This window comes from Myripristis murdjan, chromosome 12 (genome assembly GCF_902150065.1).
Source record: "Myripristis murdjan chromosome 12, fMyrMur1.1, whole genome shotgun sequence".
NCBI lineage: Eukaryota > Metazoa > Chordata > Actinopteri > Holocentriformes > Holocentridae > Myripristis > Myripristis murdjan.
The window spans coordinates 19,520,605-19,633,308 of NC_043991.1; the positions used below are offsets into that span (position 1 = coordinate 19,520,605).

At 39.7% G+C, this 112,704-nt stretch overlaps 6 protein-coding genes across 10 annotated transcripts; 3 read left to right on the plus strand and 3 right to left on the minus strand.

The window, feature by feature from the left end:
• The first annotated feature begins 2,242 nt into the window (after positions 1-2,242).
• ier5l (immediate early response 5-like) lies at positions 2,243-4,619 on the plus strand. Its single transcript, XM_030065862.1, has one exon. It carries the CDS (start codon positions 2,455-2,457, stop codon positions 3,304-3,306), a length of 852 nt encoding a protein of 283 aa, XP_029921722.1. The 5' UTR covers positions 2,243-2,454; the 3' UTR covers positions 3,307-4,619.
• A 2,489-nt stretch (positions 4,620-7,108) lies between these two features.
• Positions 7,109-25,493, minus strand: ptpa (protein phosphatase 2 phosphatase activator). Its single transcript, XM_030065162.1, has 10 exons — positions 25,401-25,493; positions 22,272-22,381; positions 21,646-21,732; positions 21,104-21,229; positions 20,718-20,835; positions 19,179-19,278; positions 18,618-18,742; positions 17,566-17,666; positions 14,997-15,104; positions 7,109-10,166 (listed from the first exon to the last, which is right to left on the minus strand). Exons 1-10 carry the CDS (start codon positions 25,423-25,425, stop codon positions 10,092-10,094), a joined length of 975 nt encoding a protein of 324 aa, XP_029921022.1. The 5' UTR covers positions 25,426-25,493; the 3' UTR covers positions 7,109-10,091.
• A 2,112-nt stretch (positions 25,494-27,605) lies between these two features.
• crata (carnitine O-acetyltransferase a) lies at positions 27,606-45,554 on the minus strand. 2 transcript variants are annotated; one of them, XM_030065873.1, is made up of 14 exons: positions 45,393-45,554; positions 42,301-42,576; positions 41,074-41,192; positions 40,339-40,392; positions 38,416-38,581; positions 37,961-38,135; positions 36,552-36,730; positions 35,921-36,021; positions 35,016-35,135; positions 33,038-33,160; positions 32,445-32,580; positions 31,317-31,379; positions 29,765-29,902; positions 27,606-28,985 (listed from the first exon to the last, which is right to left on the minus strand). In XM_030065873.1, exons 1-14 carry the CDS (start codon positions 45,417-45,419, stop codon positions 28,770-28,772), a joined length of 1,893 nt encoding a protein of 630 aa, XP_029921733.1. In that variant the 5' UTR covers positions 45,420-45,554; the 3' UTR covers positions 27,606-28,769. The 2 variants fall into 2 exon arrangements, with proteins under 2 accessions (XP_029921733.1, XP_029921734.1); XM_030065874.1 differs by lacking the exon at positions 45,393-45,554 and adding an exon at positions 45,142-45,384.
• Positions 45,555-54,929: 9,375 nt separating this feature from the next.
• Positions 54,930-71,664, plus strand: ajm1 (apical junction component 1 homolog). Its single transcript, XM_030066176.1, has 2 exons — positions 54,930-55,103; positions 67,190-71,664. The coding sequence occupies exon 2, from the start codon at positions 67,244-67,246 to the stop codon at positions 70,535-70,537; it is 3,294 nt and encodes a 1,097-aa protein (XP_029922036.1). The 5' UTR covers positions 54,930-55,103; positions 67,190-67,243; the 3' UTR covers positions 70,538-71,664.
• Positions 71,665-73,647: 1,983 nt separating this feature from the next.
• Positions 73,648-86,359, plus strand: LOC115369285 (dual specificity tyrosine-phosphorylation-regulated kinase 4-like). The gene is made up of 13 exons (XM_030065856.1): positions 73,648-73,671; positions 74,117-74,139; positions 82,015-82,180; positions 83,462-83,598; positions 83,735-83,875; positions 84,082-84,220; positions 84,401-84,482; positions 84,615-84,787; positions 84,900-84,960; positions 85,078-85,207; positions 85,348-85,466; positions 85,726-85,874; positions 86,168-86,359. The coding sequence occupies exons 1-13, from the start codon at positions 73,648-73,650 to the stop codon at positions 86,357-86,359; spliced, it is 1,536 nt and encodes a 511-aa protein (XP_029921716.1).
• Positions 86,360-89,522: 3,163 nt separating this feature from the next.
• Positions 89,523-111,945, minus strand: mapkap1 (MAPK associated protein 1). Of its 4 annotated transcripts, XM_030065484.1 has the most exons (14): positions 111,757-111,945; positions 108,030-108,555; positions 105,369-105,407; positions 104,772-104,861; positions 102,801-102,949; positions 102,040-102,212; positions 101,051-101,227; positions 100,702-100,811; positions 97,928-98,035; positions 97,372-97,386; positions 96,596-96,736; positions 95,769-95,906; positions 91,105-91,202; positions 89,523-90,063 (listed from the first exon to the last, which is right to left on the minus strand). In XM_030065484.1, the coding sequence occupies exons 2-14, from the start codon at positions 108,310-108,312 to the stop codon at positions 89,941-89,943; spliced, it is 1,644 nt and encodes a 547-aa protein (XP_029921344.1). In that variant the 5' UTR covers positions 108,313-108,555; positions 111,757-111,945; the 3' UTR covers positions 89,523-89,940. The 4 variants fall into 4 exon arrangements, with proteins under 4 accessions (XP_029921344.1, XP_029921346.1, XP_029921345.1 ...); XM_030065486.1 differs by lacking the exon at positions 105,369-105,407; XM_030065485.1 differs by lacking the exon at positions 97,372-97,386.
• Positions 111,946-112,704: the final 759 nt, after the last annotated feature.

The following is a 112,704-nucleotide window of genomic DNA, read 5'->3' on the forward strand; positions in this document are numbered from 1 at the left end:
AAAAAGATGACCGTACATCGGCTTCAGGTTGCCTATAATGACTGTATGTGGATATTACTTAAAAAACCAAGATGGTGCAGTGCAAGCCACTTGTTTAGTAATACTGGAGTCAGCACTTTGCAGGCCATACTGAGAAATCTGATGTGCAAATTCATTTGTGACTGAATGACTCTCAGAATGCCATTATCATGCTGATGTCAAATATGTCTGTGAGGGTTCTCAATCTTCCAGGTCAAGTAGTATTCAAGTAGAGTTGAAATCAGGGTCAACTGGACTTGACAGTAGATTCTTCAAGACATTTCGCGATAATGTGTTGACCTACAAAATATAGAAACGTAGCTCAAATTTGAGAAGAAAAATGTGGATGGTGTTATGCATGTGTCATTGGCTTTACTTTCACTCCTGAGGAGGAGTGAAAGAGGTTGTCTGTGTCAAAGTAGAGAAACCATCACTCAGCAGAGGAGGAGGCCTCAGACACCACCTATCCCCCATCTACAATGCTGTCCTTTCATCCCTTCCCAGGAGACTGAACCACCACTCACACTTAAGCTCATGTGACAACGGTTGATCACACTTGGCATCACGTGACTCAAACGACTCTCAATGATGACCGTTAACACCAAGGAGCATAATGAGAGGATAAATACCTGGGATTCCCTGCCAGTCAGTCAGAACTGCAGAAGCTTCTTGGAGGAGAAGTGAAAGGTGGCAATGTTTTTTTTTTTTTTTTTTTTAATTCAATGTGTGTATTGTACCTTGTATGTGTTGTATGTTTTTTTCTAATGGAACCTGAGTCTGATAATAATAAAATAAAGTTATAAAGTTATATTTTATACATTAACATTAAATTGGGTCAGAAGGATGGTAGTTAGTTTGTTTACAGTGAAAAGAGACAATGAAGAGTGTGGAGAGAGAGAGAGAGAGAGAGAGAGAGAGAGAGAGAGAGAGAGAGAGAGAGAGACGGTTGACATGCACCAGGGTTTCCCAGCCAGAAACAGATTTGTATTTATACCCAGAAAATCAAGGTTATACAGTAGTAACACATGCTGGGACTCACATGCAGAGGTACTGTTTGTCACAAAACTCACAAAACAGTTCAGTGAAGTTGAATAAAATTGTCAGAGAAGCCAAAGAGAAAAACCCTGACCCTCCTTCCACTTAAGCAAAATACTTAAGATGCCTTCTCAGTTTCCAGGGTTTCATAGCTGCGCTGGAGCCAAAGTTTCCAGGCAAAGAACAAACCTGGGTGCTTCCACAGTTCATATCCACAATCAACACTCATCATATTCATCAGCGTGGTGCCTTTTTGTTCTTGGAGGATGATCCTTATTGATTTTAGCCTGTTCTTGGTTTTCAAACTGTGTCAAATTGTTCTTCTTTGCATCATTAATTTCCATTTCTGTTACTGAAGTAAAAAATAAATAAATAAATGAATACAGTGATGAAGCTTTCCCCCAATCCAAACATGTCAGCGCTTGGACGACCTACCGGTGGGTCAGGGCCCACAGTTTGAAAACCACTGCCCCAGACTGCTGAGCCACCAGGATACCCCGTCATAACAAACAACAAAACACTTCATCCTAACACCGACCACAAAGCAGTGAACAACACAGTTTGATGTACAGCAGCAAAGCAAGAACGCAGCAGTACCCTGAAAGCTCACTATGAGAAAAAAAAACTCTGTGGAAGTATATTTTTTGTCCAGCTCTCATACTGCTGTGCTGCTGTTTCAGGAGCTCCACATCCAGATCAAGAATATAAGTTGTGTTTCAAATACCATGGTCAAAATATGTTTTTCATCCAGAAAGTAAAGAATTTGTAGGTCAGATGCTAGCCAGGTACCTGCTGTTTACCCAGTAATAAATGTTTGTTTGTTTATGTACTTTGTTTATTTGCTTATTAGTAGCAGTTGTAGTGGCAGTAACAATATTATTTATTTTTTATTACTTATTTATTATATATTTTTATTTTAGTATTGGTGTTATTTATTTATGTGTTTGTTTAATTATTTAATTGTTCATTTATTAGTAGTAGTATTTTATTTTATTTTATTTTATTTTATTTTAGAGACTGTTGGCAAATTTGAACAACACTGAAGAAGCGCGTGATTGGTCCAGAGCAGCATGCATTGGTGGAGTCTACCTGTCCATCAAAGTGTCCCCGGTCAGTGATTGGGCTGATTTGAAGCAGGCGGACCCTCCCTCTGTATATATACAAGCCATATCGTTGTACAACGCTGCTTGGGCATGACTGCTTGCCGGTAGGCGGACCGCCGTGCTCAGTGTGTCTCCACAGGGCTGACTGGAGCCGTCCTCCCCGCACCGCCGATTGTGATCCCAGCTGAGACAAGGGTCGGTTTTCTTGGGACGGAGAGGAGAGGGGTGTGGAGGGGGTCGAAGGGGAAGAGGAGGAGAAACAAGGGAGAGGAGGGGGGAGAAAACCACTAAGAAAATAATGATCAACATCATGGACTGTGCGGTGGACGCGCAAAGCCTGATCTCCATTTCTTTACGGAAGATCCACAGCTCCAGGACGCAGAGAGGGGGCATCAAGCTGCACAAAAACCTGCTGGTCTCCTGCGTGCTGAGGAACGCCAGGCAGGTCTACGTGAGCGAGAAATACGCCGAGATCTACCGGATGCAGCAGTACAGGGAGGTGATGACCATCTGCAGCGGCATCCAGGAGCTCAACCCGGCGGACCTTTACAGAGGGGACGACTGCGAGCAGAGCGCGGACTGCGGCGGCGAGGCGGCGAGTCTGTGCGGCTCTTTGCAGCCTGCGTGCCCGGCGCACATCCCGACCTCCAGCGGCTGCTCGATCCTGCAGGACGGCTGCAAGGAAACGGAGCCGCCGTACTACCGAAGCTGCTGCATGGAGGCTTATTCTGGGTCAAACTGTGATCACTCGCCTGCAAACAGCAGCAGCAGCAGCAGCAGCATGCACTGCAACAAAACCACCGTGCTGGATTTGGACACGCATGTAGTGACCACGGTGGATAATGGATACCTCCACCAGGACTGCTGCCAGAGCGCACAGTCTCCGGCCAAGAAGCGAAAGGTTGACTTTGGCTATTACATGTCGGATGTGGAAGAAGTGCCGGACTTTGTGCCGGGCTGCAAAAGAGCAAAAACGGAGGAGTGCTTGTATGCCTGTGGGGAGCACCTCGACACGTCCCACATCTCCAACCTGATCTCCATGTTTGGCTCGGGGTTTTCGGGGCTGGTGAGCAGACAGGCGGAGCAGTTCTGTAGCAAACAAGCCCTGGCAAGCCTCGGGGCATGGACTAGAGCCATTGTGGCATTTTGAGACTGAAGGAACAGAAAATCCCCCAAAAGCATTTGATCAAAAGTGTAAAAAGACTGAATCAAAATTATTTTTGCAAGAAAAATGCTATTTAAATATAGAGCAGTTTTGTTTTGTTGCCGGGAGGGGAAAGAAAGGTTGTTGTATGTTCTGTGAAGCCTCTCCTTTTTTGTTAAAGGGAAATGTTTGTCTAAAGAACACATTTTAGTAGGCCCTGTGTAATCTGAAATTGGATTGGAGTGTAATTGAAACGGATTATACTTACTTGCCTTAGACCTAAAGCACTCCCAGCGAGTTGTTGTCAACACTGAGAGCACATTGAAAATGGCAGGATGTTGATGAAGCTACAGCATTCACTTGAGGGAAAAAAAAAAAAAAAAACAGCTGTTTTTTTTTAAAATTATTATTAACAAGATAATATTCTCATTAATTCAGAAAAAAAACAGCATTTTCTCCATGAAAAGGTGTATGAGAATTCAGAAATAATTATCACATAAATTCAGCAAGACATTTGTTTTCCCATTTACCATTTTTCTCAGAATTCAGGTGTAATTATCTCATGACTTCAGAAAAAACAGGGCACATGTTTTCCCTAGAAAGTCTCTTTTCAGAGTATTTTGTCTTATTACAAGACAGTGTGTACTAGACTAAGACACCAATGTGGCCCAGTGTGTTCAAAGATGCCTTTACTTTGCTCCATAACAAGATGAAACAAAAAAATGTCCCGCTATTTCTGAGAGAAGAACAATGTCCAGCACTCGGCTTTCCCTCCTGAACTCTTTTTAGGTGTATTAACTAATGCAGCATTAATGTGGTGTTGGGTTTATTGTATATTCCAGTTTCTGAGCAGTAAGTGCACATGAACGCCTTGTCAAAGTTATACAATCAAATCGGGTAATCGGATTCTCCCGGTTTCCCTTTTTGAATAACGAATGCTGACTACCGCCACCTGCTGGTAGGGAGAGATATTTCCTCTCATGCAGGCCTAGAGCACACAGGCTAGCTGACTGTTGGCTGTAGTCTTTGCGATGTGTTTGCGAAGTGCAACTTTTTGACCCAAACGCAGATGACGTGAAGCGACGCAGCAGTCGGCCTTCGTCGCTGCTAGTCCTTCGATGTGGGATTGGTGTGTCTGGGCCTTAACATGAATCGGCCAAATTGTGACGTTTCAAAATGTCAGCTCACTGTGCTGAGCTCTCTAATATACCTCAATGAGCCACAGCTAAAAAAACATAAAGTCATGTTTTATGTATTTAGTTGCCCCCAGTGCTTTGTTTTCTGCTATGTTTGTTTCAATAAAACTGAGAAAATTTTCAGCTTGTTGGCTAAAGCTATCTGTGTCAACTTTCTGCGCATGAGTTATACAGCACATGAATGCAATACTATTTTTTCCACAAACCGGGAAGTGGGAGCTTCCAAATTATACCATGAATCTGAAGTTCGACTCATGAGTAAAACTCCTCTCCTTAATCAGAGCAGGAACTCAAACCTTTACAGCGTTTCATAATTTCAATGTGATTTGGATGTGAGAGTTCTATTAACAACACCCTCACAATGGCCACAGTCCAAAGTTTTTTTATGTCCAGGACCCCTAAAAGATACGCACAATAGCCCATGGACCGCCATTTGAGAGGATTTTGTTTGAAGAAATCCTTGCTGGGATTTTTTTTTTTTTTTTTTTTTTTTTCAAGTTTGGAGGAAAAAATGGTTCAGACAAGCTGTGACATCAAGGGTTTTGTGTTTCATAGTGATCACGGCAAAATATAAAACCAATCAAAATTACCATCATTATTACACATTTATGTTCAAACTTCCAGAAAATGGCATAAAAGTTGAATTCATTTGTTCCTTCTTTCACTGGGGAGACCCTGTAACCTTCTCAGGGACCCCCTGGTGGTCCCCGGACCCCAGTTTGAAAACCACTGGCCGACATCCATGCAGTTTTCAGACATACTGTTCATATTTTGTTTTTATTCTTATTCATATTTGTGTGCATATTAAATTGTGTGTCACTGGGCAGAACTGTCTGTTACACATGTATAATCATAATAACAAATAAATACATTTAAAAAAAAAAGCTTCATTTTAATGTTTTTTTTTTTTTTTTTTTGGCATAATAAACGTCAACGTATTAAGCAGTCATATGTCCTAGATGCAGCCTATTAGGTGATAATCTATCTAAATAACACAGTGAGGGGAACGATGCAGGCGGACAAGAAACAGCTGCAGTTCTCTCATTGCCAGTGAGCAGTTTCAGTTTCACATTATTCATTTCATAATTAATATTTGTGCTTGTGTGTGTAGCTCAGGCATGCCACTGTCAGCGGGGCAGGCATGTTATCTCTGCTATGTGCCACTTGATGGCGTTCTTCAAAATCAATGAATGAATCAGTGAAGGACAGAGCTGACCCTCCCTCACGCCCTCCTCCTCCTCCTCCTCCTCCTCCCTCCCTCACTTCACTTCTGATCACAGTTGAGGATTTTGCTCCATGACAGGGCTCTTCAAATGTTTTCATGCTCGATGGCAGCCAACCTGGGCTGGACCCCAGGTTGGCTGCCATCGAGCCCCAGACCCCCACTTGAAGTGATTTTTTTCCCCCTTGGGACCCTGATATGACGAGATATCTTGGTTTGTGTTAACTGTAGAATTGCCTAGGTGTCACACTGGTCACATAAATTCAAAGTGGTGAGACTGAATCATGATGCTAAAACGATCAGTCGGACGTAGTTTTGTGTGGCAGCAATGTCTAGCGAATTAAATGTCACCTCGTTTGTGTTCCAGATGTAAAACTGGAGCTCCAGACGCCCTGCTTCCCTCCACAAACGCAGAGGCTCATGGTTTGTTCTACGGACTTGAAACTGGACACCACCTCAGTTACCAGCCCAAACTCCCTGTGTACTCTGCACGCAGATTAAGATTTGACCAGCAGCTAGTTGAGGCTGAAGTCACTCAAACTTTTGTTGGTGAGTTGGTCCCCAAAACTAAGTAAAATAAGTAAATAAAACCCCACTCTGCAGAGGACATGGACACAAGACATTTGTTTTCAACAGGAAATGCAAACACAAGAAATCTAATGTGAATCCAGCCTCACTGATCTCATGTTTAAATAGATCATTTTGACAACTATGTCCCATGATTTTGAAAGAAATCACGTGAAATTTGTCCCATTTAAAGGGTTAACCCTTTAAAACCTGAACTCACTCACTTCATTTCTTTCCATTTCCACAAAATCACCCCCTCCCAAAAAAACAATAAAAAACCAAACAGGAAAATTACAATAAAAATACATTATGCAAATAAATAATGACCATAAGATTAAAAAAAAAACAAAACAAAACAAAACAAAACAAAACAAAAAAATCCAATTTTGTAAAATTAAGTCATAAAGTACAAGAAAACAATAATAATAAAAAAAAAAACTAGCAAAAAATTACCAAAATAATAGTCAAATATTTGTAATTACAGGATTATTATTAGAAATATACATTCAAATTTATGGGATCATTAACAGAAAATTACTCAAAAAACACTTCAAAAACTGTCTTTTATTGATTATGTGCCACATAAAAATAAAGGTCTGCATCTTATCAATGAGCAAGCTCAGTGGAAACATCATCACAACGAGGCAGATGGACACTTGAAACATGAGGTAAACACATCACAGCAGGGTGATTTTATTTTGGTTCAACACTTTAAACACACAAAATGCCAACAAACACAGGAATAATAAAATAAGTAAACAAAAAAATAGATCTAATTTTTTAATTTTGTTGACTAATGAATATATATGTATTTTTTTATTTCAACTTGAATCAGTGTTTGCCCACTGTTTTCGGCAAAGTTTGTTCTCAAATCTTTCCTCATCTGGAGGAAGTGTCCTTGTGCAATATTCAACACTTTTGTTTGTTTGTTTGTTTTGGTTTGAGCCTCACAAGCCATCTGGCCATTGCTGGGGTTGACCAGTCGCTTGCAGGCACATCAGAGCTTGAAGAACACCTCACATATGTCTGTGTGGTTGGTTAGTGAAGTGGAGAGCTGTCTAACAGCTACAGCTTTGCCTCCTTGGAATAAAATGTGCATTAAACATAAAGATGAAATAACGAGGATGAAGGGACAAGGAATGATCGCTTGTAGAGTAGGGACTGATTGATATTCATTTGCAGTAAATTTGAAAACTGCCATGTCAAAACTGACAGACAAACCTCGTTTTGTTTTCAACAAATGTTTTTAATCAAAAAATTACAAGAAAATTACCAGGAAAACAATTACCTAACAAATTATTATTTTTTTAAATGACAAGAAAACCATAGGTTATTAGGTCTATTTATGGGTCAGATCAGTGACGTTGGGTCAGATTTCTTGTTTATACGCTTGTGAAAGGCATCTGAACGCAGCCTCAGGCTGCCTTTCACAAGCATTCAAACTAATTAATAAATTACATTGAAAGTGAATAAATTCAGTAAACCTGAAACTGAAAATTTTAAGTCTTCCGTCCTTAAGATATAAGTAAGGACAGCAGGCTACAACTTACTATTTTTGCCTTTTTTTTTTTTTTTGGCCTTTATTTTTGAAAAGGGAAATGAAAACAGTAACCATATCATGGGAATTGTTGCCCCGGTCACTTGCTCTTGCTCTGCCTCCGCCTCGTAACAACCATCATACTAATCAAAGTTCTGATACAGATTATTGAAAAATTCTGAATATTGGCCCTGATGATTGTCAGGAACCGATAAGTGGGTCAATCCCTATTCCACACGATGACAAAACAAGGATTCCAAAATCAAGGCTGTGTAGATTAGAGATAAATTAGAGATAAAATTATGTTTTGGAAAACAATATGCCAACACACACTGAATAGCTTTTGTTTTATTAAAAACAATACCATAATCCAAACAATGAGAACCAAACTGGATGCATAATTTAACTACAAAACATTTTAAAACTGGAAGAAAGTCTAGAGTACAAAGTACAATTTCCCAGTTGCTGAGGGTTTTTTTCTTTTTCTTTTTTTTTTTTTTTTTTTTGGTGGAGTAAATAGCTCAACACACGACTACAGACACTTCTATATGAAGTATGCTCTGCCAGTCTGTAATGTTGACTTTTCCTGAACCGGTAAAAACTGTGACAGAATAATTTCACTCATTTGGACCAGAGGTGAGATGAGGTGATGTCAGACTTGCCTGCCTTGTTGGTGGCAACCGGCAGAGTCTGAGCAGGAAAACCCGACTCTACCGGGGGGATTTCATCAGGATATGGGCTCATACTTCATACTCTCTAAGTTTTTGGTGCCAGTATCAAACTTTGTCAACAGTGTTGCTTAAGGTTTAATGTTGATGACAATAAATTACAACCACCATTTTTAAACTAAACATTTTTTAAAGATTCTGTCTGCTATAGCCTACAGCCACTTTGAGATTTTGTTTAGAGCAACTTTTCATGAGTTTCCACTTGAGAAACTGCAATAGACAAAATGATGAAACAGTGATGACTTGCTTTCTGTTTTGCACGAGTATGGAAGAGGATCAGGAACACACAAAAATTAAAAATCGTATTCTGAGATTAATCTCAAAATGCTCAGATTAAAGTGAGAATTCTAAGAAAAAGTCTGACTCCTGGCTTTAATCTCTGAATTTTGAAAAATAAGAATCTCAAAATTCAGAGATTCAAGTCAGAAATCTGACTTCAGTCTTGTAATTCTGACTTGAATTGTAGGAGTCTGACCTTTTCGCAGAGTTCTGAGATTCATCTATGAACCTGATTTTTTTTCTATTCTATTTTAAATTTTTGTGAGGCTCTAATGCTCTTTCATACATTAACATTTTGCAGAAGCTTAAAAAAAAAAACAGTCCTCTCCATTTACCCTTTGAAAGACAATGAATTGTCAAGAAATACATATGAAGCAACACCCCAAACAGTAATTTCTGAGCAAAGTACTAATGTGACTTGCATCTTGCGAAACTGCAGGCAAATAAAACACTGACAAATGCGCGACAGAATTTAAAACTTGCCTTGCAAACAAGAAATTAACCTCTCAACCAGACAGGGAAGGGAGGGAGAGAAGAGCGACTTTGTGAAAAGTTTACAGACAAATTTGTTGCTGCTCGCGATATCATCTAGTGGTCAAATAAAATCGCACAGTGCATGTTTAAAGGGATACTTCACCAATAATAGATAATTTTTGTATTAAGTACTCATTTTCTTTGAATCCTTGTCAAAGAAAAGTTTACTCATAAGCCTTTATGGTAAACATGTATTCCAAAAATGCCAGCCATCTCTGACCCAATGGAGGCAACTGGGTCCATAAATTTTTGCGTTATGAGTGAAGTATCCCTTTAAGAGGAAAACAAACCAGAGATTTTGCCCTTGCTAAAACCATTTTGCAAATAATCATGAATGATTGAGAGAAGTCACATTTATATTTCTGCCTGGTGAGGACTAAAACCTTAAAATCCATTCATTTCAGTAAACACAAGCGTTATTCTTCACTGAGCGCACATCTAAAAAGCTTACCAATCCCTCAAAAAGGAATCCGATCAGCACTCTATCTGGTATATAAATAAAGAGGTGAAGGTAGATGCATGCACAGCATTGTATTGTGGATGACCAACAGCCTTCAAAACCACATGCACGCACATGTGGGGGTGCATTTGCATGCACAAAACTATATGTGGTTGGCTTGTGCTACTGTTTTATTTGAATGGGGGTTGCATGGGGGGAGGGAACTGTCCACTTGAATTGATGGGATTTTGGTCTTTCCGTCAATATACATGGCAATCCCCCATGACTGTCAAGGCTTCACTGGTTGAATGGACAGCAGGCTACCAAATTTGAAGTGCTGGATAACAGGGAACTTCTCCAAACACTGCAGGAGGAACATGACAGAGGGAGAAGAAGGTATGGGGAGATGGTTGAGTGATTGGAGGCAGGAGAGGAGGGACACAAGATAAGAGATAAAATGAATCAATAATAGAAAGGGAGGGTTTAACAAACAGGTGAGCATGCGGACGGGGAGAGAAGAGAGAAGACAACAACAAAACAGAGTCAGATAAAACACAACTCCTCCACAGGTTATTTTATGGTGAAGAATGCACACTTCTTTTAGGTACTCCAAAGTTAGAGCTGGGCGATATGGCAAAAAATTTGATCTTTATTTTTTTGTTAGCCTTTGGACGTTATAAGATAGATATCTAGATGTGTGTGGGTCTGAGTGTGAGAGGTGGGACATAAGGCAAAAACATGGAAAACATTTTCTTCACATACATACACACACACACACACACACACACACACACACACACACACAATCTCATTTTATTACTCTACATTCTCTTTGTCATCTTCACTTCTCCCATGGCACACAAACACACACGTTATTTTTAGCTAAAAATTATTTTTAGCGTTAATCTAATCTGTTCTTAGCTCGGCTCCATGGCCAGTTGACCGGGTCATTAACGTTACTCCATAAACAATGCTATGCAAAACAAACAGAAATTTGACTTCAGTGGCAGTTGCCGTCCAAGCTGCACCTCAGTCAGTTTGTTCAGGTTAACTGTCACAGCTCAGGTCACACAGACAGCGACACACACACACACACAGAGACACACAGACACACAGAGACACACAGAGACACACAGACGCTCAGTGCCCGGCTGCTTTTCCTGCTCTCTCGGAGCCGGTGAGGAGCTGCTGCTGCGCTGCTCGGACGGCGGATGAGACTATGGAAATTTAATCCAAACGGCTGAACAAAGTGTTAGCAACTGAATCCTTAACTTCCACTTTCCCTCTTGACAGACTACATGTCTAGTGCAGCGGTTTTCAAAGTTGGGTCTGGGGACCCCGAGGGGTCCTTGGGGGGCTGCCAAGAGGTCCTCAGCAACATAAAGAATGGCATAATTTCACTGTCATTAAATTTACTAAAAATTGTTATAAGGTAGAAAATGCATAAGGCATCATTTTAACATTTTCTTCTTTCTGGTTTAATCTCACCATGATTTGTCAGTATTAAAGTATGACACTGAAATAACTTAACTCTTTGAGATCTGAGTGGATTTACTTGATAACTGGGCAGAAAGCCGAAAGACAAAATTACAGAAATGTTATTTAAAAAAAAAAAAAAACACTAAAAACAACCCCCAAAGAAAATTAGCAATATAATGACCAAAACTGGTCAAAAAAGATGAACAAAATGAACAAAAAACTTTAAAAAAAAAAAAAAAAAAAAAAAAAAAAAAAGACAATAAAACTACATCTCTAATTGTTAAAATGATCAGATCAGTGATGCTGGATTGATATCAGATTTCTTGTGTTTAAATATCTTAACATAAGTGTCCCAACAGGGGGGAAATCACTTCAAATGAGGGGTCGAGTAGACAAAAAGGTGAAAAGCTCGTACATGACTGGACCACGGCAACATTTAAGAAGCGTCTGTTTTGACCTCATTTTCAAACCCTGATTATTTGCACAGTTAAATAGCGCCAATTTATTTTTATATGACATTGTTACAGAGGCTACGGCCATGAGTACAACCCTGCTTCAGTAAGGCCTCAAATTTACAGTAGATCACTGTACACTACAATCACTGATATGTCTGAGCACAGTTCATCCCTGCAGTAACTTAGGAAGTGGCTGTTTTGCAGTTTCAAACTTAAACTATATAATATTTTGTGAGGCTTGTATCAATGACGTGTGTGGTGACATAAGAGTGACGGCCAATTGAGAAACTCCAAAACTTGGCCGGCCCATGGTGTAACTTCATCACTCAATCACTCAGTCAGTGAGTTAGTGATGGACTTTTACGTTTGCCAAAAGTCTGAAAGCCCCTGGTCTAGTGCTCTCATTTCGATGTCTCTCTCTCATGGACTCTCATACGTGCGAGACAAGGAAGCGTCGCACGACTGAGGCAGCTGCTCTGTTATTTACGCCTCTTTCTGGTGCTCTATGGTGTTCATACAACTCGATAAATGAATGAGAGCATTATTATCGCAATCTTCATGATAATGCTTCATTTTATATCCAACAAAATTATCTTACCTACACTGTGAATATCTGAGCCTTATTTCAAGGTGTGGTGAGATACTTTATCGATATAAGGACGTGAAATCCTAACACTTCATTGTATATTTTATTTTTATTTGGTCGCCATTTTGATGCAATACTACTTCCAGTGGATCTTTGGATATAGCTAATTAATTAAAATCTATCTATCTATCTATCTATCTATCACCAGAACAGCATTCAGGACAAAGTTTGATACCACTTCCATTCTTCATATCCTTGCTGATCTGGAATGCAAAAATCTGTAAGAAAGAATATTGCTTGGTTTGTTAATTTCTTGACTTTTTTACGCTGCTATGCCTGCTCTCACTCTGTCCTCTGTTTTACCTCTTTTTCACCAACTAGTAACACAAAACCCCTCAAAGTTATGAAATAACTCCCACATTTCAAAAAGTTTGTTACTATGTGATATAACAAGCGGGGACTGTGCTATAGCTTAGAGTTTAGTATGTTGATTTATTTTCCTCCGTTTTTCGAGGGAGCTGAGAAGCTAGACTAGCACTGCAGAAAGCAGCTGAAAAAGAAGTGAAGCCCAAACCCTGTGTGGGGCCAGGAAAGGGAGAGAGGAATGCAAGTCTGCTGATGATTGCTCCATGCCTGGAGGAACATTGGGACAGAGGGAGGGAGGGAAAGAATTTAGGGAAAGGCAGAGGAGGAGGAGGGGGAGGGGGAGGAGGAGGAGGAGGAAGAGGCGGGGGAAGTGAAGGCAGACAGCCTGGCCCCTGCTCCCAGCTCTCTGGGAAGACTGTGGAAAACACAGGATGTGGGCATGCAGGCGGGGACAGGGGGATGGGGCATGCCTCTCACATTCTCTTTCTCACACACACACACACACACACACACACACACACACACACTCACAAACTCACAAACTCACACACACACAATTCCACTTCCTCCATTCCTCTCTTAACCCTTGCCTACCACCAGTTCTCCACCATACAATGCCGCTTTTCAGGAGTCAAAATCAAACAACACGTCTTTCAGATGACTTCTAACACATTTTTCCAAACACACATTTTTATAATCTTTTTGGCTTTTTAATAACCAAATTTGCCTTTTTATAATCTTATATACTACAATTACAGTGCTTCCAAAAAATAGGTGAATCTGTGCTGTGCGGCCACAGCCTCTTCAAAATAAAAAGCTGGTCAATGTACAGATTTATAGAATTGATCTAAGTAAATATCCATTAGTGAACTAAGACGTTTTTAGTCACAAGAGACTAATGTGCTCTGAGCTATGAAAATGAACAGTTTTAAGTTTTGTTATAAAAATATTTTTTCCCTCTGAACTGGTAGGCGTAATTTTTTTTTTTTTTTTTTTTTTTTTTTTTAACAGTAATGGTATCAGAGATGTGTTAAATGACCATACCATGTTTAGCGAAATACCTACAAAATGAATAAACTTCACATTTCTGTGACTTGTTTCTCAAATCAAGCAGTTGTATTTTAGAACTCCCACATCACATTTCCTCCCTTTCATCCAGCCACTGGTTTCCATTCATTCCAATATGATATGAAAATGAGCTTTCAGAGACTTCAAACTTTCTTCAAACTTTCTTCACACCATGCCTTCACTGTGATAGAGTCGTCCACATTAGTATTTCTAAAAGCAGCAGCACTGATGTGTTTTCATGACTTGAGAGTGAAACGGTCCTTCTGCTGTCAAAGGATATCTTGCATTATATTAGAACTACAACTAAAACAACTATCACAATTAAGTCTGTTACTACTGCTGTATTAGTCTTAGTAATACAATGCTAATTACCAATACTTACTAATTCTACCACTAAAAGGACTAAAATGCTACACTGTATGTAACACTGCAATTATCACAGCTACCCATGCTACCACCATTACTACTACTGTGTGCATGAACTACTACCACTGCTGCTTTTATCACTAATGTAAGAGTTAGGACACCTACTAGTACTGCAGCTACTGCAGTACAACTTCTAATTCTAATACTACTAAAGTTTATTTTTAGTATTACCTTTAGTCTGTATCTGATAAGTGCTGATACAAATACTAGCTCTACTACATTTAATGATATTAATACTACTACTTGTACTACAGCTCATACTGTGTAGCATTTTCAGCAGGGACAACTGTGGCTAGTTTATACAGTTTTTTCTCCAGTTACACTGAGTCAGATTTTAAAGAATACTTACTTAAAAAAAAAAAAATTGATGAACTCCCTCATCGCTATTGGCTCAAAACTTTTTAGTAAATAAAAATAAAACCTTTCTGGTGGTCTGTCATTGGCTGTACAGTCATTTCCACAGCTTGGGACTGTTTTAAGATCAAATGGATCCATTTTTTAAAGGCTGCATTACAAAGGGATGCCATTTTCTTAACTTACTTGACTGTTGCAGCTGTTCTGATATTTGCTTCTATCTGCTTGGTCATCATATCCACATTACTAATGATTGTTCATCAAAAATCTTGTGTAAATATTTTTTGAAAGCACTAACAGTCATCCCTACAGTATCGTCACAATATCGGCATCGAGGTAATAGGTCCAAAAAAAATTGTGATATTTCATTCTGTCCATATCGCCCAAGCTCTACTCCAAAATTTGTGTACTGCAGCTGACGATTCCAAACGAAATATGGCAGAAAATAAAGCTTGCATACCTCGGCCTTGTACATTCTGATCAAGCCCTGGTTGACTTTGGACCAGGTGGGGACAGCGCTGATGTTCCACAGCTGGTTTGAGTGCTCAGCAAATGGACCTGTCTTCATCTACAGAGCAGCACAGGATGAGTGACAAAGAGAAGAGGGAGAGTGAAACATTAATGCAATTCATCCGTACTGTGCAATATTACTGAGAAACTTACTCCATAACCATGACCCATCTCTAATTATTACTACAAACAATGGGTTTCAGTATCAGTTATCATACCACAATCACAGACACCACACCGGAAAAAGGATCCTCTTTTCTTTGGTTTTCCCCAAGGAGTTTCTTCTTCTCGTGAGATTTATCCCAAGTTTTTACTGTTGTCACAGGTCAGAAATTTACTAAAAAAATTCGGAGGTTTGAGTAAAAGCGAACACAGCATAATTTTGGCAACAAATTCAAGATCCATTTCATGATTTTTATTTGGGAATGTCAAGACATGCTGTGAGCCAAATTTGCTGAAGATGAGATCAAAGTACAGAAAGGGTTCAAATGTTGGAGGCAAAAACATCAAGCCGATTGTCAGAGTGTCACCATCTGGTTGACTGATGTAATTTTTGGTGCCTGAGTAGCGGGTGAGATTTTGAACTTATCTGGCATGTCTGGTTGCTGCAGCTGTTATCAGAATCAACCCAACCACACACGCAACCAGACACACACACACACACACAGACACACACTCGAGTAGACTTTCCGGAATGGAGAATGGGGGAAGGGAGGGGTGGAGTTAACCCTTAGCTCCTTGAGGACGCAGTGATTCACAGCAGTATGTAGGGAAGGAAATGACTCATAGGAGCTTAGGACTCCACACACACACACACACACACACACACACACACACACACACACACACACACACACACACACACACACACAGACACACAGACACACAGACACACAGACACACACACAGACACAAAATCAGAGGGATTCAGAGCATGGTGGGAGAGATCCTTATGTGCAAATTAGACAGAGCTTGAGTTATATGTATCAACACGTGCGTGTGTGAGAGGGAAATACTCAAGCCTACATAAGGAGTACTGCACGATTATAAACCTTGTGTGAGAAACAGTCAACAACAAAAAGAGGAAAAACAAGCATCACGCCAGAAGTAGGCAAGGCAACTAACGGAGAAAAGGGTAAAGAATGTGATGTCACTCTGCTACTGTACATGCATCAATATGGAGGACAGCAAAACAGAAAGACAAATAGTCAGAGACATATTTCTATTACTTCAGCATTCATTCTTTAACCCCATCTTAACATATATGCCTAAACTATAAATTCCTAAATCTAACTGTATTCTTAATCCTCAATCCAAATCCCAACCCTAAACCAATCTAAAGATCTCCTCTTTCTTACCTTAGCACTAAAACCAAGTCCTAATTCTAAAATGACTCATTAAAGAAGTAGGAACCAAATATATGTCCTCACTTTGACCAATTTTCCTCATCTTTCTGTCCTTGTAAGGATATTTGATACTCCTGTATATAATCAAGGATGGAAATATCCACATGCATCCACTCGGAAAGATAAGTGACACCCTATCTCTTTCTTACTCCAAGAGAGTGAGTAGAGCTCCCCTTATTTTCCTCGTGTCACCTCCAATTTGAGAAACTGAATCACAGCGAGAGGGAAAGACCTAAAACTGCAACATAAAGAAGTAAACACAGAAACCAAGAGCTGCAAATAAAATTAACATATGGGAGGCCAATGCCAGAGAGACGTCATGCAAAACAGAAAGAGAATTACAGAGAACGTCAGAGGGGGAAAAGGTGACAGTAGAAAAGGCCTTTCCTGACACAACAGCAGCATCCTCTCATGACCCAGCCTGCCATACGGAGGAGGAAAAGGAAGAGGAGGGGGGTTAAGTCCGGCTGGGGGAGAGGAACAGGATGTGCTCCCACAACCTGCACCCTCCCCGCTTCCCACCCTCATAGTCCTTATTTAAAAAATTGGAAAAAAGACATGCGTGTCTCTTAATTCTCTCTCTACTTCCCTTTCCTGGGTTTGCTGATGCAATGATTAACCCTTTTCCACGAATGCAGAGAACTACTTGCAGCTGTGGTTGACTATTAATTTCCAATAGCTAAATCAGAATTAAATCAGATTAATTATATAGATTATAAAGTTGTCTCCCCATAAAAAGTGATAGTGGCACAAAAATCCAGATCCAGGCACTCAAGTTGATTACAAAGGTTAAAAGCTTTTATTCTGTTAAGTATATGGTTAAAAATACATCATAACAAAAAAATAATATTACTGGTTATGTACTAGTTTGTAATATTGTGTGTCAAGACACACAGAGGAAGGCTGTTTTTGCAGATGTGTGTTGGTGTATGTTTATTATGGCATATTTTAGCCCTCAGAATAAAGGCTTTTTAACTTTTGTAAATGTAATTTAAGTGCCCCAATATTTGTAAAACTGACTTTAAGACATTATAAGCTCTTTTAATGAGCTGCAGGGACCCTGTGGAAAAAAAAACAAACATTTTTTGCATCGATGTAACGCTTCTGCCTCACCTCGTTAATGAACTTGATGCACTCCAAAAACATGTAGTCTTGGTGATGTTCATTCACCACCTTCTCATCGATAAAGTGCCGAGGCTCCAGTGTGGGGTGATCTGGGGGTAAAACACATGTAACTGCAAATAAATACCACTAGATGGCACCACTGACTTTCCTAAGTTAAAATACTTTACAGAACCCCAGGCTCCTTATCTGAATGTATGCAGAGAATGGTCGCAGAGCAAGAAAAACTGAAATAGTACATGTTTAATTTTACTTCTGAAATTTAAACCAAGATTTATACATGTCTGGTAGACATCTGAAATCAGAGACCTTTACCAACACACAGGATCTAAAGATTGCTTGTGAAATTTCTGGGTGAGGACCGAGGAGAACTGCAACTGTCTACAAAACTGAAGCACTTTCACAGTTTGTATGGAACACCTTAGACCTTCACACACATTCACACACACAAACAGACAGCATAGGCATTATCTATCTGCCCTACTGTTCAATCTGCACAGGAACATTATGTATAAAGCCTGCACTACTTGTAAATAACTTAAAATACATACATAGTAAAATTTGTATTTACTATGTAAAAATAATTTTAAATACCCTGCATATATAATAATTTTCTTGTAATTTTTTGCTAATTTCCCAAATCTTCCAGTCATGTTTCACTAATTTTCTGTAAAAAAAAAAAAAAAAAAAAAAAAAAAAAAAAAAACTTTGGTGTGTGTGTGTGTGTGTGTGTTTTATTATTTATTGCTAATTTCCCCCATGTTTTTAGAATGACTTTGCTCAGGTTTTACAGGGTTAAATGCTTGTGAAAGGCATTAAGGGCATAAGGAGTGGACTAACTATTTAGAAACTGGACAAACTTATCAATTCATAGGGGGCTTAAAGTGCAGGGAACAGAGGAGACAGGTTGCAGAGGTGAGGGGGACACCACCCCATCCAGCCCCCATGTCCACTACACTACTGCAACCCTCACACCCAACTGCACAGATTTGCTGTTCTTACTTCTCACAGCTTTTACTGAACTGGGAGAACAAGGCTCTTACCTATAAACTGGGAGCTGCCCCAGATAAAAGGGAGAAACTGGAAGTCGTCCAGTCCCCAAACTCCCTGGCTTCCAGCTGGCTCCATTCTGTACGTCTTCTGCAGCTTCCGCATAACTGATAGATACCTGAAAAACCAACAATTCACTAAATACACAACAACAAACAACTGTCTCAATGCAAACATTTAGCTAAAGACAGATTAGACAGACAGAGGGTTAGAGTGTGTAGAGAGCTCAACACCAGGTAAACTGAACTTGCTAAAACACGACTGCTTGCTTTGGGAAAAGATTACCAGAAACTTGAAGAATAATGTATATATTTTGTATATTTTAGGCTAAACATGCAAAATCACTGGAATGTGTTTTGGAGGATCATACATCAATTGCGTACCTTCATTCATCAACTGCTTTTCCTCTTATCTACAGGAAACATTTCTACATAGAGACTTGCTTTATTTTAATTGTATAATACATAATTTCATTACCTCCGATCAACTGGAAACTAAACACACAGATGCCTTATTATTGAAATCTTAAGAAAACACAAGCAGGAGTAGCTCACCTGTTAAAAATTTTAAAAATGATAGCCAGCTGATCATCTACCCTAAGAGCTCCAACCTTGCAGAGACAGCAAAGGAAGGCAGCAAAAGCAGCTTCATGACCTGCACAAATAAAACACAAACATGCACACACACAGACACACACACAAACAAAAACACCTCACTCTTAGAGGGCTTGTCAGATGCAAAGTGCAGAAACAGAATATTAACTCTTGAATAATAGAACTAGTGTGCTACTTACAGCCTGCTGAATAAAACTTTTCTTTTGTCCATAAAATTTTAATCTTATTGGTAGTACATGTTGGTATGAGGTAAACAGAAGTGAGTGGCAGACTTGTCCTTAAGAATGATTCCACTTTTGATTTCCGTCGACACTGACAATCTCAATGGACACAGTGGCAGATGTCTGACAACCTCAGATACATAGTAACTGTCAGACACTGTCCCAGGGAAAAAAAATGACGAGTTCTGGTCCCTGTGGGCTGGCAGTGAGTCTAGAAGCATTAGCAAAAACATTTATAAGAAAAAGACTGATGTAGTTTGACCCTGCAGAAGACTGACCATTACATCTTATGTGTTTTTCTCCCCCACCAACTTTACTTTGGTACCTTACATGTGGTCTTTGACACACCTAGCTGACAATCACAGAAGGATGATATTGTGCGAACCTTCCAACTGAGTTGACATCACAAATTAACATCATGGTGCCTTCAGGTGCCTACTGGACATGCCAAAAATACGAGCTGCACACATGTAACTTGTACATGTATCCATATTGGAAGAGGTGGGGTGTTGAATGGAGTACAGTGTATTGGTTGTAATGGACCACTGTGACAAAACTCCAAGGTTTTTTATTAATCCCAGTATGAAGCCCAAACAGCAACAGCTCTTCCTCAAGATGGTCAAAAGGACATGACATTTTTCTCACAAGATTCTGGTGACAAATATGATCCAAATCATCCCTACCAGCTCGCAATTAATGAGTGGCTTGTCAAAGACCTGACTGTCAAGTGCAGCGTTCCTCTTTCAATCAATGAACAACCCACTTTTAGATATTTGTATTGGTGTATTTGACCCTAAATATTAACCATTACATCTGTGGCAATTCCAGGATAGTCAAAGAAAAGAAAGAGCAGATCATGTTTTTCATTTGTTTCAAGTCTGGAGTTTACACATAAACTTAGTAACAGATTTACAAACAGCAGGTGCAACCCTATCCTGGACTACCTATGTATTAGACATAATTAAATTGTATTTCTTAGTTACTGGCCTGAGCATGAATTAATAATAACATCTTGATCATCTAATGCATCGACATTAGGACAAAACATTGTGGGCTATGAGAGCATTGTGAAGAGCATCACTGTATACATTATTTGAACTGTAATTCACACAGGGAGCCACAATACAAGAATATTTGCTCAAATATTCGACACTCACTTGAAGACAACATAGTGTGAAAAACACTGTAAACACACACACACACACACACACACACACACACACACACACACACACACACACCATTATGACACTGTTACCTGTTCCATAGTCTATCCTGGTGGGGTTGCCCACAGCCTCTTTCAGATAGACGGCTATCTCTGCCGCTGCTGCCTGCTGGTCTGCTGGAAGCACTGCTGACACCAAGGCCTCTGCCTCCTACATACACACCACTGGTGATCAACATCAGCTGGGAGCTGCAGGGGATCTAGATAAAAAGCATGTGGCTGTGTGTGCATGAACATGAGTGAGAGAATGGGTGAGTGCTAAACGTGGGGGCACTACAAGTGGACTGAGACACCAACCGTTTTCCTTGTTGCAATCAGATAGACAACTAAATTTTTCTTGTGGAGTGGTTGTTAGTCGTGTGTGTGTGTGTGTGTATGTGAGTGTCTGTGTGTTTGTGTGTGTATGTGTGTGAACCCACCTGATCAAGTTTGGCATACCAGGTCCTGTAGGCCTTATTCCCAAAACGGGATGGCTGGTCAACAGGAGGCGTTTCGTTTATCCAGCGGTCCAGAGTCCCCAACAGACCAAGTATCTTTTCCACTGTCTGTCACACAATGACAAAACAGTTTCTCTATGAACGGTGCTAACTTAGACTGGCTGTCATTAAAGGACCACACCTGTGATGTTGCATGCAGACTAATACAGTATACACAAGATGTACATACTTCATGTTTCTGCTAATCTTTTCCCAAACCAAGCAGTCATATTTTAGAAATCAGTTATCATTTTTCCTCCCTTTCATCCAGCCATTGTTTTCGATTCATTCCATCACGATCTGAAAATGAGCTTTCAGAGATTTCAAACTTTCTTCACACCAGTATTCCATCACCATAATAAAGTCATGGCTGGAGTATTCCTTTAAATATTACGGACCAATAACTCATGCATAGATTATAATTTGGAAGCTGCACATAATAAGAAACATGTTTTTATAGCCTACTAATAAGGTAGATAACATACCTCAGACACTTTGTATTCACATGTGAGCTTCTTCCCTTTCACACCTTCATTCAGTGTCAGAATGAATCCAATGTAGTCTGCATATGCCTTTAAAGGGGAGGAGACAGAATTGTTGAGAACAGAGTTCAGAGCATGTGTGAGAGGGGCTTCAGTTTGGAGAGAGGGAAAAGAGAGGGAGCTGCAAACTGCAGAAGAGGACAAAGTGTATCAGGAAGCCCAAAGCGATGAAAGACGACACTGTTTGAGCTGATTAGTTGAAAAGTTTCATTTGAAAACTGTTCCTTTCTTCAACAGTCTTTTGATGTACTATCTTCTTTAACCACCATTTTACTGTATCTCATTTGACTTAACAAACGAGCCAAGTCCTCTGGCCAACACTCTTCTGTGTGTTTGAGTAATTTCTTTGTTGCTAAATGCCTCCTTAAATCATCCCTGACTGTGCCAGGGCTGGTGGAATCTGAGATGTATATTATTGTTGTTGGTATTTTCAAGAACTTGCCCTGGTGGCTCAACAGGTACAGCATATACCCTGTGCAATTTTTGTTAACATGGAAAGTCATAAGTAAGCAGAAGAAAGCAAAAAAATATTTCAGGTCATCTGAACAAAGCAACAGGTTGTAGCCTACCTGAGACCGTTTCCACTTCCCCATGTCAGGAACCATGCTGATTTCTTTCTTGGGTACCATAAAGGTGAAACTGGCCGGGACTTTAGATGCATCATCCTCAGGGGAGGACCCTGAAAATTCAAAGTGTAGACAATTTTTACAGACTGACTGATGAAAAAAGAAATGTCATTTCAGCTCAGATGTGCAAACATACATTCCACTCAAGTGACTGAATACTGCAGAAATCGATCTGTTCAAAAGATCAGCTGTCACATAACTACTCCAAGTATCTAGTACTGATATTTTATAGGCACTTGTAATTTGCTTTGGTGTTTTAGGATTAAGTGTAACATAGCTGTGACATAAATAAGCTACCCATGTGCGCACCAGGGTGTCCACTAATAACGCCCACACATGTGCCCACATGAGCAATGAGCATACAAAAAATGGATGGACTTCAATCGAAAACTGAATATTCCTTTGACTACTGATTCACAACTTAGGTAGGAATGATAATTTTTGCATTTTCATTTTCACTTAAAATGCTACTAAAATGACACTGACTTTTGCTGGGTCTGCACCAAACAAACATGTTTTCTTACATCTGGAAAATATAATTTGTAGGCCAAGGCATCTTAGGAACTCCATAAAACTTAATTACAAAAATGTTTTGTCACACATTTGGCCCTTAGAAAACTCCAGCTCCTGCGATTTGGATATTACAGTTTTGATAATGTTCTGATTAATTGTTCAACCCTACTGTGGATGTAATAATGTTCACATAGTGCAGATGTCTTGCATTAAGGGCCGTGTGAGTAAAGTTCAACTTAAGCACACACAAAATCATCTGAGCAGTGTTCTCTACATTCACTCTGTTAAACCATCACAGCTAAACAGGAAGTTAAGAAAACAAGGGAGTGAAGGTGGTGTTTTTGCACTGGGGCTGGACAATCATCACAAAAAACAGTGTGACACTGTAAGACTGCCCCCTGCTGGTCTACTTCAAATGGTCTGCTGCACTCTGGTAGACTTTCATCCTGCAACTCCATTTTGCATTCCAATAGATAAGTTTAAACATTTAATTTTTAATCATCTTCAAACAAAGGTTATTAAATAAAGTTGTAATATAGTAAATACAATTTACTGAAAATATGGAATATTTATATTGTTTTGAGTGTAGCATAGATCTGATTTTTGTAGGTTGCTCCTTCTTCTGCTACATCCTAGTGCCCAAATTTGGGTTTTCTGCATTTTTAGCAGCTCCAAGACAAGATTGCATTGACACAGGAGGAGTATTAACTGGAATGCAATAACTGTGAATTTTCACAATTATCACCATGGCTATAATCGTAACCTCGCTTAATATACAACTAATTAATTTGGAGATAATCAAGGGACCATTCAGGACCATTGTTCCCTATCTTCTCAGTCAGAGCTCTACTTTGTCACCAAAAATGTTGCGGATATATAGAGGATCTAAAGAAGACCTAAATGTTTGGTGGCATATTGTATTAGATGTGAGGATTCTGCCATTCCTTGGGTTTAAAGAATCCCTGACATACGAGGCATAAATCATAGCTTTGATGAAGATGGAAGCAGTAAGAGGAAAGCATGTAAATCTGTGTGAGAGAATGGCTGATGAATCCTGATGCATGCATTTCAATGTTGTTTCCTCAACTTGATGTGATTATAGAACTTGTTTCTCGGTGAAATAGCACTTCAGAAGTTAGATAACTGCTGTATCCTAAAGTGATTCACCAAGTGTCTTCATCTACCTGGAGGTGTTGGGATGAGTAGCCTACATTTACAACTGTTCAAAAATGGTGCCTCTCTAGCCCCTGTACATGACAGTCACTAATATGCCAAACTGTTTTTAGTAATATAATCCAGTGGTTTTCAATGTGGAGTCCAAGGACGCCCAGGGGTCTGTGAGGGCCTTCCAGGGGGTCCTCAGCGAAATGAGGAACAGCTTCATTTCACTGTAATTTAATTCACTAGAAAATGTGAGAAGGCAGAAAAAATATATGGGATCATTTTAACATTTTCTTCTCTCAGGTTTAATCACTGCGATTTTGTCAGTGTTCAAGTATGACACTGAAACAATTTAACTCTTGGAAAACTGCCCAAATTCACTTGATTCCTCCCACAAATGTGTGAAAAGGCTGTTAGTTAAAAAATTCCACAGCAAAAGTAAAAATGAATGAATGAATGAATAAAAAAAAATATTCCAGAAAATATACATATAATCAAATATAAGTACTTAGAAGGACACCTTTTACACATGGCTACATGCAGTGGTGTAGTGGAGGGAATAACTACACAAAATACAACCACCTCCTCCTCTGGCACTTTGGAGCATGCCCACCAGTCAGCCTGATGATGACTGATTTCAACCATCAAATGTCACTGATGCCCTGGTGGAAAAAACGAGGGCATCAGTGCCTGCCTCTCTTCAAACAGACCTGGCAAGGCACCTCTGCTGCTATTTCCACCATTTCCTTCCCCCAAAAAACAGTGTGGAGAGCGGAGACCAGTATTACCCAACTATAAAGATGCTATATATATTTTTTTTAAAGTAGAGCTTGGCGGCTTTAATATACACAGAATGTACCAGAATACCCCGCAAACAGGTCTTGTTGATATGTTTACGTAGCCGACAACAATTAAAGTGTTCATCGCCCCACATACAGTTAAAAAAAAAAGCCACACAAACACGTCGTGTAACGCAGGCTGTCAAAACAATTACTGCGTCGCCACAACCACACTGTCGTTTGCTAATTCACGCTTCACGCTAATACTACGACTGCTAGCACAACTGGGAGTATTGTGACCCCTCAGTGGTGTTACTTTACAACTAATTCTTCATTTAACTATCAGTTGTTGCTAACTAGGCGGTCCCTGGGTTGCAGCACTGACTTCAGCTGTGTTGCGTTAGTCATTTTGTTTTGAGAAGTTAGCTAGCTGGCTGTTAGCTCTGCCGGCGCGGACAGCAGCAACATGACATCCACTCCAGCAAGCAGCTACCTCGCTAAATTACCCGATAATGATGCAGCAGCGGCTAACGCTACTCGTCTTTTTAAATATAAATGCAATTACAATGTGGGATTTGCTGACGACGAGGAGAGGCATTGAATTGGCTCGGCGGTTTACCTGACTGCTGCTCCGTCTCCGCCATAGTGACACCAGAGACGAGATGGAGAAGCGAGATGGTGCTCTCTATCTCTCTCGCTACTTCCGCCAGCTCCGCGGAAATTAGCACAAGTCGGCGAGCAACATATTTGCACGTTGCATATTGGATTTTAGAAACATTTTGGCTCAGTATTTTAACTCAAATTGTCATTCTGTAACTGGGTGCGACCTGAAAGTAGTGACAGCATTTGGTGTTTAAAAGGCCACGAAAGTAGTTTAAATGTGGCAGCAAAATTGTCAAAATTAAGTTGTGTGTCATTGGTTTTAATAGCAGAACCGTCAACCCGGTCCTTTTGTTTTTTTTCTGTTAACAATAAGTGTAGCATCTGCCCATATGCCTATCATTGATTGAATTTATAAATTCATCGCATTATGTCCACGATTACATAGATAAATAGATAAATGCCAACATTATATTCCTGCTGAACTGACTTTGGTGTTACACTACATTGAGTGCTCGGAGTTCACACTCTCACCCCTCCTAAACTATCTTTGGTGAGAGGGAAACCTCTTCTTCTACTATTTGAATGTAGGCAGACCGAACGCAGTGACTGTGTATCACTGCCCTCCATAGTTAAATAATATAATGGACACCTGAGCTTCTGTAAAGTGTTTTCCAACCAGAGCCCGCCCACTCTTTGGTATGTAGACACCGAATAATAAAATACAAAATGTCCTGCTATTCTGCCAGCTTCATAGTCAGTATTGTAATTCTATCTGCTGCTATATAACAGCCACCCTACTACCTGTAATTTAACCAGTGTGAACTGATTTGACCTTTACAAGTCAGCCTACTTGTCTGTTTTTACATGTACAGATTAAAGAGTACTAGCACTTATTTTACATATATTACTGATAGATACATTGGGTCAAGATGAGGCCACACAGAATTGCAAACATTAAAAAAAAAATACTGGAAACAAATATCAAAAAATTGAAGTCAAGTCATTCACTGTCTTCAAGTGAGAAATATTTGAATTAGGAGCAGGGCACAGATGAACATGCCAACAAAGTTAGTAATGGTTAACTGGACTCTGAAATATGGAATATAACGGGACAGTTCACCCAGTGCAAAAAAACATAAATAAACTATTTACAATAAAAAAAAAAATCAAATAAATGAATTATAGTTTATAACTTAAAATAAAATAGTTAAACATTTGAAGTATTTTTAGCCTTCTTTTTTAGCACGTCAGTGTGGAGAAAATCTGAATGCATGCGTAGCTACTATGGAAATAGATGTATAAATATTCCTTCCTACAAGTTGATTTGCCTGACGCTCTACAGTGTGTTTTCAAAAATTAAAGATATGCTGAGGTTTCTGTATGTACCATAAACTGTCTTTTCTAATAGATACACAATATATAAAGTCGTCAGGTTCATTGCTGTTCACAGCTATATGTTTGGGAAGGTAACCTACATCAAAGGATTTGGACCTCTGAGTATTTTAATAATCCTCAAGAAACTGATTTATATTAAAAAAAAAAAAAAAAAGGTAAATTCATCAAATTAATGCGTGAGCAGCTTTCACCACTCAATATGACCACAAAGATTTTGCAGACAGATGGCGCAGTGCCATTTCTAAACATTAGTGATGGCTGACAATGCTGTGAGACAGAAAGAAGTAAATTTTTTTTGACCATCAGAGGCAGAGCTGGGCACTTGTTAAACAGAGTCAAGATATGGCAGTCAGTGGGCGTAAATGCTATGCAGTGATCACTACATTGTGTATCTGTGTATCTGTCTTGACCAGTGAGTGCTCATTTTCACCAAAGCACAGTTAAAAAAAAAGATAATGACAAATTAGAATTTAGAGAGCTGGTTTAGCCCAGTGTTAGTGCTCTACATTGCTCCCTGGAGGTGGCCTCACACATTCTGAGAGGTGGAAGACAGACTATCTCTCTACAGACTATCTCTGATATCACTGTGTAAATACACCATTGGTTCAGAGTATCTTCCACCTACAATCTCATATTTTGCCTGATATGTGTTAAGGAAAAAGCAAAACCAAACAAATAAATCAAGCGAAACATTTAACCCAACCCTGCCTCAGTGGAACTGACTGTGCTGGGCCGCTTCCACATGTAGTTTTAGATAACGGCTGCTCAGCAAAATCTGCCTCACAGTAAATGTTACTGCACATTTAAACAGAGAGACAAAAGGGATTCCAAATTATGTATTTAATTTACTATTAAATTAGTACTAAAGAGAAAATTTGGCATGAAGTGTTGAAAAAGTTGTAGAACATCACCAACCTTTTACATGTCATTCCCTGTAATATGCAATTTTCCTTCAAGTATATTCAACAGTTTCTGCAAAAATGCACAATTATTGAATCTCATTGGTACAACAGTTTCACTGGCCTGCACAAAAAAAAAAAACACCACCACCAGGACCATGATCTCTATTATGCAGTTTAAAGGACCACAAGAGTGATTTTAGTTTAGTGGAATATAGTGTACAGAATGTATGAACTTCACATTTCTGCCAATCTCTTCCCAAATCCAGCCATCATATTTTAGAACTCCAACATTATCTTCCCTACTTTTTATCCAGCTATTGGATTCTATTCATTCCACTACAATAAGCAAACTTTCAGAGACTACAAACGTTCTCCACACCAGTATTTCATCACCATAATAAAGTCATCCACATTAGTTTTCCTAAAAGCAGCAGCACTGTTTTGTTTTGATTGTTTGAATGTTTGGCGGAGTGAAATGGTCCTTCCACCAGAAAATAGTTCCCATGGAAACGTTTGCTTTCCACAGCCAATTATCAGTCCTGTGGTTTATAAATGGCGAAGACTTTGTTAGGCACAGAAGCAGAACATTATAAGGTGGCTGTTTCAACCAAGAATTCAAATTTGAAAATGGAGGGATGTTGATTACCTGTTGTGAAATCTTTAGTACCCCTGCATGATTTGCAAAATGGCTTGTTGCAATGTAAAATGCAACAAACCATTAAGGAAACTGCAGTAAATGGGCCAAACATTCAAAATCACTGGTATGGTTCTTTAATAGAGGTAACACCTCACTATGTGCTGTATTTCAATGTAAACCCTTTGCAAAAGAAACAAGGCACACTGCACCTCCTGTTTTTTCTAAGACAGAAGTATATAATAGCAATAATACAATTAAATCCCATCAGCTGAGTCTGTTGAAGTTTGGCAGTCTTGTATCAGAAAATGTTAGTCATCTAAATGGCTTTCACCATGAAAGCAGAGGTTTCACAGACTGAAAGTGGTATTCCTAGCATGGATTCTAGTCTGAGTGATTAACTCCTGTACTGTCCATATCAGCCATGATAAAGTTATATAAGTCTGGGCTGGCTTCACAGTTTGGCTTTTGGCGTTTGCTCCAGCAGTGTTCTCATGTCCACCAGTGCATCCCCCAGGGCCTGGGACAAGCGCGCTGCATTTGTTTCTTTACAGCTGTTGAAAGATGCCACTGCAAAGTTGATGTGATCATTCTTGGGATTGTAACACACTGCGTAGCCGTCAGGTACAACAGGGCCGAAACACATCACACAGTCGGTCTTGGCTGGCACCTGTTGGAGATTTTGGAAGAGGGTAGGAATGAGAGCAGGCAGTGATTGGTTAAGATTAAGAGTTTTGGTTATAGTGTCAAATAAAGCATTTTCCAAAAACCACTCAGTTCAACTGATGGCAAGCGACATACTTACTCTACAAGTTAAGTCATTCAGTTTTCAATATATAATGTCCAATAAATTCCATGAGTTACTTGTGTTGTAAATTATTTTTTTTTAGTGTATCCAAGTCCCCTTAACCTGCTTGATCTACTTCAGTCATTGTCGTCCTACAGCAAGTGATGCGTGTATGTGCACATATGTGAAAAAGAGCAACTGGGAAGTCATTTTTGCTTTTTCCAGTCAAGAAAAAGAGAGAATAGAAAGTGAACAATGCTGTGGTGTGCCATGCCTGGTTGGACAAATTACAAAAAAGCTGCAGAAGAGGCCACTGTATGTTACACATTTCCAATCACAGATGGCAAATACACAAACTGACTGCATCATATCTTTGTCTCACAAGGCTATTTTTAGCGGCAAACTGGTGTTTATTCTTCTTCTATGATGACTTTGTCAGTGTTGAACATCAGTGCAAAATGATGAGTGTAAACTGAAGTCCTTGTTCTTTTTAATCTGAAGGACTGCCGAGAAAAAGTGACTCCCATTTGAAGGTAGGCAACCATTTTCTCACCTGTGTAGATCTCAGTGCACTATGTCATAAGAAGTATACTAGGACTGTAATGAAATATAACGCTACTTTTGATAATGCTTCATTTTATGGTTGCAACCCTGGCTCCTACCTGGCTTGTGGAGAGACGGTAGTGCATTGCTGCAGCGTAGGAGGTGTCCCTGAAGATATCAGGCACGGAGCCTAGGTCCTCAACAGCCTGCATCTTAAGGCCCAGAAGGTGTCTGTCAATGCCCTGGCCACGGATTGCCTGAGGGATGGAGTGTGAGATGAGGTCAAGTGGGTGAATGGGAAAAGAGGGGAAGTGAATGTTAATTTTAAAATAATTAATTCTCACTAGTTCCAACAAGTGAGATATGAAGACAGTAGTTGATAATAATACTAAATAATAAAATCCCCTTTTTTTCTACTGGGTTTACTTTGTATGAGGAAACTCTGGGAATGACTACTTTGGAGACTGTTGCGGCACTTTGACTGCATGTGGGCAAGGTTTCCTGAGTGATATCTGCCAAAGTGTAAACCCTTGAACCCTAATCTGTTTCCTGACCAAACATGTTGTTAGAAAATCAACCGCTGTGTGTGGTTATGTCAAGAACATGGCTAGGAAAAGACAAGCTCTTAAGGAGGAACTCATGAAATATACCGGTTTGGACATTTAACTGGGATGACAAACTATTTCAAATAGGTGGGATGCTGCTATTAGTCAAGTATGTTAAACCTGTACTAATTGATTTCTGCCTACAAGAAGGTATTGAGAACTGAAACTGTTTCTGTTCATGGCAGATTGCTTATACAAAATTGAAGGTTAAGGCAAAAACTGTTTTGGGGATGAAAATGAAGGATACATTTCATTGTCACAAGGCTGTTGTTGGATTACTTGGATTAATTTGTGAACAATTTTGACCTCCAATTTGAAAATGTGGTGAAGCTACAGACTTTCAGCTACAAATTAAGCTGCTTTGAAAGAACTTCTTCTGTCACTGCAGTGCTCACTGCAGCGACAGAAGCTAAGCTGAAGAAGGGGACAGAGGAGAAGCATATTTGGACGGATATAGAAATTTAGAAAGTTCCAACCAGGAAATAACAGACTGGATGTAAATAGCAAGGTGGAAAGAAGACCCACAGTGATGACTCTCACATTGCAAGGGGTCACTTTACTGTAAAAATGCATGTAATACTGCTCAATGTAGCTTTTCCGTGGAATTACATACAGGTACAACTTTACCTAAAATTGTTTATATTTACTATATTGACCCACATCTGATACCTCCACTTACCTGCTAATGTGTTTATCCTGGTTACAAGGTCATGATACACGTCCATATGTGAGCAAAAAACCTCAGATGGGTCACTTGTACCAGGCATTGTAAATGTAGTCTTTATGATAGTAATACAATGTGCCTCCACAGACTAAAATGAAATGATTAGTGGTGCCCCAGTAGCTCACCAGATAAGAGCATGTACCATGTGTTATGGCTGAGTCCTGATCGCAGCGTCCTCGGTTTAAATCTGACCTCAGGCCATTTGCTGCATGTCATCCCCTCTCTCTCCCCTGCCTTTTCTGTCTCTCTCTACTGTGACTATCAAATAAAAAGCAGAAATGCCAAGAAATAATTAAAAAAAAAAAACATTAAACATTTAGTGGTGCTTTGAATAGTACTCACCATGTCAGTGTATGACCTGTGTGCCTTTACAGCTTTCTCCATTAAAGACACCTTTTCTGAGCTCTACAGAGAGACCAGAATTGTATTACTACATGTTACTTACAGTGGATAAACGTGGTCTTATTTGTTTCAGTGTTAAAATACAGGGTGTCCACAGAGTCTCTTTACAATTAAAAAAAATCTATTACAAAAGCCATTGATGAGATATGTTAATCAGATTTGTTCTATGTACTCAGTGGTTATCAAAGTTTTTAAATCACATTGGACATCAACGACCTGAAAAAAGATCACTGATGCCATTGCCACCATTGATGAGGCTCTGCTACAGCAAACATGGCAAGAAATCGAGTACTATCTTGATGTGCTTCGTGCAACTAATGGTGCCCATATAGAGGTGTATTAAATGAGGCAAAAAAAACCCTTCAATATCTAATCCTCATTTTGTAATAATTTCCACAGATTTGTCTATTCATTTGCTTTTGTAATAAATTTGTTAAATTGTAAAGAGACTTTATGGACACCCTGTATGTCATTCAAGTGTCATACCAATAATTTATTCGCCACAAGTATAAAAGTAAGATTGACTTAGATATAATCCCTCATGTACCTAAAATGGGCTATTTGCTGTAGGTGTGACATGCAGGCATGGTCAGTGGTCTGGCTCAAGATCATAATAAAATCTAGCTCAACTTAAAAACACCATCTTTCTAGATTCACCTGTGTGTCAACACAGGTGAATCTAGAAAGATGGTGGGGGTCCTTGAGGGGGCTCCAGAAGGGTCCTAGAAAAATGGGTAATATTTTAATTTCACTATTATTTCACTGACTAGAAGTTAGCCCAATGAGAGAAACAATAATAATGACTGAGGTTTCACACGCCTCAATGTTAATCAGCCAATCTACAGTATAGACAGTTATGGAATAACTAAATCTTTTCAGACAGGAATCCCTGAGACTACATGTTATCAAATACGGATCCATAGCCTGAAGTGTATCAGTTTGGGAGTCCTTGACACCAAAATGGTTGAGAACGACTGCTATATGTTCTCAAAACTGCTGATGCCATTGTAATTGTGCCAACATACTAAAGTTTGAAAAATTATATTCGTGATTCCCCTCTTTTCAGACCTGTTTGCTGGTGTCATCAAAGGCCTTGACAAAGTTGGCCGAGTTGATGGAGGCTGAGCGGATAGTTTCTGTTCGGCCCAGCCTGAACATACGCAAGGAGGCACTTTCATATGTGGAGCAACACCGCTGATGTGTTCTGCCAAGACAGGAGAAGACAAATTGTGAGTTCAACACACTTCGCTTACAGGCATGTATCCCTTATATTGCAAGGTATCTGTAGTTTATTAGCCAGCCAAGCAAACAGCTTTATGTTCTGTTCACACAATGGCTGATTAATAACAAGAGAGACAATTCTGACATATGATACTCTGATTTTGCTGATGAGATACAGAAGAGTCCATACCCGACCAAAATGTTATCTTTCTTTATCTGCAATCCACTGCTTTTCCTACTTACATCCTGGGAGTTTTGGGGGTGCTAAATTTGAAATTGTGAGTAGTACATTATTGAGTAGACCCAGAAAATCTGTGTAATTGTGAACAAGTTTTTCCTTGAAAGATGCAGTTAGGTGTGCTGTGTTGATGTTAGGCATTGTGCAGCATGGTGGGACTTGCTACACAATAACTTTGCTTGCTGACTTTGCAGAGCCTCACCTGTAATAGGCCAGCTGTAGTGCAATCTGTATGAAAGCATCAGGGCTCATCTTGTGGGTCTTTGGGAGGTTTTTCCCAAATTGGTCAAAAACTGTCACCCTCATCTCCAGGTCTTGGACCAATCTTGATGGGAGGATGGGTGGGGAGAGAAGAAAAGACAATAAATATCATTGCTGCAAGGCATTTCTGCAGCTCTTTATGTTAGCACATAAATGCAGATTGAGACAACATGTTTATGTTTTCTCAATACATTTCTAAGCTTAGTGACATTAAGTATAGTAATGATCAAACTTTTTTTTTTTTTTTTTTTAACACCTTAACCCAAGTTTGGTTTACTGAGCATACTGTTTTCCCTTTTTTGGTTTTAGCAATGAGATTGTCAAACATGAACATGCAGGCTGGGTGAATTTTGTGACGACGAGATGTTTCTTTTCCAGTTAAGACTGAATTCTGTGAGTCAGTCTATGGTCACTGCAGCAGTGTGGTCCCTAGACATTTGGGAGCCCTAGGCAAAAAATCATTTGGCAGTCCAAAAGATGAACAACCTATAAGGTTTTATGAAGAACAAAATTCATTCATGGTGATTTTTCATATAATATAATTTTAAACATATAACTATAGCAATATAATATAGCTTTATGGTATTTTTTAATATCATTTCTTGCTATTATCTCACAATTTATGATTACCCCATTGACCACTGTTGTTGCAAAGTGGGAGCCTGCAGCACATCAATATCAGGATCAATACTGAAGCGACCGGTGAAATGATGCTCTCTATTGCCCCTTTTCCACTAGTACCTACTCAGTTCGACTCAGCTCGACTCGGCTCGACTCGGCTCGACTCTACTCGGTTTAAGAGCTTTTCCATTAGGTGGTAGTACCTGCTAGCAGGTCCCATTTTAGCACCTACTCAGCCGGGGTTCCAAGCGAGCTGAGTCGAGCTGAGTCGAGCTGAAAATGTGACGTTAACGCCGTGCAGGCAACTGATTGGACAGGGAGTGACGAGAGCGACTCCTGCACGAAAACAAAACCCGACATTAAAAAAAAAAAAAAAAAAAAACGGCAACAGCGGCCGTGCACATTGATTGTCAGTGAAGTTGTCAAAGTCGGAAAATGGCAAGCACACCGTTACCGCGGTCAAATAAAGACGTGGAGACTTTTCTGAGCTTGGTGGCGGCCCAAAGAATCCAGAGGGAGCTGGACGGTGCGCCGCCTTGCTGTGACGAATCCACCCACCGCGAGGTGCTACTCAACTGTAATGGAAAATCACCTAAACCGTGTCGAGGCGAGTAGAGTCGAGCCGAGTAGAGCCGAGTCGAGCTGAGTAGATACTAATGGAAAAGGGCCATATGTCTGAGGATGATGCCAGACAATCTTTAACTAGTGACTAAGTTCCAAAATACCAAACTTGTTCTTTTATTTTGCCTAATAAAGAGGAAATTAAAATCAGCTTTTGCCCTACTTTTTCACCTAATTCATATCAATATGGCTCATAATCATACATCACCAAAAGGGATACTGTACATGTTGTATCAATTCACTGCAAATTTCAGTCATAAATATACTGTATGTAATATTGATACTGTGTTAAATATTGAATTAAATTATGACCCAAGGGATCCAAATTATATCCTATGTGTGGTCCTTACCCAACCCTACATTGTTGTCACACATTCTCACCAGGCAGCTGGCCAGTGCAGCCAGCTGTATAATGTTATTCTCTGAAAAACGCCTCTGCAGCTGCACTTATGATGTGAGAAAAGCACATCCATTTTTGACATACCTCGCTACAATTTTCTCAGGGAGCATAAAGAGTGAAAAATAATGTCACTTTTCAAGCAAAAGCTTTTATCTCTGATATTCAAGCTACCACAGCTCCTTGTTTGCCACATTAGTGTTGCTAAATATAATGTAATAGCTTTTATTATAGTTTCTTTCATTATATCTGAGCCATCACAACTAAAAGCTGCCCTCACCCATTCATTTTCTCCTTTGCTTCGTCAATGTCCTTCTTGATCTCAGGTGTGATGTTGAAGTGTAGTTTCTGAGGCATGGGCAAGGACGCCGCGGGAGAACGCACAATCTCAGGCTTCTTCCTGTTTTTAGAAACAACGAATAGAAAACAAACAACTACATGTAATGGAACAAGAACAGCATCTTTACAGGAACATACCAGTGATTTTGAATGTTTTGCTCAAACCACTCTGCAAATCACGCAGGGGTACAAAAGATTTCACAACATATGATAAAAATTTTTGGTTGAAACACCCACCTTAATGCTCTGCTTCAAAGTTAACAAAATTCACAAACCACATAACTGATAATTGGCTACATAAAGCAAACTTTTCCCTGGGGACTAAAATGTTTCACTCTGTACGTCACCCATTTTCAAGATATCAAAACACAACAGTGCTGCTGCTTTTAGCAAAACTAATGTGGACGACTTTATTACAGTGATGGAATACTGGTGTGAAGAAAGTTTGAAGTCTCTGAAAGTTCATTTTTATATTGTATTTGAATGAATGGAAAACAACGGCTGGTGAAGTTTATACATTTTGTAGATTTAAGGCTAAATATGTGAAATCATTGATTTGGTCTTTAAAAGCGATAGTTAAAAATGCAACAATAACATCTTCCAATGCTTTTTTGTTCACTGAACACCAGTACAGGTCCAAAGTATGGCATCAGTCTAACTGAAGCAATAAACACTGGAATACATAACTGTTTGAACACTTATATGAGCCAATGGCTGACCCCGTTTATGAATCATTACTGGAATTACTAGTGGAAGAGGACAGCAAGCAGATTATCTTACGAGTCAGGGTGAAACCAAGCCACAAGAGGAATATTATTATGTTAAATAATTTTTTGGTCTACTTACATGTACTCCACAACATGGTCAATCAAGGCTACAATGGGAGGGCCTTCAGCAGGGGCATGTTCATAGGTCAGACCACACGACCCATCTTCGCCAATAATAAACTGAAGTACAGACCACCACATACCACAAATGAGAATTACCTTTTTTTTTTTTAAACAAACATTACCCATGATTCAACTGACCTACCCTTTTGGTATTTTGTTGTGTATTGGCGTTGTTATTCAGAACTGCTAGTATTCCAAGTGTTAATGCACTGATTGCATTAACAATATAACAACACATGAGATAGCCATTGTGCATTGACTAAAGAAAAAACAATTCAATGAAGTGAGTTAGTTAAAATGCAATAATTATACAGGATGAAATTTATTCAGTATATTATATTTTTTAAACAAACAAAGCCACAGATAGCAGTTTAGAAGGTGGAAAAAAAAAAAAAAAAAAAAAAAAATGTTTCAATTTGTGATGCAATACCTTTTTCACATGCTGGAAATAAAGTCACACAACAGATTTTGTGAAAAAAAAAAGAAACCTGACTGTGTCTATATAGCACTGTATGAAGACCACGGAGTGATTTGCATACAAGTGTGTCAGGTTTCTGTGCTTGTGTGTGGAGTGCCTCTGTTCTCACCTGCAGTGTCTTGTCAAACCAACGGTTGCCGCTGTTCCAGCGACTGCCTCCTCCATGCAGCATCTGGATGGCAGCACTGCTGCGATACAGATCATCTGACACTTTTGGCATTGGTGCATCCAAACACAAAGTGAAGATGCTCCTCTGGATGGCCTCCACTGACTGTTTATTGGTCTCGTCTGGGCACGTCCATTACATGCACAAAAAGCAAACATTTAAACAATGACGTCATTATTTCAAGAGGTAGTTTTTCAGTTATTTAAGAGAAAAGCGGTTACTTTGCACACTTGAACAACAGGTGCTAGGAGAATGACAGTCACTTGCAAAAAGCAAACAAGCAAACAAAAAAACTCAGGCATCAAGAAAGCTATACAAGTGAAGCATCATAGATAGTACAACCCATGAGTCTGATCTCCAGCAGAGATCAGGCTCCCATTGGCCTGTTCCAGTTTATATATGTTGACTTATATATGTTATATACAGCCCGATGAAGGTCTATGCAGCAAAATGTTGCTCCAACAAAAGACATTTTGTTGTGCAGATGGTGTGCAAGAGCTAAACCTTTTCTATTTGCAAAAGACGTTATTCTAAAACTGTAATTGGCTCAGCCTTCCAAGTCAAAAACTTAGTCTCTGAAAAGCCATACAAAAATGTTCTTTTTTTGGTGTTTAAATGGTTATTTGTACTGGAAGAGTCCGCTGAGTGCCTCACACTCACACTTAAGAACGGCCAAATACAACACACAGTCCTATATTGTTGTGACCACTGAGCATCTACAACACAGCTGGGGGTTCAGTATCTTGCTCAAGGGGATAATGAAGTCAAGTCAGGTCAAATCAAGTCAAATATTTATATAGCCATTATCACAAAAGCATGTCTAAAAGGACAAAATGGCCATTGACAAAAGCACTATTCACTTTACCCACCCACAATTTTCTACCTGGTTCATCCAGTCACAAGTCCATTTTTCTAATCTTTAGGCTATACATTGTTTTTCCCTCTATCTCTTAATACAGGCAAAAATGATATAACAGTACACACACAATGGCAATATGACAATATAGACTCACAATAACATAGACCCCCCCCCCCCCCCCCCCCCCCCCCCCCCCCCCCCCCCCCCCCCCCCCCCCCCCCCCCACACACACACACACACACACAAAAACTGTCTAAATAAATGAATAGGATCTTTACAGTAGTTCAGAAAATTAAATTGACAATGACATTGCCATTTCATACTGTGTTGTACTACTTTGTAATGGTTGGTAGCAATAGCTTTTTTCCAATTAAATTGTCTTGACAGTATATTTTTAAAGAAACCTAAATTCAAATTAGTTCTTGACTGAGCTTAGTATCATGGTCACAGGGCCTTTGGAGCTTCCTTTGCATACACCCAGAGTTGTGCTTACCCTTGATGAGATTGATATATGCCTTCCCCCAAGAGTTGCGATGCTGAGTGGTGAGGATGCCGATAGGCTCTTTGTTGGTCTGTAGTGATAAGTCCAAGATCCTCTCCAGCTGTGTGTACAGCTGCTCCTCTGTCAGTGGAGTCTTGTCACTGTTGTACACATCTAGCACAAAGAACTGGTTCAAAGGGGAAGCAAGAGATGAGAGGCTGAGTCTTTTCATCAGGGTGGTCAGCTCAAAAGCCATCTTTCCTCAGTTACATGTCTGACCTTTATTTTTTATGTTTAGAATTAGGATTCAGCAGTGCACATACTAAATCAATGCTCAAAATATGACACCACAAGACTGACATGTAGCAAACTCAGACTAGGCCTAAATAGGCCCAGAATTTAGGGGTTGCATTTTGAAATACTGTAACTAAAAATAATGGATAACATGGTCCTATAATTCTCCTTACCTGGTAGTTGTGCACTACAGTGATATGTGTGGGGGGGCTGGAGCTCTTGGCGTGATTGACCACTGAGTCTCTCTTCAAGCCAGGGATGCGGCAAGATGACAGCAGTTCATAGTACTGATTCATACACAGAGGACTCCCTCCCAGGAACTCAACTGGTAATGTCTCACTAGGAAACATACAAAGTCTATCATTAAACAGACGCTTGGCCAGACAAGCCTGACTGGAGGACAAGTTTATCGAGGACAGGCTTGGTAATGTAATCAAGACTAGGTATGGGAATGTGTACTTGTTATGTAACCACCTACTCAAGTAGTAATAGTAGTAGTACCACTCCAAATTCGCAGTGATTTTGTTTGTCTTACACAGAATAGAGAAAACGATTTAAATCCCTTAACACTCACAATTCTAACTTAGTCCACAAGGTGGTGCTGTAATTTTCCTGAGGTAAGCTAAGCTGACATGTCGTTAGGGGATGCAACATGACTCCAGGTGGCTGCCTCCTCTGTGCCGACAGAGCACATTTTCTCCAAAGATGTGCCAGTTTGTTTATTTTTGTTTATATAAGCTATTTTTTAATTCTTACACAGCCAAGTATATTTTTTTACTCGCCATACTAAACAACGAAAGCCGAGCACAGCTTTTATTGGTGTTAAGAATTACGCAAAGTCTAAACTTCACACATATCAGTTCTTCTGTCATTATTAAAGAGTGCTCAAGTTTTTTATATAACAGACAGAGCGGACATTCATGATGTACAAGAAAATTATCAGAAAATTAGACGAACCCCCGCAATCAAAAAAATTAACAACTTAGCCAAAAAAAAAAAAAAAAAAACCCTGACAAATAGAAAAAAAAATATTTAAAGCAAAAACCTACAAGAAAACAATGTTTTTATTATATTTAAGATGATATACTTTATTTACGTGTCAGATAAATGATGCTGGGTTGACAGGGTTTCTTGTGTTTCACAAGTATTTAAGAGTGTGTATAATTACTGTCAAATTTTAGAATATGTCATCTGGGTTTAGTATTTGTCAGCAAATAACAAATATTCCTGGATTTGCTCCCGAAAATCTGGTCACCATTCTAATAATAGGCTAAATTACTTGGAATTCCCATCCCTAATCAACACATTCACTCATTGTCAACAGTTACTGGCCCAGAAAAAAATTACTGGCAGGGAGCTCAGATGCAACTTTGTACTACTCCAAATACATAGAACATATTCCAGCCACACTAAGGTAAAAAAAGACCAAGTAATGTACAGTATAAATAAAACCTATGCATCAGTCTTCTTCAGGCTTATAACATCAAATATACATGCCATACACAAAATAATAAAATTAGTCATATGGCAGCCAGCCAAAGGAGAGCAACACATTACAATGCAGAGGTATACATTAAAACAGTAAGTTATTGTGGGGGCAGCTGTTTCAAAGTTCAACTTTAGGACTGAAGACAACCGTGCAGACAATGAGGTAAACATAGCTGCCAAGAAAAAAACAACAACAACTTTTGTCTTGTTTTTTTTTTTTTTTTTTCCTTAGCAGTTATTTATACTTCATTGTCTTCAGTGTTGCCTGCTGTCTTGGAGGTGAGGGGCAGCTGAGGAGAGTCTCTAAATATTCTTAAATACTTCTCTTCCACTTCTTCTAATGTCCTCCAACAGTGCCAAAGCCACTATAGACTAGACTCTTCACAGCAGCCATTTTGACATGAAATAGCAGGTAAACACAGGTGTTACTAGTGACATTAGTTGAGGTTCTGTTACACTGAGGTCTAATAGAGCCAGGGTTCTGCTGTTGTTCATGTTGACTCACTGGGCAGACTCTGCTACACTTTGGGAGTGGGATTTTCTTTACTTTGATTTTACTTTGTGCACTAGCTGGATGAAATGGTGGGGAGGGAGAGTCAGGTACTCACTTGTCAATCATCTTCTTGAAGTCCAAAACCCCACCTATTAGTTTGGCAGCATGCCTAAGAGAGAGAGTATATTCATTTATTTTAATGTTAACCACTTAAATAAGTAATTATTATTGCAATTTAAATGGGGAAAATGCCTAAAGGGGGTAAAATGTTTAAAGTTACCAACCACTCCTTTAACCGTCGCCCTATATATAGGTAGAATCCCTCCATTCAAGGGACAATGAAATATGCCAGTTTTCTAAAGTCAGCTAAGAATTGACAATATAATGAAACCTTTTCATGCTCATGGTATAACCAGGTTCTAATAATTATCTTTTAAAAGCTAGTTATTACCTTTTGTTTTCTGAAATAGGATATCAAAAATAATACGATGAGAACCCCGTAATACTACTTAAGGGTAAAAAAAAAGCTTCCTTTCAGTCTCAGTTCGCTTGAATTACTAGTTTGTCAAGGTAAAAGACCGTTTAGTAAAGGGGAAAACTAGCATGAGTGCCGCATAAACTAGAACTTAACTGACAGTGAGTGTAAATGAATATCTGACATTAATTTCATAATATGACAACATGAAAAGTGCATAAGTAAAAAGGGCATTTTTATAGACTGTGGAGTTCATATTGTCAAATACAATGGTTGAACACAATATATCTGCCCATGTCTTTAAAATATGGCTATTGTTGCAAGCCACATGATCTGTGTGTGTGTACGTGTATGTGTGTGTCTGTGTGTATTCACCTAATTTGTCCCTGTCTGTCACTGAAGTCCAAGCGGGGCAAGAGCACCCCAGGGCTTGAATGGACTACCACAGGCAGCCGGTAGTCTAGATAGGCTATCTGCACCCACCAGTCTGACAGCTACAAAACATAATTACAGAGACGCACAGACATAGAGACACAACTGATGAGCGATCAAGCTAACATCTGGAAGAAAGATCCATAACAGGGTTCCAAAGGTTTATGCAGGTTTCAGAAACCTAAATTTAAGCCTCTCAAATTTAATACCAATTTATAACAATAATAAACAAAAAATAGGGGAAAAAGAATTCTACACTGATTCTCAACCCTTGAATTTTCTGAGGAGCAATGCTGTTGTGACAGCAGAATTGTCCGAGATAGCTTTATCCATGTTCACGGAATTAAAAGGGCTCTGGTGGCCCAGGCAGCCGCACACAAGGGGTTGACCTATACATCAGTAATGCAACATATCACAATACTTACTCTTGTGAGATGTTACTTTGATAGACTTCTGCCAAGTATGAATATTTGAGTTTTTCAACTAATTCGCACAGATGAACCTTTGACTTCCTGTGAGGTGTATCCTGCTGTCATTCACCAACAGCACATGGCTGTAGTTTGTAATTAGGGGGTAGTAGTAGTAAAAAAGTAGCTGCAGCAGGGGAATACACTTAAAGGGACAGTTCACCCATTCTGAAAAAATTGATAACTTTTAACTTACCCCCCAGCTGTTCTGTTGGACAGTAGTGCCACTGAGTTGGACTTCCGTCTGGGTGGTATGCTTTTTGCCTTGTTCCACTCAAATTGATAAATAAATAAGATTTGAGGTTGATGTTGTGCATTTCAGTTTCAGAAAGCGACACTTGTTGGGCCGATGTTAAACCTTTTTTGAGTGGATAATAGCTGTTATTTTCAAGAATGTTAGCCGGGGAGAAGTCCACCTAAATGGCTTGAGGCTAACGGATTGTATTTGGAGTCCTATATAATGCTGATGTTTTGATCTTTGCTACCCTTTAAAAGACCTTTTGGTTCCAAGACAACTGTACTTATTAATCCTCCTTTAAAATGCTTGAGAAAGCACAAAAATTGAGCGTGTGGTGTAAGCACTGAGATTAATCTCAGGCTGCCTCACTTACCCAGCTGGATACTCTATACCCTTTAAGCATTAAACCTAAGGATACGGTTCATTCAAATTAACACAAACTCTTGGGCTGCTCTCTGAACTCACCCAGTTCTCAGTTTTGGAGGCTCTCCTCTCAAGGCCTTTCTGCAGGCTCTCTCCAACGCCTCCTGGTTTTTGAAACTCAGCCACCAGCTCCTGGGTGTGCCTCAGCTTGTCCACCTCTACAATGGGCTCCAGGACAGTCAGGTAGCGATCACAGGTCTGCTGCAAGGGTGGGACAGGGAGAGAGGGCAACCCTTTCTGGTGGGCGAGGTAGCGTCCCGCGATCCGAGTCGCTGATACTGGCTTCACCAGGCCACAGGGTTTCATACCCAGCTTCACCTGAGAAATAAGAGTGTAAAAAAATTTCTCATCAATTAATTGCTCTTGCCCTGAGGAGATAACTTTTATTAAATCTTTATTCAGATAACTGAATAAGGCCTTACTTTGAGTAAGGTATAAAATAAGTATCAAAGTATCAAATAATTTAATTTCCTATTTTAAAATGAAAATTATGGGACCATAAAAATGAATTTGCATGTTTAGTGTAATTATCTACAAAATGTAGCCTATATCCTTTATGTTTCTGCTAATCTTTTCCTAAAGCAAGCAGTCATGTTTTAGAACTCCAACGTCATTTTTTCTCCCTTTTATCCAGCCATTGGTTTTCATTCATTCCACCACAATCTGAAAATTAATTTTCAGAGACTTCAAACTTTCTTCACACCAGTATTCCACCACCATAACAAAGTTGTCCACATTATTTTTCATTAAAGCCAAATTATCAGTTTTGTGGTTTATGAATGGTGACAACTTTGTTAGCCACAGAAGCATTAAAATCACTGTTATTGTCCTTTCAATAGATACAATACAAAAACATATTAGAGACACACAGACATAGAGACACAGTTAACAAGGCAGGGTCAATCATTATGCCATTGTACTATCAGAAAAGTAACAAATATGACTCAGTATGCTCTTTTTATTAAAACTACAGTATATTCCAAGACAGAGATTATGTCTAGGCCTACTCTTGTGCTGGGATTGAAATTAGAGTCTGTGTCATATGGTCACTAGCCTATGTTACATATTTACAGTTAGTAAAGCAAGAAAAAAACTTGAAAAAATAGCTAGACATCAAGTAATTCATACATGAAATTCTACCCATCTACATGTCCCCTCTTTATTTAACATAAGTTTCGAGAAGTCCAACCTAGCCTATAACTGCTAAAACAACATCCTGGCTATATGTCTATATTGTTACTCTGCTCTGGAGAATAAACAGCATTTGATTTCTCTCCCTAAAATCACTCTGACCGCATGTCATAACAGGCGTCACATCAAAACCCACTTTCAGCAAAAAGAACAAAATAAATTCTCCTGATAAATTAAAGTAGCCTACTTTTCCTCCTTTGCAGTGGTAAACCTGTCACAGCACAGCTACTGGAACTACAACTTTAACAACTTCAGATACCTGAATTATTTTAACCTCAGCAAATAACAAAAGAGAAGGCTAGCACTTGCGATTTTGAATGTGGGCTATCCTCACTCTTATTAAAACCTGGTAAAAAGCTGGTAAAAAGGTCTCAGCAATCACACAAAACAAAAAAGCTGAGAACATTTCTGCCTTATGAAAACTAGAGCACAACACTCCTCAGGCATGTCTACCTTGACTGTCTGCTTTTGGCCTTGTTTTTTCAGTTTTTAGAAACTAAAGATGAGTCAGTCATAAGCGAAAGGGCCGTCCATGTTTTCTGCATCCTTTTAAATGCTTTAAAAAGTTTTCTCATGCTATTTTGCACAGACTGAAAACTGGCTGGTATTTGTTTGCCCCTGTTAACCTTGAAAACTCTTACACCTGAAAATGATGTTCTCATCTTTTTAATTTCTTAACTGAACTTCCAGAAAAAAAAAAAAAAACTTGTTAACCTAATATACAATTAACTTATACACTGTATACTGTGATAAAAGATTGATCCATAATGTTCACCCTACCAAGAGAACAAACAATAAGGAACTGTTGTGGCAGTTATTATAATATGACCAACAGCTTATTATGATGTACGGATTGAATGCACAGTTCCTCTGTCACACTGAAACTAAAACAACTATCATAGAGTCCACAAAAACGTTTCACTTACAAAAAAACAAACTGTTCATTACTTCTAAAAACCATGCACAAATGAGTATTTAAGATAGGTCTATCACCCAAACTTTTACATTTAAAAATGGGCAGATTAAGTAAAAATACTCAACGATCTACTACGTCAAGTATGGTATGTTTTGGTATGCGTGGGCAAGTATATGCAAAACACTTATTTCCAAGAATCTCCATATCTACGTATAACGGCGCTGGAGAGAAGATAGCCTTAGTATGTGTCTTTGGTCGTCAACAATACCAGCTAGTAGAACATGACTCTGTAGCTTTGGATAACTCAGTAGCCACATTTCATGTCACAACACACCGAGAAGCACTTTGTTTTGTTTAGTTAAATATCAAGCTTTCTGGCAGATTCGCATCTCCCTCCTTCAAAATGACAAATGAGCCTAATAGCATACACGACAGGTTTTACTGAAACATAATGCTGCTTCGTCGACTCTCTTCCTGCCGCATTTAGCCGAAGATAGTTAACATTCAGCAGTTATTAAAACATGTATATCATGGTGAGAAATTATGCTAATAAGCGAGGCTAATATAAACTGACCGTTTTTTAAAACAGACTTTGGTGTGACGCTTTCTCTTTGGAAGGGAGGACGTCTTGGGGCTACAACCGGGTATAAGCAACTATCAAACAAGTGTCACGACTTCCCTGTAACATTACATCGAACAAGAGTCGCCTCACAGCTGAAAGGGAAGTTTGGCTGTTATGCTCATTTGCAAATAACTTTCCATAATAGTAGACTCACCTTTGGCCCACTTAAACGTTAACGTTACCGCTCGTTAGCTTGATTCAGGAATGTCCCCTTAGGCTATCGTCTGCCAGCTTAACTAACACACAACATTTCATAGCCACTGTAATTAAGTAGCCACGTTACGTTAACCGAAAAGAATAGCGATATACGCTGAGTGTCCGCCTATTCATATTCACTTAGTTAGCTAATGTAGCTCAGTTAGCATATAGCTAGCGTAAACCAGGGTGCATTAGTTGGTTACTTACCATCGTTCTGGTCCAAATGCCCCACATTTTGCATTCAGAGAAACGCCCACAATTGGGGTCAGTCAGTGCTCAAATCAGCTGAGAGGATTTCGCTTTAGAAAATACTTTTTTTTTTTTCGGGTCCCAGCAGAAGCAGGGAAGTACCACGTCCGCCTCCACAAAGAGCTCTGACCGCATAAACATTTAAAGCAGCAGGGACGTGAGAGGGAGTTTGATATTTGATATTAGCCCCCCCAAAAAATATCCCTACTGTTTGTCTATCTGTGCTGACTCTGAAAGACATAATAAATATGGTTTTAAATCAGTTAGTCCAAGGTAGGACAGCTAATATCTTGCATGAAGCTGCTAAACTATATTTCTCAATAATAAATAACAGAAACCTGTCCTAATGCTGTGTTTCCCTAGTGGTAAAATATTACTTTTGCCATTTTCACATTTCATTTTACAAAAAAAAATATGGCTGCACTGACTGATGAACTTCCTTACTGCGAGGCTATGAATATTCCCTTCAATATTTCTGTGTTAAAAGAATGTAAGCATGTTATATGGAGGAATAATTCCCCACGCCCACGCAGTGCACATACATAGCCAGGCTGATGACTGTCTGGGTACAGCATTATAGTCTATGGGCTGGTGTTAACCAGTCAACACACATGCATTTCAGTCTACTGGATGCCAACTTGTGTGTTCAGATTTGGAATAATATCATCATAGTGAACTAAACACATCAGATCTATTATATTTTTGGCTCGGGTAAGCATCATCTGCTGTGTGTACACAGTCTGAGCCACAGTGTTAGCCAACACTACTTCAGCTTTCTCCTTTGTTTTCATCCAAATTACTGTTAGTAATAGCAGAGCCCATGTGTATGGAGGACTAAAAGGGACAGAATGAAATAAATAAATACATCTTTAAATAAATACTTAAAAGTGTCATTAATTAATTAAAATGGGAATTAAATAAATAAATGTGTCATTAAATAAATAAATATGTCATTAAATAAATAAATGTGTCATTAAATAAATAAATGTGTCATTAAATGTGTCATTAATTCATTAAAATACCAGTTCATTTAATGTAAAAACATATATATAATTATTTCATTATTTATTTAATTATTTCATGGACCGGTGTTGCAGTGCTTCATGAATTAATTTTATCTGTCAAAGTCACCCATCAAAGTCAGTGGGCGGATCCTAACACCTGATTGGTTACCCGGCACAGCAAGCCAAGACAGATCGACTTCAGATAATCGATTGATGCAGAGCAAGTAAACATATTCTAGAGTGAAAGTTTTTAACTGTTTTGCTTAACCCAGACGCTCAGGTTGCATAACCTACAGCCGAGAGACTTTACTAAACATCAGGTAAAGCACGCTGCAAGAACTGAGGCTCTCTGCTTTGATGTGGACACACTACGCCAGCACGGGATTTTACCTGCGTCTACACCGGCAGCCACCAGGGAGAGGAGGGAGCGCAAGCGGTGCAAACGTAAACAAATGAGGGGGAAGAGAGCCGGGATCCACGCTAGGCTAGAGGCTAGAGGCTACAGGCTACAGGCTACAGGCTAAAGGCTACAGGCTAAAGGCTAAAGGCTAAAGGCTACAGGCTACAGGCTAAAGGCTAACCCCTCCAGACCAGCAGGACCGTGGCTCTTGCTCTCTAATGTTCGCTCCCTCGACAACAAGCAGGACGAGCTCCGCTTGCTAAGAGACACCCGCAGGAGAGAGACTGCTGTGTGCTTGCTTTTGCGGAGACATGGCTCCATGGAAACATCCCATCCCTGCAGGAGTAGAGCACTGAACATTGCCAGAGACCCCTCTCCCCCGCTCCACAAATACTTTGAGCTGCTTCCATCAGGCAAACGGTGAAAAGCAAAACCGCTAGAATGAGCAACAGCTTCCTCCAGAAAGCTGTTAGACTTTTAAACTGCTGACTTTACCATCAGTCGGGGATCCTAAGTGAAAAACTCTATCTCATTTTGTGTGCACTACTACTGTATGTGTAGCTTAATGACAATAAAGCTTGATTTGATTTGATTTGATTTGATTTGATATTCTGACACACTTGGTGGCGCAACCTTTACTCGGTTCAAGCAAATGGGGGATTTGCAGGAGCAAATGTTACTGCGGTGCGCGATGCGTGCTAGATAGGTGCAGCCACAAAATGTCGAGAAGTTGCCCAGAACTACTCAGAGAAGCAGCAACTTTAACTGGAGAGGCTCTCAGCAAAACTCCTCCGGCTCCAGCAGACTTCCAGGCTTCAGACCTAAGCAATCGATTGGGCTAGATTCACGTTAGTCCCGCCCACTGACTTTGATGGGTGACTTTGACAGATAAAATTAATTCATGAAGCACTGCAACACCGGTCCATGAAATAATTAAATAAATAATGAAATAATTATATATATGTTTTTACATTAAATGAACTGGTATTTTAATGAATTAATGACACATTTAATGGCACATTTATTTATTTAATGACATATTTATTTATTTAATGACACATTTATTTATTTAATTCCCATTTTAATTAATTAATGACACTTTTAAGTATTTATTTAAAGATGTATTTATTTATTTCATTCTGTCCCTTTTAGTCCTCCATACATGTGTAGCCCAACTGTGCGATAGTCTAACTTGTGTTGCAGTGTAAAAATATTGCCTCTATGATAAATAAAATATTATGTAGCTTAAAACTGCTTAAAACTCTTGAGTCTGTATATAGAGAGTACAGCCAATACGTGTGCTATAAAATTACATATGGTTCCTTTAACAGATCAGCCTTGCAAGTTACCAGAATGAAACACCACATTAAACCACCTCAGAAAAGTCTTCATTTCCTGTGCCTTTTATGATTGCTTTTAAGATTCCATTTTTTTTTAAATGCCGTCATGCTCTTGCCCTTCCTTATCTTATCTTAGTGATATGATTTTGTATGTTCCCAAGAGGTCATTGGGTTTGTTAGTAAAGATAAGCCCCTGTGCCTTTAACCTTTTAAATGCATTTTTTGTTTTGTCAGTGTTTTTCTCTGCAAAGTTTTATATATATATATATATATATATATATATATATATATATATATATATATATATATATATATATATATATATATGTAATTTATTTTTTTAAACTTGTGATAGTCTACCTGATTTTAGAGAAGAAGAAAAAATGAAACATTGGTACCAGTATGTTAGGTACCAGGTATTTGTGTATACACGCATGCACATGCTGTCTGATCGAATTCCAAGGATGATCTGCTGAGTGAGCTCATTGTCTACTATTTGTTTCTCTCTCCCTCTGCACTCCGAATGCCCAGAGATTACAGGAGGCCGATCAGCACAGCTGTCAAGAGTCAAGGAGCAGGGTGCATTAATAATGCATGGGCTGTGCTGTGATGCGGGCATCAGGACAGCAGAGCACTTACAACCGGGGAAACCCTCATCTAGAGAATCAAGTGGGAGGAATGGTAATTGTGCTAGTGGCCAAGGCATTAGCTTTAAGCTAACTAGGCTAGAAGAGATGTTTCAATCAATTCTGTCTCCCATGAGCCTGTTCTTGCAACAAAACATTTCGGTGAGAGGCAGTCGAGAAAGACTTATGTCAGTCTCATTTTGTTAGTCTAGGCACTTGTACATCCTCCATGGCACCCCCACCCCTTCCATGAAACCAAATCAATATCTCACTTCACTTGATCCTGTACTTTCCTACACGATGAGTGCTGCTGTTAGTGTAAGGAAACTGTGTGTGTACTGGGGATTTGTGTTGCTAGTCCGGACACACTAACCCCAAGGTCACTGCGGTAGTGGACATCCTATCCCTAATACAATATTGTGAATGGACGATACTTTTCAGTTTGCCTATATATTATTAAAATATGTACAGTGGGTGTATATCAGATCTGTTTATGTTTATCTGATTATGTCTGGCCAGCAGTAGGTTAATAGTCTCCTCTTAAATTATCTAACATTCAGTATCAGTGAAGATAGATGGATATCAACATCATCTAAATGAGTAAATCACTAAGTCAAATGTAATTTGTGTGGCATACATTACACTGAACCATAACCAGTACCACTATAATGTGACTTGAACAGATTTAGTCTTGGCACCATTTGATTAACTGATGATTCCTGAGAGGCTTCCTCATCATGGCTAGCTAAGAGAAGAAATATTGATCCTTTCCTGTTTAGGCACATCCATCGCACACTCAAAGAATGCACACCTGGCTGGTACTAGTGCTGATAGTAGTTCAGTTTATGGTCCTTCAGTAGGTTGTTGGCTAATGTTATAGGACTAAATCAGTGATTTTCAATGTTTAGCCTGTTTATTACAACTTACCCACATATTACACTGCAGAAAACCATTTTGCAAATCATAATAAAGATTTCAGCGAGGAGTAAAGATTTCAGAACATAAGTATTCATTTTGTCAACAAATTTTTGGATGAAAAATTGTTGACAGACCTTTTTTCATGACAATGACAAAACAATTACAATACATCTTTGTTGAGCTTCACAATAGCAAACGAGACATGTCTGGATGTCAGACGCTAAGCGGCTTTCACTGTCCGACTGTGGAATATCCTTATTGTTAATTTCTAAACACGGCGATATCGCAATATTCACAATGTAACCTCGGGAGAAATTAATGCTGTAGAGAGTAAGACACTATTCATCTCCTTCACAGGGGATACCAAAGAAGAGAGCGTCCATTTTCCTGAGCTGACACCATAAACACCATGTTGGTGAAATTTCACAGGCGATACTTTGACTTCCCAATCCTGTGAAGGCAGCATGGAGCTATCTGTCACTGTCCAGCTACAGAAAGCTGACAGAAACACTGAAGTAAAGTAAAAAGAGCCACTCCTGTGGAAATTATATGTGAGGCATAGTTTCTGCTCTGTACTGAATGTACCAAATTAAGTGACTCCAGTATTGGAATGGTGTTTATTGATATTTCAGCACAACATTTTTTGGTCAAGGTTGATCAGAATATTAGGTATTTAGAGATACAATATGTCTGGTTAAAGATGCCATAAAGATGGCAATCTGGGCATTCTTTATGGAATGCCCAGATTGACTGGACCAAAAGTAGAGCAGTGAAGCCTGTGATGTATGGCCACCAATTAATTTGGCTGCGTATTGGAGATGGTGATTGTATCTGTTCAGTATCAGTCACTGAGAACGTTTAGCAGATAGTCTGTTTCTGCTTGGTTAAAAGCAAGATTGGCCAGGCGGAAGAGCCTTTCAACAGCTGCACTTGACAGTATGGCAGTGTTTAATTTCACTGACAGAGGAACTGGGTAAGAATCCCCATTTCCAGTCCTGGAGTTCTGAAGTGCTTGCTTATCTCTCTTTCAGCAGTGTGCAGCAGGTCCTCTTCTTCAAATTAAACAATCTTTCTCACTGGAGGAAACGGGGTTCTGATGCTCATGAGGAGGTGAGTTTCTGCTCACCTCCTCATGAGAGCACTCTGAGATAATTAATATCTTAAAAAAAATTTTCTCGAATTCTCTTCCATCCCATACAGATTAAACTTTGGTAAAGTCGCAGCAGATAGGAGAACCCCCCCGCTGTCCATGGTGGATGAAAATCTCTTTTATTGTCTGTAAGATGAAACTTTACATGAGGCTTCGATAAAGAATTGTAGAAATGTCTAAAGTAAAAAATAATAACAAACCTGGAAAACATAAAATGACATTTTTTGAGACATTCCATACTTTTTAATATGTCTTACAATGAAAAATATTATCATTATGTGCATCAGCCTCACTGGATTACCTGAGCAATGGCAAAAGGCAAATGAGCTGTCCTGCAGGGCAGGGCTGCCCCTCCCCAAACAAAGAACACACACTGTGCCGTGGGCCTCATGTTGCGCTGGGGGCCTCATGTGCAAATGCAGCACATACATGCGCACTGCAGTGTCCCTGGTGCAAGTGGTTCATGAGGCCCCCATCACTTGTGACACCTGCTTGCGCCAAGTCAAATCAGTTGAGGTCTGTCATCTACCACACGCATCGCTGTAATGATTGACAATCAACATCTGACCACAAGCACAAGCACAAGCTGGCACAAGCAAGAGTTGAAAAAAAATAACCATTAGCTGATGACATAATTTATTTTTTTACTTCACATGTTCTTTGTTCTTAGTAATAAAGATTGTTATGTTAAATGTACCTATTATACACTTGGTGGGCAGGAGCGTACACTGAGGGGGGCCTTATTATAACATTTGCTTAGGGCTCCAATTTGGCCAGGGGCAGCTTTCCTGCAGGCTCAGGGTCTTGAGCCATGTCTGTACTAAGTCTTGAAAATGTGATTTTTTTTTTCTCTCTGTTTTAGACTCTGATCCATGCTAAGCCAGCATTTTCTACATATGAAATTGTTTAAAAAATAGTACCCTAAGTGAGTAAATCTGTAAACACTGGCCTGGTGTTTCTGTGTGGATGGCAAAAACTAAGCTTTCAAAAAACAATAACATAAGATTGCCAGGCCATCTAGAGAATGCTTCCAGAACCGTTGAAGTTGTGTAGGAACACGCATGTGCAATATGAGACTTAATACTTTTTCATAGTCTGGTTTCAAGGCCCAATGAATTACGCTGTAATTCAGTGAGTTCTGGACATGTCTCTATAAAAGATAATTTTCCAAAGTCAGTAACTGTTCCACCTATGGGCCAAGACAATTGGTCAGAGCAGAATTGCCAAATTTAGCTTCACTGTCAGTAAAATTACAAGTCTTAATGGCTGCTGCCATGTTTGATTACCTCTCACTGTGCACTTGAAGGCATCATCAGAAACTTTGTCAATGGGCCAATCAGGCATTTCGAGCAAATTCAGGTCAAATCTCAAGGAGCGAGAGCAATTCCAGACCTCGCCACCCAATTCAAAAATGTGAGCGTGGTGATTCACGAGGGCTGGCTCCAGACTAGTGTTTTCAGGCGTTTCAGTGTGGACAGCAGGCTTTTGGAAAGTGGTCTTAAACAGTGTGAAAATGATGCATTGTGGTGTGGATGGAAGGGGAAAAAATGCGTCAAAATGTTGCCATAGGAGTCTGGGGCCTCCTGTGTAGCTTGGAAAGGCTGTCACTGTAGTTCACATGCACCTCTCCTGAAATGTAACTGCATGTAGGACGCTTTGTGCTGCTTCTGTGTTTTACCAGTGGATCTTCACTGAGCGCGAGGACAACACGATACGTTGTCTCTCTTCAACAGCTGGCATCACAGCGTTATTCTGACTGCAAGATGACACTAAATTCATGGTGAGCAATATCCAAAACATCGCTTGGAACACTGCCAATGTGTCCGAAAGTGAACTCTGTTTCACAGAACGGAAACATAATTGCCTCCATGTCTATCTGAGCTCGACTAATAAAATCTTGATACTGTGGGCCAGTATTTCAGAGATCAGCTCAGTGGGACACAGACTCTCCAATGCAGAACTAAAAAAAAGTGCTTGGTAACCCACAACACTCAGAGCAGCGAGGATTTCTTTGACAAAGTGTATTAATTTTGAACAAGCAGATGAGGACACAGCTTGACAACGGCCTTGACCATGGTCCATAATTCAAAAACAGGAATGCTTTAACTCACCAAACAGAATCAAGTATTCAGCATAGCCTTGTAGTAATAGCAATTTTCCTCTCCTTGTAGACAGAGCAACAGTAAGTGGCTTGAACACCGGGCAATACTCCCTCAGGAACTGATGCTCTTGTTTGGTGAGGCATTTAACTCCTAGTTTGGTGCAAAGAAGCTCTGTGACTGGGATTTCAGTGATATGGGACAGAGCTGCATGGAATAAGTTGCACTGAGTTGCTGTGAGCACTATGAGCTTTGTTCTTGCCAGCATCAACAATCAGCTCCAAGCCCATAGTAAAGTGTTGTCCAAAACCTGAACACGTCCCAGCATCACATCTGTATATTGTTTTATTGTTTAGATTCATTGCTGGCCGTTAGGCATTTTTCATCATTAGAAATTGGGTTAAGTGTGTGTGTGACGCACATCTTGAGTGAGGAGGAAGTGTATACTGACCAGGAGGACCATCTTAAATACCTGGAGAGAGTATCAGCAACATCTGTGAAGGTCTCATCCTCTTTGTCTGGTCAGAAGCTATTCCTTGTTTTTATTCTAAATGATGCTTAAACAAAATTTGACCCACTGTCTGTGACAGTTGCGGTGCACTCCATGGATGAATTTAGGAATTGGGGCAGTCTCATTGTCAGTCACTGCACAATGCTGAGAATCTTTTGCGACAAGTTTCACATGGCTATGTTGCCTTGTCATTTATCTCAGCAGCCTCTATGATTAAAAGCACAATAATGAGTTTCATCATCTTAACTGTGGAATGGGAGTGGAATCAATGAGCGATGAAAGAGGATTATCATGTAAATTTAGGCAGTTAGCCGGAAAAGTGCTGCGACTCTACAGATAAAAAATATTGATTTAAACCCAGTTTAATGAAAAACTACACATTTTAGTTAATCATCCCTTTAAGGTTTTTGTGGTCTTCAGATTGCTGCTGTATGCTTCTCAAACTAAAAGACTGCCCTACCCACAGAGCACTCAAAGGTGTAATGGTAGTTAAAGCACCATACCAGTGATTTTTGAATGTTTTGCTCATTTACTACAATTTATCCACATTTTACATTGCAACAAACCATTTTGCAAAACATGCAAGGACACTGGAGATTTCACAACATATAGCCTAATCAACCCCCTAAATTTAGAAATTTGAATTTTTGGTTGAAACAGCCACCTTATAATGTTCTGCTTCTGCGGCTAACAAAGTCATCACCATTCGGAAACCACAGCACTGATAATTGGCTGTGGAAAGCAAACGTTTCCCTGGGGACTATTTTCTTAGAGACCCATAAGTTGTCAATAAAACAGTGCTGCTTCTTTTAGGAAAACTAATGTTTACGACTTTATTACAGTGATGAAATACTGATGTGAAGAAAGTTTTAAGTCTCTGAAAGTTCATTTTCATATCATAGAGGAATGAATGCAAACCAATGGCTGGATAAAAGGGGGGGAAAATGATACAGGAGCTCTAGAACAGGACTGCTTTGCTTTCGGAAAAGATGATCAGAAATATGTTTAAGTAACAAGTAAATAGTATAGTATGCAAGTATATGTTTTGGTAATTATACTAAACATGCAGAACCACTGGTATAGTCCTTTAGTGTACAACACACCCAGGGCAGCACAGGTAATACGATAAGAAGACTGAAGGAAAAACTCAAAAGTTTTTTGTGGAGCTGGTCCGAGATGAAGGCTTCATCAGAGAGACTCCAGATGCCCAGCACTGCCATTGTTTGCAGCAACAGACATTTGTGCATAACGAATGCACTTGCACTCGTGCACATCCATTTCCAATGCTTTAGGCGCACTGGAGGGAGAGAGGATGGTGGGGGTGGGACAGATAAAAGGGAGGAGAGAGAGAGAGAGAGAGGGAGAGAGAGAGAGGGAGGGGGGTAGTGGGTTGTGGTTGCGGCGAGTAGACGCCGACGTAGATGGTGCAGCAGGGTTGCGCAGCAATCCACCGACGTTGTAAGGACGAGAAAAAAGGCTACGAGGCTGACCAATAAGGCGGATTACAGGTTTACCTTTTGGACATGTCCGATGTCGTCATTGGGAAAGCACTGTAGCATCGCCTTGCATTTCATTCCTGACAAAAATGGATCACCGTTGGCTGGGAGTACGAACTGATGCGGTAAGGATTGCTCCCCAATCATTTTGACTTGCAAGGCCATGTTGAGCTGTGTTTTTTTCCCCAGCAGAAATCATTTAGGGACACACATGCTCCGAGGATGTGTTTTGCCTCCACTCATTCTACCGATGAAGCATCCTTCCCCCGATTTCGCAACTGGTTTATAATAACGACGTCCAGGCGCTCAAAGGACGGGTAATATTGAGTGTGCATGCTCTCTAAGCATCGATGCAATTAAATGACTGATTTGGCCTCACATCTTGCAACAACCTGTCCGAAGTGTCGACAGCGTTGTTTTACAGATGGGCTTTTACATGATGCTCAGGGTATTAAAAAGCACGAGTTGGGATGCAATTTGCAAAGTGTCCCTGTCTTCCCCACTGCTGTTAAATGCTTCAATTTTCAGTTTCCCTGCCGGCTGCTGCGAGATTAACGTGTTCACGTCCTGATTCACTGACATCATCGTCACCACAATTTATTTCCTCCAGCAGCATCTCACATCCAGCAGCCAGGCTACTATGCAGTGTTTGGTAGTTCAGCTGCACACACGCGTCAATGCGTCGTTTGCTCTGACTTGATGCATTGCTCTCCGACCCAAGTTCATTCATTTCAATTATGATGATCCCTTGTTGCTGCGCTGTTGCATACACCCTGGTCTCGTACAAATAAGTGAAATGACCACGACTTTCTTGCATTACGTGGTGGTGTCACGGAATGGATCAAAATGACGTGCAGGCTCCGTGGCACCACCACGTAATGCAAGAAAGTCGTGGTCATTTCACTTATTTCTATGAGATCCGGCTGCAGGCATAGCATGGCTTGATTTTGCATTAATTATACCAGGCTTGCAATGGCAGGCATCAGCAAAGTAAGCCGGGTGTGGACACAGTATTAATTAAAGCTGCAGAAGTATAATGACTACAGTATGAATACATAGAAGTAGATAGTTGTATGTAGATGCACAGAAAGAGCTAGAACTTACATGCATATTTAGGTTGCGTTATTTACAAGTATGTATATTGATGGATGTATCCTAATCATGCAGTATAATTGAAGTTCAGCCAAACCTTATAAATTCTTTTTTCCCTATTAATTTTACAAACGTATTAACTTCACACCCATCTGTCCATTCTCCATTCATTCAAGTGAGATTTATGTCCAGACTTCCATGTGTCACCCTGCAGTACCCGGGGGGGCAGGTAGGGGGAGTACTCTTGAAGCCTTATGTTGATGGGGCAGGCAAACTGCACTAGTAGCCAAACCTATGCAAGAGGATTAGGGCCACGCAAAACTTAAAAATAAATAAATAAATAAACTTGTGTTGCGAGATTAATCTCAGGATTCTGAGATTAAAGTCAGCATTCTGACTTTAATCTCAGAATTCTGACTTTTTCCCCCCTCGCAATTTGGACTTTAATCTCGCAATGCTGAGTGTAAAACGGTCAAACAACCAGAAGTAGGCTACAGTAGTCTAAAATAAAAAAAAAAAAAAAAATACAAATAAAATAACATATACCATGACAAGGTAAAATGTTAAGAAAATAAAAGGACCAATTAAAAGGATTGTAAATAATCGAAGCAGGATGCAGGTAACAGCCAATTTAAAAAAGTGTTTTTAAAAGGGATTTCAAAGCAGTGAGTGTCCTTGCTAACCTAATCTCCCCTGGTAGGTTGTTTGTAACCATGTGCTCCAGTGATCTCCTTATATTCCTGGAAATCTGGCTGTGTTGTTACTGTGCTAGAGAGCTAGCTAACCAGTGAGAGCTGGGTGTGGTAAACAAACCTTTGAAAGCAAAATACCTGAAGGCTTTTCATCAGACATATTCCTATAACAAACCCATTTGAAGAGACTCAGAGTGCTGCAAAAATCAAGGGCTAATGCTTCATTGTTCTTACTGTGATCTTGAGGCTTCTGATTGACTTTTTGAAAGACAGACCTACTGCCTCCTCCTGCCATGGAGAGTCAGGAAAATACGCAACTGCAAGTTGTAATTACAGATTCGTTGTGGATGTGAGCGCAGTTTACAAGTCAGAAGTTGGTACTTGGTAAATGGTAAATACCGTACGAGGTGAACATGGCATTGATTTACGCCAAGCAATTGCAAGCTCAGGTTGCATTGGGCTGGGCTTTCTGGCCTCAATTCAAGCTCTACAGAGCACAAAAAGGAGATTTGTAGCATGTGACATTATTTTTTTCAGGATTTTAGTTTTGATTTCTCATGAAATTATTTCACATGATTATTTGCCTGTTTGGTTTGAGGACATAATCTTGTTAGAAACACAGATAATGGCAGCATTTTGTTGTTTGCAGTGCTGGCATTGACAGAATATACAGGTACAGCAACAAAGAATCTAGCTTGTCACTATCCAACCCTGTCTTTATGCAGCAGTAACAAAATTTGATCTATAGATTTGCGTTCACGGGAATGAATTGTCCATTTTTTCATGCGTATGGACACAAATTAAATTCATGTTCATGAACATGAATTTGCCTTTTCGTGCATATGAATGAATTCATGCACAAATTTTCCTTTAGCGTAATTGGCTAAAACTTCTTTGAGAAGGGGCTACATTTCGGTAGCTTCAGACAACAGAAACATACAGGCATGAAAAACACTTGGATAAGGTTAGGGAGAGGTTAGGTTTAGGCACCAGAACTGGAAAGTGGACACAGTCTCGGCCTATGAAAACAATCACCCGTCTTGCCTCAGACTCAAACCCAGGTTGCTTCGGTAAAAATCATGTTGACTGACCCCTCCGCCACCCTGCCCTCCGTCTGATGTGGACTATGTGGTTTCAGTTTTCATGACTGTATCACAAACTGCCGTGAGACACTGTCCACCTCTGCGTCCTTTTGCATGCAACAACGTGTGTAATTTAGGAGGATTCATGCTAAAGAACTACTTAAACATACATGTTAGTTACAAGTTACATAGTGGTAAAGTAAAAGTTCTCTCTCTCTCTCTCTCTCTCGCTCTTTATGTATCTTATTATTTCCTAAAATGAATCACACACGACTGTCCACAATTTTGGCCTCCAGACTGAGACAAAAATGTGGCCCCTGGACTCTGAGCCACTCTGGTCCACAAAATGGCCACGCTGCACAGATTCTCCATAGTCACCAACCTAACCACTGTCTCACACACACACACACACACCCACACACACACACACACACACATACACACACACACACACATATATTTACACCAGCACCTAATGGGTCTTTCAAATAGGTTGTGTGCGAGTGCAGCAAACCTCACCATCGAGAATTAGATGTTGCATGTACTGCAGTATAAATCTGTATTTTAATATAACAGTTAGAAACAACAAATTAAATGAATTTAACCGAGCATTATTTCTAGTTTTAGTCCTATAAATATATGAACAACCAACTCTGTATTGCACAGCATTTCAAGTACAGTAAGAAGTAAAAATAAATTAAGCAATACTATGGAGAACACTGCCTTCCAAGAAGGCATATAGCCTTCAAGAAAAAACAAAATGAAAAGAAAAATGCTACATTCTTATTTCCAAATGTTAGGAACAGAAAAAAATGGACTTGGCTGGATTGGATGTGTTTTCACTCCTCGTCCAAGAAATGCAAAAGCCCAGTTTGCCCACTGGCTTTTGCTCGTCTGTGTTGGCTTCTCCATCTGTCTTGAAGGCAAAATACTTCTATTTGTGGATTTTGTCATTTGCTTTTTTTGCTCCTCTAATTCTGTGATGAATTCAGTGAGCTGAAATTTGATATAAATATGGTGCATTGTTATTATGACAAGAATATCTATTCCTATATATGACACAAAAGACAGTTTTGCAGCAAAACCTTTACTAATTTGGCCGTTAAAACACCACAAGCCTATGTCATCACCTCGAAGGCGTAAAAAATAATAATAAAATAAAAAGATCTAGAGAATGACAGTAAGTCTCATGTAAAAAAAAAAAAAAAAAAAAAAAAAAGGAACAACCCAGTGAAGTTTTGGGTCTGGGGATGGGTGGAGTGGTCCGTGTTTTTTTCCCAGAAATGCTGACGGAAGTTGACCTGAGTTGACCGTCTGGTGCTGCACCTTCATGTGCTCTTGTGTGCGTGTGTAGCGGGTGGGCTTCAGCCTCCCAACACACTACCGATACTGTATAAAAAAACAGTACAGTTAGAGTTCTTGAAATTTGGCATCGACGTGGTATCAGAAGTATCAGTTCTTGTGACATCCCCTGCACTGCGCCTGCATTTTTCTCGGTGAATTGAAAATCTGTTGTTGTGCAGCAGAAGCCATTTGAAGTGATGGATTTCAGTGCACAGGGCTGCTGTTGTTGCTTCCAGTGTTGAAGCCCCATAATACCCCTACCTGTCTGCATTACAGCAAATGTGCTCTATTGTATATGTGTGCTAAACTAAATTAGGCTCAGATGGTAAGGCATACTATTTTTTAAACATGCAGTCCTCATCCACAGTGTGTCCTGCAGCAGTGGTGGCGCTGGACAGATCAGAGAGTTTTCAGCCTTTTTCTTCTTGTTTAGTTTTCTGCTCCATCAGTATTTTGCTACTGGACTGCATTGATTGATTGGAGTGGACCAAAGAGCAGCAGAGGGAGGGCTGATATTGAAGTAGACACACATCAAAATGATATTACTTTAAATTAAGATATGAATGCAGCCAGCCTGAGTGGAAGAATAGAGAAACACATTCATTATGCCCACAATCTCACACATATATCAATGAGTCATATGTCTTGCCTCCTCTCATTTGGACTGAAAACCTTTAGACTTTAGGCCGCTGCTACATTGATCTACCCTAACTCTAGTGGGCGTTATTTGGCATGGGACAGAAGCTGTGTTTGCCGTAATGTAATCTTTGCCGTAATCTATCTCGCAAACTACTCATTTCTACTTGAGAGTAGAGTCTGTTGTCATTGATTTTAATAGAAACCCTGCTAAGTCTCACTGTTAACCTGTGCATGTTGTTACTGTGTCAGCCAGAGACGCAGCAGCTCGGATTAAGAGATGAGAGCACTTGGAGCACTTCCATGGCTTAAAGGCACATTCACGGTGCTCAGAGAAAATATCATTTGGTACTTGTTTTCTGTGGGTTTTACAACATATTGAATCACAGTTGCTACAGAACATGTGCAATGCCTAGAAAAAAGTCATTCTTCCTTTCACAGGAATTTCGAATTCAGTTTCCTCTCTTTCACTTGGTGTATGATCAACACTATTGAGCTTCGCTAATTAAATTTTCCTCACTAGTGGACATTAGGTGCTAAATAATCCATAGACAGTGCTGAAACTAACCAGCTACAGCTGTTTCACATTTGGTTGAATGGATCAGCAATGTCAATATTCAACTTGGTTACATTTTTATACGTACATTTTTGCTTAATACCAGCTCAAGAACTGAACAAATATGGGGAATTCATGAAGGCCCCTGAGGGCTGGATTGAAATCCTCTGCCCTATTACGTTGTCACAGGAAAGTATATTCATGTGTTCAGTGATGATAGAAGAAGGTGACAACTTTTCACAAAAAGTAGGGGGAACAATGTAGGAATTTTCAGGACAGGGAAATTAAACCCTGTATGAGCAAGTGCTTCATGTACATGTACATGCACGCCAAGTTTATCATTTTGGATCAGCTAATTTTAGACAGCTTCTCATAATAAAGTGTGTTAGTATCAAAGTATTGATTAGGCCTCCCACCGCTAGACAAAGTCACCTGTCCCAGGATTGACTTGTTTGGCTGGTGGAGCTGACTACAGCCTCTTGACTCACATGACCAGAAATCAGGTCAGACTTAAATGGCAGCAAGAACAGAGAAGTAGTGACAAAAATTGCCCTGAGGTTGCACTGTAGGCACATATTATCTCATACTGCATGTAGAACAATCTCTGTGAAGCCGAAAAATCATGTGCAAATTTTACTGTCTAATCCAAGAATCGGAACTATTAAGAAAAGAATGCCAGTTATTTTTAGCTGCATAGAAGAGGAAGACCTAGATGGCCATGATGGACACTGAGCATGGAGCCGGCCCAAGTGCCTGCCAGTTGGCTTGTGTTGTGGATAATTTACAGTATTATGTCAGATTTTCTTGATAAATCATAACCTGTGAAGTTTTGTGAAGCTTTGCAAATATGTTATGGAATAGGCTACAATAATAGCCTGTATTGTTCCTGTGCATTATCGACTAAATGGTCTATCGGCTGATATTTATGAATTAAGCTATAACCACAGCTATAACCAATCTCGTTGGTTATAGCTGTGGTTTAGTACCCTGTTTAGTAACTAAGATTTTTAATCACAGGAATTACTTTGTCAGCAGGGTTACTCTAATGTGGTTCGCCAATGAGCAGCTCAACTGGAGCTGCTGGAGGTTCAGCTCCTCGCTCAAGGCCGGGCTGACCGCTCTGTGTCAAAATGCAGCATCTGCACTACTGCACAGTGCTGTTCTCTGTGACCCTGTTGTGTGGGCGCACATTGCCTCTAGCATGTCCAGCCCAAGTTGCAAAGGGAGACTGAAAGCCTAAACATGCAAATCCTAATAAAAGCGCTACCTAGTACGGTAACTTGGAAAATGGTGCTTACGCAGTAGGGAGAGTTCTGGGCCTTGACATGGAGTGGTCTGTTTCTGAGACTTACTGAATTGATTTCAACTATCAAGTTCAGCTTTTTACTGCCTGATTGTCAGCTACAGCTGTTTTGTATAAAGTCACTGAAGAAGGCGTGTGATATTTCTGAATGGTAGCAGGCTCTATTGTACACTTACAAGTTCGGTCAAAGACGTCCTGGAGGTGATCACAGTTGGACATAGGCCTGCTGCTGGGTGTCATTCAAAGTCATTTAACCAATAGAAATCTGTGTAGTTGTGCTTGTCAAGTAAAGAGATTCAGATTTAGGTTCTGTGAGGAGAGGTCCACTATGGTTTTGCTACTGGTGTTTTTGATTTGCCAATCACAAATGCAGGAGGATGGATTATCTGAGAGAAACTAGATTTTTAAGTCCTTTTTTGGCCATTGAAATTTGATATTTCACTCAGATTATCTGCCATTGAATAAGGAATGGAGCCAATAGCCACTGAGAAGCAGTGAGGAATGGCCCATCATTTACAATTCTGCTGAGCTAAGTAAAACCCAGGTAACATGTAGTACAGTGCATGCTGACTGAAAGTACAATTTCAGTGTACAGCATAGCATAGCAATTACAAAGCAAGACACAATTTAAAACATAAGAAAAGAAATTAATGAAATACTGATAAATAAAGATTAAAATCCAAAATCATTAATATCAGTTAAAACAATTACACTTTGATGCAAAAAGATTAAGAATAAGCCCCTTGAATTGCCCTAAAGGTATCAGTGACATGCAAACACATTTTTAGACTACTGATTAATATAACCTTAACATTCATTTATCATTTATGTATATGCTGTACTACATCACTCACAGCTTCAGCTGAGGTTAAGCTCCAGCAAAGCGTGACAGAATAGCTGGTCTTAGTCACAAGGCAGAACTCCGGGCAGGCATTGCTGTGGATTAGATGTCTGCATGAGCATTAAGCTGAAGCCTGGGGCCGGCCCATAAAACTGACACTTTCGGACCAAAACTTAGCCTGAGCCAAAGACTGTCCACAAAGCAGTGGCCTGAGCCTGACCCAAAACCTGGGCCCAGGTCAGGTAGCAACCCTCTACTGGGGATGCAGCCCAGGCTAGGAGTGTTTTATCATCAGAGCATGAAGCCTGGAGGAGCTGCTAACTCGACTTGAATTGCCCACACACCCTTAAAATTTTTACCCATATAGTGGTATTTGCCGCTCCATGCGAGAGTGATACATCCATCAAGTTTGGTCCATTAACTCCCTCGCTGTTCCAAGCACAAAAGCCTCACTGAGAATGTGCTGTTCCAAAATGAATGAAGTAGATACAGACCACGAAATGAGTGAAGTGGATACAGACCAGAATAATGCAATTTTCAGTGCCAATACAAAGCTGGAAAATTGTTTATGTGAGTTGTGCATTCTTCAAAACAATTATTCAGCTTTGTGTTGCCACTCAAAGTCATGTTGTTATCTCCAGCTGTAAAACAGCCATCACTGTTTCATATGTCTGCAGACTATTTCCCTAATCTTTGTGTGTGTGTAAGAGACCTGTAGTAGTAATTTTGAAATGAATATTAATGTTAAATTCATTTTATATTTTAATTTGTGCTCTTTTTTAAAACATGGTTTCTGTCAAAAGCCATATGACTTCTGGCAAAGAGCCAAAATGGCTTTCGAGCCATAGTTTCCAGACCACTGGTGTAACGCTTGTAATAATGTGAAACACATACAGAGAGAACAAGATAAGGCTAAACTTACTGAATTGTGCAGTAATTTGAAAAGCATTTGATATTACAGTTAGCTGCTGAGTCTCTTTTCCTCAGCACATAGGGGAGCCTATTGTCCAGGAAAGGTGAGACACACCTGGTGAAGATCTGCACCCTACTGAGTGCACTCTTCTAATTTACTGGTCTGGCAGAAGTATCTACTTCATGGAACTTGGTGGATGTGTTACACTCACATACAGCAGCAAATACCACTATATTGATAAAAATCTGAAATCACTTTAAGGGAAACAGGCAATTCAAGTTGAGTTTGAAACTCCCCCAGGAACTGCTTCATGCTCTGATGATAAAACATGAACTGGCAAATACCACTATATGTGTAAGAATCCAAACTTATCACTTAAATTGCTTTCACAGTCTGCAAGGTCACAGAGATATGTTGTCGATAAGAGAGCTGTTCCTCTGAGTATCCCTATTCACCCCTTTTCCTTTTATTCTTTATGAAGATTTATGACTCACAGATTAGATAATGGGGCAAACTCTTCCCTGTTCTATGTGAGATAGCTGTAATAGATAGTTGATAACTGTTGACTAATACTGACTGATGTGCTTAAAGACACAGCTGCCATTTTTAAATGATGGTATCCTGATGATCACCGGTCAGTGGTTGTTCACTTTAATAAAGCATGATGGTTTGATTAATAAGTAAGAGATAAATTAGTGCATCTCAGTGGATCAAGGAGTAGTTCATTTCAAATACATTATCTTACCCACACTTTGTCCCTCAGTCCCTCTGTTGCTCTCTCTTTTTTGTTTCTCTCTCTTGCCAAGATTAAATATTAGCAGATTGACAAGCAGCACATAGGTAGTAATACTGTGACAACCTCTGAATGAGGCTTTAAAGCAATTTATTTTTTCTAATACACTGAACCTAATTCTCTTTCTGTGTCCCAGACTTTGAGTGCACTATGCATCACCAGGCATAAAGTATTTGGGGTAGACAGAGGGAATGAATAGGCAGATAATGAAACATCAGTGGTGCTGGCAACATGACATAGCAACATTACAATGGTGTAATTTGTGGCACCTTACAATAGGCCCGAGCTTTTACTCCACAGACCCAATATTGAGCTACTCTAACATATAAGTTGACCTAAATATCACCATTTCATATTTTTCTGAACATGAAAGCTCCAATTACTTAACCCTGTTAGTGAACAGCTTCTTTATGTGCAGTGCTATGGGTCACAGAGTACTAACAAAGCGTGGCTCACTGACCAAATTATAATAGAATTTGTTGCTCATGCTTGGTATGATGCTAAGTATCACTGCCCTTCATTTAGCCTGTGTAGCTACTTGCCTGACTTCTATGCCAGCTGCACTAGCTTGAGGGTTGGAGAGTGACATGTAATTTTTGTCGTGAGGTACTAAGTGGGAAAACATGTCCCTCGCTGTCCTTTTCCCTGACCTTGCTGGTCCATGTTCTTTGGCATACAAATGCATGACACATCTTGTTGGTGGGATAATTATAACTCCCAAAGGGGCGGGTCTTCAATTGAACGCCTAATATTATTTATTTAAGTTTATTCTCTGCAGTATGCACCAAAATGCTCTTTTTTTTTAAAGAAGACAGTGGTTTGACTATGGTTTTGGACTGATGGCAGAGTTTTTGGAGTTAAAAAACTGACATGACTTTGTTAAGTGACCTCACTCTGGGAAATCCAAAGTTGGATGAACTTGCAGCCCACTATAAACAGGGATGTGGCTATAAAAGTTTATACAAAGGATGGGTCATAATATATTGTAATTTGCTTATAACTTGCTTATTAACTTATATACTGTTGGTGGACAGCATTTTAAATTACAGAGCAGTGCCAGAAGGTGGTAATGTGCCCTTGTGCCAGCTAAACAAATTAGAACTGTGTTCTAATTTTTATTTTCAGGAGTTTCTGATCCTTTGCAGAAATTCAACACACTCTTGGTGGTGATTTAAAACTGACTGTCGTAGCTTTGCATGGTGGGATTTCTAACAGCATTCTTGTTGTCAGTTTTTGCCATGAACTTTGTAATAGTCTGGTCCTTTCTTCAGAATTACATTTTGTAGTCCTCAGACACCTTCATTGGGGTATGTGAGTGGACATGAAGTTGTCATAATAAGCTGTGAACACTGTCACTGTTGGTCATGTTTACTATGCACATTTCTGCAAATGCATTCTTGACATTTTTAATGAAGCAACATTTAAGTTATCATCCAGCCAATGTCTTAATCTTTATGCAAATTACATATGATTCTGTTTCATGCAAGTGTTCATCCAAGCACAAACATTGCTCATTTCTTACAATTATTTTGTGTTGGCACCTTTACTTGTGCTAAGTAATCTAAAGTTGAATTTGCTGGCCTGTATGTGTGTCTAACTGCAAACACAGTAATCTGAGTTAAGTGATGTGAGTTAAGTGATTTTTTACATGCATAGGCATGGCAAATACTTTCTATTCATCATCATTTAAAGTATAGTTGTACTGTATTATGTTGTGATCCTTTTTTTCCACAGTAAACAGTTTTGCACCGCTGGATATGTGCAGAGTCCTACAAAATTAGTGCAGTCATGGAATTATAAAACTAAAACTTCAGACCCAACCCCAGCCTGAACCAGAACCTGTACATGAAACAATGTACAGGTCCAAACCTGACTCAATACCCAATACTTTGTTGGGACTTGTTTGGCCCCATGTCACCTAGGAGGCTGCTAGTTCAGTTCAAATTGCCTAGTTCCCTTAAGTATAGTTGTGGAATTACACAGTAAGTGATCAAAAAGGTTCTGCAGTTGCGTGATGACATCTGCATATGACACTGAATGACAGCTGAGCCTTTAGGCACTGCTGGCTTCTTCACGACCCACAGATAATTAGTCAGAATGAGGGAAATGTCTTCATTATAGTTTTACAGCAGATATATGTTATCACAGTATTGTCCTTTTTATTGGCTACTACAAGGTATTAAGTGGTTATTTTTGTAATCACGTTAAAACATTTTACTGAGGATTAAGTAGTTGGTTTTTAGTAGTAGTTATTAGGATATATAGTCTAATACAGTGTAATTTATAGTAAGATGTAATTTAATACCTGTCTGTGTTGACTGCAATAGTAGTTCTTACTCATAATCCTATGTTTAATCAGTTCTATACAGCATGGGTTAAAGGTACAATATGCAAAATTGTCAAAGGTTGATTTAAGCGAGGACTCTAGGATGTAATTTGATGGCTGAATCTACATGGTTCTCATTATTGGCCTGACTCACTGGTAAATTGTTTGCTTATGCCATGGTTTTGTCAGTTGAGTGAAAGGTTCTCACTCAAATCAGCCCTCAGCAATTTATATCTTCATCTTCATCATCTTTAAACAGTTTCAACCATAATCACAGCTTTTAGCCCAACTGTTTCTCTTTTTTAAGCCCTAATGAAATGGTATTTTAGTTATAAGTTAAATATATATATATATATATATGTGTGTGTGTGTGTGTGTGTGTGTGTGTGTGTATGTGTGTTATTTCTATTTACATATCACTGATCCTTCAAAAAATACACAGCTTTAGGTGATACCTGAAAATAATAAATAAAGGCCACAGAATATTACAATAACTGATGAATAAATGATAAACCAATTTTTAGTTGGTGATGTGCAGAAGTTTTAAATTATTTTTTCATAGAAATTTGAGAAGACAAATTATATTGCCAGGGTAAATGTTGTTGATGGATATTTCTGTCTTTGTTTTTGCAGGGAATGTCAACATTAAAACAACTTGATGGAGAAAACTAGAAGAGTTCCTTTAAGATGACACGCACAGACTTGCCTGACATACTAATATCAGCTGTGCATCAAGATATAAAAGTCGTCCCCATTTCTTCACACTACAAGTCCTTGCAACCTTCCAGACAATGTGATTCCCTGAAATACAGCACACTGGAGGACAATCAGAATAATTATAATAAGAGGCACTGCCGTACCTTTGACTGCAAGTCACTGGAGTACCCAAAATCTTACAAATACTCAATGGAATCCCCATACAGGAGGGCTGATAGGCATGCAGCCAACCCAGATGTTGCCTGGAATGCCTTGGACCGCCAGCAGAGATACCGCTTCTCTGCTCCAGACATTTTCAGCAATAGGTTGACTCCTCAACCAATGGGTGCAGATATGGCAAGTGAGGTAGTTATTACTGAACACAAGAGAAGGACCAGGTCAAAAAGTGCGCCCAGAGTCCAGACCAGTCTCACTTCTGTGTCTTTTGAAGGGTCTTCATCTGCAGGGAGGAGGGGCAGAGAGGCCCAAAGGGCTCCAAGGGACTCTCACTGGAGGCCAGAAGTGTCACCACGTAGGGAGTCCTCCTATGCGGCAACTAGGGCTCATATGCATGAAGTACATCCTATTAAGTTGCAGCCTCAAATGAGTGACACCAGCAGATATTCACCCCTTTATGTTGCAGATGGTTCAGAGGATGGAAGGCTGGACAAACCAGCCACTAGCCCTCATGTCAGATGCCGGGTGGACATCAAACCCGATGAGGCAGCATTACCGCATTCTGGAACAAAACAGACAACACCTCAAGTGGACATACCCTGGCAGAGATACCACAGTGGGGGCAGTAGGAGCCTTACAGTGCCACGCCATTTCTCCTACTCTAGAACACCAACTCCCACTGACTCATTTGGCAATGAGTGTAGGCAAGCATACCAGTATTCCCGCAGCATGCCAAGTAGTTACCCACAACCCATGGAGATTCCTCTGCAAAGGATGCCATCGCCAGGTGATTACTATGGTAGGGAACGCAGAGCGCATTCCAGTCCTAATGTGCCAACAAAGTTCTTTTATGCAGATGATGCAGGGAGGTATGTTACTACAGCCCCTCCTCAACCAAGTTCTTACTTTCATGACGATCGGTATATGCCAGGGCAAACTATTACTCCCAAAGTACAATATGTAAATGATCCAAGGACTCGTATGGTGCACGCTGTAGGAGCCAGACCCTATTTTACTGAGATGGATCCATATCCATACTCTGTGCAGGCTGCATATCCTAAACCCTATGCAGCAAATGAGCCAGGGCCATATATCATCCAGACGCCCCCAACAAGAACATTTTATGGGGATGATCCAAGGACTTATCAAATCCAGACTACTCCGCCAAGGATTTTCTATCCCACTGACATGTATGCAGTGCCACCAGAGCATCATATCCCAGCAAGGGCATATTACACAGAGGGACGAAGACATGCTCGGGTTGTTCAGCCACAAACAGAAGAGTGGTATGGCTCAGATGCATCTGGATATTCCACAAATCCTGCTTCCTATGTATCCCAAGTCACTCCAACCAGGGTTAGGCAAGAGCCCATGTTGACACCCTGGTATGCCAACCCATGCATGGAACCACAAAGAATTGGCACAGATTCCAAACCTTACTCAAGGTCTTGGGACAATATTCTCAATTCTCGTGTAGAACGGGAACAGCCTCTTCCAGTCCAACGTGGTCAGAGCTATGATAACCTTCTTGACCCCAGGAAGCCTGCAGCAACAATCACAGATGACAAGCCACAACCAGTGGTAGTCAATCTCTCTAGTTCACCAAGACGCTATGCAGCCTTATCCATGTCTGATAACTCCTTGATTGACAAAAGCCCAACAGAGGCATCAAAGAGCACTACCAGTAAACTCTGGTTTGTCACTCCTGAGATAACAATAACTGATAATGATATTCGACCAGGTAACCTTAGTAAGTCTGAAGGACGGTCTGCCAGTTGGGATATTCTGGACTCTAGAAGCACTGGTGCCCCAGAAACCTCTCAGCATGACACCATGTCTTGCTTTGCAAACTCAACCAAAGAGAAGACACATGACAGCGCCTCTCTACAACAAAGCCTCGAACAACTTGATGAGCTCCTAGCAGACCTTGTGACTGACTACAAGCCACCCAGTCGCAGGGCAAGTGAGGACATTCTGGATCAACTGAAGAAGCTGATCGATGAGGAAGAGGCAGCATCTTTATCCAGAAAAAGTTCAAAGGCAGGGTCAGAGGAACCAACTCCTCTTGACAAGCAGCCCACCTCAGTAAGAATAAATCCTGATGCTTTCCGAGATATGGACGGGGGCAGTGATGCAATGAAGAGTGCAGATGAGTGCTCTCCAGACCAGAGCCCAGATGAGGATGATACAATGATGTGTTCAAACAATAAATGTCGCCGGACAGAGACCTTGTTTAATGCTTGCCTGTACTTTAAATCCTGCCACAGCTGCTATACCTACTACTGCTCCCGCAACTGTCGCAGGGAGGACTGGGACATTCACAAAGAGAGCTGTCTGTATGGAAGAATTGGCAGCATTTGTCGTCATATCATCAAGCACTGCCGGGAGACTGTTGATGTCCACAAAGCCTTCTCCCGTATTGCCAAAGTGGGCTTTCTTTCCAGGGGAAGAGGCGTCCTCTTCCTTGGTTTTCCAAACCCTGGGTCATCCAGTAATTTTCTGCAGTATGGCTTGGATAGCCTCTTAATGTCCCCAACATACCTCTCCCTTCGAGAGCTAGAGAGCTTCAAGGACAACCTAGGGGAGTACTGTAAGGAGCTGCAAGAGGCTGGTAAAGAGTATGACCCAAACGAATGTTTCCTCTTGAATGTATCCATTGCTGTCGGTGAGCAATTGCCTGATGGACCATCACCAAGGAACCAGGCTCCAACTGTCAGGAAGTATGCCAAGGTAGCACTGGCTTCCTTTAGCCCGGAGAGAAAGGTTCACAAGAAAGAAAGTGACATGGAAACATTGATCCTCACACCACCCCCAGGCACAGCAGATATTGACAAAGAGGGGGAGGAAGGCAGGAAGGCCAGGGAAATATGTTTCATCAATATACAACGGGAGTTAAGGATTCGAGGGGTTTTCCTACGCCATGAATATCCACAGGTTTATCAGCAGCTCTGTGAGTTTGTGGAAAGTAACAGAAGGTTCACACCCACAACTATTTATCCTATTGACAAGAGGACAGGTAAGCAGTTCATGTGCATGATCATGGCTGCCTCTGAGCCTAGAACACTCGACTGGGTAGGCACCCCCCATCTCCTTGATGACATCATTTAAGAGCACCTTTTGTTGTAAATATATATGTATAGAAATACATATATATTGTTATACATATTTCTATATCAATCTGATTATAAACATTTGAAGATAAGTATTTTGTTATCAAATAGATATATATTCATGTCTGCGTGATCAGTATTATTCACTATTAGAATATTGCCTGTCAGATGCAGAATGAGTGCAGTATATTGTTTATTAATTTTTGACTTCTGAACAAATATATACCGTTTCCACCACAAGAGTCATTTATCTGTAGCCTGCTCTGATTTCCTGTTACAAAACTCCCCCACATTCCTTTTGGCAGGGATTATCTATACTCACATTTTGGTATTTTGATTTGATCTCAACTTACTAGCAAATACATTGTTTGAGACCTAGGTTCTTAAAATGAGATATTATGTCCATTCTTATGTGTGAGTATAAAGTGACTATTTTTCAAGAGTAATTTTAATGGCATATCATGCAGAAAATATTAAAGTTATTATTTTCTTAGCTACATCAATACTTTCTATGCAAAGATGCTTAATGGGTTAAGTACCACATTCCTGTAAAATGAGCTGTTTCTGTTATATATTACATTATATTATATTATATTATATTATATTATATTATATTATATTATATTATATAAAATATTTTAAGATTTTATTGAAATTGTGATGTTAAAACCGGTGGCAACATAGATCCTCATTTACTCTAAGAATCTGAAATTGCAAAAGGACAGCCATGTTAGTGGAATCATCTACAAAAACAGGTAAAGGCATGAAGTCTTACTGCTGCTGCGATGGGAGTACTAAACTGTAAGTTGTTGACTTATTCCTCTTTACTGAACCTAATGGCATGTGCTGGGGAAAGAATTAATTCAGTAGTGCTTTAATGTTGCTTGCAGAATTACTGGAGCAATACTGGACTTGAAGACAAACTCCACAATGAATACTAAAATGGTGCCAGATATCAGCCACACAGTGGGTGTTGGCCTGTACTGTTCAGTTTGAAACACTGTGAATAGTGAAAGACAGATTTTCATCTACTACAAAAAAACAAAAAACAAAAACTGGTACGAAACCAAGAAACCATGCAATTTTCTGTAAACATAAGCTGATGAGTGGTATTTTGAGATATATATTAAAAAAAAAAAAAAGATAATATATAAATTAGCAGCTGAAGTTACTGTCCTTAGAACAAGGTGAGCCAGATTTGTAGCTATATGGTATATAAATGCTTGAAGAAGACATTAGTTGTGTATTTGTGCTGCACTAGCTTTATTACATGTGTGATTTATATTGTCCTTTTTGGTTACAGAAAATCAGAACCTTTAAAAAGCTAATGGGTTGCAAAAGTTTTTAAAATCATTTACCAATGCAACTTAGCCATGTTGCCTCATTGTTTGTTATCCATCTAGTCTAACTGGAATATATTGTATGTTTGAAAATGCTAATATCCCAACAATTTATAATGACTGAACCCCTTTGACAAATGACTCAATTAGCCTATCTTGAAGATTTATTTGTCAACCATCTTCAGTGAAAGTTGAGTAAACTGTTTTCCATTCAGTCATCAGTCGATCTCCTCCGTTTTAACATTTTTACCGTATAATATCAGGTTTACATAGAGTTTAAAGGACAAAGCACTATGGAACCTGCACTACATACACATGTCAAAATCAGTTTCCTTGAGATAGATTTGTTTGGCTGACTGGATGTACTGTACAGACTCCATAAAAAAAAAAAAAGTTGTTGGCTGCATGTGACTCTATTTTCTATGCTCTGATCTAATTTTATCAAAACATTGATGATAATGACTTGCTTGATGATTTGATTTGTGGAAAGTAACTGAAAAATAATAGTATACTATGTCAGAAAAACAGAAGAAAAAAGTTATATTTTCCATTTTTGTTAGCCATTCAAGTTATAATAAGATGTAACAGAGACTATGAAGAAGAGACCTCACTAAAAAGTCTAGCAAATCCTGTTATTGTATTTTTTATACTTTCAACATATGTGTCTGAGTGTGTCTATTTATAAACCATAGCTAATAAATGGAATGGGAACCCTACACTGTGCGCTCTGCCTTACTGTGAGTTTGACCTGCAACAGCGAGAGAGAGAGGGAGAGAGAGAGTGTGTGTATTTGTGAAAGAGAGATAAAGAATTAAATTAGCGATGAAACCCCTTCAGTTCATCCTTATGCCAGCCAAAGAACATTTGTACAAATGCACCATGGTCATAAAACAGTGGTTTTCAAAGTGGGGTCCTGGGACCACCAGGGATCCCTGAGGGGCCTCTGTGTCATCAGCAAAATGAGGAATAGTTTAATTTCCCTGCAATTTAAGTCAGTAGAAATGGTTACACTGTCGCAGAAAATATATGAGGGATCATTTTAACATTTTCCTCTCTCTGGCTAAAGCTTACCATGATCTGTTAGTGTTAGTGTTGAAACCTGCACAAATTCACTGGATTGCTTTAAAAAACAATCATAAAAATAAATAAAATTACTAAAATTATTATGTAACAAATTATTACATTTCAAATTGGGGGTCATAGAACATACAAAGGTTTGAAAACCTCTGATCTAAAAATCATCACTTCTTAAATCCAACTCATTCAGTAAAGTTGGTTTTGAATTTGGATTTGTATTTATTTTTATGTTATTTATAAGGTTTTAGGCATCGTTTTTAGTAGAATGTCCCTGTTTTTAGTGTATTGGATGTGTTTATGTGTGTTAAGTGTGTTGCACCCACTCCCCAAAATGAATAACATGTTTATGTACATGGCAAATATAGAGATTCTGTTTCTGATCAATAAATGTATTGGTATAAATACTTGTGGAGGGGTTACATAGGACCTTATGGGCCCTACTACAGGAAACCAAGTGAACTGCAGTGGGACGAAAGGGTTTGTAAACCCAGTAATGAGTAGTGTGTGTTTGTGTGTGTGTGTGTGTGTGTGTGTGTGTGTGTGTGTGTGTGTGTGTGTGTGTGCGTGTGTGTGTGCGTGTGTGTGTGTGCGTGTGTGTGTGCGCGTGCGTGCGCGTGCGTGCCTGTGTGTGTGCGTGCGCGTGCGTGCCTGTGTGTGTGCGTGTTTTCACATAGAATGTAGGTCATGAAGGATGAAAGGATCTGAGGCGGAAAAGGCAAACCAGGCCTCCATCTTTTGACTGGGCATCAGACTGGTTCTTTCAACACATTCTGACACTGCTGGCAGTCTGAGAGTGGACTGGATCTTTTTCTCCCCACTTCCCCCCAAGGATATCTTATAGTCCAGAGCTTGAATGGAAACGTTACTTGAATTTAAAAAACTTTGCCCTGTTTTTCTCAATGAGATAATTGTCTCAGAATTATTTTCCCATTGGATCTTTTCTCATAATGCTGAGATAATGATCTTGTTAATTCAGAAAAAAAAAATGAAGCAGACTTTTTTTCTTAAGTGATTTCATCATGGCTCAGTAGTTACTTGACTTAAGAATGGTGTCATAAAAAGGAAGATGAATTACTGCAGTTAGGGACAACCACAGCATTTTGGCAGTTTGTCCCTTTACAGTGAGTTCTTGAGTTTGTAAGACTTAAGGACATTTGAAGGAAAAAATCACTCTCTCAATTTCATTCAGTATTCGCAAGATCTGAAGGATCAGCCTTGGGAAAGCATTATGATTTCATCAGCCCAAGGCTTAATTGAGCCTTTGAATATACTCATTTCATGTTTTTTTTGTAGTGATCATACAGTATAATACCTCAACAGAGATTCTATCTTTTTCCATGTTACATAAGCGTATGATGCCAAAACAGAAACGTATTGCTGTCCAAAGCATGCCATTACAGCACTTACAGTATAAGATAACAAGGACTGTGTCTGCTAGATTCAAGAACTCCCCTAAACCGGTGAAGCGTCAATCTGCTGTTTACCATTTCAGCAAATGTTTTACTGGTCAGCCTCTTGACAAACAACCATTCACCCAACGATTTTCAGTAAAACGCTTGTTGCTGTCACTTCTAGCTGTCGTGTTTATGTTAAAATAGATACCAACTCCCTAGTTGAGGGTGTTGAGGTTCAGTGGTAAAGTGTGTTCATTTGATTGGCAGGTGAGGGCTGCTGCCAGTCCAAACATGAGAACAAATTTAATCACGCTCAGATTGTGAGCTATTAATGCCCAGTGAATGGAATCTGTCCAGAATAAGTCGTGACAGTTCCTTGCTGACCGACACAGTTGATGTCGGCCCAGCTGGACACCATTGGTAAAAAAGGCGACTGAGTAGATTATTGCATATCTGACTAAGCTGTAAGGGGGACAGAGCTGGACAAGCTGGAAAAGAACATTCCTGCAATGCAATATTGATAGAATTAATGTGTAAAATCTGAAATTGATGAGAAAATTATTTCATGAAAAAGTTTCTCCTTCATTCATTAAAGAAATGTCACGGAGGTACATCATTTCACTGTGTGTTTTGGTACCCTTATCGCACAACATTGCCTTGAGGCAACAGTAAAGAGTAATTGGGGTTCAAGTGAAAACAAACAGACAAGCACAAACACATTATGAGGGGACCCAAAAAGATTTAAAAAATACATATATATGGTAGAATATTTTTTCTATGAACAACCTAAATGTGCGCAGTAGAGGGATGAAGTTTCAACAAGGTAAGCTTCTGCACTTTATTTTGATTTGAAGATTTTTCATCCTAGTTGTGGTGGTGGGAGAGGAGAGCAAAGGGACAGAATAACAGGCTTCAGAGAACTGGTTGGCAACAGGAAACTGGTGCAGGAGATTAGTTTTTTCCCTTCTACCATGGCCAATTGGAATCCCGCCTAACACCAAGATGAGCGAGGAACAGTGCCCTCTAAACCAAATGGTCACCCATGGCTCTTCTTTGGACCTCCAGATAGAGACAGGCACAGATCGGTTGGAGTGGACACAGTATGTCCCACCTAGAGTAAACAATGCCCCATGCCAGGAAATTCTGCAAGCATCCTGCACACACAGGACAAAGCCAGTCTGCAGAGGCGCTCTAGGCTTTACATCAGAGGTTTGAATGGACGATTAAGCCATAAGGATGTTAAATAAAGATTGTAAGAATGTTAAATACAATGGTGGCCTTCTTTGGTAAAAGCTTTCATGTAGGACCACACCAGTGATTTTCACCCCGGGGACTATTTTCTGGCAGAGAGACCTTTCAGTCCACCCAGTTTCAAGTCATCAAAAGACAACAGTGCTGCTGCTTTTAGGAAAACTTTTAGGATGACTTTATTACCATGATGGAAAACTGGTGTGAAGAAATTCTGAAGTCTGAAAGTTCATTTTCACATCATAGTGGAATGAATGGACACTAATGGCTGAATAAAAGGTAGGAAATGATATCAGAGTTAAAAAAAAAAAAAAAAATGTGACTGTTCTGGGACAAGATTAACAGAAACATGGAGTACATATTTCAATATGATGATAATGATTATGCTGACTATGATTTCTTGTAGTCAATAAATCACACAGGAGTAGTCATATCAATTATCCACTAGAGGTTAATGTTATTGTTATAATATTTTTTTTATTCTTTAAGTTATATGACATTTATCTGATTTTGTACTCTGTTAATACTGCAGTGGTCCTAAGAGAGGTCGGAGATATATCGTGTCAGTCACCTGCCTTTGAGACCTGAGGAAGATCCTGAGCAGATTGAAACGATGTCTTGTTTAATAAACTACAGCTACATGTTTGAGACGGTGTGTGGGACTCTATTTATGATTCAGTGTGATGCTCCTGCTCTATTGTCCACTATACTGACCAGGAGACGTGCAAAGCTGTGGGAAAGGTCAGAGGTCACTCACACTGGAGAGAGTTTCCTGCCAGTGTCCTTTCACTTCAACCCCCCTAAACCTATTTCTGTTGATTCAGTGTTGAGTTTTAAAACATGACAGATGCCAATTACAGAAACTGGGGCTGCAGCCTCACTTTCTGTAGTTTAAAGTCCAAAACATCTTCGAATGAATAAGAAGAAATATAAAGCATGTGTACATATAGGATGTCTCAATATATTGCCTATGAGATGAAAAACTATTTACCATATAAAGTCAATCAGATATGACTGCATATGATATTTGTACTTAACTTTCAAACTCGTGTTGTGCACAAATGCTACGATTTTGCTTATTTTACATGCAAAGCATTTGTTAGGTAACCTATTTACTAGAGACTGGAAGACGATGGAAATATAATATTTGAGGGAAGGATTTTATACATAAATGGCTTTTTGTGCACTTAACTGTATATTAAGATTGCAGAAATATGTAGGTTCGGACTTCCAATGACAAATGACACACAAGGAAATGTGAACAGACAGCTCGTAGTTATAAGGCTGCCACCTAGTGGTTGATGAGGAAAGAACAAGAATCTGAAGCTGCAGACAACCACGGCTGGATCCAGAGACACTCACTTCACAACTCACTTCACACAATCCATAAAATCATTTGAATGTTTCTGGCTTTTGAGCATAAACACGTCTAAATGTAGTTAATAGCCTCCGTGTGTCTGTGGACACCCAGGAACCTGTCTGTCTGTCTGATTAACTTCCTGCCAAAGGCCATGGGGAGACGTAAGGACGGCACTCTGACCTTTTCTAATCAGGTCAAATCAGTTTGTGAAAAGCTTTCAGCAAACAATAGACCAGTGCTTTACGGCATGCTTTAGCTCCAATAAACCATATATAAAATCTGCATATACACATAAAATCATATCATTCTTTTACGGCACACTTTGTAGGCATAGAATGCCTCTGGTCTTAATGATAGGGGCTGGCCCTATCCCACATATAAAAGGAGGCTGGAGAAGGAGGAGCTCTCACTCTTTCTCTCCCAAATGAAGCAGCCTTTTGACCATCTTATTTATTGTTTTGTTTGCTCCTTATTTAGTGATTATTTCTTTTGAGGTTTAATTATCTCAATAGTTTAGTTTAATTAATACACTGTTTTGGTAGTTTAGGGGGAAGCTCTGGCTCAGACGGCCAATTTTATGGTTGGCCCAGACTTCCCCATCCTTTTGATCTATTTGGCCTCCAGACATTAGTTTTGCTTCATTTATGGCTTTTTTTTCTTAATAAAATTGTTTTGATTTGAAACTATACCTCAGATACTGGCATCCTCTTGGTGGACTAACCAACACATTCTCCTGTGTACATCCAGTTTCATAGAAACAGAATTGACTAAAAATGACTGAGTTTATTTTTTCCTGCATTATTTCTTTTCACGGTTTTAATTTCTTGTGGTCTGTCTGTACTAAATTTAAAGAGAGCGATTATATTTAAGAAAAGCATCTTATCTTTAATAAGCAGATACAGGGATGAAATGATAAACCCGTGAAAATGTTTCGAAATTGCATTGCTTCCCTGCAAATTCTGTGAACAAAAACCGGTACAACACTGTGGAATGATTTAGTTGTTCTACAGAACTGGCCTGTGAATCCCTTTTCAGTCAGCTGACTCATAAAGTGTCTGACCTGTAATGAACATGTGAAACAGTGAAAGCTGACAACTGGTGAGGGGAGCAATTATCTTTAATACTCTTCTCCCTCTCCTTCAATGGAGTGAACACCCACCTCTTCATAATCTTTCTCTAAAGCAGCCATGTCTTCCCTGGCCTCAGAGAACTCTCTCTCCTCCATACCTTCACCTACATACCAGTACACAAAAGCATGCTTAGTAAATCGGAGGGACGCCATGATGGAGGACACGATCTGACTCACCAGCCTGTTAAGGTTGGTGTAAGTTGGACGTTCCATATCCAGTTTTCTGAAACAGAGGTCATAGATGGCCTCCTTGTCCACCATGAAAGCGCAGTCAGAGAGCTCCAGGGTTGTGTGCGTGCAAAAGATGGAGTTGTATGGTTCCACTGCAGCGGTGGACACCTGGGGAGATGGGGGGGTGGAGAACTCAGGCTTGGAGTTTTTTCCTGTAGTCAAAAAAACAGATGCTCCATCAGCAAAGAGGCTCAGTATCCTGGAATGGGAGGTTTCTTGTTTATGGGCAGAAGAGCGGTAATTCTGAATTTGTGGTTTTGGTATGATTTGGATTGTGATTAGATCAGAATGGAAATTAGCTGTGGTATATTTTCAGAGGATAATGGACCTTGAATGGTCAAGAGTTGTGGGTAGTGGAAAAGGAGGAGGAAAGAAAGGAAAGAACAATAACACGCTGACGCTGTCAGGCAAATGGTGAGGAAAGATGGAATGTGCATAAAAAACAAATGATGGTAGAGTTTAAGATAATTCTTAAATTTAAAGCAGGACATGAAACACAGTCACAGCATTAACAAGAGGATTGGGGAAAGCTCTAGGGGAAATTGAAATGGCTAAAGTCTTGCGAGATGGCAGTCTGCTAGTGAAGTGCAAGAATGTTGAACAGAAAAACACGGTGCTTAAACTTCAAACAATATGCAAGAAAGAAATAACAGGAAAAAAAGAACAGTTGGTGAGAGAAAAGGAGTGAAGGGAGTGATAGCGGGAATTCCCAGGGGAGAAAATTTGGATGAACTGAAAGGAATGTTCAAAGGAGGAGCGATAATAGGCATCAGAGGGCTGCAAGCACTCAGGAACGGTGAAAAAGTTGACAGTCCATCAGTTTTGAGTTTCACCTGAAAAGGTAATGATTGGACATGCGAGCTTTAACATAAGAGCATATGCTCCTCCCACCCTTAGATGCTATTCATGTCAGAGGTATGACCATACTTCAAGTGTATGCAAGGGAAAGCAGAGATATGGAAGGTGTGGGGGAGGGCATGCTCATAGGGAATGTGGGAGCAACAGTACAGCAAAAATCGATTTAAATCTGCTGTACTAAAGTCACACACTGTACCAGGACACACAGTATCATAAATGCAAGGCCCCACTCTTTATTTGCACCCATGTTCTATAGGCTGCACAATGTGTTTGGCAGATATTGAATATTCCTATTAATTTGCTGTCAGGCTGCATGTAACTGGAGCCATGTATACAGATGGGACTGGGACTGTGTGTGTGTGTGTGCCTGTTTAGTGATAGGACTGTGACAAACTCACTAAGTTTTCTCTTGACCTTCTCTTCTTTAAAGCTCCAGAGTTTCCAACACACATATGAAGAAGTGTAGGGTTAAAAAATGGGTGACTATATCGGTCACTATAGATCGATGCAATACATACATCTTACATTACATTTGTACAGCTTACATTTGTTATGTGCTTTATGTATCATGTTGGTATGGAAATAAAAAGAAAAAAAGAAAGACAAGGAAAATCCACTGACCATCAGGAGTTAAAGTGAACATGAATACAGACCTTCAAATGAGTGAAAACTGTCAGGCAGGCTGGGTTGGTATAGAAAACATAATCAATTACACCACATTTAGATAACACACGGAAACCAAGAGAAGTGACACGGTTTTGTTCTCTGGCCAGATGTGCAACTTCCAGCGGAACGCAATTATAAATGAAGCTGTTGTCAGTGAAATGAGCCTGAGGCATCACTAACTAACTAAACAGACAATTTATAAGATCAGTTCACACCGTGCATGTAGTCAGCTTAGTGACAGTTTTACCTGTGTTTTAGAAGCTTTTCTGTTTTCTTGGCTTCACGGATGAAACCCCCAGTGGCCCCTGTCGGTTTTCCGACCTGGGCCGACAGCATGATGCTAAATCCTGGTGAAATTGCCATTGAATTACCGTCACAGTGCTAACAGAAACACATTGATTATTTTAAGAGCCAATAAGTTTTAATTTACTGTTTGTTTTCACAAAGTCACACAAGTCACGTAATAAATAACCAACACATTCATCTGGAGCAGTGGACTTCAGTAAAGCAAAATGTCTTGTTTCTTATCTATCATTTACACACTTTTTTAATTGAAATATCAGGTGTGTGAGGATCAAGGATAATCCACTGCGCCGAGGAAAATCCCTCATGATGTTGGGATGCTGGCTCAGATATTCTGCCAGTCTTGTGAGAGGCCTTTGACACACAACAGGTGCCTCCTCCGGCCTGCTAAACTACACTAATGTTGCTTGTGAGTCCAGTCAAAAACCAGTAGGCTGTAGTATTCAAACTAGAGCAAAATAATAGGCCTATCTGTCACTGGCTCCACTTCTTTAGGCTACAGGAGATTCACATGGCAGAGGAGAATTGATGCCTCTGCACAACTCTGAATACAAATCGCTATAATATTCCTACAGTATTCGTGTTGGGACTCCTAAAATGACATTTCCAACTTGATGGTAATTTTTATCCTCAGTGGCTTCAATATTTTGTGATTAGGAATTCATGTTTTTTATGTTCCTGTGATATGTGAGGTGTTTGCTGTAGAGTGTCTGTAGATTATTACAGGTGTTCGGAATTCGGATTATTAGCTATGCATCATTATTCCGTCATAAAGCCCGGCTCCAGTGAACAGGCCGAGACAGAGGACGAGAGAGCACTAACACTTGTAACTCACCGAGAGACACGTTTGTTCAACATGATCAGCAACTTGTGCGATTCGCTTCAAATTAGCAGTGTAGTCTTTTCAAAGAGGCCGGACAAGCCTCTGAGAAACAGACGGCCCCCACTTCATCACAGCAAGGTAAGCCTCACTCAGCTGTTTCTCTTTTTCCCCCTTTCTCCTCCTTACAGCGCAAACGCCGATCGCACTGACCCGAGTCAAATTTATTGATTTAATATTGAAGTCGCACAGAGATGCCAGGAGGAAATAATAGAGATGAGAGTCACACACATGGGCCATTCGTAAATAAAAAGTAATTACTTATTTATTACAGTTTTTGTCTGGAGACTTTTGACATGGGTACCTTGTCATGGAGCCCACTTTGGGAGCCACAGGAGAAGATTCAAGTTTGGAAAATTATTCAGAGCGAAAAAAAATACAGCAGTCTCAAGCTTACCACAAGAAGAGCAGGGCAGCAGAGGCCCCTCTCTGGCCGGACAGCTGTGCAATAGGTGCCGACCCATGCGAGCAAATTACTAAAGCAATCCAGTCATATTACAGAAGAAAACGCACCAGCAGACAAAATACAGAGACCAAAAGCAGCAAGGGGCCCCAGATACTGAAATGCCTCTCAACAGAGAGCAGACATGATTTGTAGTGAATGGTTTTCAGACATGAGGAGGAGTGTCTCACCCCAAATGACTGAACTGAATTTGTGTCTTACTGTGCAATTACATCATGTTTCTGTCTTTTTTTTAATGCACAGACTACTGTCAGCAGGGACAGCACTTTGCCCTCGCTGCCATCAGAGTCTGTGTGCATGAACAATGCCAAGCGTCCTCAACAGCAGGACAATGACAGATCCTTCGACCGACTTCTGCCCAAGTCCCCTGCATGTAAGTGAGCCCACATCAGGACAAGGAACTGTTCAAAAGGGCCCAAGTATAAATACATGTTTAAGAGACTTTAAAAACTTCTTGGTGCGAACATGAGATAGAGAGAGAAGGTGAGAAAGAGCTCTGAAAAAAGTTTTTTTTTTCTCTCCATACAGATGTCTTGCAGTTCTTCAAGAAATATCTGACAGAGTTTGAGCAGGAGGAAATCAAGGGCTACAAAAAGGTTTGGTACCTGGGCCAAAAAGCCAAGAAGATCCAGGGATCAAAGTCCTTATCCTTTAACTCTGGATATGATACAGAGAATGGATACTACAGAATGGTAACTACTGAACTATTCACAAATCTTTTAAGCAGTTGAAACTGAATTTTTCCCCTCATACTATTCAATTATTGTCACATTATAAATTATCAAGCCTTTCCTATCAAATCAATTCCAATTTTGAACAACTTTTTTTTCCAACTTATTTTCATTCACCATGAGGTTAACTGACCTCTCCCTCTCACAAAACATACTCTATGAAGAATACTCCCCTCTGTTTATGTTTTCCAACCCATAAACGTTGTGACAATGCATTGAATGTGTTGGCGGTTACATAATTAATGCTCTTGTTAAGAGCATGGTGGGAGGTTGAAGAGCTGCAAATCTGAGACATGATGCAGAGGCAAGTCGAGTCAGCAGGTATAGAGAAGGCTGCCGACAGAATGGATCAGGAAATGCACAAACTTTTACAATCAGAACAATATTTTTATCTAGTACAGAGTTGGTACTGTATTTTACAAGTGAGAATCTCAGTAAGAACCAGCGTGTGCTGTGGAGCTGATCAAGGACAAGATCAAATATCGCCACATGTTTGACCAAAAATATTGTGACAATATTGTAGGGATGACTATTGGTGCTTTCATGAGATTTACATAAAAGAGGCTTTTTATTTGAAAAAAGTCTTTGGTGATTTGTTGACCCAGGCTGGTAGAGGTAAAGAAGTGAACCACTATCATATTCTGACCAGTTCAGAAAGCTACATCTGTTGTAATGCGGCATTTAAAACCAGGAACAGACAACATGTCTGCCACATATGCCACATCACAATATTGCAATATCCAAAATCTGAGAAATGATCTAGCCTAATACCACAATATTGATATAATATTGATTTATCATCCAGCCATGGTGTGTGATGTATCAAACAGATTTGATTTCTGGTAGTTCAAGAACCAATCTCAACTACTGGCATCCTTAGGACCAAAGACATTTGTACTTAAAAGCTAATTTCCATCTGCATTCCCCTGGAAGGTCATAATAACAACATGCATAGACAAGATCTGCATTATTACAAATAACTAACATCAGATAAAATATACATCAGGCATAGGCACCTCTGCAGTCAATGTAAAACCTTACTGAGTTTGCTAATCAGCTAGCCTGACAGGATAAAATTCTTCTCAGACTGCTGCATGCTATAATTTTTTATTTACTTGACAAAATGCCAACAAAATGTTTCCTAACAACAGAGTGGATGAGGACATTTAGAAGCGTTGCTCTGAGGGACGAATATTTGTCTGGTTTATGTTACCAGCTGAGGAATCAACATGTTATTTGCAGGTCATCAAAGACCACATCGCCTACCGCTTTGAGGTGCTGGAGGAGATTGGTCGAGGCGCCTACGGCCAGGTCTTCAAATGCCGTGATCACAAGACGATGGAGCTTGTGGCCATCAAGGTCATTCGAAACGATAAGAGGTGAAGCTTTCTCTCAATCTCCAGAATAGCGGACGCATATAAAACACATGTGACCCTCTTTGGGACGGTATGCTTTTGGATTCATTTGGGACATCAGATGCTCTGCTCACTGACCTTGTATCGCTGTGGTTTTCAGTATCCATAATGAGGCCATGGCCGAGGTGAAGATCTTAGATGCACTGTCGAAGAAAGACAAGAAGAACACGGCCAACATCCTCCATATGAAGGAGCACTTTTACTTTCGCAACCACCTTTGCATCACCTTTGAACTCCTGGGGTGAGTTCAGAAAATAATCTCTTTTTTTTAATTCATTGGCTTTGTTTTTGATGATTGCACTGGGCTGTAAGCTACAGAAAGTAAAAAGTCTGCACCAATGCTATTGATGAAACATTTTTTTTAGCCACGTAAGAATAACTAAAGAATCTGCGGACATTGTTTGTGATCAAAAGGTAAAGTAAGTCTGTCAATCTCATTTCCTCCAGAAAAGACTTGTACACAGTGATGAAGGAGAACAACCTTCAAGGCTTCAGCCTCTCTCAGGTGCAGCACTTTGCAAAAGACCTGCTCGCATGCCTGCAGCTGCTCAGGAAGGAGGGGATCATCCACTGTGACCTAAAACCGGTAGGAGCCTTTAGTTGTCAACTCTGACAGAGGAACCATCCATTTGTATAAATCAAATAAGCCGCAAGTGTTGGGTGTCCCACTGAGTCTTGACTCCTTGCCTTGAAATACTCAAGTCTCAGTCTCACTAAGATGTGTTACAGCTAAGACACTGATCACAATTAGTCATGTCTTTTTCAGGAGAACATCCTGATGTCAGACAAAAACCACAATCACGTCAAGGTGATTGACTTTGGAGCAAGCTGCTTTGAAGAAAAGAAAAGTTAGTTGTTTTTTTTTTAGCATTTGCTCTCATCATTTTAAAATGAGCCATGCTTGAAAATGTTGTATAATCGAAGCCACTGAAAAGCTACTGTGCCTAACCAGTGTGTCTTTTCCTCTTCCTCCTCCTCAGGACAGAAATGCATACAGACGCGGCTGTACATGTCTCCAGAGATGCTTCTGGCAAAAGGGTACAGCTTTCCCATCGACATGTGGAGCCTGGGCTGCATCTTGGCTGAGCTCCACACCGGCAGCCCTCTCTTTGATGGCGATAACTGGAATGACCAGTTCGGCTGCATCATGGAGGTAACAGATGTCAAACACCAACCGGAGGCCATTTGCTACTTCACTGACTGCAGAAAATACGTCTTCATCGAGATGTAGTGTTTACAGTGGGTTTGAATGTCTTTTGTTCCAGGTGCTGGGTGAGCCTCCCATGGAGCTTCTGCGGGGAGCGCGCCTGTTGGAGAGGTTTTACGGTGAGCAAAGTAACTATATAAAAGTCTTTTGATTGTTTCTTGGCTGGTCATCTTTATGACATTGTGCTCCTCTACAGATATCTAATAAGTGTTTTTGTCGATATGTCCTGAGTGCAGACTCTCAAGGCTTCCTCAAAAAAATAGTGAACAACAACGGCGCTGTGCGACAGCCTGGCAGTAAGAACCTGGCCAGCCTGTTGAAGACAACGGACGCTAACTTCCTGGATTTCATTCAGCGCTGCCTGCGGTAGGTGCACTGCACTCCTTCAGAAACATTTTGTTGGAGTTAGACTTTTTCCAAAAATATCTTTGCATATTTTGTAGAGTATCTGTAGCTTCTTTTAGAAAATGTGGGACTGCAATGGCAGCATACGTATTTTTATTTAGATTTAAACCAGAGGAGCGCATGACACCAGAGGAAGCCATGCAGCATGCATGGATTCAGGGGCAGCTCCACACCCGAAAATCCACACCCAAACCCTGTGCTGCAGACAACACAGCATCAGGTAGGAGGACTCTCTGTCAAGCAAGCTTTTACTCAGCTGTCATCAGTATGCCGACGTGTTGATCATTTGATGTTTCTGTGCAAACTTGTGGTGCCTACTGTTGAAACAGTAGCCCACAGTGCTATACTGGAGCTGTAGAGGACCATCCCCTCTCAGATGCTCAGCATCTTAAGTCCCATGTTAGCTCTGTTGCTCCTCAGGTCCAGTCTTTTTCCACAAAAATAACATGTTTGTCTTCTTCCCTGCTACTGTCATACAGCTGGCACAGCACACATGTACAGAAAGGAGGGCAGTCTTCTGAAAAGAGAAAAAATGCCACCTGTGAGGCTGACATTCATCAAAGAGAGTGTAACCGAGGTCATGGCCAAGATCTCCACAGTAGGGAAGGAAAGACACCCCATTCAACGTGTAAGTACCATGTGCACAACAAGGTGACTGACTCTGTGATGAGCTGCTGCAACATGTGTGATCCTGCCGCTCCTGTCTTCAGAACAACGTGACAAAGTTGTCCTGAATTTTGCTTTATAAACACATTTTCTCACAGGGCAGGGAAATTTTTTCAAGCAAATATCTGTTTTTCAGTCTGATTTGAGTTTGTTGCATTGTTTTTCAGGGAGCAACACAAACACTGCAGACAAGGCAGGAAAAAGTGGGGATGGCCAAAACCTTTCAGGAAGGCCTCTGTTTTCCTTCACTGACAGGAGGGGAGCAGAAAGGCCAAGGAGAGACCAGGGGCCAATGGAGGAGACAGGGGAAATAAAATCAGGGGGGCGGGGGGTGTGGCGGGGGGCGCGTGGGAGGGAGTGGGAGGACAGGAAGGAGGAGAGAGGATGATGAGGAGGTCTTGCATGGTCCTGCGGCTCCGGCACCTTCCCCAGCCTTATCTCTCTTAGCTTTGTTCTTCACGGCCAGTGAAAAGAAAGTAGCCGAGGTCAAGGCCAAGAACTGAGAGGGGAAACCAGCCTGCGCAAAATGTAAGTACCACAGGCACAATAAGGTGACTCTGATGAGCTGCCGCAGTTAAATAAAGTGTGTATGTGTATGTTTGTGTGTGTGTGTGTGACTGTGTGTGCCGAGTAGCTCCTATCTTGAACCTGTTTCAAGTGAATGTCTGTTTTTGAGCCTCATTACCAGCAGTTGTATTGTTTCTCAGGGGCACCACAGACACTGCAGACAAAGCAAGAGAGAGAGGACGTGTCCAAAGCCATTCAGGACGGCCTCCATCGTCCTCCACTGACAGGAGGGGAGCTGAAGAGCAGAACAAGTGAAATAAAGTTGTTCTGACCCAAACAGAGCAGCTATGTTGATTTCATGATCAGTCTATGAACAGTTTGAGAGTCTACACCAAGCTTCCTGTTGGTAAAAGTAGCAATCTTAGTTTTTCAAAGCCATTTACGATTGGCAAGCAGGAACCTGCAGCACAGCAACATCAGGACCAGGACCAGACACAAACTTGGTGCCACTGTATAGAATGAGCTCATGAAACATTACAACCACAAACTACAGACATGACTAGAGGCATAACGGGAAGTTTCTGAGTAATGTCCAAACAGAATGCTGCCATCCAATTGCCAAAAAGTGCAAATTTTCCAGAAATCTCCAAATGTCAAAAGTTTTGATACCAAATCAAAGCAGGAATATTTCTGTGGTGTTTCTCAAGGTCTCGGTGTCCTAATGTGATATTTTGAAGGGATTTTGGGCCGTTTTTTTTTTTTTTTTTTTTTTTTTTTTTAAATTCTCAAGTGGTTAAAGATGGTAAAAAAGGTAAAGTGGTATCAACCCAAGAATTGCTGCAACAACGTATGCCTTATAATTGAGCATGGGACTGGTCACCCTGTGCTGCCACCATAATGTCCGAAGCCTTACACTCTAAATAAATAAAGTGCCTAAACACAGTGTTTATTACAGATTTATGGCTGTAATAACTTGACACACAGTGCTGAGCTGCATCTCAAATCAATCTTCAGGCTCCCAGCTCTCAGATGATGCACACCACTTCTATGTGGCTTCTACTGTTGACCTTTTATTGATCATCTGCCCACCTGGTCAGCACCTATCACACTCTTGACTGGCCAGAAGGGATTCCCTTCTCTCTGTGGACCTTCTAAAGACTGATTCCCTTTTTCATTTTATGATTATTGTCATTTTTTTTTCTAATTTCTTCTCAATTTTTGGGTAATTTCTTGGGTAATTTGCAGATGTTTTGATCAGGTTTCAAAGGGTTAATGCTGCTTTAAGATGCCTTTTTAACATAGGAAGACTTGAGTTTAAATAATTTAACTATGTAATTTGAATCATTATAAATACTGTTTATTTCTTGCTAATTTTCTAGTTGCTGTTTTCACATTTTTGAGAGAAATCCAGTGAACTTGCTTGGGTTTCACAGGGTTAAATTGTGACCAAAGGAGCGGTCTCCACAAGTGTTCGTGTCCCTCAATAATGACACAGTGACTTATTGTCAACCTGGCGATCGATCACAAGACATGAAAAAGATATGAAAAAGTTTGGAAAAGGTTGGAAAAATATTGTAGCAGATCTTTGAAACATCACGGAAACACAGCCGAACTAAAAAAAAATACAGAGACAGATATATTTTTAAAAAAAAAAAAAAAAATAAAGTGTTTGTTAACCTCACATGGTTTAGGAAACAGATATTGTGGAAGTGCCCGGGCTGTGCAGTAAACTCCAGTGGATGGTGATATCAAAAGTAAATGTTGCCAAAAAATGGCACTCCTACATGCTTTACTTATGATTAAAAAAAAAAATAGTAATAATTAAGTGTATCATACAAGACTATCCCCAGGCCTGTGGATTCAGATTAACAGTCTCTGGATAACAGGAGCACGTCCACACACACCCTCCTGCCTGCATGCTCTGCCACAAGCAATAATGACTGAAATAAATCCTTGTAAAACAGAGATGTCAGAGCACCTGAGGAAGGCTCCTGCTGGAACACGGCAGCCTGATGTGAAGTCTTAATTTCAAGGTGTGTCTCAAAAAGTGAATAAAAGTCCAAAAATCGTATCATTTAAAATGATGGATTGTGTTCGCCAATTCGTGTTTCCATGATCCTTAAAGTAGGGGGCGTGAGATTTACAGGAGTTAAGAGAGGAAGATAGCACCACTGCTGTCCTACACAACAGCTAGGAGGGAAAAGTTAAATATCACATTTTTCAAAATGGGTGAACTATCCCTTTTAACACACAAAAGTGTGTCTGACTATGGAAAAAGCATGGCTGTATTTAGACTGTTCAAATGTGTTAATACTGATAGGAAAAAAAGTAAAACTATGCTGGAATTCTTTCATATATTTTTTTTTCTAAAGGATATGTGAGTCTACTTATTTTCAGTGATTTACAATCTCAGTTTAGTTGCTCGTTGACTTCTACTTGACCTTCAGTTTTCCTTTCAGGGTGACTCAAACCTTTGGGTAAATCAGTGCAGCAATCAGCCAATCAGCAACATATACAAAGTCATTGTTTTGCTTTGATTTGATTGGCTCAGTCAGAAAGAATGCAGGGAAAGTTTGAAAGGCAAAGTCTGGCAAAAACCAAAGGCTCAATGGGACCAAGACATTCAGATGTTATTGTTTCAAAAAGCTACGAGCTGCTGTGGCTGCTGACCCTTGATTTATCCACTTATGATGGATGGGACTCTCCTATGTAATTAATTACTATGAGCAAAGCGGTTAGATAGATAGATTTATTTGACAAACATTTTTAAAAAGTACATGCAAGAAAAAACATCTTCGTGTACATTTAAAAAATTGTCAGATAGGGAAATAATCATTTTTTGTCATTATTATTTCGAATCCTGAACATAATTTTTTTTATGTACAAACAAAAAAAAGCATGGGTGTTCCCTTTACATTGCTGCTGTATTAAGTCTGAAACAATGGACATGTTGATACGTATGTCAGGACAGAGTAAAGGATTCAGTACACAACTATGAATTATGTTCAACCATCTTGTCAAGTATGACCCAGCTACTTGAGCTGTACATATTCATCCTACATAAAAAAGGAGTGAGAATTGAGGCAGTGGGTAAAAAAAAAAAAAAAAAAAAAAGGTCTTTATGTGAACTGACAGACTTGACAGCCAAAACCCTCAGTGTGACTTTTAGAAACAAGAATATTACGTCTGTTTTTGAACCTGTGTGCACATTCTGAAGCAAATACAAACCGGAGAAAACATGGAGTCAGGTTTTTGTGTGTAAAGAGTTTCAGAGGCTGCGACCACATGAAGCGGCACCTTCATCTTCTGTTTTTCACCAGTCCCTCTGTCTCTTCGTTATCACCACATTTCTGACTTGACTCTCCTGTGTCAGTCTTGATTTCTCATTCTGTTTTGGTTTGGCTTGATCCCCCTGCTCTGCCCAGTATCTCAGTGCGAGATATCAGGCCCCATCTGTGTGTGTGTGTGTGTGTGTGTGTGTGTCCATCGATGAAGAAAGACACCTGAAGGGCTCAGTCTCTCTATTGGCCAGTCTTCTTGTCCTTCTGGAAACTGAAGCTGGTCCGGCGGCTCAGTTTCCGTTGTTTCTGGGCAAAGTAGTCGGCGCGCGAGGTGCTTGCCCGCGACTCCAGGATATAGTTTACCTGTAAGTTCAACAGGAAGAAAATGTCAGTTTCATTCAGAAAATGTTCTACAATGTGTGTTTTGCTGAACTCAGCTATGGAGCCCCTAAAGGGGTATGGACAAGGAAAAAAAAATTAAAGTATGAGAAATAAATAAATAAATAAATGGAAGACAAATTCATTTTTAAAATGCTTTTGCATCATCTTGAAAGTTTCTCAGAAAAACATTTTGTGAGAGAGCGGAAAGGCTTCTCAAGGATATGGATTATAATGCAGAAATACATCGCTATATTATCAATACTGTGATGTGAGACAAGATATCGCAGTGGATTTTGGATATGGTTATAACGTGATCCGGCTTTTCCTGGTTTTAAAGTCTGCCTTTACAGTAAAGGGATGCAGTTTTCGTATTAGACTGTAGAACTGTTCTGCTGTTTGCCTCTGCCTGTTTGTTCATCACATTCACCTTGCTAATGATTTTCATCAAATATCTTATGTTTAAATGTCTTGCCCCAGTATATGCCCCAGTAGTCAACCCTGTAATATCGTTACAACACCAATAGAGGTATTTAGTCAAAAATATTGTGATGTATGATTTTGTCCATATCGCCCAACAAGACTGGGTTGCTACAAGATGACAATTACATAAATCACATTTCATTTATGTGTAATCAGTCCAGTAATTTTAGGGCTCATTGAAATGCCCTTCTCATTTCTAGGCAACATTCAAACAGTGAGAGTGGTTATGATGTTGCTTTGCTTCATTGGTCAAAAAAGAAAACTGCAGTTATCCTCTTAAATGAGTGAATATGAGGATGCACTTCATTTTGAGTTATTTGCTCCTCTGTGTTACTGAAGATCACTTTTCATCATTTAGCCCTCCTACGATCTCATGCAGCCTTATGTGCATTTAATCAGGTTTTCATCCCTGAGAGTAAACCCACTGCATAAAAAGTCAAACTAAACCTTTATTTGGTGTTTAGGTTGTGCATGAAATGAGTGTGAAAAAAAAGAAAGTGTTTACAGAGCTTATTGTGTGTTATTGAGAGTTCATAGCATTACCTTAAGCACAATTTCATTGACAGTAGCAGCATCTGATTCAAAGTAGAGAGGCTTGTAGTCATGGTTGCTAAGATAAGTGAGCTTAAATATTGCATGACCTGAAAGACAAGAAAGAAGAGCTTTTAATGAGGCAGGAATAGACACCAACAGAAACATTAAATTCACACAAAAATTAAAACATCATGTTGTCTTGGTAGATAAGGACTTAATGCTATTTCCAGTTAAAGAACACACACAAAAGTCACACAAGTGACCTTTCAGCCTCTTCCCTCAGTGGTTGCAATACTTCTTCATGGTTATTCAGAGTCATAGCAATTACTATACCTGCTGTCAGCAAAGTACATCCCTTGTACTTCTCAACATTTTTCATTTGCTTTCATTGTTGGTGTGAACTTTTACATAAAAAACATCGCTAGCTACATTCAATCTATTGCCAAAAGAGCTGAGATAATGATTAAGCCTACAGCCCACCAATAAAACTCCCTGAATTTCACATTATAGACATTTTGCACAGCTGCCATTTGGCATGAAATAGCAGGTGTTTCTAATGATGTTAATTAGGATTCTGTTCCATTTGAGTATAGCAGAGCCTTTCCAATGAGCCTGAATATGCAATAACATGGCCCTGACTTTGTTAGACCCAACTCAAACCTAATGAATGTCGTTGGTAACACCTGTGTTTACCTGCTGTTCTGCATCAACATGTTTGCTGTGAAAAAGATCTATTGCGGACATTGTGAAGCTGGTGTTTGTGGCAACATTCCCACACTGGCACACAGATGACCTTAAGTTAAGTCACACTTCACAAATTGCACTGAAATTGCATAACTGAATTCAGAGCATGGCTAATAAATCTGTCTTTTATTTCTTTTATTTGTTGTTTTATTTTATTTCTTTCTTTATTCAGGCATAAACAATTGGGAAGTGCCCTGTTCATGCAGTATTCCTGTAGTGCAGTTTGGAGATCAAGATTGTGTATATATCCATGAACAGCTGTTCTCAACAAATTAAGGAGCAAATAAACCCCAAACCCTAATCTGTGTGAACCCTGACCTCTAGTGGTGAAAAGTAGGCTTCCTGGTCGTTGATGACAGACGATGTCACCAGTACTTTTCGTCACTAGAGCTCAGGCTTCACACAAATTTGGGTTGGGGGTTTAGTTTCTCTTTAAATGCGAAGTTGATCTTAACAAGAACTATATCGGCCAGGGATTTAACTACATCGAATGGCTATCCTTCATGAACGCACCTACTTGATAAATAAAGTTCTGCTAACCCTTGATACATCTGGAGTAAATGCAAATTTTAAGAAACAGACAACATCACAAACTCTGGATGGCAAAGGAACAGCTTAAAATGGTTTTGTCTTGTTAACGTTCCAGTTTTAAGAATTGCATATATTTGGAATGTCACATTATTCCCCACCCTCATTTAAGCCAAATCTCCCACCAAAGTCTCCAGTCGAGCTCATTTGAAAATGAGGCTGCAGTCAACACTCCCTCCCTGCTCAGTTTCTGACAGCTGTCATTAGCACAGTCGTGCTGGCAGTCCATCAATTCTAGCGGGTCTTTCTCAGGCAAGTCTCATGCTTCGTGGCCTGGTTTTGAGTGGAGATTCCTTGGCATTTCTAGATTTACCAAAAACAGGCAAAGTGGTTCCACTGGAATCTAACTTCAAACATATACTGTTTTAGATACTCATTAGTAATCTTGGGTATAGGATATTTCAGAAACCTCTGAAAATAGAGTTCAATTCATCAAGCTCTGCCTTCTAGTCCCCGGGGTATGATTCAAATATTTATCAGCAGGCAGGCTGGATTCCTAACCTGTTTTCTGAAAACACCTGCTCTGTCCACTGACTAAATTAGGGGCACGCAGACAAATTTCCACTCTTATATAGACCCCATTGACAAGTTGTAGATGTTGGAGACCCCAAATATTATATTCCTGGTGTCCTTTAGATTGAGGAGTTGTCATCCTGGAAGAGATACTTCCCATCAAAATAGAGAGTTTCATCACAGGATAAAGCTGATCACTCAGAATAACTTTGCACTGATTTGCAGTGAGCCCTGCCTCTAAAGGGGACAAGTTAATTTAATTCTGTAGTTATAGACAATTTAATTCAGTAGTTATAACTTTATAGTACAAAACCACCATGACATCACGGCAACAAGGTTGTGTGCTTCCCTGCAGATAACAAGACATGTTTACTTTACAGCCAAATCAGCAGCCATTTGAAAGTTGTCTGCTGGGACGTTTAGCTACTCCAGCAAGCTCCGGAAAGCAGCCTGGGAGCTAAATATGCATGGCTACATCTGCGCTCTGCACTTTGGAAACTGCTGAAGCGGAAACTAAGTTATACTGTAGCCTTCATCTTACACACAGTGCATGGGAAATGGTTGCTGTTATATGGAGAGCAACTGATTGGAAAATGTGGACGTAAACAAATCAGCTCTGTCCTACAAAATAAATGTTATGCATCTTATGCTGGTTATTTCAATGACAATAACATTAATAAATGAGCTAAGATGTGGTCAGGTTGTTTAAGTAGCAGATGTATTTGCCCTGTGGCAACACAGATTAAAGGTACACTATCCATTTCCAAAGGACAGGGCACCCCACCTTGTTACTATGTGGGAAAGATGAATTACTCAGCTCTCAAAACAATATAACTTAGACATGCCTAAGGCCTTCAGGAAAACTTTTACACCATCATAACCCAAAATATAAGAGTATTTCTCTACACTGTTTATGTTTTTTGGGCACATTTGACATCAAAACATTAGATTCAAGACAGGCATTTAAAAGCGATACATAAATTCTATAGGTTACTAGTCCTGGCATAAACCTGCGGGGTTTTATCCTTCATCAGTCTCATCCTTAACATTAATAAACAAAGTGGTGTGCCCTGCCATTTCAAACTGCACAGTGTGTCCTTGACTTTTTGCTGTCCTCTGTGACAGAATTTACAAGTAGATGTTATGTAGCACATCACAAAAACAGAAAACACTGCAGATTTAAACAATGAGGAGCTGATGATCCAGGTGCCACAATACACAGAATTATATGACCAGCGTCTGAAGTCCTATCGGCATATAAACACTTTCACTTACAATGGCAGGTTACGGTAATATAGTAATATCATAGCTGTATGAATTGCCAGTACTATTCAACATAAATACCAAACACAACAAGTGTGTAATTTTTCTGCAAACACATCACTGTTCTGTCGCGCATATTTTCTTCCACATGTTGCCAACTGCTGTTTACAGTTCCCCTCTTTCCATCTGAACTCAGCATTAGGTACAATCTTTAGGTAAGGAAAAAAGTATCACCTTCAGTGAACCGTATTGACAAAAACTTGATGATGAATTATGGGCACAGAATATAATTTCACAAGGCTGGGGAGCTTGCACGCACGCGCACACACGCGCACACACACACACACACACACACACACACACACACACACACACACACACACACCACACACACACACACACACACAAACACACACACACACACCATTGTTCTGCTCACCTGTCAGGACGACAAGGGCATAGTTTGGAAAAAAGAAAAAAAAAAAAAAAAAAAAAAAAAAAGCTGTTTGGTGTGGAGATACTAGCTTGACAACATAATGTAATTATTAGCTTTTTTCCCTCCTACACTGAACTTGAGATGTTACCATCTGTAAAGTGACATTACCCCAGCTGCTATCACAGGCTTTGTACTCAAGAGGTTGTGCAATCACCCACTGAATCGGAAATTATTTCTCTCTTGTGCACTGAATGTTGAGCGGGCTGTGCAACTGTTACTTCTCCATGCCCAGACCAGCAGGTCAGCAGCACTGCACTCAGTGTGTCTCCTGTTGTAAAAATTTACAATTTACTACCAATCTGCAAGTAATTAAAATGGTAATAATAATAATAATGATAATGATGATAAAAGGGGAAAACATAATGCTTTTTAAGTGGAGACTTACCATGTGTGCAGTGACAATACATATTTCTTTATTCATTATTGGTTTCTATGGAACAGAATGCTCTAACTGCTCCTCCCACCCCCATTTAGCAATCTTTAAAACGACACTCTTTTTTTTTTTTTTTTTTTTTTTTAAACGGGCAAGTTAATGCATCAGAAATTGTATAGCTCATTCTTCTTTTGGTGTTGCAGCTTCATAGAATTTCACTGTTTTCCTTTAATCAGCCCTCAATCTCAGCTCAGCTCATCTCAACTGTGAGTTGAACAAACTCAGCAACTGACAACAAGGAAACCAGAGCATCACATTCCACATTTTTTGAATCAGAAGTTTTAATACAATCCTATGTGGAATACAAGCATATCCAAAGGAGCAGATCAATGCCAAGAGAAACGCAGAGAAAAGAGCACGCCATGCCTGACAGCTATCTCCCAGGTAAAGTGCTGCTGGCTCCACAGTTTTTCTGACCAATAACTGGAGGTTGGTTCAAGTAAAGCTGCTACAATGTAGGTTAGCTTCAAACTGCAAGTTACTACAGTGACTGACCTAGACTTAGTCTAATCTTGCTTATTGGAACTGAAAATCCCAAGTATCCCTTAATGAATCAAAGGAGATGAGTAAGAATCCAAACTATCACTTAAATGGGGAAATGTGAGAGTTAAGTCACTGTTTAAAGGATGCACTTACTCGGGCTCCTCTCCTCTACAAGATCGCAGGCACAGAGGTGGTCTGAATCAATGGAGATAGGTTTCTGACGAATCCAGAACTTAGTACTCGTCTTCTGATTGGCGACCGGATCAATTTCCACTTTCTCTCCTGAAATGCCTGTGAGAGAGATGTATTGTGGGTCAATCAGTGAACAGAAAGGATTTTCTAGAAAGTGCAACTACTATTATGGCTTTTCATCTTCAAATTGACAGATCCAGTCAATATATGGTGTGACAGATGCAGAGCCCATTTGTCTTTCAGATGATTTTCTTCCTGATCACTGCTTACAAATCACTTGATAAAAAAAAAATTAAAACTGTAGATCACTCTGTGGTGTTTATGGTCATTTCCAGCTCAAATCAGTCTTTTTTGATGTTTGGGCTACAACAGTGGTTTAAGTACACTCTACTGATACTGGACGCTTGAGAGAATTCCTGAGCCCTTCTGCAGAACACATACTCACTAGATGTCATCTGATACATTCAATTCAATTTACTCCACAGTATCTCAAAACATAAATGTCAGTGGAAGGATAAACACACTATTCTGAAGCTACCTTTTACACATAAACCCATAGCAGACCATAGATGCAAATGAAGAGCTGTGCATCGTATGAGTGACACTCTGTGTTTAAACCAAACTGTGGAGATTTTCAAGTGTTCATGATTTTAAAGATGTGTTATTCACTGTTGAAGACTTTGAGGACAAAGGCTCCTTTGTATAAGTTTTAAAGCTGGACACAAATGGCTATAAATGGTAAGGCCAGATGCATATATTTTCTACAGCCTGTAGGAAGGGGTACCTACCTAGCTGGACATCTGTGGTGAAACGCAGCTTGTGAATCATGCTGATTTTGAATGACTTATAGTGGTGGCTGCTTAGCATATCCTGGACTGTGGTTATGTCAATAGGAGGGTCCTCTTCTGAGCTCTCCTCACCCCTGGAGCCTGGATAGAGACAAAAAAAAAAAAAAAAAAAAAAAAAAAAAGTTAAAAGAAAATGAAAAGACAGATGAAAATAATGCCCACAAATGTGATGGTGTACTTCTAAATTTTCAGTACACCCCTTCATTAAGAAACCTAGAAGTCTAGAAAATACATTTTAGTTCAATTCCAGGAAGCTGGAAATGTTTTCTCTTTCTATTCAAGTCCCTCACATGAACATACAAGTGTTCCTGCAAGCCAAGCCATCCTCATCATAGGCAAGAAATAACTACTTAAAAGCACCATATCAGTGATTTTGCATGTTTAACCTAATATCTATAACAAGTGTACACTAAATATTTCTACTCATCTTTTCTAAAAGCAAGCAGTCATATTGCAGAAGTCCACACAGTATTCCAGCAGAGTAATAAAGCTGTCCACCCTAGTTTTCCTAAAAGCAGCAGCACTGTTGTGTTTTGATGACTTCAAAATGAGTGATCCAAACAGATGTCAGGGAGTCATGGAGTGTCTGACAACAGTACACCAAAGTAATTTTTCACTGACTAAAAGCATCAGATTCACTTGCTGTACTGTTGGTCAAAATATCCCAGCTCATCTGTTTTCCCACATTTTGAAAGTACAGAAAGATCCCCCCTTACCTCGAAAGTACTCGGCTGCAAAAGATAGCAAAAGCACTTTTATCAGAATACTTCTATCATTTTCTAAGCTTCATGGAGACTTACTGGACATAAAAACAAATAGATACAAAAAAGGCTAAAACAAGCAATTTAGCACTGTTTCCTTATAGGCAGGACATCTGCCAGAAACTAATGCCCAAGAAAATCTTTGATTTACACAGCCAATTATCAGTTCTTTGGTTTATGAAACAGTGACGACTTTGGTAGCCACAGAGGCAGCACATTATAAGGTGGGTGTTTCAACAAAAATTCAAGTTTAAAAACCCCTTCATCACCCCCATATGATTTGCAAAATGGTTTGTTGCAATGTAAAATGTGGGGGAATTGTAATAAATGGGCCAAACATTCAAAATTGCAGCTATGGTCCTTTAAACAGTTAAATCTACAACTCAGAAAGGAGTCTCAGGTGAATAGGTCAGGTGTATCAGCTGTTGATTCTGTTTCACTAACTGAGATTATATGGCAATTATATGATAGCACTGGTCAAGTGGAGCTGACCCACTGGGATTATACTTACTGTTTTCCCTGACGAGGCAAAACTCCAGGGTGCTCTGGCTTTCCAATGTACAATCCAGGTCTACTGCCACGTTTGGCTCCGTCTGCCTCTCTAGACGATACATGGGACCTGAGGAAAAACAAAGTAGCCAAGAGAACAGGGTTGTGATCAATTCAAAATGTTGGAATTAAGTTAAATTCGATTAATCATATTAAACCCGGTGCCTTTCAAAGAAAATTCTGCTCAGTCATAAAACATGAATTTCAGTGTGTTTGACACCAATCGCTGACAGATACCTGAGAAGACTTTTTATTTTTTGGAAACAGTGTAATCATTGCTGGCAGAAAGATTACTTTTGTGTTTGCTTTGTATGGTAATATTCTGCCTGTCCCAGGTGAGCTGAAGTAAATTCCACTGTTCTTCCCTGACTTTTTCTTATTTCTAGGATCCTCTCCTTTTCTCCTACAATGCTGCCTAAGGAAGGACACCTTTATTTTATCTGCATGTTTAAGTATAGCTGTTACTTGTTTGTTATTGCCTTACTTGTGCTTTTTGTTGCTGTAAATACAAATTTCAATATGTGCAAGGTGGTTCCAATCTCTTTTCATTTTTGGGCCCTTGGAAGCCCTTCTTTTTACATGGAAACTTGAATGTATAGACAACAGCTCAAAGGAGGAACGGTTAGGGTTTACTGAAAAGTGTGTTTTGCTTCCTTTCCTTTTTTCACCACAAAGACAAAGGGAAGAATCTATCTATACTGAAAGGAACCAGTAAAATAGGGCAACAACTTCAGGCAAAATTTACCCTTTAACAAATATAATGGGCTTCTAAAATGTCAACCTAGGTTGGGCCAAGCTAGCAGCCACCAATTGAAAGAAAATAATATGCCCCTGAAGCCTACAGGAGATCCCTGTCCAATATGTAAATATGCCTGACAAACAACGTGGTAAAACCATCTCTGCTGGTTACAAGCCTTACTGTGATCCTCATCTGACTGACAAAAGAAAATACTATCATGGCTCTAATGTCCTGACTTCTGATCTTGCACATGTAGCGTTTCATAGGAAGAGATGTGGACTTGTAGGGAGGAGGTGGGATTTGGAAATGAAGGGTGAAAAAAACGGGACTAATGGCAAACACAGAAAGTGAACTTTTGGCATTTTGCCTTGCGCGGTGATCTGTGGTGAGTAGGTGAACCTTGGAAAAGAACATGTAACCTCTAAAACTCAAAACACTGGAATTATTATCATTATCCCCCTCTCCATGTTTTAATACCCTATGACAAGTCAGTGCCAAAATAGTATAGGAACATTGCCATATTCACACACAAACACATCCGCACCTCTTCCCCTAAGCTCTGGAACCTCATCTGCAGTTCAAACACACCTCATCATCTCAGGCTCAGTCATCACCACCTACCCAAATGTCACCACGGTTTACCTGACGATGTGCACAAGCCCCATCCAGTACACCCTTATCTACTGGCACAGACCAAGTCATTTTATAGTCTACTGCAGCTTCCCTAGATATATTACACAACCTATTAAAATCATTTGTGTCTTTTAATTCGTTATTGCCAGTGCATGACACAAACAAGAACCATTTCTGCATGGTGAATTTCAGAATTAAACTGTGTTTTTTCTGTCTACTTTCTCATGTTGCTTCTGCACCAGAATCATCTGTTTATAAAGACATGTGAAACAAGGCAGTAATGTTAAAGATAAGCATTCTGCTATTTAAAAGAAAGATCATTACCTTGCAGAAGATATAGCTGAACTTCATGCATAAAACAGCAATACAGCTGTAACTGAAACAGAGTCTATTCCAGTATGTAAACACATTCAGTAGATATGCAGCTTCTTCAAATTTTCAAATTTGAATTGACTGAGGGTGATGCTGAAGGAAATGTTGTAAGGTTAGCAGAATTGCCAGGGTGCATAAAAGAGGGACTGTGTTGGATCCCTCTTTGTTTTAATTATATGCAGTGGTGGACTGGGACATGGGCTCGCCACAATCGATAGGGTTCATTCTCTGAAAAGTCCACTCAGCAAAATGGTGGCCCACTCCTTGTATTTAAATGCTGAATTGACTTAAATGTTTGGCCCGATGGTGATGTTAGAGGAAAGGACCATGGTGACACCAAAATTGTCAAACTGCATGCTCTTGGTAGCATGATGGGCTCATCAAATTTCATAGAAATTTGCCCAATAGATTTTAAGATATTAGATTTGACACTGACTAAATGTTGGTGCTACACAAAAGGTCATAGGGTCACCAAAATTAAGAGAAATCTCCCCTTGAGGAGTGTTAATGCAATCACCAAATATGATGCCAATCCTCTGTCTTCTTGTTACTTTCAGATCACTCTAATGACTTCAAAAGAGTTGTTATTTTCCTCTTGTTTGTGCAGAGCTGGGCCCTCACTGCTAACTGACATGATCCCTTTCCAGTGAGTTTCTCTGACTTCATCAGTGCTCAATCATTCCATTCGTTAAGTCTGATTTTTAAAAAGGTATGGTAAATTAAATGGAATATGGTTGTGCTGTGCACTATGCAATCAAAAATCATGCCTTGGTTGATGGCTTTTCGCCCATCACTCACAGTAGACACGAGATGCACTTTGAGAGAGAACGATACAAATTGGGATGTGTACATACACAACTAAAATCATGGATGCATAAAATACACTAGTTATAACACCTGGTTACAAATGCATCTATAGCTATTTGACATGTCTGTGACATCTGAGTTTATGCCATTAACAGAGGTGGGTGGTATTACAGAAACGTCATTACCTGAGCCTTTTTGAGAACCTTTCCTCTTTTTGAGTGCTTTCTGCATAATTTCCTTCATGGTTACCTTCAAGCTGTCCACTGGGATTAGAGAGAAGCCATGAGCAGCATTTCTAAAATTTAGAAGGAAAGTCAGAAAGAGAAAGACAAGAGACGGCAAGAGGGGGACCAAGAGAAAGAGGGTGGAAAAGGTAAAGAGTAAACACAGAATGAGAAAAGACAAAATTGCAGAGGTTGAGATATTACGGACTGATCCATTATATCCAAATACAAGGAGAATGTAGTGGTGATCACAATATCTGCAGGAAGAAAAAACAATGTTCTCCGATGGTGGTGGGATATGCTTACTCACATCCTGACAAACAGGGACTGTTTGGAGGCAAGACCGGGTGAGGAGTATTTCTCCACCAGGGCGAGTGTGCTGAAGCCAAACTTGTGGATTGGCTCATTGGAGTCCAGCGGTGGGAAGTCAGTGTCCACCTCACCATCATCTTCCGCAATATGGAGACAGTAGGCATTCACGTTCTCACTGTGAAAGTGGTGGAGGAGGGGATGGGAAGAAAATGGGAGGGAAGAGAAAAATATATAAAGATGAGGAGTAAGATACAAAGAGAAAGAAGAAAAACAGCAAATTATTAATGAGCTTATCTCCAAACTGAGTGATGTATGTAGTATGGAAAAAAAATAGAGACATGGACATGAGCAAATTTGGACATGAGAGTGCACATGCACACACAAAGCAGCAACAGATGCATGTTTGGGAGTGTAATATGTTGCTGAAAAGTGTATGACTTTCCCTACAAAAAACAAAAACAAATTTACCTAATTTTAGTACCTGATAAGGACCAGATGATTTTTTTTTATTATGTCCTGATACATAGAACCACAGAACTGAAAGAGGGTGTACTTTCTTTTCCTCTATATGCAGAAACAGTAAGGTCCTCAGACTGGATGGATTTCCTACAGTGTTCTCTAAATTGGCACCTTTTCTGGAGTTGAAATTCTCTCTGAACAAAAGCTACCCTCAGCAGGACCAAGGCAATCATGTCAGTCCTATTTAAAAAAAAAAAAGACTGGGGCACTTACTGACCTATAAGGCCCCTCTGCTGTGACAGAAAAATTCTCAAGGCATAAGCTTTCTTAGCTAACAGGGTCAAATTTCACCTGTATACCTATTTGGAAGACGAGAAGCATCTTTCAAGCCCAGTCACATAAAGCAGATAACAATTTAATAGTAAAAAAGGTCAATTTGTTAATTCAATGTAAATAACAGTTAAATAACATTAATTTATTTAGCTTTTCTTATATCAAAATTAATTTTGCACTTATGTGTGTACTCACTTGAGTTTGGGTTCTCGTCCTTCACTAGTGTACTGCCAACAGATGAGCCCAATAAGATCATGGACACGGGCGTTGGCAATGGTCACCACCATCATTGGATGTAATTTCTCCTGGGCCATTTGCATTGAGAGGTAGACATCTATCTTTTTCGTGGCAGTTGTACCTATGTGGCCCTGAAAGTGGGAGGAAGACATGGGGAAAGCACTGAGTACTTTTACATGTAGTCCCATAGCCAGCTTTCTGAGTATAATCATCTGAAAAAAAATTTTGATTACAATATTTACAAAGGCATTTTTCAAATAACTTGGATAGCATGGATTTATTCACTAATCAGTATATTACTTATCAGTCCACTGCACCATGTTGTTGGCTTTGTAAATACAATATCCAGGGTGCTACCTACTCTACTTGTACTAAGGTACCAAAACTCTTTAGGCCATATCTGAACTAAAATTCCAGAAATAGCTTCATTACTGCGTGCAAGATATTGATAGTTGGATGACAACTAACCATAAAAGATAAAGATGCTCTGTGATTGGCCCTGATAACTGGAGGCTCCAGATTTCACTGCTTTTTCTTTTTTAAGACCAGTTATCATCACATATCACTTTGCAATACACATACAGAATTTTAAGAAGACTGGTATAAAGTCAAAACACAGACATGTTGACGGCAAACATTTCTCCTTTGTTACTAAAAAAGGGAAAACAACACAAAGAAGACACAAATTAACATCCACAACAAAATTTAGAATGACTCACCTTGCCATCAAATTTGGAGTATTCATTGAAGGGGTTGTTGAGCTGCTGCGGACACTGCTCAAGCCGGAGGGAAAGTGTAGATTTGGTACCTGTGGTCCGTGGCCTATCTTTGAAGTCCCGCTTTTCAAACAGAGTCCGCAGGTCCTCCACTGAACAGGAAGCATGACAAAGACAGTATGCAGCAGACACTTTTTTAAAAATCAAGTTCATTTGCTCTGATGAATATGATCTGATATCACAGAGAATGACAATAAGATACCACCCACTACATTAATCAAAATCAAATTTATTGGTTCAAGCACAGCTTAAAGTGCTACAGATTTTAATTATTTGTAAAATATTTTACAATGTCTTTAAACAATCTCACAGAGCTGAAATAAATGTTGAATGTTATCTATAAAGTCGCTGATAAAAACTCATAAAACTTTGAATTGGTTGAGTTTTCAAATGATCTTTTGTTCAGTAACATTAACAACACTTTCAACCAAAGAGGGGAATAGTCTGTTCCCCCCTCTTTGTGTATAATGTTCCATTTTCCTATTCAAAACAATGGGTGAGGAAAAACAACTTGAATACAGCAAAGTATGGGAAACTTAAACAACAAACAAAAAAAACAGGCGGATTATCTGTACACCCCCACAAACAACTGTTCTAACAAAGCTTTTCCATTGTTGTTAAGGACCTGAGACCTCTTTTCATGGTGGACAGTCAACGCTTTTGTGAAATGGTTCAGGCATACTTGTGAACAAGACATTTCACAAACACACTTCAGAAAAGTAACAGAAAGGATGTATGACAAGTGCAATAAGGTTTACGATGAATATGATCTAAAACCATTGTTTAAAAAGTGATAATTAAAAGCTGGTCTAAATAAACGTTTCCCACTGTCTAAAAATCTTCATTTAGCTTGCTTCAATAGCATCATTGAAAGGTTAAAGAAGGCACAAAAAGTTGCTTTGCAACTTCTTGTTGCCTGACAACTGATATCTGGACTAGCCTTGAAATAGAGGCTTACCACAGGGTTACGTGAGATTTTATTAGCCAAGACTGGCAGATGAAGATTTTCAATCTCAACATTATGACTGCTGCTGAACAATATATTGCTGCCAATGAGCAACATAGTTGGAAGTGGTTGCTGCAAACTGTGACATTCCTCTTACCAGAATAAAGGCAGTAGTACAGTACAATGGAGCCATTATATTGGTAGTAATGAGAATGCTGGAAAAGAATAGTAATTGGGCCTATCTCCACTATACTGGACACGCTTCCCAGCTGACTGTCAACAATACTCCTAAAGAACCCAAGAACAGAAAAGACAGCAAGAAATTTGGTTGAACATTTTAGGACATTTTAGGAACAGCAACACTTCAAGACGTCAGCATAAAATCATCATAAGTAAATATATATATATATTTTTTTTTTTAATGTACAGGGGCACTGCCAAAATGTTTTGGGTCGAAGGCCAGCTCACTTCTGTTGTTCCAGCGGCTCGGCATTAGTGTAACAATACAGAACAGGTGACAGCCTTTGTACTGTCTCATATGTGAAACACAGACATTTTATTTCAGAAAGTGCACAGAAAGTACTACACAGTAGGAGTAGATGTCATCAATGTCCTTATGAATTTGAGTAGGGATTAGCCTACAGCTCTCTACCAAAAATCACTTTGAAAGCGATATTTCTGGAGTGTCTGGACCAACTGAACAGTGACGTTCCAATTAATTCATATGCATGTCCAGCTGATATATCTGCCTGCGACAGCTGTCATCTCAACAACATGTGCTGATCATATAAAAGCATAGCTAAACTAGGACATCTAAAAGATTTACAGGAGTTTGAAAATTAAAAATAAAGTGAACTCTCCTCCCCTTACCACCAAGTGGAAATGTGATCAAATCTGCAATTCATGGACTGGGTTAGGTGTTCTTTTAAACAATGCATTTGGTTAAAAAAAATGGCAAGGAACATTACCTGATTGTGAGGATGATCTCTCCTTCCACTGAATGTTTTTGCATTTGATTTGGTTCTGACGTTCTTTCCTAAGCCTTTCAAGCCTTTGTGCTGGAATTAAAAAAACAAAAGGATTTAGAGACTAATATATTGTGACTAATGAAAAAAAGAGTTACAATCAGGTAAAATAAATTCCCCAGAAAAATCACACCATCACAATACCATTTTGTTGCTGTCCATTGTACACTGCTGTTCAAAAGTATTCACTTTTCCCAAAGCGCTCATGAGAGCAACAAGAGGAGAAAAGGTTTATTTACAATGCATTTCACACAGAGAAAAGTGCTGGCTTGAGATGCCTGTGTTAACAACAAAGTGTGAGATCTGCTAAAGTAACACTACAAGGGTAAGTACACACTTGCTACTGTATTTCAAGATTGTCACAATGCACACTGACATGACCCACCTAATAAGCAAAATCCAATTTGCAAACACACCAATAGTCAACATCAAATAATAATAAATAAATAAATGTGAATCAGTATGACATGAGAGGGTTTCATATATGACATTCAGTGAACTTGGAGGATACAATTTTCTTGCTTGACCTTTATATCTTACCAGCAACACCAGGTTTCTCGCGCCTGTCTTGTTGGAGTCCTGATGAGACAGCCACTACAGGTCAGTGCTCAGTGAATCAAAGCCTTGCAGCTTTTTACCCAAAACCAAAACCACAATGAGCAGACCCCAAAGTGTAATACAACAGCCAAGGGAGCCAAAAGGAAATAGATTCATTTATGTATACATACCTTTGGACTCCCTCTACCACCAAACACCAAATCTACTATTAAAATTCTACTTGCACTGTTGGTGAACAACAGCAGATATATCCCCGAAACAACCCGAGTTTGGTTTGAGGAAAGGACATGGGGTCACCAAAATCAAAAAGCATCTTCCTCTAATGTGTACACAGCACTGCAACGATTGAAATCCATGGTATTTAAATCATCATGCTCACAAATTCTAGGTTGTTCAAAGTGGCGACAGAGGGAAGGTTATGATGTTGGCAATAAATGACGGGTGATATATACACTTTAAATTTAAAAAGTTTGAAATAAACAATATTTGAGGGACTGCATGCACAAGCAGGATCTACGATGGTGGATGAAGCAGTGGCCAGGGTAGTGGTCCATAATATCCCTGACACAGTCATTTCGGGGATATAATTAAATACCCAGACTTGTAACTGTTTCACAGTTTTCATTCAAATTCACTTTACCCTTCTCACCTTTGACTTGCCATGCTTCCTGTAAGACACACACATCCCAACTGAAATACAGCATGCAAATTTCATGATTGAATTAACAATTTTACACTGATTAAGAAACCAAACCTTTTTTGGAGTGTGACTACATCTGGTCAGATCTTGTTGGACATTTGTGCCAAGTATACATGCAAAATTCCAAGTGAATACAATGGTTAATTAATTATTTGGGTCATACATTGCCATTGTGCAATCTATAACCAAAATACCAACCAGTTTCACCAGTTACATTACATGTCCTAGCAGACTGGTTATGACAGCTCAACTATTCATAACTTATGGTAGATATGGACACATGTAATGAAATATGTCCAAGTGTCAGCAAAAAAAAAAAAAAATTGTATTCTGAAATAAGAAATGATGTCCACACCATGGTCTAAGTAGTCCAGTAAACAAAGAATTTGTTAAGTCCACAATGTAACACTGCCTATTATTAGGGCTGTCAATACTAGCATGAATAGAATTTCAGTATTATACTGCACAACTGGCATTTTGATTACCATACTAGAATTTGAGTACTTGAATATATTTGAATGTTTGTATATAATTTGCATATTGTTAGGCACAACATTACCCAACTGACTCTGTGACCCTGTGAATTAATAAATGTAGTATAAATACAGATCCCAAGTGAAGTTGCCTGCCAACACTAATCCCAGTGTTGACAGACATCACTGGGATCAGTAACACTCATATAGTAATACTGGAGCTGTTAATCTGTCTTAATTTTTCTGTTTACATGCACTGTTCAGTGCTGCAGAGCCATGGATGTATTACTCACAAAGCTCATCACATCAGTCACTTGACATAACTTCCATCCTTGCTATGAAAGAAGCTCAGTAAAAATAAATCCCCAACATTGTTTTAGTTAGTTCTGGGGTTTGAAAATGCAATACGAAAGACAGAGGTCATCCTGAGGGCATCACACTGTCACTTAGTGCCACCTTGAGGCAAGAGAAGCACACCAGGCACTACAGAAGCAGGATAAGTAGATTTACTTCAGCATAACTGAAGTAAATTATATCGGATTGCACGTTTATTTTATTAATAAAGCACAGAGTAAATGTGTGATGTCACCAGGACATTGCTAAGATGCAAATTCTCAAATGTTTGTGCTAAAACAAAAATCAGGAACGTTTTTGCACTTGGTGCCATCCATGTGCATAGCAAAAGTTAAAAATAAACTGTTTTCAAGTTATTGTGTACACAAATTCAAAGATTGGCCTGATGGTGGCACTAAAGAAAAGATTACAGGATCACTATAATCAACAGGATTCTTCTTCTTGGGGTTATGAATGGTCACTGTCAGGATCTAGAGCAGGTGTCAGGGCGAATCCATAATATCCCCAACATTGTCATTTTAAGGATATAAATACATAAACGCGTAAACACACACACACAGAACATGTACATACACATTAATAACATAAGTAATTCAGACAAAATCAGAGTGAAATGCTCCCTCCACCGGAAACCAGTCCCTGAAGAAATAATGGTTTTACACAACCAATTATCAACGTATCAATGTTGTTTATGAATGGTGACAACTTTGTCAACCACAGAAGCAGAACATTATAAGGTGAGTGTTTCAACCAATAAACATATTTTAAAATCAAGGGGCAAAATTGTTTATTGCAATATGAAATGTGGGTAAATGGCAATAAACTGGCCAAACATTCAAAATCACTGCTGTGGTCCTTTCAAAAGAGCACTAATATACAATATGGGCATCAATCAGTCATTCATTCGGTGTTAACTGCGATCTATCCCCATGCTTTCCACCTGTGCAGCAACAACCTGCTGCATGCTTCAACACCACCCAATTTGCTTTGTGCCTTGATAAACCACTGACCCAGATTTGACACATAAAATCACCACAAACAGCAAAACATGATCTCTAGCTGCCCCCCCGCTACATGGAAGGAGAGCACTCTGCCTGGTAGACAGGATTTGCCTACCTGTGTTGGAGCGCCGGCGGATGCCAAAGTCCCAGCTTGAGGTGATGTCCATTGACTGAGAGAGGTCGCAGCCATGACTGTCACCCATGCTGCTGCCCCCCTCACTCAGGGAGCTTGACCCCACTGACCCACAGCTGCTGCCAGGCACCAAAGCCAGTTGGCACTTTTCCAGATCCACATCTTGGTCAATTAGTACCATTTCACACATGCCTGTGTCATCACTGGTCACATGTGACTGCCGGATGTGGGCCAAAATAATGGCTGGATTGTCCAAGAACGCCATGTTGTTTTTAAAGTCAGGATTATATCTTTGGATAATTCTTTCCTTCTGTTTGACCTTTCCAGGATGCTTGTTTATTCCTCCCTCTGCTCCACCAACAACACTCTCCTCCTTTGTCTCTGCCTTTCAGCTCTTCTGTAAGAGAGTTAAATCCTTGGGTTGATGTGAAGTGGCGAGCAGGCGTTCCCCTCTGTTCTCCTTTTCTGGGTTATTTTTTCTTCTCCATAATGGGAAACGAGTGCTTACCTGTTTGGGAAGAGTTAAGAGTCATTATATAAAGTGGGGTGACAATAGTGCATTGAGATTAAAGATTGGATAACTATGTTTTTGTAAACCACATAGTTTAAAGGACCATACCAGTGAGTTTACATGTTAAGCCTAATATCAAACTTTCTTCAAACCAGTACTCCATCACCATGATAAAGTCATGCACATTAATTCCCTTACATCATAACAGCATCACTGTTGTGTTTTGAAATTGGGCAGAGGGAAATGCTCTCTCCACCAGAAAATAGCCCCTGTGGAGACATTTGCTTAACACAGCAAACTAAAACCTCTGTGGTTTATGAATGACGACTATATTAGCCACAGAAGCAGAACATTATAAGGTAGCTGTTTCAACCTATAATTCTGATTAGAACCTGGAGGGATTTCGATTATATGTTGTGAAATCTTTCATACCACTGCATGATTTGCAGAATGGTTTGTTGAAATCTAAAAAGTGAGTAAATTGTAGTAAATGGGCCAAAAGTTAACAAAAAGTTATCTAAACATAAAACTACACTGTATATTACATTGGAAAGGTACTGTTAAAGAGTAGCTAAATCCCAAATCTAAATCTGTGAAAAGCCTGACCTCTAATGGTAAAAGTAAGCATCCTACTGAAATTAGCTTTTGGCACAAAAGATCAATATCTTACTAAGCTGCAGGTATGAGGACTGCTGCATCCACAGTTTTAGACCACACTCAGCAGGTATGAAACAGGAGGCACTGGGAGACATGTTTGGCCTTGCGCCAAACTGCATGGTACAACAAGCTGCATTCAGAGTCAATATGCAGGCCAGGCTAGTGCTTACTAAGATCAGTTTTACACCATCTCAACCAGTTTTATACCAATGCTTAAACCGGTAATGGTTAGGTGTAGGCACAAGTTTGATCAGGTTCAGGATCTGGGTCTGTTGCAAATAATTTGCCACTCTGTCTAAAATGGTGGTCTTTCTCCACACCTAAAGCTTGATGTATGTCCTACCCAGAGCCCAGCTGCTGGCACTTTGAGGACAATGCTGTTTTGCCATTCGGGACCTATTTTTTTAACTGATATTTTACAAAGTGTATTAGTTGTTGAGTATGTGTAATACCTAAATGTTGGGAGAAAAAAAGTGATAATGTCAAATCTTGGCATTTATACGCTGCAAAATCCAAACACTGACATGTATCACTTTATTGAATTACTCAACCATAACCACAGTATTTCCGACAGTATCCAAAGGCTAAATCCATTTGCTTTTGTTGACAGTTCCATGACAGTTGGCAAAACACAGAATAAGTGCAAAAAAAATCAAGGAAAAATTGAGGTATATAGCCTAGCTGCACTGACTGAAATTAACATCTCATTCAGCAAGTGTGCATAATCTGCAAAGTGTGCAATTCCTCAATATTGACCTATAGATCCTGAATGTATAGAAAAAAAAAAAAAATAAAGTGCATTAGCCTTCAATCTGAAATCAGCACTGTGTTTTAATAGGTCCCAAGACACAATATTATCATGACACTTAAGTCACAATACAATAGTACTGCAATATTAATCATTTTTATTGCAGCAAAATGGGACCGTCAAGCAGACAGACTAACTCTGCTGTAAAAACCTGTCATAAATGTTGTATTCATTCTTGGCAACACAGTATTGATATAATATTGCCACACAAAATATTGCGCTCCTATATTGCATTAACTTTTTCCTGCACCCCTCAGTGTTAATGATTTAGATCGAAGAAAATGTTCCCTAATCCGAAATTTCAGCTCTGTAACCTCCATTGAAATAGATGATACTGAGGAGTATTCTTTCAGGCATATACATTCATGGCATATTTCATAACACTAATGTTGCCTGGCATTCCAATTTGCTTGTGTTATGCATGTGCTTGTATTATGAAGGGAATCATAAAAAAGACAAAAGATAAAGTGGTTGTGCTGGTTGTGCTGATGTAATTGTAGTATTTACATTGTGAACACAACGCTGTTGACAATATCAGCAAGGAGATGGGTGCAGGTTCAGGCCTACTTTCTGTATAGCCCAGCTGCACTGACTGAATTTAACCTTTCTCATTCAGCAATTGTGTATAATCTGCAAAGATTGCAACTCCTCACTATTGACCTATAGATCCTGAATGTGTGGAATAAAATAAAATAAAACGCATAAAACTTCAATTTGAAATCTGCACTTGGTGTTAATACATTTAGAGAGAGGAGCATATTGCTTAATCCCTCATTTCAGCTGCCTAACCTCCAATGAAACAGATGTTACTGAAGCGTATTCTTCCAGGCATATTCATTCGTAACTCTAATGTTGCCATTGACAGTTTGGTTGTGTTATGAATATAATTATAAAAAGGGACAAATGAGAAACAAATGGAGAACCTGTTATGCTGCCGTAGGTATAGGCTCGCATTTACATTGTGCACACAACGCTGTTGACAATATCAGCAAGGAGATAGGTGCTGCAACCAAGGGCAAATCAATGCTATCCTATGGAGCTACGTGTTAGCAGCAGATAGCATCTCCAATGCAGGCGGGTGCGGCTGCCTTCTACAGGCTAAGCGGTTAGCAAACCAGCAGGCCAAGTAAACTTATAATTATTTTAAAAGTGTGTTCGTATAATTGGACGTCTCCTCCTCGAGTCAGTTAACACTAAAGTATCTTACCAGCAAGCTGTCAAGTTCTTCAAAAGTGACACTGTGTTTTGTCAGCCGTTAATGTTCACACAGCTGCCAGGTTTACGACCAGTGTTTCCTAGACAAACAGGCAGCTGGCGTTTGGTTTATATTCTGACTTACAGCATTGCAGTGACTAAGTTTACCCAACAGCCTGGGTACCTGGTGTTATCTAGTTGACTGAGTGCCGTAACGTTAACATTAGCGAAGGTGCTGATTTGAAAGCTAATGTGAACCTTGCTAACTGGCAACCTTAGTCACGACACAGATTGTAAACTTAACGTCTGCTTTTTAGAGGTAACCGTGCAACCTAGCTAGCGACAAGGAAATTAGCTACTTTATAGGCACTGTGATTAAGCTGAGGATTTTATTTTGAGTTTCTCCAGTGGCACTGGTCGGATATAACTGGTGTGGAGCCCTTGGTAACGCCAGTGATGCTGCTGAAGCTTAGGCCGAGCTGAAGTACAAGCTGAGTTAGTTAGCAAGCTGAGTAGAATTGGTGCCAACTGTATCCCACCTTTATGCATCCGTCGAGGAAAGGAAATATCCACAATAATCCACACTAGCCGTGCATTCTCCCAGCCGTGACAGTGACCAATGAACATAATGAACTATCACCGAAAATCCCAATAAAACTGCAGGACAATGTAGCTATCTCAATAGCTGTGTTTCCTCTATTGACAGATGTAGCTGAGCAGTTCCTGTTGAGAACTTGGACGCTTGATTGACATCCACATGCACCAATGAACGTCGTCTTCTGCGTCATTTCTTCCTCTGCTAGTGAAATTCACGGCAGTTTAAGAGCTTCTGGGCGTTTTACTGCCCTCCACCGGTCTGTTACGACATATAAAATAGGCCCAGCGTTTACCAACATTAGGTTCAGAGCAGCATAAATTTGTCTCATTCTTAAGATAATAAAAACAATGCAAATAAAAAGCAGATAAAATTGATCATAAAAACCTTCCCAGCGTGACATTTCTTTGGGTATTTTGTTATTGTGTCCATTACTATCTTTATTTCTGGATTACTTTATTTCTGGAATCCACTAGATGACAGTTTACAGAAAACCTTTGCTCCGTTCAGCTGCATATTAAAATGATCGACCGCAAAGATGAGTGTGAGACTAAAAAACAAAGCTGCTCATATCTGAGATGCATCCCAATACTTTTCTTAACAGTATCTCAACCAGCAGATGGCAGCAGATACACATGCTTGCCATCTGCACTGAGACAAACAGACACAAGAAATTTGACAGACACATAGGGTATGGACCTAGCCCTCTGGTCAGGACAGGAGCAAATGGAGAACTATCAAAGTACACACAAATGTGTGATTACGTGGTGAAAAAAAAATCACCTGTACTGTCTGCATCAAAGGTAGTCCAATACTTTACAAGGTTTTGAATTCAAATTTTTTCAACTTTTCAAGGACTTGTGGATGCCCTATGTTGGACTTCACTGACCAG

Excerpts from the sequence above, each read along its gene's own strand:
- ier5l (XM_030065862.1), top strand. The coding sequence starts at position 2,455 with ATGATCAACATCATGGACTGTGCGGTGGACGCGCAAAGCCTGATCTCC.
- ptpa (XM_030065162.1), bottom strand. The coding sequence starts at position 25,425 with ATGGCGGAGACGGAGCAGCAGTCAG. Across the intron at positions 20,836-21,103 it reads GGTATGCCAAACTTGATCAG|GAGGCAGAGGCCTTGGTGTC; the intron begins GTGGGTTCACAC and ends GTGTGTATGTAG. Across the intron at positions 15,105-17,565 it reads GCATCAAGTTCATTAACGAG|ATGAAGACAGGTCCATTTGC; the intron begins GTGAGGCAGAAG and ends GCTGCTCTGTAG.
- crata (XM_030065873.1), bottom strand. The coding sequence starts at position 45,419 with ATGTGGGGCATTTGGACCAGAACGATG. Across the intron at positions 36,022-36,551 it reads GGTTTGACAAGACACTGCAG|TTTATTATTGGCGAAGATGG; the intron begins GTGAGAACAGAG and ends TCTGTACTTCAG. Across the intron at positions 35,136-35,920 it reads GACCATGTTGTGGAGTACAT|GAAGAAGCCTGAGATTGTGC; the intron begins GTAAGTAGACCA and ends TTCTAAAAACAG.
- ajm1 (XM_030066176.1), top strand. The coding sequence starts at position 67,244 with ATGACACGCACAGACTTGCCTGACATACTAATATCAGCTGTGCATCAA.
- LOC115369285 (XM_030065856.1), top strand. The coding sequence starts at position 73,648 with ATGAAAGGATCTGAGGCGGAAAAG. Across the intron at positions 83,876-84,081 it reads ATCACCTTTGAACTCCTGGG|AAAAGACTTGTACACAGTGA; the intron begins GTGAGTTCAGAA and ends CATTTCCTCCAG. Across the intron at positions 85,467-85,725 it reads TGCAGACAACACAGCATCAG|CTGGCACAGCACACATGTAC; the intron begins GTAGGAGGACTC and ends ACTGTCATACAG.
- mapkap1 (XM_030065484.1), bottom strand. The coding sequence starts at position 108,312 with ATGGCGTTCTTGGACAATCCAGCCATTATTTTGGCCCACATCCGGCAG. Across the intron at positions 105,408-108,029 it reads CCGCCGGCGCTCCAACACAG|GACTCCAACAAGACAGGCGC; the intron begins GTAGGCAAATCC and ends CTGTCTCATCAG. Across the intron at positions 101,228-102,039 it reads GGACGAGAACCCAAACTCAA|TGAGAACGTGAATGCCTACT; the intron begins GTGAGTACACAC and ends CCACTTTCACAG.